This window comes from Balaenoptera ricei, chromosome 5 (assembly GCF_028023285.1).
Source record: "Balaenoptera ricei isolate mBalRic1 chromosome 5, mBalRic1.hap2, whole genome shotgun sequence".
NCBI classification, from domain to species: Eukaryota; Metazoa; Chordata; class Mammalia; order Artiodactyla; family Balaenopteridae; genus Balaenoptera; species Balaenoptera ricei.
The window spans coordinates 43934201-44056096 of record NC_082643.1 but is presented as its reverse complement, the minus strand read 5'-3'; the positions used below and the strand labels follow the sequence as shown (position 1 = coordinate 44056096).

At 40.3% G+C, this 121896-nt stretch overlaps 2 protein-coding genes across 4 annotated transcripts; both read right to left on the bottom strand.

Moving 5' to 3' along the window:
- Nucleotides 1–14684: 14684 nt before the first annotated feature.
- Nucleotides 14685–32699, bottom strand: COQ2 (coenzyme Q2, polyprenyltransferase). Its single transcript, XM_059922729.1, has 7 exons — nucleotides 32407–32699; nucleotides 27919–28085; nucleotides 23806–23927; nucleotides 22415–22500; nucleotides 20640–20773; nucleotides 17197–17385; nucleotides 14685–15351 (listed from the first exon to the last, which is right to left on the bottom strand). The coding sequence occupies exons 1-7, from the start codon at nucleotides 32657–32659 to the stop codon at nucleotides 15187–15189; spliced, it is 1116 nt and encodes a 371-aa protein (XP_059778712.1). The 5' UTR covers nucleotides 32660–32699; the 3' UTR covers nucleotides 14685–15186.
- Nucleotides 32700–47493: 14794 nt separating this feature from the next.
- Nucleotides 47494–81313, bottom strand: HPSE (heparanase). Of its 3 annotated transcripts, XM_059922726.1 has the most exons (12): nucleotides 80965–81313; nucleotides 70036–70181; nucleotides 68176–68301; nucleotides 63602–63775; nucleotides 60948–61116; nucleotides 60584–60631; nucleotides 59976–60069; nucleotides 59079–59185; nucleotides 57833–57947; nucleotides 54719–54837; nucleotides 53396–53542; nucleotides 47494–48953 (listed from the first exon to the last, which is right to left on the bottom strand). In XM_059922726.1, exons 1-12 carry the CDS (start codon nucleotides 81186–81188, stop codon nucleotides 48794–48796), a joined length of 1629 nt encoding a protein of 542 aa, XP_059778709.1. In that variant the 5' UTR covers nucleotides 81189–81313; the 3' UTR covers nucleotides 47494–48793. The 3 variants fall into 3 exon arrangements, with proteins under 3 accessions (XP_059778709.1, XP_059778710.1, XP_059778711.1); XM_059922727.1 differs by lacking the exon at nucleotides 63602–63775; XM_059922728.1 differs by lacking the exons at nucleotides 57833–57947; nucleotides 59079–59185.
- Nucleotides 81314–121896: the final 40583 nt, after the last annotated feature.

Sequence of the window (121896 nt, the reverse complement as noted above, 5' to 3'; positions counted from 1 at the left end):
GGCTGTCATGGAAGCTTTCTGGTTCTCCAACTGTGACTTGAGCTGGGAGTTCAAAGATTTGAGTTTGTCATTTTCTTTCTGTAAGTACTCAAGCGCACTCAGAAAAATTGATCTCACACCACGTTCCTTATTGTCGTCACTGACTGCTGTTACAGGCAGGTGCAGCGACCACTTGGGATGCTAAGACATTTGCTTCAGTTTGCACTTCGTTACAATCAGCCACAGGTGATAGTTTGATTGCGATATCCCAGCATGCCAGGAACCGCTAGCTTCCCATATCCCATTGGCAAGGAGCTCGACTCTGTGCTCAAATGCAAGGGCACTGGCAAACAAACTGCCCAATCCCATTTTTACAGGTCTGCCTCTTAGGGCTGCTCCCAATACTGATTCTGTAACAGACTGCAGCAGTGAGAGTCTAAGCATAATATGAACAGGGAAAGTTTAATATAAAGAATTATTAACTATAGCAGGGTAATAACTATGAGAGGTAAAGAGAACTCTAAAGAATACCCTAGGTCTGAGAAAAGTACCCAAGGAAGAAGCAAACTTGGAATGTCTCCCTGTCCTCAAGCTGGGACTGAAACCTGTGGGAGAAGGAGTGGTTGTAGCCCATTGGATGACGGCCAGGCTGCTGGGGGGCCCTCAGCCAGATGGTCTATAGCCACCAGACAAGCAGGGAACACCCATCTGGGGGGAGGAGGGCTGAACTTGGCCAGGAAGCCATGGTCAGGACTGGCAAGAGGAAACATCCTCTGGGGTACACGTGGGCAAGGATGGCAAACACTCTGGAGTACAGAAGGACAGGGGCTGGCACATGGGCCTGTGCAGGGGTTATGGGCACAAGAACCCATTTTCCAGCTGGTAGTCATGAGGTCTGATGTCAGGAGGGCTGCAGCAAGGTGGTCGCCTAGCTGTGTAGGGACTGAGAGCTTACCCTTATGTGCACAGCTGGTGTGTTAATTTGCTAGGGCTGCCATAACCAAGTCCCTCAGACTGGGTGGCTTAAACAACAGAAATTTATTTCCTCACAGTTCTGGAGGCTAGAAGTCCCAGAAAAAATTGTCACCAGGGTTGATTTCTTCTGAGACCTTTCTTCTTGGCTTGTAGATGGCCTTCCTCCAGTGTCTTCACATGGTTTTCCCTCTGTGTGATCTCCGCTTATACGGACACCAGTTATATCAGATTAGGGCCCCTCCTAATGACCGCATTTAACCTTAACTACCTTTTTAAAGACCCTATCTCCAAATACAGTCACTTTCTAAGGTTCTGGGGATTTACGACTTCAACATATGAATTTTGGGGGAACTCAGTTCAGCTCAGAGTAGCTGGGGAGAAGCATTACTGAAATCCTGACCACATGCTGCTGACAGTCACATGTAGAAACAGGAAGCAAATAGAAACGCACCTGAATCCGGAAAGGGAGCCCCTTCCTCCTGCAATGTCCCTCCAGCACCCTCTACTGACAAAGTTTAATATCATGCTCACTGCCAAGGAGAAATGCTTACAGGGTCCAGCCCCATTATTGCAGAGCAGATAATGCGGGTGGAATTTAGACCTGAGAGACAATAATTTGATAACTAGCACACCGGTTCTTCATTTCTGTGAGATTTCTGATGTTCTCTCAATAAATTGTCTGCTGAGATTGACCAGTTTGCGACTAAGAATTGACACACTTGTTTTGTTTTGCTTCCCACTTTTTGACAGTAGTTGTGCATGCTTGTATCTTCCATTTATCCTTTTGGGATAAATAGACTAAACTTTCCCCAGTATATTATAATTTTGACAGGTGTAAATTAAAATGATCTGAATTCATAATGTGGCATGATAGTGGACTATGGAAACAAGACCAGAAATCCGGCAATCTGGTTGCTCCTTGTATCTGCTTGATTCATCCTTGTTTCAAGGTTGATATTCGTGCTGTTCCCTCTTCCTGGAACAGTCTTGCCACAGCTATTACACAGTCCCTCCATCACATCGTTTAAGCCTCTGTTCAACTGCCACTCAAAATTTCTTCCCTGGCGCTCTATCAGAAATAGTCTGCTTCCTGGGAACTTCCCTGGCAGTCCAGTGGTTAAGATTCCATGCTTCCAATGCAGGGAGTGCAGGTTCAATCCCTGGTCAGGGGACTAAGATCCCACATGCTGTGTTGTGTGGCCAAAAGGAAAAAAAAAAAAAGTCTCCTTGCCCCATAACTCTCTTTCCCTTTACCATGCTTTATTTTCTTTACAACTTACCACTATGTCAAATTTTATTATTTTAAATAGTGTATGTATTTATTTACCTATGCATTTATTCACTTATTTATTTGTTATTAAAATGCAAGCTCTAGGAAGGTAGGGACACACCTTGTTCATTGAGGTATCCTCAGAATATAGAACAGTGCATAGCATATAGTAGGTATTTGATAAATAATGATTAAATGAATGACTCTAGGTGTTGGAAAAAGGGTGGTTCTTCCAGAACATAAATCTATACGCGGATGGATAAAATTTTAGCTTCTAGCTTAATTAGCATAACAACAATGTGATTGCATTTTGACTGTTTTCACTTTAACTTGATGAAAAGACTTCCATTCAGTTTTTGTGTGTGAGTGGTATAATTAACATACAGTAAAATTCATCTTTGTGTGTATGTACATTTCTCTGCATTTTGACAAATGTATACAATTGTGTAAAATCATTGCAATCAAGATACAGAACAGTTCCAGCATCCCTCCAAACTCCCTCGTGCCTTTTTATAGTCAACCTCTCCCCTGACCGCGGGTTTCTAGCAACAACTGATCTGTTTTCTATCCCCATAGTTTTACCTTTACCAGGATATCATATAAATGGAATCCTACAGCACACTGCTTTTGGAGTCTGGTTTCTTTCACTTGGTATAATGCATTTGAGACCCATGCACGTGGCTGCCTAGATCAGTAATTTGTTCCTTTTTGCTGCTGAGTAGTGTTCCATCGTATATATGTGCCACAGATTGTTTACCCTTTACCAGTTGAGGGACATTTGGGTTTTTTCCAGTTTGGGGTGATTATAAATTGAGCTACTGTAAACATTCATGTGCAGGTTTTTGTGTGAACCTGCTCTCTTTTCTCTTGGGTAAATGCCTAGGCATGGGATTGCTGGGTCAAGTGGTAAAGGCAGAGTTAACTGGAAGAAACTGCCACACTGTTTTCAAAAGTGGTGACACCGTTGGCACCCTCCAGCAGCAGCCTCACCACCATGTGTTAAAATGCAGCATGGCTCTGGAGATAAATAAGAAATCTGACCTTGTTCCTTGAATCTGCTTGGTTTGTCCCTATTTCCAGGCTTCGCACTTGTTGTCCTTCCTGCTGGAGCACATCCACACCTGTTATTGTAATTTCATTCACATCTGACTCTGGAGGAGGGCCTACCTGTACACACAATAAACACCAGCCAGGAACAAAACCGAGGCACTCAGAAACCTGAAGGCAGGGATGGGGAGAAATTATGAAACTGCATACCTTTTTCCTACTTTCTTTTGCACATCCTGAGATCTTAACAATTTTCAGTTAGTAATTAATTAATTTGTGTTAAAAACTTTTTTGTTTTCAGGAATTCCCTGGCGGTCCAGTGGTTAGGACTCTGTGCTTTCACTGCCGAGGGTCTGGGTTCAATCCCTGGTCAGAGAACTAAGATACCACAAGCTGCACAGCCAAAAAAAAAAAAACTTTCTTGTTTTCAAGTGAATTTATTTGTAATATTCATTGAGTATTTATTATGTTATGTCAGAGACGTAAACTCATTCTTGATGCTAAAGTGTTAAAGTTGTCCTTATCTCTCTTCAAGGAAATAAAGTAAACTGAAAGCAATTAGTGTTTATGAAGCATTCCTGAAACAAGACCTGAACTGGGATCCCAGTAATTTTCACCGATATAGGGCAAGTATTTCTATTACCTAAGCATAAAGGAAGTAAGAGTCATGATAATTTATTTTTGGTACAATGCTCAGTGCTGCCTAAGGAAAAAATTAAATAATAACTTTAATTTAATTTAATTTTGTATTTTATTTTATTTAAAAATTTTAATATATGGTTTTAAAGGTTACTTTCCACCTACAGTTATACAACCAGTATTTTGTAATAACCAATAATAACTTTAATTTTTAAAAGAAGATTCTTAGAGTTTTAAACTCGTAAGTAAACAAATTGAAATCTAATTAGCATTTGCATAATTACTTTCCATTTCTTTACATTGAACTTGTACTTTATTAGTGGGTAGGATATTCCCTTTAAAATTCATCCAAAATTTTAACAAGTTCTCTATTTCCTGTTCCACATTCTCTCACCCCTGATAAGTTGAAACCATTTAAGAAACTCAGGCCTAGGAACTGAATGTTAAAATCACTCTCCGAAAATAGAACCTTAAACTTAGCTATCTCTTAAGTGAATAGTTCCTCCTGTATGGCTTCTATAAAGAGAGATAGTTTGGAGAGGAAAAAGAAAGCTGAAAATGCCTGCAAACAATCACAATATTTAATAAGCATGTTCTGTGTTATAAAAAGCTTTACATACATGATTCATGCAACAAGTATTTATTGAGTGCTTATTCTTTTTTAAGCACTCTTCCAGGCATTGGAGATAAGTATTGGTCAAAACAGGAAATATCCTTGCTCTCATGGAACTTAAATTCTAGATGGGGAGGACAGAAAATAAAGGAAATAAGTATATCAAATTATATCACGTTTTACTATGGAGAAAAATAAAGCAGAAAAAGAGAAAGGAAGTTTACGTATTGTGAGTGTGCAGTCTGAGAAAGGGAAGACAAAGATTTAGGTTTCACCGACATGGTGATGTTTGGGCAAAGATTGAAGGAGGTGAGGGAGCAGGCTGGATGGAACCTGGGGGAGGCATTCCAGCAAATACAAGGCGGCCTGTAGAGCTGGAGCAGTGTAGCAAGGGAGAGAGTGGTAGAGAAGTCAGGAGGTAACAGGCAGCGGTATCACACAAGACCTGAGGGCCAAGCTTAGGACATTGGCTTTACACTGAGATGACTCGGGAGCCCCTGGGAAGTTCTGAGGAGAAACGTGACAGGTGCCAGCTTGTGTTTTAATAGCATCACTCAGGCTCTTGCGGTGAGAACAGAATGAGAGGGGGCAAGGGAAAAGAAGGGAGACCAGTCAGGAAGCACTAATCCAGGGAAAAAGGATGGTGACTTGGACCAGCGTGGTAGCTGTGGAATTCTGCACATATTTTGAAGGTAGAGCCAAGAGGCTCTTCTAATGTCTTGGATATGGAATGTGAGAGAAAGAGAGGAATCATGGACAATCCCAGGGTTTTGGCCAGAGCAACAGGAAGAGTGGATGCCATTACTGAGATGGTACAGAAGGTGGGAGGAGAAGATTTGAGGGGGAAGATTGAGAGCTCAGTTTTGAACATGTTAAGTTGGAGGTGCCTATTTGGCTTGCAAGGAGAAATGTCAAGCAGGCAGTTCAGCAGTCAATTCTGTCCAGTTCAAGTTCAAGGGGAAAGTTTAGGCTGCAGGTACACATTTAGGAGTAATCAATACACAGATGACATTGAAAGTCACCAGACTGGTTGAGATCATTTTCTTGTGCAATCCTTACACCGCCACCATGAAGTAGGTATTATTTTAATCCCTATTTTAGATACAAAGAAACTGAAGCTGGAAAGGTTTAGTTGGCTCTTAGTCAGACTTAACCAAAACCATATGGATTTAAATGTTCATTCTTATCTCAGTTCTCTTCTGGCAATAACTTGTTCTGATTATAGGTAAATTATTCCTCTAGGCCTTAGTTTCCTTTCACGTAGAATTAGAGGATAAACGGTTTTCAAACTGGATTGTTTGAGAATCCCAAGGTTCCCCAGAAGTCCAGCAGGGACTCCATTGAACAAGAAAGGGAGCTCAGAGGGAGGATTCAGGCACCGTCACAGGCCAAAGGGCTAAAAGTCTCTGTTTTAATCTATAATTTATATATTAGGGCTTTATGTAAGATTTTATTTGAAGAATGTTTCTCTGTTGTCTATTTAACAAAAGTTAGAGAGACTCACTGGACTAGGTGGTATCTATGACCCTTACCTATTCCAATATTTCCATTTATTCAACCAACAAGCAATTAGGTTGTGCGCATACTGTTCTAGGCACTGTGCACTGCTGTTATGATTCTAGCTCAATGTCAAGAAGGGAAGGAAAGCTAGAAGTTTTTCCCATTTTTCTGATTAAAGTGTCAATAGATGAGGAACGTAACTGAATATCTATGTATCTATTGGCCTGTTTATCTCTCCATCCATCCATCCATCCATCCATTATTCATCATCTATCTATCATCATCTCTCTCAACTTATTCATGAAAAAGCATCCAGACGGATAGAAAGATAATACTGTTGGTAGCATGAACTTTAAAAGTGCTGACATATTGACTTGTTTCAATGTTTTTCCTTTTCTATAGCAACTTACCTTTCAAAGCAAGGGAATAGGGGGAGAAAGGAACTAAGATTCTTTGAGTTTTTATCATGTGCCAGGAAATTTATCAGTTTTGCCTCACACCAACCAAGTGAAGTTAAATTTTATTCCCTACGTTTAACAGATAAGGAAACTAGAGCTCTGAGTTTATGTAATTTTTATAGGTCAAACCTTCTGAATATGGATAATCCCATATAGGGTGTTGCTATATATCAGAAATATGATGTTAGCCACTAATGTAATACAATTTTTTCTAGTAGCCACATTAAAAAAGTAAAAAGAAACAGGTAAAATTAATGGTAATAATATATTGTATTTGAGTCAATATACAAAAATATGATTTCAGCTTGAAATCAATAAATTACTAATGAGATATTTTGCATTTTTTCATACTAGGTCTTTGGAATCGTGTGTGTATCTTACACTTACAGGACATCTCAACTCAGACAAGCCACATTTCAAATGCTTAATCATCTCATGTGGCCAGTGGCTACATGTTGGACAGCACAGCTCTATAAAGCATATTGTGAGCTTTTTGACCATAGGAACTATCTATGTAATCCATCTGTGTGTCTGCAGCAACTAGTCCGTGCCTGGGATATAGAAGATGCTCAATAAATGTTTGATGACTGACTGAATAGTACACAATAATAAGAACAACTACAAATATGTTAAACATATTACCTTCTCCATGGAAGAGATAGGAGTGTCTAAAGCATGAAATAAAAAATTCCATAACTATTAACATAATAATGATCTTGTAAAATAAGAACACAGTCTAAGTATGTCAAATATCACATTTGGGAGGTACAATCAACAAGGCAGCATGTATTTCTTTTTTTTTTTTTAATTGAAGTATAGTTGATTTACAGTGTTGTGCCCATCTCTGCTGTACAGCGAAGTGAGTCAGTTACACACATATAGACATTCTTTTTTAATATTCTTTTCCATTATGGTTTATCACAGGATACTGAATATAGTTCCCTGTGCTATACATTAAGACCTTGTTGTTTATCCATTCTAAATGTAATAGTTTGCATCTACCAACTCCAAACTCCCAGTCTATCCCTCTCCCTCCCCCTCTCCCACTTGGCAACCACAAGTCTGTTCTCTATGACTATGAGTCTGTTTCTGTTTCGTAGACAGGTTCATTTGTGCCATATTTTAGATTCCATATATAAGTGACATCATATGGTATTTGTCTTCCTCTTTCTGACTTCACTTAGTATGATAATCTCTAGTTGCATCCATGTTGCTGCATATGGCATTATTTTGTTCTTTTTTATGGCTGAATAGTATTCCATTGTATATATGTACTACATCTTTTTTGTCCATTCATCTGTCGATGGATATTTAGGTTGTTTCCATGTTTTGGCTATTGTGGACAGTGCTGCTATGAATATAGGGGTGCATGTATCTTTTTGAATTATAGTTTTGTCCAGGTACATTCCTAGGAGTGGGATCGCTGGATCATATGGTAATTCTATTTTTAGGTTTCTGAGGAACCTCTATACTGTTTTCCATAGTGGCTATACCAACTTACATTCCCACCAACAGTGTAGGAGGGTTCCCTTTCTCCACACCCTCTCCAGCATTTGTTATTTGTAGACTTTTTAATGATGGCCATTCTGACCAGTGTGAGGTGGTACCTCATTGTAGTTTTGATTTGCATTTCTCTAATAATTAGTGGCGTTGAGCATCTTTTCATATGCCTACTGGCCATTTGTATGTCTTCTTAGCCTGTTAAGGTCTTCTGCCCATGTCTATTAAGGTCTTTTGCCCATTTTTTGATTGGGTTGTTTATTCTTTTGTTGTTGAGCTGTATGAGCTGTTTGTATATTTGGAGATTAAACCCTTGTCTGTCACATCTTTGGCAAATATTTTCTCCCATTCCATAGGCTGTCTTTTCTTTTCTTCTTTTTAAAATTTTTTTATGGTTTCCTTTGCTGTGCAAAAGCTTGTAAGTTCGATTAGGTCCCATTTGTTTATTTTTGTTTTTATTTCTATCACCTTGGGAGACTGACCTAAGAAAACATCGGTACAATTTATGTCGGAGAATGTTTTGCCCATGCTCCCTTCTAGGAGTTTTATGGTGTCATGTCTTATGTTTAAGCCTTTAAGAACAAAGCAGCATGTATTAACAACAGCAATAACCAAACAGGCAAGACACTCAGGGAATTCACATAGAAGAAATATAAATGTCTTATAAACACTTTGAAAAATATTCAACTACATTAGTAATCACAGAAATGCAGGTGGAACAACGTATTATTCTTGCCTATGTAATTTGCAAGGATGAAAAAAATTGTCTCAGTTTTGGTTAGAGTCTTAGGAAAGAGGCCCTCAATGCACTGCAAGTAAAAATACAGACCTTTCTGGAGGTAGAGAAAATGTATCCAAAACCTTAAAAACGTGCATACCAGCACGTCCAGCCCTCTACCTTCACCCTATAATCCCTGGAGATGTGCAGAGACATTCTGCCTCGAGGAATTTTCCTACGGAAATAATCAGAGATGCGCCCAAAGATAGGAATCTATTCACAGCACTGGTGTTTGTGAGGGAGGGAAAAAAGTTTAAAATGTACGTATTCAATAATAAGATTAATTAAATAAGAGTAAACAATGATTTAAAAAAACCTATGCAACCAATAAACACTCCTATTTTGAAGAAAGATTTAATGACATGGGAAAATATTAAGTGAAAGTAGATTTTGAAGAAGTATGGTGTGGCTCCAATTTTACTTATTTACTTTTAAAATTTATTTATTTATTTATGGCTGCATTGGGTCTTCGTTGCTGCGTGCGGGCTTTCTCCAGTTGCAGCGAGTGGGGGCTACTCTTCCCTGTGGTGCTCGGGCTTCTCGTTGCGGTGGCTTCTCTTGTTGCAGAGCACAGGCTCTAGGCGCGCGGGCTTCAGTAGTTGTGGCACACGGGCTCAGTAGTTGTGGCTCGCGGGCTCTAGAACGCAGGCTCAGTAGTTGTGGCGCACGGGCTTAGTTGCTCCGCGGCATGTGGGATCTTCCCGGACCAGGGCTCCAACCCGTGTCCCCTGCATTGGCAGGAGGACTCTTAACCCCTGCGCCACCAGGGAAGACCCTCCAATTTTATTAAAAATATGCTTATAAGCCTATTGAAAGTCTAGAAGACTATCACTGTGCTCATAGTGCGTATCTTTAAACAATGACATTAAAAATGAATTTTATTTTCACCTTTGTGCTTTTATGTATTTCTACACTTCCTACAATCTACATATGCTACTTTTACATTAGAAAAAGAATGCAGGGATTTCCCTGGCAGTCCCGTGGCTAAGACTCTGCGCTTCCAACGCAGGGGGTGCAGGTTCAATCTCTGGTTGGGGAACTAAGATCCCACATGCCACGTGGTGTGGTCAAAAAATATACATATATATAATGTTGTATGTCAATTGTACCTGAATAAAAAAAAATTTAAAAAAAAAAGAATGCAGTAAATATTATTTTAAAAAGACAGAAGAAAGCTATGGGCAACTTTTAATTTCCCGCTCCTTATCAATTAGCCCTGGGGACAAGCAAGGTGGCATTACTCTTCCCAGTCTTCTATTTCTGATAATGAGCAAGGGGTGCAGCTCACTGCCCAACATTACGAGGCCTTTGGACATCATTGGTTAAGAACTATGTTGGCTCCACAGTGACATGGGGATATGCCTGCTTTACAGTGTAGCCAAAGTGTTGTCTCCACTTTGGTGCTCTGTTGGGGTTTACTTTCTTTCTCAGAACTAGAATTCTTTTTCAGATTATTGCTTAAAAGAAGACATGGAAGTCTGAGGCTGCAGTTACAGGCCTTCCTTTAGTACTCAATCCTATGCTTCATTTTGGAAAGAACTTATTAAGATAATAATAACCTTCTTTCTTTTGTTTTTGTAGGGGCTAAATATAGGTGATCTTGAGGTCTATTTTTTAAATGCAAATATTAAAAAGTGAAAATAACATGGGAAGAACTAAAGGTTACATTCATATATTAGTTTGAAATATGAAATTTAGGACCAGCACCTGTCTAGTGCTATTATAAAGCAGTATTATAATAACCTATTACCCATGACATATTTTTTTTTGTTTCTTTAGTCTTCATTATATATATATATATTTTACATATATATTAATCATGTGTACATGGAAATCTTTATTTTTATTAGGGTGCCTCACATTGTGAATTTTTTACTATGTTGCTGAGCACCATTCATAATTTCTAATGGTGACACCTAACCCTGGATCTGGCAAGTGACTCAACTGTCAGCTCACTCACTGATGTATGATAAATTACAAATATTTATTGAATACCTACAGTGTGCTGTATTGGGGCTATTTTAGTGAATAAGACCAAGTCCCAGTTATTATGGAATCTGCTTTCTAGCAGAGGGAGACAGGTAATTTTTAAATCCACGAGAAGTGTACTATTATTAGCCCCATTTGAGAAACAGAACCACAGGGAGATCAGGTAACTGGCAGGTGTTAAAGGAGAGATTCAAACCCAGGCAAGCTGTCACCTGGACATGCATTCTTAGCCACTGCCCTACTGGTGCCAACAAAGAGCTCTGGCAGTTCAGAGGACAGCTCAATAGAGCTCAAATAGTTGTTGTATTAGTTTACTTGTTGATGCTGCAACAAATTACCACAAATTTAGTGGCTTAAAACCACACAAGTTTATGATCTTGCAATTCTGGAGGTCAGAAGTCCAAACTCAGACTCACTGGGCTGAAGTCAAGGTGTCAGCAGGGCTGGTTCCCTCTAGGGGCTCAGAGGGGAGAATCTGTGTCCTTGTCTTTTTCAGCTTCTAAAGGCCACCTGCATTTCTTGGCTTGCAAACCCTTTCTTGCCTCACTCTAACCTCTTGCTTCTGTCATCACATCTGCTACTACTGACTTTGACCTTCTTGCCTCCCTCTTGTAAAGATCCTTGTGATTACAGTGCACCCACCCAGATAAACCAGGATAATCTCCCTATCTCAAGGTCCTCCTCAGTTACATCTGCAAAGCCCCTTTATCATATAAGGAAATATATTTGCTGGCTCTGGCATTAGGACATGGACATCTTTGGAAGGTTGTATTCAGTCTACCACTGTTATGAACACTATAACGGCTAAAACTTGTGCTTTGAGACAAAAAAGCAGAGTTGGGGTGGAAAAGGGAGCACTTTCTAGTAAACCGCATTGGTAGAGTATCTTTTCTGTGCAGTTCAGTACTACAGTACAGCTTCATATTAAGTTTGCTTGGGCTGCCATAACAAAACACCACAGACAGAGTGGTTAAAAAACACATTCATTTTCTCACAGTTCTGTAGGCCAGAAGTCTGAGATCAAGGTGTTGGAAGGGTCGGTTTCTTCTGAAGCCTCTCTCCTTGGCTTGTAGATGGCAATAGTCTCCCTGTGCATTCACACAGTCATCTCTCTGTGTACACGTGTCTCTTTGTGTGTCCAAATTTCCTCTTATAAGGACACCAGTCATAATGGTTTAGGGCCCACCCTAATGACCTCATTTTAACTTAATAACCTCTTCAAAGACCTTATCACCAAATATGGTTACATTCTGAGTTACTGGGAGCTAGGACTTCACTATATGAATTTTAGGGCAGTACAATTCAGCCCATAACAGGCTTTAACATACACCAACTCTGTTTAATGCTCACAACAGCTCAGGCTTGGCAGATGAGGTGGTGGCTGAGGGAGGTTCATCACTGGTCTGAGGTCTCCCGGCTGCCAAGTATTACAGGGAGAATTCACACACAGGCCTGTTTGCCCCGAAGGCCAGGTCCTAATCATCCTACCAGCTGCTAGCTGTGATGGCAGAAGACGTGTTGACAGTGAAGAGACCAGCCCAAGGGCGAGAGTGTATCTTGATTTGGGGAAAATGGTAGGGCCTAACTGTGGAGGCCTTTACAATCTGCAAGAGGTATAAAGCAATTCAGCAAAGTTCAGGAAGCAGGAGAGGCAGCGCTTGTGATGCAATTTTCAGACAGCAAGCCAAATTTCCCATAGCTTCCACCCCACCTCCACCCTCACCATAAACTTATATTAGATAAGTGTTCAGCTTACAAAGTTCTTTCACATGTTTGCACTTTACAACCTCACGGTGACTCTACAGCAGAAAACTAGGGCAAGGGCCCTCTCCATTGATCAAATTTCCCAAGACAAGACTGGTAGTTTCACTTATCTTAAGTTATAATACCCGTCATGGCTTGGCAGGAGATAGACAACCCTGATACCAGACAGATGACAGATGTACTTCTTTCCAACCCTGGATTGCTTAAAGTCTAGGATTTTAGAAGCAAATAATCTATTTCATTTTTTCCCCCTTAACTGCCCCTTACCCATTTATATTACTTTCTCAGCCTTTCTACCTGGGGGGAGAAATGAAAAGGAACTAAAATAATTCAATTAAGCTTAAGCAGCTTTTTGAGAGCAAGAGAATTTTTTTTAACATCTTTATTGGAGTATAATTGCTTTACAATCTTGTGTTGGTTTCTGCTGTATAAGGGAAAAACAGATTCCTTTTGGCTCTGCTCCCCTGCCACTTATCCTGGCCAACATTCTTCCAGAGCTTACACCTGCAAAAAAGGCATTTAGAGATCAACATTTTTCTGCTATGAGAAGTGGTATATTTTTAAGAGGCATAACTCTTTTCTAAGCTCAATTTTTTTTCCTGGTTCTCACTTCATTCATTGTTGAAGATATCCCCCATCTGTTTAAACTCCCTATTTTTTATTATTACTATATTTTCTAGAAAAATTGTGTAAATTTTGCTAAGTAAATCTTTTCGGGGGCGGTGGGGTTGGATGATATTTGTAAGAAAACAGAAATCAACAAAGATTTAAATTTTATCTATCCTGGTACAGTGTCAGGATTCGATAAAATAGTAACCAACTGTATTTCCCTAAAAATAGGGTACAAAGTTTCTATTTCTTCTCCTCTTCAACTCATTGCTGCTATAGCAAGAGTACAATTACAGCTGCTATTGCTGTCTGAAGTCTGAACACTCACACTCGGTGGTTTAGTATTTGCCGAGTAAGCAGTTAAATGCATTTTCCTATGCTCATTTACCCGTGCCTGGCATGTGTAAGTGCTCTGAGTCAGCTGTATCATCATCCTATCATTACCATCATTAAGCAATTTTGCGTTTACTGCTGCCCATAACCCATCTCCACTGTGGGCAGCAGTAAACGCACTACACCCCACTTAAATCAAGTAAAACATATTTTAGGTTGAGAGTGGTAAGTTGTGAAGAGAAAAAAACCCCAATAATATAGGTAGTGTAGGTAGTATCTGTAAATGAATTTTTTAAAATATATTTTATTTTTTAAAATTTATTTATTTTTGGCTGCGTTGGGTCTTCGTTATTGCACGCAGGCTTTCTCTAGTTGTGGCGAGCGGGGGCTACCCTTCGTGACGGTGCGTGAGCTTCTCATTGCGGTGGCTTCTCTTGTTGCGGAGCACGGGCTCTAGGCACGCGGGCTTCAGTAGTTGTGGCACGTGGGCTCAGTAGTTGTGGCTCCCGGGCTCTAGAGCGCAGGCTCAGTAGTTGAGGCGCATGGGCTTAGCTGCTCTGCGGCATGTGGGATCTTCCTGGACCAGGGCTGGAACCCGTGTCCCCTGCATTGGCAGGCGGATTCTTAACCACTGTGCCACCAGGGAAGCCCCTGTAAATGAAATTTTATAAACAATGGCTAAGAAAAGCCTCTTTGAGAAGGTGACATTTAGGAAGAGACCTGCAGTGAAGGACTAAGACATAATCCAAGGACAGCACTGTAGGCAAAGGAAATTGTACATGTAAAGGCCCTGGGTCGAGTCTGTCCAGCCTGTTGAGGAGCAGTGTGGAGGCCAGGAGGGCTGCAGAGGGGTGTGAGTGGAGGAGCCACAGACAAGGTCAGATCATGGTGCGCCTAGCAGGTGACAAGACTTTTAGTTTGTACTGAGTGACCTGGGAAGATCCTGGAGGGTTCTGAGAAGAAGAATGACATGGCCTTATAGAGGTTTTAAGAAAATCGTTGTGGCTGTTGTGTTGAGAATATTCTGAAGGGGGTAAGGAAAGAAATAGTTACTACACCTAACCAATATACCACTATCCTATCAATTACAATCACCTGAGATAGAAAATAAATAAATAGAAATTAAAGTCATCATTAGTGACTGCCAGCCCATTCTGGTCACTATGGCTGTACACAGAGACCTCTCAAATAAATGTCAGGGTTGGTAACAAACAGCAGTATGTACAGGTATAACAGGTAAAAAATTTTATTTACTGATTTAAATTCTCCTAAAATATAAAAAACAGAACAGTTTCCTGAATTACAGCTTTTGGCAGTAAGTAAAGGTCAACGCAAAGAACAATAAGCCTCAACTTTCTGTAGCAGCCTTTATTTTGCCCTAAAAAGAGAGTCCATTTTCCTACAGAGACATTCATTTAGATGAGACACACATCAAGTTTTTTTCTAAAGTGCCGAAACTCATATAATCCCTGTAACTGCAGATGAGAATTATAACTTAAATACTCCAGGTGATCGCAAATCCTGAAGAGTTCCTGGTTTTTGTGACGGGGAAGAATTTGACTAGTACATAGTTGAACTAAAATCCAGGCAAAAATGCTCTAAAACTTCATCTACTGGTTTGTAATTCATTAACATATTGTAAGATTGTTATTCAAATCTAATTATGTGGTAATAAGACCTGAGAGTATTTTGTAAAAGTTTGTTTTAAAAATCCCCAGATAAACTTAATTTGCTAATTTTCTATTCTATTATCTATATTTTTCTTTGTTTTATCTGTCTCCTTTTCTTTCCACAAATTCCCAAGGACAATTCCTAAAAAAATTATTAGTCCTGTTGTTCGGTTGGAGGTGAATTTATCCCAACAATCCTCAGGTCTGTGGATGTCCAGAGTGTAAATCTATAAGAAAAGAATACATGCCATGTTAGAACTCAGTATGGACTTTTAGGCATCACAAATAAACACATCAATATGAAGAAGATAACAGCACTTTGTTATAGAATTTTAAGCAATGGGAAGCCTTTAATGTACCCCAGATTGTTTTCCAATGTAGAAAAAATCTACCATATCTCTCAATGGATATCATCTAAGCTAAAGACTTACACTTGACGGGTGCAGGAACACTCTGAGAGGCAACACATGCTATTTTTAATTCTATTTAGAAAATTCTTCCTTAAACTGATCGATCTAAAATCTGCTCTCTACAACTCCTACCCTCCAGTTTAGCTTTATTCTTCGGAGCAATGTTTCTCAACAGAGGAACAAGTTACATTTGGGCAGGACAACTCTCTACTGTGCAGGGCTGTCTACTGCATCAAGAGATATTTAATGTGTCTGGCCCTCGCTCACTAAATGCCTGTAGTGGTCCCTCCCCAGTTTATTTATGATACCCCAAAGTACCCCCATACATGTTAAAATCTCCCTCCCATCCCCACATAGAGAAGGGCACCTAAAATCCTAGATCTGCAGGTAGGGACCAAACATACTCTCTTTTCTCCACAGTTGTCCTGCAAATACATTGAGAAAGTCTCATGTCCCTATTTTACGCTTCCCTGGACTTAAGCATCAGAAGCCCTCAACTATTCTTTATTATGTGACCTGCAGACTTAAAATCATCATGATTTCCTTTCTCCAAATACTAGAAGACTATGTCCATCTTAAAGTATTGTGTCAAGGACTAGGCAGAGGACCACAAAGGCAATTCAGAATATAAAGTGGGTTCCAAATATTTCCTATAATATTTGTGATTATCCCCATAATTTTTGCCTTCCTCTGCTAGTATCCAGGTGCTTAAATATTGCTAAACATCCATTATCCTAATCAGACAATCAACTGATGATAACAACTCCCATGGAGCTGAGTAATGACCAAAAGGAGATGCTGAGAAATTCTGAAGAGGAAAATGCTGAAATGTGGAGAATCACTCATTCATACCTTTTAGCTTTCCTGGTGAGGAAAACAATGAAGGTGATATAGTATGTGGTTTACTTTATGCACATCAGATTTTAGTTTCCTTCATACCATGTTATGCAAGTCCTGCTTACACATGCACCAATCTGTATAAAACAGATCATCTAAATACAGGCTTACTAACATCTTTCCGATTCTGTTCAAAGAAAATAACAGTAATACTGATGCAAAAATACAGTCCATTTACAAGCAACCTATTTAATTAAATTCTACTTAGTTCATTCATTTTACAGAAGTCAGTGATGTAAACCTGCCATATAAACATGTGGGGCTGAGGTGCTGGGTGAACATCCTGGCAGTTTCCTACTGTGTAGGCAGAACTCTGACATCTTCGCATTTTGTGTCTTATCTTGCCTTGGTCCCTGTGCCAGTGTGACCCAAACAAATGAATGATTAGTTTGCTAACCATCAATAGATGCCCACATTTAAACAATACAGTTGTGTTGATCAGTTTGCTTTCAGAGTAATTCAACTCAACCCACAACCTTAAGACATTGCTCAAATTTTTCTAGACACACATCAGAAATAATTCTAGGAAAATTAGAAGGAAAAAAAAAAAAATCTAGGTTTAGGTTTACATTATTTCCCTAGAATAATACAGCTAGCTTTCTTATATGACATATTGGGGCAGGGAAGGGGCAGTTCAAGGCAGTACAAGCCAAGTAGTTGTTAAAGGAAGTAACTTGCTTGGTAAACACAGAGGGCATTTTGTTTAAATAATTTTAATAATTTACACCGAAGAAAAAAGAGGGAAAGATAAGGAAAAGATCAAACCTGGTGAGCCAGATGGGCTCCAACAGCAGCCAGAGCGGTGTAGTAGGGCACAGTCTGACCGATGTTCACTCCCACCAGGCTCAGTGCCCCCAGCATTGCCACAGTGAAGCCACTGAGCCACTGCTTGGTATCTTCACGGAACAGCAGTGCCGTGGACTTAAGCCCGATCAGAGCATCATCTCTCTTGTCCTAACATTAGAAAGTAGTAAGAAATTGCCTGGATTTTACTGAGATTTAATTCACATATCATAAAGTTCACCATTTTGAAGTATGTAATTCAGTGGTTTTAGTATCTTCACAAGGTCGTGCAACCATCACTACCATCTAATTCCAGAAGAAACTGTCTTTTAAAGAACATGACAGTAACTCAGAAACAGTTGATCAAAAATGAAGGTGCAGGCCAAATCAAAGTTAAATGTTATTGCTAAAATTATCTTCCAGACCTATTTCTACATATCATCGTACTTTTATGACCCTATACTGACTTTCAACTATAATTTTACTAATAAATTAGAAGTCAAACTCAACTCTAATTCTTCACATAGCTCTTCTTTACTTCAGAGTTTTCACATCTCAATAATTTCCTACACATTTTAGTTGCAATCGTGCTAAAATCACACATGTGGAAAAATGTTCACTTGCCACCTAATCACATCCATTCAGATTTCACTTCTGGCTCAGTTTATTCCTTGCCTCTCCCAACAAATCCTTCCTGTTTAAGTAGAGCTAGGTCTTGATGATACACTCACATCTGGCTGACTGGTCTCCTCCAGCAACTTTATTTGTAAGCATTTCCATATAGTGTTGTAACCACGGTCATGTGACATCAGAGGCTTCATGCAAAGTGGGTACAGAGGGAATGTACCTCAACATAATAAAGGCCATATATGACAAACCCAAAGCAAACATACTCAATGGTGAAAAACTGAAAGCTGTCCTTCTAAGATCAGATACAAGATGAAGATGCCCACTCTTGCCACTTTCATTCAGCATAGTATTGGAATTCCCAGCTAGAGCAATTAGGCAAGAAAAAGAAATAAAAGACACCCAAATTGGAAAGGAAGAAGAAAAACAATCACTATTTGCAGGTGACATGGTTTTATATATCGAAAACCCTAAAGTTGCCACCAAAAACCTATTAGAAATTATAAACACATACAGTAAAGCTGTAGGGTACAAAATCAATATACAAAAATCTGTTGTGTTTTATATACTAACAGTGAGCTCGAAGAGAGAGAAATTAAGAAAATAATCTCATTTACAATCGCAACAACAACAACAGCAAAATACCTAGGGATAAATTTAACCATGGAGGTGAAAGATCTGTACTCTGAAAACTATGAGACATTGTTAAAAGAAATGAAGAAGACACAGAGAAATGGAAAGATATTCTGTGCTCATGGACTTGAAGAATTAAAATTATTAAAATATCCATACTGCCTAAAGCAATCTACAGATTCAATGCAATCCCTACCAAAATACCAACAACATTTTTCACAGGAATAGAACAAAAAATCCTAAAATTTGTATGGAACCACAAAAGACCCAGAAAAGCCAAAGCAATCTTGAGAAAAAACAACAAAGCTGGAGGTATCATACTTCCTGATTTCAAATTATACTACAAAGCTATCGTTATCAAAACACCATGGTATTGGCAGAAAAGCAGACACACACAGATCATTGGAAACAGAACTGAGAGCCCAGAAATAAGCCCATCCATATACGAAAAATTAATTTACAACAAAGGAGCAAAGAACATAAAATGGAAAAAGGACAGTCTCTTCAACAAATGGCGCTGGGAAAACTGGACAGCCACATGGAAAAAATGAAACTAGACCATTATCTTATACCATACATAAAAATTAACTCAAAATGGATTAAAGACTTGAAACCACAAAATTCCTAGAAGAAAACATAGGCAGTACACTCCCTGACATCAGTCTTAGCAATATCTTTCTGGATATGTCTCCGCAGGTAAGGGAAACAAAAGCAGAAATAAATAAATGAGCCTACACCAAACTGAAAAGCTTCTGCACAGCAAAGGAAACCATCAACAAAATGAAAAGACAATCTACCACATGGGAGAAGATATTGGCAAATCATATATCCGGTAAGGTGTTAATATCCAAAATATATAAAGAACTCAACAACAAAAAAACAAATAACCCAATTAAAAAATGGGCAGAGGATCTGAATAGACATTGCCCTGAAGAAATTTTCTAAGGAAGACATACAGATGGCCAATAGGCATGTGAAAAGATGTTCAGCATCTCTAATTAATAGGGAAATGTGAACCAAAACCACAATGAGATATCACCTCATGCTTGTTAGCACGGCTATCAAAAAGACAGGAAGAGGGGCTTCCCTGCTGGCGCAGTGGCTGAGAATCTGCCTGCCAATGCTGGGGACACGGGTTCGAGCCCTGGTCTGGGAAGATCCCACATGCCGCGGAGCAACTAGGCCCGTCAGCCACAACTACTGAGCCTGCACATCTGGAGCCTGTGCTCCGCAACAAGAGAGGCCGTGACACTGAGAGGCCCGCGCACCGCGATGAAGAGTGGTCCCCGCTCGCCGCAGCTAGAGAAAACCTTTGCACGGAAACGAAGACCCAACACAGCCAAAAATAAATAAATAAATAAATAAATTAAAAAAAAAAGACAGGAAGTAACTAGTGTTGACAAGGATGTGGAGAAAGAGGAGCCCTTGTGCACTGTTGGTGGGAATATAAATATGGCAAAACAGTAAGGAGATTCCTCAAAAAGTTAAGAATAGAACTACCATATGATCCAGCTATTCCACTTCTGGATATTTACCTGAAGAAAACAAAGACACTAATTCAAAAAGATATATATGTACCCCAGTGTTCATCACAGTGTTATGTGCAAGCCAAGATATGGAAACAATGTGAGTGCCCATCAACAGATGAATGGATAAAGACGTGGTATATACATACAGTGGAATATTACTCAGCTATAAGAAGATAAAATCTTGCCAACTGCAACAACATAGATGGATCTTGAGGGTATTATGCTAAGTAAAGTAAGTCAGACAGAAAAAGACAAATACCACTATGATTTCACTCATGTGTGGAATATTAAAAGAAAGAAAGAAATGAACAAACAAAATAAAACTAAACACATAGATACACAGAATAAATTAGTGGTAACCAGAGGGGAAAGGGGAAAGGGGAAGGGGGAGGGCAAAATGGGTAAAGGGGGTCAATGGTATGGTGATGGACGGAAGCTAAACTTTTGATGCTGAGTATGCGGTAGTGTATACAGAAGTCGAAATATAATGTTGCACACATGACACATACAATGTGATCTCAATTTTTTTAAAAAGCCTAAAGAAAAAACACTTTCCTTTTAATTTAGTTCTTATTTTAAAGTTCTTAAAAAATGATAACAGTTAAACCAAAGTTACGAAAAAGAGTATTTCTTTACCTGATGAGCATAGATAGTGTCGTATATTAGAGTCCACATAATTCCAGAAAAGTACAGAGGAAGGCAAACAGATGGATCACAGGAGCCCTTGACAGCAGACCATCCAAGTAATGCTCCCCAGTTAAAAGTCAACCCTATAATTAGCGAAACAGAAAGAGGAGAAAAGTCTAAACGTACTTTAGAATTCCAAAGGGAAGGAGAGAGGCATCAGCATGTATTAAATGCTTCTATGTACTAGGCTCTGTGTATGCTGTTTTCTCAGATACGTTTCTTCCTTAAATTTTCTCAAGTCTCTCATGTGGTAGTAATTAGCTACATTTTACCAAAAAGGAAAACAGAACCAGAAAGGTTAATTAACGATTAAAATAACATAGCTAACACAAAGAATAATATCCCGCTGATAAATAGGAGGTTTCATGAGAACAACATTTATCCTACCTAGTATGACGACTGGCACCAATGATAAATAGTATTAGATGCTAGCGTTTGAACTTAAGACCTATCTGAGTCAAACTCCTGTGTTTTTTCCATTACTGCTCTACTTCCCCTTTAAGTTACAGAAACAAGAGTTAGACAGGAACACTTGTTCTTCAAGCCCACCCTCTCTGAGGACTGTAAACAAACATCCACATGGTGACAACTCCTAAATATCTATGTGTAAGCCTAATCACCTCCCTCAGCTTCAGACGAGATACTGAATTGCCTGCTGGACATCTCCACCTGCAAGTCCCTCAGGTACACTGACATGCATGCTCTGTGGGACCACAGAGGAGAGGTACTTCATCAACTGAGGAGGAGGGATTCTAAGTGGAAATAGGCAATGTGGAGGAGAAAAAGGGTTTCTGACAAGATGTTTGGGACCCACTGACTTTGAGGTACCTGAGGGACTTGCTCCTTCAAGATGATGAATGTGTTTCAGTCATGTCTATTTTCCTAGTACCTGGTGTGATTCCTGGCACAAAGTACAAGTCAGGGTGTCAATAAATATTTAAAGTAAAAATACTAGTTTTCTTAATACTCTAGACTATTCTAGGAATAGAACAGAAAAGTCTAGGAGTAGACATTTTTGCAATAGATTTTGACTCACCTACCTATCTTCCTCTATCTGCCAACAAATATTTATTGAATACCTGTGATGTGCCAAGCGCCATGTTAGATGCCGCACCATCCATACGTAAAGAATGCTTATCTTCTAGGTGTTTACAAGTTATTAACGGGAAGAGAGGGTAGGCTCTCAATATCTTCCTGTTGAATTAGTGCTGTTGAAATGAGTAAGTGTCACATTAGAGTGCTATGGGAGCCCAGGAGAGACTGGCTAACTTTCTTCTGCTAAGTCTAAGGAAGGCTTCCCAGAAAGGGAGCTAAGCTATCACACACTTCAACTCTTGTTCTCCTGCCTCAGAGTGCTTTCTATTCCAATCCCCAGAATCTTCAGGGCATCTAGATCAACTACCTAAAGAGAGCGGTAAAGTCAAGGCGGCTAATTTTTTTTCTTCATGACATACCTAGATTTTTAAGAGCATTTCAGAAAATAATAATGACGATAATCTTAGTAGATGTCCAAGATTTTTTAGCCAATAAAAATGGCTAATTGCCCTCCATTAAAACATGAAAATCTATTTTTGGTTTGGAAAATTTCATGACTGACTTAACATTTTATCTCTGCCACATTACACACACACACCATACACACACCACACACACGCATTGATATTAGATATAAAAGTATAGCTTGAGGGTACTGAAGGAAATACTTATAGTTATTTCAAGCTCACCCAAGGCTAATTGAGGCCAGTATGTAATTCTCTTCATTAGCGGGTAGGTGATGACAAGAAGTAGGGATGCTGCTCCAAGAGCTATACTGAAATCAAGAAAAAACATTAAAAAGATTAATATCACCATCTCTTAAAAATCGGTAAATAAGACAACAATAGCAACACTAATGAGGAAATGATTTATCTAATTTGTATGTTTTGTTATGTAAAATTCTCTTCCTCGACCTTGATTCCTGGACTTCAATTAACATAAAGGGTAATTAGAAAATATCTTAAGTGTTACAAACAATGAAACAAAATAAGAATAGCTAACACATATATTGCTTTGATGTATTAGGACTGTTTTAACTGCTCTACATATGTTAACTCATTATAACTTTCACCACAACCTTACGAGGCAGGTAGTTTTATTCTACTTGTTTTTTTGCAGATGAAAAAACTAAAGTCAAAGAGAGAAAGTAATTTGCCAATTGTTATGCAGCTAGTCAGTAGCAGGGCCAGGATGCAAACCTAAGGCATCTGGCCCCAGTATCCAACACAATACTCCCCATGTGCTACTGCCTAAATTTTGCTTTCAAACATTAAGATAGCTAGTAAACTGAGATGTCCTAACAGAGAATTAGAGTCAAGATATCCCTCCCTATATGCACAAGGGGTTACTTCTCTAGAAGAGGATAAGGTCACAAAGTACCTATGAAAGGATGACAGTCAGATAAGATGTTTTTAGGAAGCTCACAGCTCACTTAACACTACCCCTCCAGGAATAACCTTTCAAAGTGTTCTCACTTGACTGAAGCTATCAGAACAAGATACGCAATTAAGTCTAGTCTCTATAAAATATGCTTATTTGCTGAACTCCTCCTCTTTTTTGTCTTATTGAAGCACTATGTAAGCAGCCATCTGGTGCACAAAAGTCTAATTTTGTCTCTGTTTCAGAGGTATAAGAATGAGTTCTTTTTTCTTCTGTCATTGATTAGGAATACGACTCTGGGAAAGACCCAGTTCCTCTTTTTGCAAAGTGTGCATAATCATTTCTGCCTCTAACGCTTCAGAGATACTACCAGGATAAATAAAATTATACAAATGGGTATATACACACACTCCCACGCATGCACCTAGAAAACCTAGGAGAAGTGTCTTGAGTCCTTTAGGGAACACATAGTGCAAGTACTGGAGGTGGTGCAGAATAAACGAAACGCTGATCTCTTCATTCCTGTGGCTGAAAGCATTCTTGACTTTACAATGTGTGGTGACTTACATTGCTAACTTTACAGATGCCTGATTAGGTAATAAACAACTTTGTAATACAGATATTTCTGTTTTATTTTATACGTACTTCTATGTCAAAGGAAAGATTTTTTACATGATTATGAAAAACACATATACTGTACCTGTAGTAATTCAGACACAGAAGAACACCCAGTGCCAAGGTCAACTGTCCCCCAAGAAAAACAAAGGATTGAAAAGTTGAAATGTCTCCAGCAGCTATTGGGCGACTTGCTGTTCTTGTAACCTTAACAACATAAAAACAGATACCTTAGCGTCCGGGAATAGCTCAATCATTTACTTAAACATTTACGCCAGAGACTGGCCCATGGTACGTACTAAGGCAGAAATATGAATAAAAGGTGAACATTGGAAGTACTACCAAGAATCAAAACTTCCTATTTAAAATAGCTTTGAAAAGAACTAAAAATTCCCACCATTCATTCCTTTCTTTCCTTCTCCCATCCCCATCTCCAAACAAACAAAACAAAGCAACTTCCCAATCTAACTATTTACCTACCCAACTTAGCAAGTATATGTTCAATTTCCATGGAGCAAAGAGGGACAAAAATAAAGAATTCTCAGGAAAGAGGAAAGTGCAGAGCATGTTAGATAAGGCTGATATCATGTAAATGCTTTGAGTATGGGAAGCACTGCAATCAGGCATCAGACATGAAGAAAGAAGACAGATTATCTGAGTCTGAAAGTGGGAGTGCTTTTGCCAGTCTATGTAGGAATGGGGCTGTAATCTTATATTAACTGCACCCATATATAAAGGGCAAACTCACTGTAAGAATATGAACAGGTAGAGCAATTATGTGAACAAATAATATATATTATTCTTTTCCTTCCAAGAGATCATGAAATGTGATTATTCTAAATTCAACCACAAATAAAGTGCATAAACAAAATTTTCAGCATTGCTGGAAGTTAAGAACTCAGGATCTGGGATTAGAGAGCCTAGCATTCCATCACTTATTGGCTGTGTGAATTCTGGCAAGTTACTTGACCTCCCTCAGGCTTAGGTTATTTACCTATTTAAGGAAAAACAGAAAGAGAGGGAGAGGTAATAATAGCACCTACCTCACAGAGTGAATGCAATGCCTGATGCAATAAATGTTAACTATAATTAATATAACATATTTTTGTATAATTTATAGCGAGGGTTTAGCAAACTATGGCCTGTGAGCCAAATCCAGCCTTCTGTCTGTTTCTGTATGGAACCATGAGCTAACAATGGTTTTTACTTTTTTTGGTGGCTGAAAATAAACAAAGAAAGAGTAATGTATTGTGCCACATGAAAATACGAAATTCAAATTTCAGTGTCCACAAATAAAATTTTATTGAAACAGACACACCCATTTTTTTACATATTGTATGTGGCTGCTTTCACGCTGTAACAGAGTGCAGTAGTTGCAACAAAGACTGTGTGGCCCACAAAGCCTAAAATATTTACTATCTGGTCCTTTACAGAAGAAATTTGCTGACCCAATTTATAGCATGCTTCACTGTGCAATAAAACAGTTTGTCAAAAACTGTAATGACTCATCTTGCTTAGTGCCAGAACTGGGTATCTTATCCTTGATTTGGTCCCTGTAGTTTCAAGTGGGAATAATATTTATGTTCTTATATTTGATTTAGGATATTATGATTATTCCTGCCAGTATTTGAATGCTAATAATCTAAGAGCTATATATGCATCACATCATTGAAGCCTTGTAACAACTCTCTTTTAGCCACTCACAAGTTCTTGCCATTTCTAAGTTTTAGGAAACAGAGGCAGAGAGGCTCAGTAACTTTCCAAGGTCACAGATACTAAGGTAGCACAGTCAGTCCAGTCGCACCAACCACAGTACTAACCACAAAACTACACTGCCCCTTCAGTACAATGGTAATTGCCTGGCCAAACTCGAGAGGTGAAAATAAACAAGCACTCCATCAAAAGAATAAAAATGATGCAATATGATGATCAAAAAACATATTCTATGTGGTTTTTATGAAACTAGAATGCTCACAGCTTACTAAATCAAATCATTAACACCTGTGTATTGATATTATTTCAATGTTTATTGGACCTAATGTTTACCGCATGACTAGCAGATTACATACATCATCAACAAAACACATTTAACCCAAATAACCTAATAGCAATTCACTTATCATTTAATGTATTAGCAATTTACTTAGTCATCTAACATGTTAAGCAAAACCCTCAGCCATAAACATACTGTCTTTAAGAAACTGTAAGGTAAGTGTTACAATTTGACCAAGCTTTTAAACCCATTCTGTAAAAGAGATGCTCATAACATTTTAAAATTCATGTTAGCAAAACCATAGCTATAAAATACTCATTTAAGTGTTTTGTTGTATGTCAACATAGACTCTGGATTCCTCTAATCAGAGAAAAATGGCACGGGGGAGATGTAAGATATCTAATCAGTTCCCTTTTATCTAGTGAGAATAAAAATCACTTAAGACAAAACTAAATGGCTCTATTTCGTTAATTAAAAAAGTAGAAAATGTTGGTTGGTTTGATTATGTTATTTTTAAATTAAACTTCTTTTGAGATAATTGTAGATTCACATGCAATTTAAAAAAAAATATCTGTATTATAAGAAATATAGAGATCCTATGTATCCTTTATCTAGTTTTCCCCAAGCGTAACATCTTGCAAAACTTTACAGTAAAATATCACAACCAGGATTTTGACATTAGGCTGCTCTAAATGTGTTCAATAATTATTTTGAAGTGATACTGACCAGAAGCCTCATTCATATGATTATGCAGATGAAAAACTGACGAGGATGTGCAAACCCCCAAAACAAGAAAGTACGCATCTCCTGGCATAGATCAAAGCATCCCAACGGTCAGCGAGACATAGAGATGCCTTTACCATGCATCAGCTGCCACTCTGCCACTATCCTACCCTCCAGCCACACACAAACCACATAGTTGCAGTTGTCAAGCATAATATACTTTGTCTCACAGCGATGCCTCTGTGTCTGCTGTTCCCTCTGCCTAGAGTGGCCTTCACCCTCCTGCCCAGGCTTTTTTTGCCATTTTAGTCTGTCATAGTTCCAAAGTCACCCTACCCCACCTCACCCCATCAAAACTTCTCTCTAACCCCCTGCATTATGCTAAGGTAAGGTAGGTGGTCTGCAGTAAGCGCCCTTGTGGACACCATCTCTTGATAGCTACTAAACTGAAGTCAGCAATGTTGTCTTTCATCCACACAATCCTAGAACCTGTCACTGTGTCTCATAGACAGTAGGTATTCAATAAATGTTTTTCAATTTAAAAATTATTAATGTGACACTGTTCCATAAGCTAAAAATCATTATAGGTGTGCTTTGCTTAAGGAAAACTAAGACTTATATGAAAGGCAAACCAGGGAAGATTATTCACTTTATGTGAGTGTCACATGATTATTTACTTCACATAATTCACCCTGGATTTCTTCTAAGTTGAAATTTTACTTGATTATTTACTCAAGCATTTAATGATTTTATACTTGTTATAGTATGGCTGCTGGAATAAAAGGCAAACAAGACGGACCATTCCCTTGAGAAAATAACGGTCTATTGAAGAACAAAGAAATAATTACACACATGCATTAGAACATGCATAGAAATTAATCTAGAGAAATATAATGTATCAAACTTTAAATGAAGTTTTTTCTGGGGGCTTGGGGGAGGTGATAAGGAAGACTTGCATTTTCTATCCTTTCTATTTTTGTACTGTCTGAATTTTTCAGAATAAACATGTATTATTTTTCTAAGGAGAAAAAAATAAAATTATGTTTTTAAAAGAAATAATTATAGCAAATGCTAATAGGGCTGCCTTGATTCATTTAAATTAAGATCTGATTTACATATGAATAGTTATGGCTCCAACATATATCTCAAAGGAAGGGGTGACAGTTCTTTTAGACGCCCAAAGGTTCAGGATAGAATTTTCACCTTCACTCCCAACATCCTTTCTCTGGCCTTCCAAATTCTAATTCATTTTGTAAAAATGATGTACACACCTTGCCCCCATGGCCGCTCCTCTGTTGGGAAAGGAAGCACACTGCACTTTGCAACACCAGCTATTCAACTGATACTGGCACTTCTTACGCTGGATTTCAGTGAGGACACTAAACGATCCTGGTTGCTTTATGTGGCATTCAAAAGTGATGCCACCATCTTACTCTGCAGAATTGAGAGGAGCCTCTCTGTTCCTTTCTGGGACGAATCTACCTTTTTATCGTAGTCCTGGTCCCACATGTCATTAATAGTACAGCCTGCGCCACGCATCAGAACAGCTCCAGCGCCAAAGAGGGATAACATGTACCAATCTGGAAAACAACCTGGTTCAGCTGCCAGACCAATGCTCCAAGTACATGGCAGATACAGTAGCCAGGTTCCTAAGCAAAATAAAAAGACAAAAAAGGTACAAATTAAGTTAGCTGTCTTCATTTGTTTGAAACCCTGTATCCAAGAGAAGTAAGGAACACAAAGTCAAAAACACATGACAAAACTGGGAAAATAAGCTTGCAACTCATATAACAGAGGACTGTTCTCCCTAATATATAGGGTTCCCAGAAACTGAAGACAGATCAAAAGCCCGATCGAAAAATGGACAAAAAACATAATAGAAAATACAAATGGCTCTTATACCAATGAAAATATACTCAACTTTGATAAATACACATGGAAATTACACTGAGATAACATTTTCCACTTATCAGACTGGCGCAACCCAAAGGCTGATAACATACTCTGGGGAGCTGGATAGTCATATATGTCTGGAGGCTGCAAATGTTCCAGTTCCTACGGAGGGCAAGCTGAAGAGTTTTCCTGTACGTGTGTGTGTGTACGTGTATATACGCACATGCATACACATATAAAACAAATACATACATTTGAATGTTTGTTCACAAACGATGTCAGGAAGGAAACATTAGAAACTGATACTGAGAGTTGCCTTTGGGGAAGAAAACTGATTGGTTGGGAAAAAGGGGTGGAAGACTTAGTTTTCACTCTGTACCCTTACACCTTTTTAAATTTTGTATCATCTGCATGTATTACCTGCTCAAAAAACTTTAATAAAACTTTCTTTATTGTTGTTAATACAATATAATGAAATGGTTTGGCGGGAAAGAAGGATTAACCTACTGGTTTTTTTAATATTTTGCTACTACATGCACAAATGGGATTAGTTCTTGGTACTCAGCCCATAAACTAGATGAAATTAAGCTAAAACCAAATAAATTGTAGGGATAGGAGCCTTCACACATGACCTGTAGTAGATATCCTATTTTCAAAAGAAAATCTTTCAACAAATGTTTGGATATTGTACCTGTTAGATAAATTCTGAGCTTTTCTTTCCTATTAGTAATATAAGGGTGTATATTAGCAATATAAGAGTGCCACCGCACAAATGTGTCCCTTTGGCATGAGGATTAATTTAGGCCGATTATTTTTAAGAAACAGAAGAATCAAGAACATTTTCAAGAATGTTACCAGAGTAGAGTTATCATCAGATATCTGCCAAAAATATGGGCTAGGTGTGGTGGGGAAACTTGATAGAGCCTAGAGACCAGAGATGCCCGTTTACCAAACGTTTACTTTTCTATCTCCAGTGAATTACCTTCCCCCCCTTTTAAGTCCCAAACCACTACCCCCAATATCCTGCTGTGTCTTTAGCTGAAGATACTTAAGGTGAGGATATTTTGGCCATTTTGGTGAGTTACTCAGTCTTCCTGGGTCTCTCTCACCCACACATGCTATTAAATTTTTGTTTGATTTTCTCCTATTAATCTGTCTCATGTCAACTTAATTCTTAGACTTAACTTAGAAGGGTAGAGGATAATTTCTTCCTCCTCAAAAAGTGGAATAAATAGGACATGTGGCTAAAGAAAAATCAGATCCTGTACAAAAATGGTCAAATGACAAAGTCCTTATGATTAAGTTTCATTAAATTTAAGCTTTATTCATTTGCAAATATTTATAAAGCACATACTTTGTGCCAGAGCTGTTCCAGGAACTGGGAATACAATGGTGACTAAGTGAGGGCTGATTTCTGCCTACACGCAGCTTATAAAGCAAAAGGAAGAAACACAGTTAAATAAATAACACTGAAATAGATCAATTCAACAACAGGGAAAGTACAGGATGCTATAAAGGCATAAAACAGTGCCACCCAAGTTAATGGGGGATGGAGTAGGAAAAACTCAGGAAGGCTTTTCCAAAAGGGGCTTAAACACACAGAAAAGGCAAGGCAAGGAGAGGCTAAGAATCAGAAATGACCAGTCTAGACCTGAATTCAGGTTGTCCTGGACAGACTCATATTCAGTGTGTCCCATCTAAAACAATAACAACAAAGCCATTTTCTAAATGTTTGTGAAATGTCAAGCAGTGTTCTAAATGCTTTATATATACAAACTCATTTAATCCTCAAAGATACCCTTATAAAGTAGGCACTATTACTATTCCTATTTTACAGATGAGGAAACAGATGCATGAAGAGGTTAGAACACAATGGGTTTAACCACTTCCTTTTCCCTGGACCTATCAGTATAGCTCAGAGGGACAGAGGAGTAGCTAGCTGATCCTGCCCTGATAGAAAAAAAAGAACACTACTTCACAGGCATTTTCCCAGTACAAGTAGAAATGAAGGTTCCATTTAAAAAAGAATTCTAAAGAGAAAGATGTGTAACCACCTATAGCATTTTGTGTCAGTGTCAAAATTTCCTTGGCTGTTAAGTCTGCATTTTAGGTACCGTATTCACTGATAGGAATCTGAAGGGCACCCCTACAGATGAGGAGGGTTCCTGTAGTGACGGTTCAATGTCTGCTCCTAGTAAGTGACACTACACACTGAAGTATATTAAACTTGAAGCCTCAGTGCTCCTCATCTACAAAAGAGGGGAAAGAACATCATCTACCTCTTAGAGTTGTTATAAGACAATATTAATAATGGTGATAATGAAAACAATAACAAATTCATAGTGCTTACTCTGTGCCAGGTGCTGTCCTACAATACTTTTGATTCTCACAACAAACCTATGAGATAGGCACAACTTCTTTTATACCCATTTAACAAACACAGAAACTGAAGCATAGAGACAGTAATTTGCCCAAGGCCACACAGGCAAAAAAAATGGCAGAGCTGGAATTCAAACCCAAGCAGTTTGGCTCCAGGCTATCACTGTGGATACCTAAAGCTCTAAATACCCATGAGTTCTTATTGTTCTTTTGCCCCTCCCGATTCTCAGCAACATTTTTTGGTCTCCCCTATGACACTTTCATTCTGTTCTCTCCCATGAAGAAGGATGCAGAGGTGGGAGGATACAATAGGTTTCAGAAAGATATATTTATTACAGAAAAAGTAAAAACTCTCTGGGAGATTATAAAGTGAGTAAGCATTCTGAGAGGTGATGGGCAGACCAAAGAGCTTGTGTAAACTGAGTCTAAGATTCATTCACTAATTACAAATTATCTTCAAGAAAACATAAATGCAGTTTCAGCCATAAACGTGGTAAAACCAGTTATACCACCAATTTAGTGGAAAGAGTGCTACCTGCTGAAACCTCCTGAAACAACGTAGTTTGTGACATGGTTGTAGGAAGTTGTAATCCTTTCTGAAAAACAATGAAACCCACTTTTTAACAAGATCAAAATTCAACAAGATAAAACAATAAACATAAAATTACCCCACAAAAGAAGAATTTAAGTAAAGAAGTATCAAACCTGGAATTCTACTACTGTCAACTTATTGTGCCTGGCATACAGTAAGGGCTCAAAAAATGTTCGCTGAATGAATTCTACTAGTATTATGCATAAGTTGTCTGAAAAATCCTACAGTCATCTTATTTAGAACCAAAGCAAGCAGACGTGTATCTTCTTAACATACATAATACTATTAACCCAATCTTCTCCAACTCACCCAATACTGTGTCTTTTTAAACTAGACTGGGAGTTCTTTGAAAGTACAAAGTTTCCATAGCTCCTTCTAGCCCTAAGGCTACCCAGTGCTGTAGGACTTAATTCATTCAATACTACTGCTAGGCTGTTCTAGACAATAGATATAAAAGTCCCATATAAGTGGAGCTTATACTGTATTGGAGAAGTATATCAACCAATAAATGCATAAGGCTAGTGGCGAATGCTATGAAGAAAAAGGGGGGGTAAAGAGAGACTGAGGAGAAAGGTGAATTTAAATAGGAAGTTCAGCAAAATCCTCCCTTAGGAGGCGACTGTGAGCTGATAAGTAGTGCATAAATGCTGTACCTGCAGCATCCAAATGAATTAAATCTTTGTGTGACGGACGGTGCAGGGCAAAGAGCTAAAAAAACTCAGCATCATCTGGTCTGGCTCTGCCAAAGAGCCTTAATTTCCTCAGCGTCTTTATCGTCTCAATTATTTGCTCTGGGATTATGGGAAGGATGAAACATAATGAACGTAGACGTGCTTCCACACTGTAAATCTGCGCAAATGCAGAGATACGGGTACGGAATTTCTGCTCGATTCACTACTTAAACACGGACTGTGCAAATGAGCGAATTTTTTGCCCGGCTCACGTGCTCAGGATTCAGAGAGGCATGACAGCCGGCCGGTTACTTCGGAGATCGCCCTGTTCGGGTGTCTTGACGGTATTCGGCGCCTGGCGGCCGAGCCCCGGCTTTCGGGCGTCACTTCCACTGCGCCCGCAGCCCCCGGACCGCCGCGTCCGTCCACACTCACCTATGGGCTTGTCCAACCGCATGAGGCGCAGGTAGGGCTGCAGAGGGCGGGGCGCCGAATTCACGATCGCCGCCGCAGGCAGGCTCGGCCGCCGCTCGAGCGGCCCCCGCCCGGCTGAGGGCCGCCGGTCTCCCGCGTGGAGCCCACGGGCCGCGTGCGGCAAGGTGAGGGAGCGGCCGCGCGAGCCCCACAGCCACACCTGCGTCCCTGCCCGCAGGCCCCGCACGAGCCCCGCGCCTGCCGCGCCCAGCATGGCGCTCCGGAGAGCGTGGACCCGCAGGGGCCTGACGTCATTCCCGAGCGTCCGGTCACAGGCAGGCATGCGCAGTGACGTCAGCAGGATGACCAGATGCTCGGAGCTTTTCGAGTAACGTGGAACAGGAAGGATCGCGGTCAACGTGACCTGTAAGGGAGTTCTTCGGGTAAAGGAGTTCCTATTATCAAAATACGTAGCAGTTGTAACAGGAAAACAAACAAACAAACAAACAAAAAACACCGAGAAAAACTTATTGAACCCAAAATACTGATTTGCGGTGTTTCCTTTTTAAAGCTAAAAGGGCACCAAGCGGCCAAATCCGAGAATGTACATTAAAATCGTACTCAGAGTTAACAGACATGCATTACGCAAGGGAAAACCTTAAACTTGATTATCAATTCAAAGCAGTTCGTATAATCCAGAACAGCGAGTGTGTGGGATGCTATGGGCCTGCAGCTAGAATATCTGCTCGAAGGGGTTAATCATAGCCAACTTCTGGATAGCGCTCTGTGCCAGGCACGGTTACAGGTACTTTACATGTATTATCCCATTTAATCACTTACTGAGTGACTATGGGCAAGTCTCTCATTTGAATTTTAGTATTCTAGGGAATTGGGTTAGTCTTTCAGCGCCTTTCTTTAAAACCTCAACAGTGATTCTGTGATATCTTGTCTCCAGTGGTGGTGGCAACGGGGTGGTCCTTAATAAATTTACAAAACTAGCTCACAGCCTGTTCAGTTGTAGACAGAAGCATCAAGGCCCTGGGAAATTTCGTTTTATATTTGTAAAGGAAAAGACACACTTCCTCCCGTCCGCGTTTGCTCTCAGTATTCTACTACAACACTACTTGGCTTGTGACACCAGACGTGTGGATTTTCCACACATCAAGCAACTCTGCGACCCCTGAGTGTCCTATAACTTTACTCAGTTCTGTCACTATCTATCTGGAGTTGGCATCAGAGCCCACAGGTTGCAGGCTCAGTTCTGTAAGCTCGCTGACCCCCACTTCAGAAGCCCATCACAGGTCCGGGTTGTCAGGTCTTCCCTGGTGGTGCAGTGGTTAAGAATCCGCCTGCCAATGTAGGGGACACAGATTCGAGCCCTGGTCCGGGAAGATCCCACGTGCTGTGGAGTAACTAAGCCCGTGCGCCACAACTACTGAGCCTGTGCTCTAGAGCCCGTGAGCCACAACTACTGAGCCTGTGTGCTGCAACTACTGAAGCCCACGTGCCTAGAGCCTGTGCTCCGCAACAAGAGAGGCCACCGTAATGAGAAGCCCACGTACCTCAACGAAGAATAGCCCCTGCTCGCCCCAACTAGAGAAAGCCCGCGCTCAGCAGAGAAGACCCAACGCAGCCAAAAATAAATAAGTAAAATAAATAAATTAAAAAAAAAAAAAGTCCAGGTTGTTACCTGTGCTTCTGACCTACCATTGTTGGGGAGGAAAAAAAGTTTTCCTCTACCTTTCTAGGTTCTTCCAGCTGGTCTCAGAATTAATTGACATGAGACAGATTAACAGGAGAAAGTCAAATTTAATTACATATATATGGGGAATCCTGACAGGAGAGCCTCCAAAGACAGTCAGGTAAAATGAGGTATATATGGTCTCCTGGACTAAGGAGAAGGGGTAGGGGCCTGGGGCTTCAAAGGAAAAGAAAGAAATGAAAGAATGAAAAGAACAAATGTTTGGTAAACAAATGTTTGCTGGACCATACAGAAATAATAGGACTCAGAGAGAATTTTAATGAACAGATTTTGCTAGGTTCCTCCCTGTCTACCACACCTAGCTCACATTATACTGTAGTTATCTATGGTGATAGCTTCCTTCCCGGAACAGATCCTCTTTCTAAAGTCTTTTAGGCAGTTGGAGAGGGGAGAAGGTAAAAGCTCTTCCTGAGCCATTTGTTTCTTAAAAACAACCAGCTTAAAAATATCTCCATGTCAAAGAGACACATTTTGGGGTGACAAATTTTTGCTTCCCTACATTGGCTATAGATCAGAGGTTCCCAAGACCCCTTCCTTGAGTTTGATTAATTTGCCAGTGTGACTCACAGAACTTAGGAAACATTTCACTTACCTAATTATCAGTTTTTTATAAAAGGACATAACTCAGGAACAGCCAGATTGAGCAGATAAATAGGGCAAGGTATGTGGGAAAGAACACAGAGCTTCCACGCCTTTTCTATACATGCACCACTCTCCCCTCACCTCCACTTACTTCCCAACCCTGAAGCTCTCTGAACCCTGTCCTTTTGGGGTTTTATGGAGGCCTCATTACATAGGCATGATGGATGAAATCACTGGCCATTGGTGATTGAACTCAGTCTCTAGTCCTTCTCCCTCCCCTGGAGATCTGAGTGGGGCTAAAAGTTCCAACCCACTAATCAGGTGGTTGGTTTCTCTGGCAACCAGCCCCCATTCTTTGGGACTTTACGAAAGTCCCCTCATTAGTATAAACTCTGGTGCGCTCAAAGGGGGCTCCTTATGAATGATAAAAGACGCCACTCAGGAAATTCCAAGGACTTTAGGAACTTTGTGCCAGGAACTAGAGACAAAAACTAAATATTTTTCTTATCTGGCAATATTATATAAATATACAAATATTCATAAATATATATTCCATATATAAATTTTATATATACATACATATGTATATGTATATAGGAGTCAGAAGGGGACTTAAAGGTATACCAATTCTAGTCCTAATAGAAACTTTACCTGCATAAACTTCTTCCTTTCTTAAAGTAACAGACAGACTAACAGGCAGATGTTTGCAATCAGGTCCCTAGACTCAACTTAGGATATTTTATGTGAAAATAAAAGACATGCTCCAAGGACGAGACAAAGCAGTAGCATCCTGAAGCTTACTTGTTCAGCTGACTTTGCAACTTACTCTTTCAGAAGTTGGAAACAGATGAGCTCACTTTTAAGGACACCTAACTGGAGGGCAGTGATAAACAGTAACCCAGAGACACCACTCTTCTGCAGCCAAAACAAATAGACTCACATCAGATAAGCACTTCAGTTAAAGATTTGGATGCCTGCCTCTGGGGATGAGGAAAGTTCTAAAGTGGCAGCCCTTGCTGATCCAGCCTTCTGGCGTGGACTTTTCCTACCTATCCTCCCCCAGTTATAAACATGACAGTATTTTTCTGGTTGGGGTCTGCTACAGAGAGGCAGGAGTTCTTGCAACCCTGATTCAAGGGAGGGCTATAAGGAGCTTCTGAGGCTGCATTGGCCCTAGGATAAGAGTACTCTTTGGGGATATGGGTCTCCATAGGGTGTCTTGTGTGGCTGGGGGACAGGTAAGAGGTTTAGGCCAAGGGTCAGCATTGTTGGAGGGGGCCTCCTGATCACACAGCCAACTTCCTCCATATGTTTCTTAAATTAATTAAATGAGGAGGGCGTTAGACTGATGTGATTCTATGCTGTGGCAGCCTAAATAAGCAAACCCAAATCTAAGTTTGTAACTGCCTCAAGGTTAGGAAATCAGAATGCTAAGGATAACTAGTCACAAATAGCCAACTAGGCTTTAAGCTGTAGCCAATCAAATAATTTCTTTTTCTTTGCTTCACACTTTCTTCACATGTCTTTTCCCTGGCTCCTGTCCGAGGCATGTTCCTAACCACTTCCAGTTTGGTTCTGGACCATTTGAATAGATAAATGTTCAAATAAACTCTTAAAAATTTTAACATGCCTCAGTTTACCTTTTAACAGTTTCGATGTCTTTTCATCTGGTTTCTCAAACTCAACAAAGACATCTCAGACTCAAATTCAGTAGACATTGCCTCGGCCTTTGGAACAATGTGTTTCTGCAGGCATATCAAGCACTTAAATTGTCCCCAAAGTAGAAATTATCTATGTGATGTGATTCTTAGTTATACTTCTTAGAAGCCTGTCAGTGTGTATTTCTATAGATTTGAGGGAACTATCCCACCTTAGCTTTTCATCATTTTAAGGAGATTTAAATGAGGAATAAGAATACTGTATGTGGTCCTATCTCTGATGAATGGAGCTCAGGGGAGACACAGAGAAAATGTGAACTTCCAGAGTAGCCAGACCTTGCTCTGCAGCTTGATGCAGAAGTACTAGTCCTAGACTTTGTCCTGCCATTGTCACCCTCAATGGGAGTGCCTCTTCTAGCTGGGAGCTGGGCCTCTGGAGCTGGGCCTCTTCTAGCTCCCTTGGTGGGCTCATTACTGTAGAGCAATCATCAGACTTGCCATCAGAGTGTTTTTTGTGTTTGGTGGGGAAAAGAGCCTTGGAGCTGGGTTTTGTGGGAGATGCAGATGAAGGCTGAGTTTCTGAGTCTGTTATTTTGTTTGGGCGTAATCTCTAGCCTGAAACTTAAATGAAAACAGCATCTGCCCGTAACCACTGCCATGAATTCTGGAATTGTAGACAGTCCTCCTGAAACTGATAGGTGTGGTTTCAGGGGGCTCTGAAGAGCCCAGTCCTTGATGTCTTGGTGCAGAAAGAATCCAGCAAGAGGCAAAGTGAGAGATAAGAAGTGATTTTTTAGAATAGGATGCTTGTGAAGCTTACAAGCAGGTGGGCGAGAGGGTGCCGCACCCCGAGAACTTAGTGGGCTACAGTTTTATAAGCAAAGGAAAAGTGGGGAGGGAGAAAAGACCACTTTCCTCTTCATTTTTGAGTAGACGTCATGCTTCCATCATCAGCTTCTTCTCCAGGTTGGGCAGGGGAGCTTTTTGTCTCTACATGGTCAAGCCAGGACGGTACAAAATTATTTCAGGTCTCTGTACGATGAGCACCTTTCTATAAATTATTGTTTTTTATGTGTGCAGAGAGCATGTCCTAGGGATCATTAACTTACTGAGCTCACTGGGCAGGATGTGGGTCTCATTCCACCATTGTTTTATTGTTTGGGGGCATGTCTCATGCTTCTGTTGCCTGGTTTTGTTGCTAAGCGAGCCTGCTTGGTTTTGTGGTTAAGCAAACCTGCTTTCTTGAGTAATCATTAACTTACAGGGGTCTCCCATATTTTTTCTACTTACAGTCCCCTAGTGGGATTGATTAACTATTTAATCACCTGCTTTGTCCCTTTACTCTGTCCCTATCATTCCCCCCTCCAGGTGTTTACCATTTTATGCTTAAAAGGGAGTAAGGGGTGACAACTGATCATTAACTGCTTCCTGCTGAGATGGGAAGTAGGCCTGCCTGGGGAAGGAGTAAAACACCTGGCTGACTGTCCCTTCTCTGTTGGGAGAACTGTAAACCAATGTCATTTTGTTTAACATCATCCTTTAAGCCCTCTTGGATGTTAAGCATCAGAGGATGAGTCTACGAAAAGATATAAATTAAAAGAAATTAAGCATTAAAGGAGTCATTAAAAGAGATTATAACCATGATTTTGAAGATCCAAACCATTTTTTCCCAAACAGTTTCTAAATCTGGAAGAGGGTCACTTAAGGCCTCAATCTGTTTGTTTTTGGCTAGGCCTAGAACGTCAGTGTTTCATATTTTAGGGTCTATGGAGTCTGTTATCTCAGTTATAGATTTAATCTGTTCTTCTTTATTTTTTGTTAATATCATTTGGTGATAAGGGTGCCTTCCTTGTCCCTTGAGAAACAGAGTGGCCCCTAACTTAGTTAATATGTCTCTTCCATTAAAAAAATAGGATAGTCAGGCATGAACAGAAAGGAATATAGAAACGACCAGCCATTGATGTTGCACAAAAGGGGTCCCAGGAAAGTGTGTCCCTGTCTCTTTCCTGATACTCCCTTCTTTATTTCTTATGGTTGTTAAGGCTTCCAATCTTTTATGTTAAGACTGAGAAGGTTGCACCAGTGTTTGTAAGAAATTTTATCAAGTGGCCCACCACTTCAATGACCACCTGAGGTTCAGCATTAGTTATGTAGATGGTAATTTTAGGCAGGGCTACCTTGGGCCTTGGACCCCCTCAGTCCTTTGATTGTGAAACCATCAAAGGACGAGGGGCCCCCCTCGCTCTCTGGCATCTGGGGCATTCCCTCTTCCAATTTCCTGGCTGTTTGCAAAGGGCACATCAATCACAATCTTTCCTATAGTGTCCCTTCTGTCCACACAGGGCACACTGATTTTGTCTGGGTACCCATGGGCCTTGTGGTCTGCTATGGTCAAATTGACCTAGAAAGCCTGGCCTCCCCTTTGGTGGTCTCTAAGTGGACAAAGCCATTGCCATCATTTGGGCTTTTCGTTTATCTCTCTGGGTGCGTTCAGTCTTTTTGGCCACATCCCTATTATTGAAAACCGAATAAGCCAACTGGAGCAAATCACTCATAGGGATCCGAGGACCGGCAGTTGTTTTTTGAATTTTGTCCCTGATGTCTGGGGCAGACTGGGCTATGAAATGCAGAGCCAAAAGGGCCTCTCCCTCAGGGGAGGAGGGATCCACATTTGTATACTTTTTAAAAGCGTCCACTAATCTCCCTTGAAAAACTGTAGGATTTTCATCTGGTCCCTGTTGGTCTTCTTTCACTTTTTCATAATTGACGGGTTTCACTGTAAGCTTTCTCATACCCTCTTAAACAATGAATCATATGGTCCCATCCATCCCTACCAATAAAATGTATCTGGCCATTCCATTGTGGATCTGCTTCGGGCACAGCGTTGTCTCCCACCTGCGGTACCGTGTGGCCCTCTTGGGCTTGGGCTGCCACTTGGTCAGCATGGGCTCTTGCTGCCAGTATTATATGCTGTCCTTTCTCAGGGGTGTAGCAGGGGGATAAGATCCGTAAATCCCCCCAGGTGAGATCAAAAGATCTCATTAACCCAGTAAACTCCTTTGTGAAAAGTTCAGGATCCTCAGAAAAACTTCCCAACTTATCCTCTGCCAGACTTAGATCGGACATTGAAAAAAGCACATGAACTCTTATTGTTCCTTGATTTTTATCAGAAATTTCTCTTGGAGTCAGAACCGTAGGGGCAGTTGGTTGGTAACTTACGCTGCTGCGTGTGCTAACTAGGCTGACAATGGGCCCGTTGGGTAGCTTGGGATAAAAGGAGGTCTCTCCTCACCCTTGGGTGGGTTTTCCCCTGGGATAATAGCTTCGGCTGGAGCAACGGCTCCCACCTGTGAGATAGCCCTTGTTGGAGCAGCCATTTCCATGGCTATAGCAGCTTTAACCAGAGCAATAGTTAGCCATCCAAAGGTTTTCTTCCCGTGTCAAAATCCACCATGCAGTTTAATTAAGATTTGTACTTACAACTTTAGATGTTATCCCTTCCAAAGTAGTCTCCCAACCAGGTGTTAATGCCCGAGAGATTGTCGCAAAGGAAGAGTACAGAAGGTGTCCCCAGTGCTGTTGACAGTGAGCAAGAACTGGTCTGGCTGCAAATTGGAATAAAGGGTCGGCACTTGTAAGGGCTGAAGGGAGGGGAAGACTGACATCAGGGCTCAGGAAGTCCTCCGTTGGGCACTTCTAGTAATTAGGGGAAAAGTACCTTAAGTCTTGGAAGTTGATCCCCTTCAGTTGTCTTGGGCATGATGTACTTAAGAATACCTGATAAGAGGCCTTTATCTAGGTTGGACACAGTCCTTTACATTTTTTTTTTTTTTTTTAGTATGTATAATTCCCTGGTTATAGATTATGGGCATCTAGTCTTCATCCAAAAATAGATTACAATGATCAGCTTTAGAAACAAGCTTAAAATACCTTCTTAATAACTCAATTAAGCTTTACAATAATATAACATAGCAACAAAGAGCTATTTGAAAAGTGAGTTTTAGACAGTAGATACGGACCTTAAGTAGCAAAACTAAAATTTTATATCTATTAAAACGTAATTTTTTTTCTTTAAAATTACCCTTATTTTTACCAAATATAGCCAAATTAAAGTTAATTTGTTTGTAAAATAAGTCTGGATAATTGATCACATAGGTTTGTATAATTTGTTCAATAAAATGGTTACCCTGATTACTAAAAATTGCAAAAAGTATGCCCCAAGTGAAAAACACATTTTTAACCTTTTTTTTTTTTTTTTTTAAATTGTGAGGGCATCAGCCTTGTAGCCAAGAAGGGCTTTAACCCATTAAATAAAAAATGGAGTTTGCCAGGGAGCCGGGAAGAGCCAAGTGGCCATCATGGATTTCCCATAGCCCTGACTGTTTAATTTACAGCTTTTTTTCATCTATCTTAAGTTTTCTCATTTAGGAGTAACACTGTGTAACTCAGATTGCAACTTGAATCCAGGCAGCAAGGACTCGAACCTGGCTAAAACCCAGATTGGGACTTGAACCCACGGTCTTGTAACTGAGATCACACACCTGGCTTTAGGACCTAATGAAGCTCAGGTTCTTGATGTCTCATCACAGGAAGAATTCAGTGAGAGACAAAGTGATAGGTGAGAAGTGGAATTATTTAGAGAGAAACATATTCCACAGACAGAGTGTGGGCCAGCTCAAAAGGCGAGAGGCCTTGGGAGAAACACATAGACTTGAGTTTTAATCAGGGATAGACATAGAATGTAGAAGAAAAGTCTCAGAATTAAGAAGAAAAGTCTAGATTGCCAAATCCTGTCAGAAGCATCCCAAACAGTAAAGTTTCTTCCTTTTTATATACCATTTCCCTTGTCACCTGATCCCTTCCACATCTCTAAACATCCATGCCACCTTTCTATGGCAATCCATGTTGATTGCCACAGTTCCTCCAGTTCCCTGTCCCCTGGCCTGTACCTAGGTGCCTGATCAGAGCCCCAAAGTATTTAGGGTTGATCAGCCCATCTAAAATGGGCAGTCATCGGCGGAGTGTCCTCCCCAATATTCCTGGCTCGTGGCGTCCCATGACTCTTCTAGGACCTGACCCCAGACCTTCTTATCTTACCACTGTCCTGCCTCGGTTGCCATCTGAAACCAATAGGTATTGTTTCCGGAGGGGCTCTGAAGTGCCCAGTCCTTTATGTCTCGGTGCAGAAAGAATCCAGCAAGAGGCAAAGTGATAGATAAGAAGTGATTTATTAGAATAGGACGCTTGTGAGGCTTACAAGCGGGCAGGTGAGAGGGTGCAACACCCCAAGAACTTAGTGGGCTACAGTTTTATAATCAAAGGAGAAGTGGGGAGGGGGAAAAGACCACTTTCCTCTTCATTTTTGAGTAGACGTCATGCTTCCATCATCAGCTCCTCCTCCAGGTTGGGCAGGGGAGTTTTTTTGTCCCTACATGGTCAAGCCAGGACGGTACAAAAGTATTTCAGGTCTCTGTACAATGAGCACCTTTCTGTAAGTTATTGTTTTTTATGTGTGCAGAGAGCATGTCCTAGGGATCATTAACTTACTGAGCTCACTGGGCAGGATGTGGGTCTCATTCCACCATTGTTTTATTGTTTTGGGGCATGTTTCATGTTTCTGTTGCCTGGTTTTGTTGCTAAGCAAGCCTGCTTGGTTTTGTGGTTAAGCAAACCTGCTTTCTTTTTTTTGTTTGTTTTTAAATAAATTTATTTATGGCTGCGTTGGGTCTTTGTTGCTACGTGTGGGTGAGTGGGGGCTACTCTTTGTTGCGGTGCATGGGCTTCTCATTGCAGTAGCTTCTCTAGTTGTGGAGCCCGGGCTCTAGGTGTGCAGGCTTCAGTAGCTGGGGCATGCGGGCTCAGTAGTTGTGCCTCATGGGCTCTAGAGACCAGGCTCACTAGTTGTGGCACACGGGCTTAGTTGCTCTGGGGCATGTGGGATCTTCCTGGACCAGGGCTCAAACCCATGTCCCCTGTTTTGGCAGGTGGATTCTTTTTTAAAATTTTATTATTTTTATTTCTTCTTTTTTATTTTTCAATTTTTTTGTGTTTATTTTTTATACAGCAGGTTCTTATTAGCTATCCATTTTATACATATTAGTGTATATATGTCAACCCCAATCTCCCAATTCATCCCACCACCACCACCCCCCACCACTTTCCCCCCTTGGTGTCCATACGTTTGTTCTCTATGTCTTTGTCTCTATTTCTGCCCTGCAAACTGGTTCATCTGTACCATTTTTCTAGGTTCCACATATATGCATTAATATACGATATTTGTTTTTCTCTTTCTGACTTACTTCACTCTGTATGACAGTCTCTAGATCCATCCACGTCTCTACAAATGACTCAGTTTCATTCCTTTTTATGGCTGAGTAATATTCCATTGTATATATGTACCACATCTTTATCCATTCATCTGTTGATGGACATTTAGGTTGTTTCTGTGTCCTGGCTATTGTAAATAGTGCTGCAATGAACATTGGGGTACACGTGTCCTTTTGAATTATGGTTTTCTCAGGGTATATGTCCAGTAGTGGAATTGCTGGGTCATATGGTAGTTCTATTGTTAGTTTTTTAAGGAGCCTCCATACTGTTCTCCCTAGTGGCTGTATCAATTTACATTCCCACCAACAGTGCCAGAGGATTCTCTTTTCTCCACACCCTCTCCAGCATTTGTTGTTTGTAAATTTTGTGATGATGGCCATTCTGACCGGTGTGAGGTGATACCTCATTATAGTTTTGATTTGCATTTCTCTAATAATTAGTGATGTTGAGCAGCAGTGGAATCTAGAAAAATGGTACAGATGAACCTATTTGCAGGGCAGGAATAGAGATGCAGATGTAGAGAGCGGACATGTGGACATGGTGGGGAAGGAGGGGTGGGACGAATTGGGACGTTAGGATTGACATATATACACTACCATGTGTAAAATAGATAGCTAGTGGGAACCTGCTATAAAGCACAGGAAGCTCAGCACAGTGCTCTGTGAAGACCTAGATGGGTGGGATGGGAGGGGTGGGAGGGAGGTCCAAGAGGGAGGGGATATATGTATACATATAGCTGATTCACTTCATTGTACAGCAGAAACTAACACAACATTGTAGATCAATTATACTCCAGTAAAAAATTTTTTTAAATAAAATAAAAAATAATAAAAATCAAAATAAATTTGAAAAAGTACCTTTGGAGCTTAAATAGTAGAATCAATAACTGTAATGCTTCAGGCCTTAAAACTATTTTATGTGAAGTTGGTGTTCCTTATGAAAATTATTATAAAATGATAGCTGCTAAGAAATATGAGAATAATAAGAGAAAAATTATGAAAGGCATCCATGTTTCTCAGTGGTACTGGTGGAACTGAGTTCTCATTGCCTACTGCAGCAAATTCAACAACAAACCTCAGTATTGGCTTTTCCTTCTCCTCCGTCTCACTCTCCCTGATCTCTCACACCTGCTTCCTGAGATCACCTCCCAAATAAACTACTGGACCCCAAGTCCTTGTCTCAGCCTTTGCTTTAGATGACCCCCAACATCTGATACTTAAGCATAGGAAGGGGTTGAACCCAACACACTAGTGGTTCTATATCCTGTCTCTAGACTCTCTAATCAAAAGCTAATTGTTACCGTACTTGGTGTAGAGGACCTGAATTGGTAATTATATTAACTCTGGCTAGAGGAGTAAATTTGTAACTTTGGCATGAGAAAATGACATTTTTGTACAAATTGTGTTTTTTTTTAAAATAAATTTATTTTTTTTGTCTGTGTTTGGTCTTCGTTGCTGCACGCCAGCTTGCTCTAGTTGCAGCGAGTGGGGGCTACTCTTCGTTGTGGTGCGCGGTCTTCTCATTGCGGTGGCTTCTCGTTGCGGAGCACGGGGTTTAGGGCGTGCGGACTTCAGTAGTTGTGGCGCATGGACTCAGTAGTTGTGGCTCGCGGGCTCTAGAGTGCAGGCTCAGTGGTTGTGGTGCACGGGCTTAGTTGCTCCGCGGCATGTGGGATCTTCCCGGACCAGGGCTCGAACCTGTGTCCCCTGCATGGGTAGGCGGATTCTTAACCACTGCACCACCAGGAAAGCCCTACAAATTGTATTTATATAGGTTTGCTATCACTGTTGTTTGTTTTTTAAGATGTTGAAATGCTTAGGGAACTTGATCTACTAAATTTGTGCGTGATTTATTTGATATATAAGAATTTTTTAAAAATGTGTTTAGGAAGAATATGTTAAATATGCATATTTGCCTTATTAATTTTGGAGTGCTGCAGAATCAGATAAACTAGCCTTATTATTGTCCTTTGAAAGGTCTATGGGAATTGAAATAAATATGTAAGTTGCATTTAATAAAGTAACCTAAGAACCAATTTAAAAACTAGTGACTATCATCAAATATATAAAAGTAAGGAACGAATTTAACTTAAATCAAAGGTGTTATAAAAACTTACAGTGTTTGGACTTCCCTGGTGGCGCAGTGGTTAAGAATCTGCCTGCCAATGCAGGGGACACGGGTTTGAGCCCAGGTCCGGGAAGATCCCACATGCTGCAGAGCAACTAAGCCTGTGTGCCACAACTACTGAGCTCATGCACCACAACTACTGAAGCCCGCACGCCTAGAGCCCGTGCTCTGCAACAAGAGAAGCCACTGCTATGAGAAGCCTGCACACCGCAACGAAGAGCAGCCCCTGCTGACTGCAACTAGAGAAAGCCCATGCGCAATGAAGACCCAAGTAAGCCAAAAATAAATAATAAATAAATAAATTTATATAAAAAAAGAAACTTACAGCGTTTAATGACAATGATAGGGAAGATTTAAAAAAAATACTGTTAAATATTTAAGTATCTAACTTGCTGTAGGGCTTTCTAATCCATAAGTCTGTAGAATTGAGAATGGTATAAAATTGGAAAAGGAGAAGACAGGAGTACCTTATCCTTGAAGAAAACCACAAATCTCTGACCCAGGGATGGAGTGAGTACGGGAATGTTCACACTATATTTTTCTAAGGCACACAGTATGTAAGTTGGTCTGCACATCATCGGTAATATTTTCTTCTACAGTTGAAACTAATTATTTATTCTACTACCATTTAATTTTGAATACTACTGCTTTGATTTTGTATTGCATTATCAGATAAAATAGATGGGTATTTATGTTAGTTTGGTTGGTCATCAAAATTCCGGTTAGAAGGATAATTAAAAGACTTATCAACCATGAGGTGTTTCAATAGGTTGATGAGACACGTCAGAAGTTTTAAAAAAGAAAATGGGTGCAATTACAGAACTGACAAGCCCTGAACATACAAGTTTCACAGCAGGACTTGGTAATTCCCGTTATCATGTAGATGAGGTGAATCACAAGGGCCAAACTAAAAGACAGATGTAATTCTGAGCCAATATAATAAGTTGCAGAAAATAAAGATATTTGATTGATTAAATAAATTAATGAAATCATATGGACTCAAAAAGTCTCGCTAATGTGACAGGCAAGAAGCTTCCTCTAAAAAAGTTAAAAAAAACCTATTTATTAATAATGCCTTTAATATTCATTAATATACAACTGAGAGCACTCCTTTCTTCACATAACTATGCCCCTGTTCTTCATATAACCACCCACCACAGTAAAAGCTTTCTAGTGATAATTTTTAAAAAATTTTTTGAAGTTATCAGGCAGTACTTTTTGAGGTTTGAAACATCACTCAGTTTTTCTGTATATTCAAAATCAAACTACCTAAGCTAGTTTCAAATTTGAACGTTCTTCTCTGTCATTAAGGAAACATGTGAATGGCTACTGTGTGCCAGACAACATGCTAAGCATAGGGAATACAAAGGTGGTTAAGATATTGAACTTCTTTCTTAAAAGCTTAGAGTCAAGTTAGAAAGATATATGGACACAGTTTAGACGTATCATAAGTGCCACAGTAAATGTCCAAACTGCTATAGGAGCAAAGAATAGGACTAAAGCTACTTGGATGATAGGGGAGGCATTGAAACTGCTGTTTGAGCTGGGTCTTAATAAACATAAAAGTTTGCCACATAGAGAGGAGAGGTAGCAGAGTCCAGGTGGAGAGCGGAAGGAGCAGTACCAAAGTTACAGGGGCAAAAGGTACAAAAGGCTGTATGTCCGGACTGCTCAACCAATGTGTGCGTGGGAGAACAGAACTCATGGGGAAAGGAACAGGAATTGAGGCTGAAGAAAACAGCAGGTGCCAGGTTATGGAGGACCTTATATGCTATAGGAAATGGAGAGCCATTTTAATTTTTAAGCAAACTTTAAGCAAAATTTAAGAATTTTAAGCAAAGTCAGGAAGAACACTTAGGAAATTATTACAATAATACAAGTGAAAAAATGGGCCTTGAATTTATTAAGTGGCAGAGGTGTTAGGGAAAAGAAAAATAGACAGGACCGAACCCTGATCATGATTGAATCTACATGATGAGGGAGGAAATCGTGTTTGTGCCTGATGATCTCTTTTCTTCAAGGTCAAGTTGGTATGGGGGAGGCTGAAAGGACAAATAAAGGTAGGAGGTGTAAACAAAGTGGTGAAGGAAACAAGGGATCTGTAGGCTTAAGCTTTATTGAAAGAATAATCAAGGACTTCCCTGGTGGTGCAGTGGTTAAGAATCCGCCTACCAATGCAGGGGACACGGGCTCGATCCCTGGTCCGGGAAGATCCCACATGCCACGGAGCAACTAAGCCCGAGCGCTACAACTGAGCCTGCGCTCTAGAGCCCGCGAGCCACAACTACTGAGCCCATGTGCCACAACTACTGAAGCCTGCGCCCCTAGAGCCCGTGCTCCACAACAAGAGAAGCCGCTGCAGTGAGAGGCCCGCGTGCTGCATCGAAGAGTGGCCCCTGCTAGTCACAACTAGAGAAAGCCAACGCGCAGCAATGAAGACCCAACACAGCCAAAAATAAGTAAATAAATTAAAAAAAAAGAAAGAATAATCATGCAATATTGAGGTTATAAAAGTTACATTATTTCAAATGTGAAAATATAAAAATCACTTACATATAAAATTTAAGGGTATTAAAGCATCCAAACTTTAAATTTCAGCTTTAGTTCCTTATAAATGTACTTAATTGAGACAATATTCATAGCAGGCATAAATATAAGGAGAATTATATTTCTAAGAATTAAGACACAGGAGAAAATAATACATTCTGTTACTGATAAAAGCACAGAACAGTAGTGGTCAGTGTTATAGACTTCCCAACACCCTCTCCATTCCGAAAGATTATTAGGAGACAATTGGAGGAATCTCATTGATGGTGGCCATGATTGGGGAGAATGGCCATGCGACCGTGACACGAGGAGACATGAGGAGAGTTTTGCTGAGAGAACCTCTGAGAAAGGGTCCTTCAAAAGTCTATGAAGGAGACAGAAAAAATTGCTCATCTTCTTTCTCTGGCTGCTGCCAGGTCTGAATGGGCCCATGGGATAGCTACAGCCATCGTGAAACCAGCTTGAGAATGAAGCCAATACTAAAGGTGACAGAGCAGAGAGACGGAATGAAACCGATTCCTTGATGACATACTGAGCAGTGGAGCCCACCCTACTTGAACTTCTTGTTATGTGGGATTATAAATGTGTGGTGGTTTAAGCCATTGGAATCAGGGTTTTCTGTTACTTGCAGCCAACTAAAACAAGAATTTAAGGTAGATTAAAGGTAAACATTAACAGATGGTTACAATGTATTGAATTAAATTTTCTCCTCTTGGTAAATCAATTTCACTTACAGTCATTTTTTATTTCATTTGAAGTTTACATAATCCCTTCCCTCCAAATTGCCATTAATCGTTTTTTTGTTTGTTTGTTTGTTTTTTTGTGCTATCACATCTAACCATCTGTCCTCTCACACAGTATTGCTGACAGAGACAAACAGAACAGAGGGAAGTGAAGCTGCAGCTGAATTTAGCTCTCTGTTAAGCTGCAAAGAGATTGTCTCTCTTTTATAGATGATTTGAAGGCTGTGGTAGTAAACTTTTTCTGACAGCAGCCCTATGGGAGGAAAGCATATGGAGGAAAGAATCTGACAATCTTCTAATAACTGGTTTTTTTTTTTTAAATAAAAACAACTAAACACTTTCTTAAAACTAATAATATATCCTTCACTTACTTGCCCCCTGGCTGTATTGGGAGTATTTATATACATTTTTAATAATTTTAAATAAAAATAGTACATGCAGAATACAAACATAGTGTTTGGAACTAGGTATTACTATTAACAGTGGTCTACTTAGAACAAAATACTGTGCTAATCTAGCACTGAGAGTGTCCCAGTGGCCCTAAAGCAGTCACCAGTTGATCTGTAATGCATCTGCTCGCCTTCCTACAGCCTGAGTTTTGCTTTCCTCTTATCAATGCACTTGAAAAATTCAGTCTCTGGGCTAGTATATGTATTTCATTTTCAGGTGCAAGCAGCAACTTTGGCATTTCTTATCACAAAAAATCCATATGAGAGAGCTGGCAGGCCCAGTGAACTTCCTGGACGGAGAGGTTTTTCTGTCAAAGCTGGCAAGGTTTGGTCATCCACCATCTTCAGAGTTTGACCATTGAGCTGGACAGATCTGCAAAGGGGAAAGATACGTCCAAGTTAGCCAAGTTGTGTGTCTTCCACCTACTCTATAAAAGTCGTGAGATCTTTTTAAGACCAAAAAATTTTTCTGTGGCAGTTTATATTATATAATTTGTATTTGAACACTATGTCAGTTAGGTATTTGACCTAGATGGTCTTGAAGCTGCACTGGTAGAGTTGAGCAGTTGTGACAGAAACCATATGGCCTGCAAAGCCCCAAATATTTACTATCTGGCCCTTTACAGAAAATGGAACACATGTAATCCATACCAGGCAAGATGATGGAGTTATAAAAAGAACGAAGATGACATACTTCTGGATCTGCAACATTTTTTTGGATGGTAAGAAATTGAAAACATTTTTATATAAAGCAAATATATAGAATGGAATGTGAATTTCATGAATTTAACATACAAAATGACAGTCAATTTCCCACTTGTAACTATGTCCATAAACCCTCTTACTCCCCTTTTCCCAGGAGGTATGCATTCATTTTCTTAAATTGTTAAGCTATTTTGGTAGAATGTATATTGCTGTGGTGAAGCAAAAATGATTTTGTTTAGCTAAACCACAGATTCCAAAAAAAATATGTTTTCTTTGCATCTCACTGTTGGAATTTAAAATCAAAACTGAGTCAAAAAGTGGAAAAAAATTAAGGACAAGTGTTATTTCTTATGCATATTTATTATTATTTAAATCAAATTAATACATGCTTACAGCAATAAATCTCATATAAACAAGAGCTTATGAAGAAAAGCTTTAGTCTGCTTTTAGTTCTGCTGATAGTTACTTCCATAATTCCAAATGATGCTTTTATCTCTATTATCTTTTTCTTAATTGCTTTTTATATTATGAAATTTTTATATATGAAAAAAAGTTTTTTATTGTTGAAAATTTAGATTACTGTCAGAGTTTATCTATGTCATGTATATAATACATGTAACAGTACCTTGTATATAGTAAGCACTGTAAAAGTATTATCTATCATCATCATTATTATTCAGATAAATAAATACAACAAGAGCAACCTGTTAACTCATCATAACCATTTTTAAGATTTTGATGTATATTTCTTCATCTCTTTTCTATGTATGTATGTACATAGATGTTTTCATTGAGACAAAAATGAGCATACAGTATATAGTCTCTTAAAACTTGATTCTTTTTCCTGTAACACATCCTAACATTTGTTCACACCATTAAACATTCATCCACTACATCATTTTAATGGCTGCACAAGATTCAGTTGTATGAGCATATTAGTTTATTTACTTAATTGTCTAATGTTAGACATTTGATTGTTTCCAATTTAACATTATTATAAAGTTTTCATTTTTAAAGATCTCTCACACTCTATCCTAAGTATCAGTCGGCAGAAAAACTGATTTCCATTTAACCTTGGTTAAATGCCCAGCTCTGGGCTCTCTGCCTAAAGATGTAATAAGATAACCATGACTGCTGGAGGCTAATAAGCCTGCATAGCTGTTACACTCAGCCCACATGCACCCAAGCTTTGTCTTAGCACCTATATCACAGCAGTTCCTGGATGGGGTGTGGGAGGAAACGCCATGACCATCATCAGGAAACCACAGACAAAAACAGGCCTTGAAAACATCTCTAAATGGTGGTAGTAAGACCTCTCCTGTATGAAATTGAAGACCATTACAAGGGTACACAAAAAAGTTTCAGAAATGCTTTAGGGGAGGCCACAGAGTTTAAAGGTAAGTCTGATCATTGTAAGTTAATACTGCTCTGGGTTAAGATGATGAAACATGGGCAAGATAAACCATCTGGCTATACTGTTTAATCACCTATAAATATAGCTAAAGGATGCTATCAATATACTGAGTGTAAGCTTAAAGCATGCAGAATATTTCCTCATCAGGCTGGCAGATGAGGGTAGGGTTTTTTTTGAGGGTAGTACCTTGTTTTATATTTTTAAGTCAGTAACACGATGACAAGAAATAGAAGACATCCTTGTCACGTTTCAGATAAATTGAGCTAGAAGGAATTAGCAAGCAACAGATTTGGCAAAATTGGCGATGCTGGGTAAAATTTATGTGAGATAACTATAAAATACTGTTTTTATGTTAACATATATTCACTTCAAATATTTATTAAAATCTTACTATGCAGGACCTTCTATTGGCACTATACAAGTTATTCAAGTAAAAAATAATTTTTTAAAGGTGATTATTATTTAACCCTCTGAGGTCATTAGCGTGAGCAAGTGTGCAGACTGTGCACTCATCAAACTTACCTGCGATGCTTTTGCAACATTTTAAAGAGAGAAAAATATAAGTAATATATACTCATCGAAGAGAACTTAGGGTAATAAAACATTATGCACAATTTCACCAATTTTCCAAGTATAAAGCACGAAACGTGTGATCAGAATGCAACAGGGTCTGATAAATATAGCAAAGAGAAGAATCATTGAAGAAACTGGGCATTTTAGCCTGGAGAGAAGACAGTCCAATTGTCCTTCAAATATTTGAGAGTTATTCTGGAGAAAAGGAGGCATTCAGCATTGTTCCAGATTAACAGTAGCAAACTCAAATGTCCTCAAGGGCCAAGGAAGTTACGTGTGCCAGTGCAGTAGGACAGGCCTGAGACAGCAGGGTCACGTAGGGACTAAGGAGAACAGAAAGCTGAATGACCTGTCTAAAGGAAACAACCCCGGTTCAACTCCATCGAATTGGGAAAACATCCCAGAGCTGCCAGAGCGCCCATTTTCAAAGAAAAGCTAGAAATCCAGATACTTTAGTAGTTGTTAATTTTTACAACATTGACAACTAATTAAAAATAAAAATTAACACAGAACGTATGCCAACCTCCCCTACCAGAAAAAGAGAAAAAAAAAATCCTTTAAACCCACTTGTCCACAGGCATGAGGTATAGTTTCCATCCTCTGTTCTAGAGAATAGAACTAAGAGCAGCAGGTGAAAGGCTTAGAGGTTCACTTTATCCTTGCCACAGAGAGCAGTCGCCAGCAGAGGCTGCGAGATCCAACAGAGGAGGAATCAAACAGAGCTGAATGGCCTTAGATACCCATCTAAAATGATCTCTTAAGACACTTCTAATTCTACAACTATTATTCAACTACTTCAGACAAGCTTTTCTCTTATCAGCCTCAGACAGAAATATGCTAAAACTAGCCACTTCAAAAAGGGTCAAAACCCAAATAGAGAAAAGTGTCTGTTATCCAAATATGCATTATTTACAACAGGGAAAAAAAAAAGGTTTAAACAGTAGGAAAATAAGTAAACCATAGCATTTTATAAAACATGCAGCCCATTTAGAAGTCTACAAAGGCTATATATGGAAAGATACTTTGGGAAACTTGTGGGTTCCCCTTCACTTTTTCCTATTAGAGGTTGTATGATTACAGTTATAGTAAAATAAAGGATAGGGAAAAAATAAAGTAATGGTGCCCAGTGTTAATAATGCTTGTCTATGGGGGTTAGGACTTTGGAGAAAGCATGTTTATGGTACTTTTTCAGGTTCTGATGCTGTCACTGAAAACATCACTCATAGAGCATTTGCAAAGATGGGAGGAGGTAGTAAGAATTTTGTAATCTCAATTTTTTATGCTTTAATGTGAGAATAGTCGTGATGGAAAGAGCCCCTTCCAACACACAATGAATTTTTATTTTAATTAATTAATTTTTTGGCTGCACCGCACAGCTTGTGGGATTTTCAGTTCCCTGACTAGGGATTGAACCCGTACCCCCTGATTTGGGAGCACAGAGTCTTAGCCACTGGACCACTTGGGAAGTCTCCTTCCCATACATATTAGACAGAAATCTTACAACGTTTGTGTGCCTAACTCTTCAAGCCTTACGGTCATTCTTGGGTATTCTGTTGGATTACAGGCTTTTGTAAGACATATTCAATGACAGGCTTTTATAACTAAAATGTATTAGAACCAACTTTAAATAATTCACCTAAAAGGCACATTTCTGACCACTTTTTTCTTACTCTAACCAATAAAAAAACTATTCTGATACCATAAGAGACTCACACCCAGCTCGTGCCATATAATATTTTACACCAACTCCTATGCCTTTATATAGCAATTACATATAGGTATTTTTGTTTTAGTGACAGTGTTACCAAGAATTATGTCTTTTTGGAGCAAATAATCTAAATGCATTGAGTGGATCTTGATACATCAAGTTGCTCTGAAATGAAAACATTTCCCTAAGATAACTGCTAGTTTGTGGTCCCATCCTTCCGCTTTGGACTCTCTGAATGAATCACACTTGTATTAGTATGTATTCATATATAACTTCCTGAATATTAAGAATTGTTAGAACTTGAAATAGTTGACTTTTTTTTTTTTTTGCTCCCTATCAACACATGGTATTCTGACAAACACCAATAAAATTCACTTTTGGTGAAAGTTTGAAATGAACCAAGAAAATTACTCACTTGGAAAATAAGCCATTGGGTCCTGAAGGTTTTATGAGGTATTTGTCCACTTGCTTGTCAAATAAGTGATGTGGTAACTGCAAGCGCTTGGTGACATTATGGAGGTTTAAGGCATACAGAGTTAAATCTCCTTCTTTATACCTTGGGCTAAAAGCAAATAGATTAACTCAATAAAAATATTTATCTAATTTAAGCAATTGAATAGTTGATTAAAAATATAGTCATGGATAATACTAAGTATTAGTATCTATAGTGATGATGGGCCCTCTTTGTATCCTTCCATTTATGATAATATTAGACTACTGATGTGGTCCTATTTTGAAAACATGATAAAAATATTGCTCTTCACACTGCCATTTTCTGGGCTTTAGCACTTTGAGATCTTTGCTGCTTTGCTAGGCTGCGTTGTGAGGAAGCCAGTCAGCCCATATATGTTCAAACATAGGAAAGTTAAATGGTAAAATGGAAATTTTCAGGGTTCATGTGAATTCCTAATATAAAGCATATAAACCCAGGCTTTTCCTAACCTTATGAAAAGACTGAAACAAATAAGAAAATTAAATCTACTGACACTTTTCAGAATTTTTCCACCTAAACCATTCCCCCACTTATTCCTAATGGGGCCCACTCACCAGAAACAGAGTTCCCACTCACTGAAACTGGAAACAGTGTGTAGCTTTTGTAGCTAGAATTAGCATTTTAATATTATTCTATTAGGAAAGACAGACTGAAACTAAAAAGAGAAAAATCTCAGATTTAGGAACATTTTTCCTACCTAAGGCCAGAGTACTGGACTACAAAAATCTCTATGGCCTCTCAACTCCAGAAACTGGGTTGAAACTTTTGAAAACATGAGTGTTATTGTTGTTATTGGTCTCATTTTAATTCTTCTTCTTTATTAATCAGATATGACGCAAAGGGATAAGTATATTCATGTAATTATTCATTCATATGAGTTCATATTCATATTTTATTCATTCATAGTCATTCAATTGATTAATCATTCATACAAAATTAGTTTTATGTGTTTCATTTGTATCATTATTTATTTAAATTCAGGATATATTTTCATTATGGATTGTGATAATTAAATCATTGTACAAATCTTTGCTGGACTGCAAATGCCTATGTTTAACGTATTTTTTTTTTTTTTTTTTTAGCTAGACTCTGGCACCATATCACTATGAGAATGAAAAGAAATAAAGAACAATGACACACCTTAGACCCACTGTATAGATAGAAGACAACAGGGTGTTAGAGTAGGAAGTTGTGTGCTTACTAATTAAAACTCGTTGATTGGTAAAGGGTGTCTTACACACTTACTGGTTGATGTTTGTGCAATGAAGGTATACTCGAAGTTTGTTTCTGTCTGGACCTTTCACACTTGCCATTAACACGTTGGTGCCCACCAGTTTCTTGAACAGAAGAGAGAGCCAATAATCCTAGTTGTAGTGATTGGGGAGGGGAGGGACAAAAACAGATCTTTACTTACTCTTTAACAAAAACAGTGTCAAGCAAATAGTTATCCTACAAAGAGTGTGACTGTTATCCTAGAGCTATTTTAAAGGGATTCATCTTTTGGTCTGCATTACCACCACGAATCTGAGGGCAATATCTTGTTTGCTGCTTTTTATCACTGGAGGACTACACTTCCACAATTCAGAGGGCTATGCGTGCTAGGAGATAAATCTCAAGGATGCAACTCATTGCTCAGAGACAGTTTAAATATTCTTTGTTGTCAATCATCCAAGAATTCAAAGCTCAAAGCAAAACTTTTAGATATAGACACATACACACACTCACATACACACACACACACACACACACACATACACACACAAAGCCAAGTTTTAAAAATAAAACTTCTGTTTAAGAGACTAAAACAATTTCCTCTGAAACCTTGTAAACCCCCAACCCCTGCCCAATAAAGCAGTGCATTAGGCAATGACCATCACTAGCTATCAAGGTCAAAAAAAGAGACAATCAGACATGATGTGTCTCTTGATGGAAGCACACAATATCACCTATGAAGAATTCTTGCAAAACAAAAAACCCCACAAAAATCAAGCCTCTGGGTCTAACTACCAGTTTACAGGAAATACAGGGGACAGAGGAACATGCTAAATGATACCACAGAAATAAATTTAGCAAAATCCAGAATGTGGGAAACACTATATAACATTACCTGGTTTCTCTAATAAATTCCAAGGGACAAAAAAAAGAGAGGGAGAGAGAACTTAAAGATTAACAGACCTAAGAGATATAATAAATACAATATATGGACCTTGTTTGGATTCTGATGTGAATAAACCAACAATTAAAAACATTTGTGACTGGAGGGTGAGGTGGTGGTGTGATGAATTGAGAGATTGGGATTGACATGTATACATTGCTGTGTATAAAATGGATGACTACGGCGATGAAGAGTGGCCCCCGCTTGCCACAACTAGAGAAAGCCCTCGCACGGAAACGAAGACCCAACACAGCCAAAATAAATTAAAAAAAAAAAAAAAAATTGGATGACTAATAAGAAACAAAAAAGAAAACATTTGTGACAATAAGGAAAATGTGAAACACTGACTAAATATTTAATGATATTGAGAAATTATTGTTCATATTTTAAAGTATGATAATTATATTTTGTTACGTTTTTACAAAGGAGATACATACTGAAATACTTATGGATAAAGTGGTATACCTGAGATTTGCTTAGAAGTAATCCAGTAGGTGGGAGGTAAAGAGTGGGTACGATTATAGATTAAACAACATTAGGGCTTCGTATACTTTTCTCTCTACTTTGAAATTTTTCATAATAAAAAGTTTTTTTTTTAAAAATCCACTCAATATATATATACCCCAACCCTTCCTTCTTGAGCTTGGGTAAGGTAGACTCAACAGGCAAACAGCTTTTGTTTCTCTGCTTAACTTCAAAATTTTCACTGGAGACAAGAAGAGAATCAATTAAATGTTTTCAAAGGAGACGTAGCATGGTTCCATGACTTGGGGGTAGAAAGCAAGCAGGCTCAGAGCCAGGATTTGTACAGGATTCTTTAGAGTAACAATGAGACAGCTGTGTGACCTCCAGCAAATCACACAAGCTCATCTCAATTTGAACTTCCTCATTTGAAAAATGGATCCAAGATACCTTCCTTGCCACCTTCCAGGACTGTTTTGCGAATTCCCTGGTATTCTGCATATGTCAAAGGTAACATTTACTCTTGCAAGTTTTTCTAGCTGACTTGTGAACCTTGAGGAAGAAGTATATTTAGCACATATACAAAGAATTCTTAAGCCAAAAGTTTATGTTTGGCTGAGAAGCTTTAGATAACAACATAAATAGCTGGTACTATTTACAAAGAGTGACAGGATAAGCTGGCTAATTTCTAGGCATTGGACTTGAAGCAAATTGTGAAGAAACTATTTATTTCTCTTCCTTGTTCAAGGTCCATTTAAGAAGGGGCCAGTAGTAGATTTTGGATATTTGTCTAATGAAATGATCACATTTGGTTTAACTCATTTTATAAATGACTCATAATATACTTGGGGAAGATAGATTCCATTTTGTGCAAAGACATTTTGCTAAATTTTTTTTTTAAGTTATGTACAGTGTACTCCATGAGTTTGGACCACTATAGACTAAAGGCAATTTTGGGGGGAAATCTATCTACAAACCATAAAAGCCTAGCTTATATTTTGGCATGTGCTTTTTGCAGACTTTCTTAGCTTTCCTACAATGTTCAAGCAATTCCCTTAGGAATTATTCTTAGAAAATAGATATTCTCATATGCTATTTTAGACTCTAAAAATCAAGGTCATACTTCTCAAGCTATATCTATGCTATGCCAATTTTTAGATATATATATATATATCTTCCAGGTGGTTTTTTAAATAGAAAGGCTATATTTCCTGATTTAGTACCAGATGTAGTTGGAGGTAGGGTGGAAATGAGATTTTACTCATAAATATCTTGAAGATTATTAACAAAATAGCCAATCGTATGGTGATATTTTTGAACAAATACATGGTACTAGCTTATCTTAAAGTTAAATAAATTATGATTTCATGACAAAAAATTTTGAAACTTTGGATACTACAGGCAATTTTAAATTTGATTTACTTGGCAAAACATTTGATTCAAGTTTATCTTATAAAATTGAAGTCATAAAATTTCAAATTACTCCTTTTTTTAAAAATCCCACACCATGCCCTAAATAACCCACATTAAAAACGTTATTTCTGGGTCTCAATTTCTTGAGACACAAAAAAGTTAGAATGAGTGATCTCTAAGGTTTCTTCTAATTCATCTTTCCATGGTTTGGCTACTTATTGAGAGCATTGAATTTATTGAGAGAATTGACTATTTATAAAAGGTTAATACAGGGAGCCCTTAGTATACTCTAACCTACTCACGATAATAGGAAAATAATGGTCACTTACAGGCAAAGGTTCAAAATTTTCATCCACTAAGTGGTAGTTTCCAGCTCCAAAGAACACTTGCCTCATCACCACTTCTATGCCCATTCTGGCCGACAGGCCCAATTTATCCAGCCACCTGGAACAGAGTGAGGCCAAGCTTCCTTCAAGTTTGGCAAACAAAATAACACAGTTTTAACTATACACTATTCTGATTTATTCCTCCGTGTGGGAGGAACTGACAGGAAGCCAGAAAAGTAGTATTAATTATCAATAAGTCATTCAGATGAAATAGAGACTATCCTTCACTTCACGTGTTCTCACACTTCTGCATGATAACAAATCCTAGAAGACTATTAATATGCTATAAGAGTCCCTATCAGGGTAGGACAACATCTACAAAGCGGAGTAGACAAACGCCCACCCTTATAGACAATTATTCTCCGTCCTGTGTGGGATCCACACCCGCCCTTCCCACCTCCACCCGCCGCCTCCCCACCCGCATTTCCATGTGAGGTCTGAAGAAAGGATTGCTGGTGGTCAGCAGTACTAAAATGCGAAATAAGTAGAATCGCCCCTAAGCTTTTATGGACAATTCCTCCCCCCGTGTTCAGTCAGTGGCAAAATACACATCTCCTTTCTTTCCTCTACTCCTCATGCCTCCACAAGCATAAGGGATGTGTGCTCTAGTCGGGGATTATAAGAATGAGGGTAGGAGAGGAAAGAGAATAAAGCTCAATATGAGCATGCAGAACTATAGACTAAGAGTGTTAACCGAGTTATGAAATGTAAGTAAACCAGCTGGTTTTAAAGCAATCAAGTTTGTGATGCTTGGATAAGAGGGTGATTTAGTACATCTTTAAATTCATTGGTAGCCCCTCGGGTGTGACCTCATACTTCCAGGCTCTAAACTTCTTGGGAATCTATGAGTAGAGCTATATGTACTCAGAATCCTTCTCAGAGTCGAGGCTCTTGATGCACTCTTTTACAATGTATTTCTTTAGAGAAAGGAATGCTTGACATATTTATGGGCCATAATTAAGGAACAAAACTTCTAAAGCAGCTCATTCATACAATGATTAATTTGGGCACATGTTAAAGATGTCCAACCAACTTTAGTAAATCATTTTCTTGCAAAATCTGGCACAAACTTTGGAGCTCAGCCACAGAAACTGTCTTTGACCAGATTTTTGTCTGACGAGTTATTTCAACTGAATAGAAGAACAGGAGAATGCTATCTGGTCCCTGAGACAAGTGCAAGTTCACTCACATAAAGCCAGCAGCAAAGGTGTTGGACAGCAAGGGCGCTCCACCCCCATACGCAGAGCTGGTCTCTCCTAACCAAACCTTCTTGTGGGGTCTGGTCTCCTCAACAGCCTATGTATGGAACAGGAAAGTCTCCACGGTAATTGCAAACAAGCTGACCAAATATGTTGCTGAAGATTATTCAATATTCAAAACCTTGCATTCCCAGATCCATCCGTTCAATATAGTTACAAAATATTTTCACGGTCATTTAGGTCTTGGGCAATTAACTTTTTTTTTTTTTTTTTATAGCTACTTTATTTATTTATTTATTTTAATTTTGGCTGTGTTGGGTCTTCGGTTCGTGCGAGGGCTTTCTCTAGTTACGGCAAGTGGGGGCCACTCTTCATCGCGGTGCGGGGACCGCTTTTCATCGCGGTGCATGGGCCTTTCACTATCGCGGCCCCTCCCGTTGCGGGGCACAGGCTCCAGACGCGCAGGCTCAGTAGTTGTGGCTCACGGGCCCAGTTGCTCCGCGGCATGTGGGATCTTCCCAGACCAGGGCTCGAACCCGTGTCCCCTGCATTAGCAGGCAGATTCTCAACCACTGCGCCACCAGGGAAGCCGGGCAATTAACTTTTATTGGAATACTAGGTGTGGAAGGAATGTAAATAATCCCATTCTTTTCTTATGGACTATGAGAGTTCATTCTACTGAAAGGCTATTGGAAGTATTTTTAATTTCTAATCAACATACATGGGTAAGACCCAATACTAAGGGGAACTGAAGGTGAATAAGATCTAGTGCCTGCTCTCTAAAATTGGAAAAACATATAAATTTATATACCTGTAGAATTTAGGACTAGCTAGACTACAAAATAAGGACTCTGGTTTTACATTAAAAAGAAAAAAAAGGCTATTACCTGGAAAATTTCTTGCACAGATGAAATAAAAGTGTCCAATACATCAGGGTTTAGAAAATCTTCTTTGGTAGCAATTCGCCCATTCAAGTAGTAGCTAAATTATTCACAAAATATTTAGGAAAAAGTAACAAACTTTACTTTCTGCTTTTAAGTTAATTGGCCGCCCTTGCCCTCCTTCCTACTTCTTCCCACCCCTGTGCTATTTAAAAAAAAAAAAAAAAAAAAAAACAGCAGAAGTTCTACTAAGGAGAGAACAAGATGAAAGGGGACCACTTATTCTGTCTTGAGAAAACATAGTCACAAATGCAGGTATTTGTGGGTTACCCATTCTTTGGCAAGCATATTAGTTTTAGCTACTATTAGCTACATCTATTCCATGACTTAAACGATAGTGTGCCTTGATCTTGTAGAAACTACCACGTTACTTAAAACAAGTTTAAATTTTTGTTTTATTAATATTAAGATCCTAGTACAATGCTGCTTGAGACGGTTTCTTATCGGGAACTATAAAGTCAATTAGTAATTAAATGAAAACAATTTTTTGAAAACTAGGTAATAAGTAAAGCTAGCTTTACTTTCTCAGTATTAACAGTAGGAGACATACTTACTGATGCCATGTAACTGAATCAATCACTTCTCCCCCAGCCTTCAGGAAACTAGAAAAAAAAATCTATTATGTTATCACTTAATCCTTATATGAACAATAAATGCACAAGAGTTGTTTTCCCTAGAAATGAGCTGGTTACTACTTTAGGATAAAGCAACACAAACTTCCTAATTCTGATACAAATTTTATCACAGATGCCATTTGCCCCAAAATCTTTGGTATTCTGAGCCAGTCAATGTTTCCTCTTTTGGTAAACCTTCTAGTCAGGCAACAAATTGTTTAATAACAGGTGGTTTATTGAAGAGTCTCCACCAAAGAAAAATATTATATTTAAGAAAAGTGGTTCTGCTTCCTCTAGCTCTTACCTCTTCAGCATCTTAACAGTCTTTCCTCGAGGCTGGCCAACATCAGGACCATAGAGTTTTGCATTTTTGAAAGCAGATTTTCGTATAAGTTTATGCAACTCCACAAAATCTTCTCCTAACTGCAACCCATCGATGAAAATACCAGCCTTCTTCCGGAAACTGTTAGGTTCTGAAAGACAGCAATTCGCAAAATAATTGCTTACCTAGAAAATTTTTTATTTAAAAGCAAACATAAAAGCAGCATATAAAAGCAACAAAGCATTTTTCATATTACAAAAACTTAGAATCCAAAGTCAAGGAAAGTAAAATCTCTAGTTATAAAGAAGATATTCCAGGAAAATAAAAATATAAGTTATATAACTGAAGTATTGGGGGTAATACAACAGTTGGAAATTAATAATTGGGATATTAAACTAATGGATATTCAGGAAATAGTCTGTATTCAGTATTTAATAACCTAATTTACTTTTAAAAAAAGATTGTGTGGGAGAAGACATTTAAAAACCTATTTCTACAATGTAATTAAAAGTCTTCCTGAGGGGCTTCCCTAGTGGCGCAGTAGTTAAGAATCCACCTGCCAATGCAGTGACATGGGTTTGAGCCCTGGTCCAGGAAGATCCTACATGCCGCGGAGCAACTAAGCCCGTGCGCCACAACTACTGAGCCTGTGCTCTAGAGCCCGTGAGCCACAACTACTGAAGCCTGCACGCCTAGAGCCTGCGCTCCGCAACAAAAGAAGCCACCACAATGAGAAGCCCGCGCACCGCAAAGAAGAGTAGCCCCTGCTCGCCGCAACTAGAGAAAGCCCGCGCAGAGCAACGAAGACCTAACACAGCCAAAAGTAAATAAATAAAATAAATAAATTTATTTTTTTAAAAAGTCTTACTGAGAATTATAAGTGCAAATTATATGTGCATGTGAGTCTGGAAGTAGCAAAGCTGAAGGGAGGGGAGGGAGGCATGGAAAGTGTCCAATCTACTTCCCAAATTACCTTACTCTTCTCCTTCACCCCGGAAACCAGACCTTCCCTTTGCAAAATGCGGCCCGAGGAAGAGGGGCACATGATGACACTCTTTTATCTTACTCTGAAGAGCAGAAGGAGATGGGGATGGGTAGGGCAGAAAAGTAGGGAAGGTGAGATGTACAGAGATGGGTAAGGATGGGTTCAGACGACCTATTATTCACATAGTTGCTGCAGTAAAGTTGTTCAGCATCTAACTAAGATATGGTTGCCTTGACCCTTCCTTTTTTTTTTTTTTAATTTATTTTATTTATTTATGTATTATCTTTTGGCTACATTGGGTCTTAGTTGCGGCACGTGGGATCTTTTTTTTTTTTAATTAATAGCTACTTTATTAATTAATTAATTAATTAATTATTTATTTTTGGCTGTGCTGGGTCTTTGTTTCTGTGCGAGGGCTTTCTCTAGTTGTGGTGAGTGGGGGCCACTCTTCATCGCGGTGTGCGGGCCTTTCACTATCGCGGCCTCTCTTGTTGCGGAGCACAGGCTCCAGACGCGCAGGCTCAGTAGTTGTGGCTCACGGGCCTAGTTGCTCCACGGCATGTGGGATCTTCCCAGACCAGGGCTCGAACCCGTGTCCCCTGCATTGGCAGGCAGATTCTCAACCACTGCGCCACCAGGGAAGCCCCGACCCTTCCTTTTATTCTGTTTTCAGTGCTTCAACTTGCCAGTTATCCTCAGCAACCCAATCCCAAAATCTGCTGCTAGACTTTATCATAATACATACCACTATAGACATGCATCACTTCTTTGCTTGCTTTCTGGTCGGTCTGCCTCCCTACCTCTAGAACAGAAGTCTCAAGAGAGCAGGGACCTCCTACTAGAGCCAGACTGCCTGGGTTTAAATCCTAACTCCTGTAAGATTCCTCTCACTGATAATTGCCCGGCATCACACAGCTATTTAGCTAACCTTTTTGTGCCTCTTTTGTCATCTATGAAATGAATGCCATAATTGTGTTCACCTCGGGGCAATTATAAAGATAAAATAAGCTAATACTTATTAAATGCTCAGAACAGTGCCTGGAATATAATATGTGCTCATGATATTACTACATCTCACTTCCCATTTTATCTTCAGTTCCATCGGCTGATGTGTGAACAAAGCATTGTAAATATGTTTGAATGAATGCGGCTAATCACTAGCACTTTAGTTACAATTTATAAGTTCCTTACAATAAAAGAGTGACAAAGGAGACAATCAAGAGCTTGACCCAGGTAAGACTCTGTACCGGAACTTCTAGCTTGAACCCATTATGAGTGTTGGCATGGGGTTGCTGAGATTGACAAGTTGAGAACAGAGGAAGGAATGGAAAGGTAAAAGCAAACTGCTTGAGTCCAACCTGCCAAGCATAAGAGGTCTAAGTGACCCTGAAGATCTCAAGGGAACCAGGGAACTGTGGAAGTGCTCAAATGTAGTGTAAACTGGGATTAACGATAGGTTCTGGGATACATAAGGAGTTTTCTGCCACAAGTAATTCCAAACTCACACCATTGAGCACTTACACAAATATTCCAAGGCAAAAAACATATTTGCTATTATTAAAAAGAAGGTCATAAATAGGAACAAATAATGGCAAAGGGGAATCTCCTTATTATTGAAATGTTCCCCGGCCGGGGGCAGGGGAGCACTTACCATTGCCTAGTTCCCAAGAAATGTTATAACTCTTGGAAGAGCAGTAGTCCAGGAGTAACTGAGCATTGGAACTGTTCCAGTGCAAATCTGCAGTTCGTAGTAATGCATTTAGACCAAAGATCAGGTCCAGTCCTGAGCAACTGGCAAAAGTATACAGCATATCCACTGAGCTTCCTAAAAGAAAAATGTTGCCATTTCGTGGTTAGGTCAGCACCAGAGTGCCGAAGTGATGAAGGCCTCCAGATTTGCTCCTCATAATGAATTGCTATTTCTGTTGTTAAATGGAAGGAATCCCAATGAGTGCTTATAATTATGAATGCGTCAACAAAATTGGACTGGCAAATTAAAAAAATATATATATTGCTTTATTTGCTTCAGCTGTTGAATCAAGTCCTATGGAAGGTACCAGAGGCTTTGGTCTGGCACTTGGGTTTTGTTCAAGTGACCTCAGGTGAACTGGGGAAACTGCATTGTACGGCTCAGGGCTCAACACGCACAGGCCAGATTTTCATTAGTCAACACAAACCCCACTCTTCATAATCTAAATATCTCCACTCATAAACTCAGTCACAAAATAACTTGGTAACTTCGATTACATTTTTTAAAAGTTTTTGAAAAATTCATGTATATAATTTATTAATTCAAAATAAATGGAATTTTACATTAAAAAATTGGCCTAGGGCTCTAGGGCTGTGGTTTCCAAACTCTGCGCCAAGGCACTCCGGGGAGTGAATTCACTGGTACGGTTTAGCAAATAAAAATACAGGACATCTAGCTAAATTTGAACTTCAGATAAATAATGAATCATTTTTAGTATATGTCATATGCATTATTTGAGAAATACAGCAAAGAAATTATTGTTTATTTGAAATGAAAATTTAACCAGGCAACCCTACTCACAGGGGCACTGCAGGATCTTTTAAATTTGCAAGGGAAGGCATCAGCATCTGTTGGACATCATGAGAACTGTTACTATTAGGTTGTTCGGACCTAACAGCTTAATTGAAACTCTCAGGTATTTCTTTTGGGCTAGATGTGCTGTGAAAAAAATTACTGAGTCACTAAGGAGTTATTAAAGCTTTGGAGATTTTGAACTCAGCTTTTTAACCATTAACTAGCCTATAATCTCTTTTTGAGAGTGGCGGCAATGTATTTTTGAGTGTTTAAATCAGTTATTATCTGAATAGATCTGGTGATCTTAATGTATATTTAGAGTTATCAAACAGAAATTCACTTCCCTAGTTTAAAAAAAAAAATCTCTATCTATCTGGCAAACTTACACCCTTTCTCCTTCAAAGTGGCTTTGTTTCTAAGTCTTCAGCCTGAACTACTTGGATTACCATAGCAGTGAAACCCTAGGTTTAATACTGCCCATAACGGCTGAGGGGTGGTAACAACACTAGCAAGCTATTTTAGGTGTTTTTGATATTTGCTGTGTCACCCACTTCCACAAAACTGCTGCCTATCATTAAGGAGTTACAGACATTGGGGTCTGAAAAGCTCTCTGAGTCCTAGCCTGTTCCTGGGATCTTAGGGCCACAGTGGAGGACAGCGTAGGACTTTGGGATTAGGGAGTCCTCCCCAAACCTCCACCCTCATTTTTCTATGAGGAAACTGACACCCAAAGAAATAAAGTGCTTTGCCCAATATCACATAGCTATTTGGTGACAGTGCCACAGTAATAGAGCCTGTAATAAAGGCCCTGTGACTGTCTTAGACACAGTTATCTTTTAGACATATACTGCTAATCATGTTGTAGCAAGTGTCCTAAATCAGGAATCATTGATCTGAGTTCCCAGCCCCACTATCCCACTTATAGACTGAATGATCAGGAGTGACCCCTTTACCTGCATGAGTCCTGGCTACGGATCTACAATCCTGGAACTAGTACCATCATCCATCTACCTCACAAAACCAAGTTGAAATAGCACATGTGAAAACCCTTTGTAAGCCATAAAAAACTCTTACAGATATAAAGCACTATTATTGCCTAGACCTTCTACAAGGATTATGGCATTTTCAAAAAACATAGAATGTTTGCATTTTTGAGTATTTATTCAGCTCATTCCTTACTCTTCCTCTATTTCCTCATTTTTCCAAAAACACTTTGAATTTAAGTAGCTTGAAATTCTATTATATGCCCTCTGTAAGAGTAACATCTCCTAGAATAAGGGCTGTGTATTACTGAGTTAAAATCCACTCTTAAAAATAAAACCCACCCAGCCTATTCCTTCCTCAAAATAAGAAAACTCACAGATAATTATCCAATTCCCAGTCATTACCCAATCTCTTATCTCTTACTGTATGAAAGGGTGGAAAGATCCCTGGAATGAAGACAATCTAAATGACACACTATACATTGGCACTGACTATTATACCATTTTTGTTTACATAAATGTGTCCAGCATCCAGTGTGGGAGTGGGATGATGAGGAAGAAAGGTGGAGAAGAAGGAGAAAAAAGAATTAGCTCATTAAATACTATTATTTTAATAAGGGAGTCCTCCTTTTTGTAGTCACACTCAAAATTATACCCATAACATTGCTTCCTTTTCCTGCCCAGACAGGTATACAGTGTGAATCTATATTCTCATGACAAATGTTCTTGTCATTTTCTACTTAAGTAAAACACACCATCCAATGGGCCCTGTAATTAGAAAACTCACCTATATCTTCTAGGAAACCTGTTTTAAAAGTGCAGGCCATTAAGCAATTAACACAATAGACTTCTGCTATCTCTTCCATCGTAGGATGCCACATCATACGATGTTACTCAGGCATTACCAACCTTAGCCACGGATGCAGAACCATGTGTAGAGGCACCTACTGGCTTCCTAGATACTTATCCCTATAATGAGCTGGTGCCCAGACCAAACGCAGTAGATTTCTTTTTTTTAAGATTTTTTTGATGTGGACCACTTTTAAAGTCTTTATTGAATTTGTTACAATATTGCTTCTGTTTTACGTTTTGGTTTTTTGGCCATGAGGCATGTGGGATTCTTAGCTCCTCAACCAGGGATCAAACCCATACCCGCTGCATTGGAAGGCGAAGTCTTAACCACTGGACCGCCAGGGAAGTCCCATAGATTTCTATCTCTATGTTTCTAATACATGCAGATTAAAATAGAAAATTTCAAATCAGAAGTCAAATATTTCCAAATACAAATTAACTATCTGTATTTGTTATACATTTTAGCATTGCCAATAGGGTGGCTGGAATTATACTGACCCAGCTACATAGTTAGTAAAAGAAGGGCTTTCCCCTGGTGCAGAAACTATGAAGGCCCCAGTCCCAAAGGCAGGAAAAAGATGTTGAAAACCTACCATCTTGGTTCCAAAAAGATCATGTGAGGTAGCAAACATTTTTAAAGAAAAATTTAAGGTAAATTGGCATATGTTTAAGATGACCAAGAAAAAAAGTAAAAACCTATAGATTACCTAATACCATAGGGTCTTCTCCTAGCAGGCCTATATCAGATGATTAATTACAAATAAGGCCTTCCTGCTGTGGGTCTCTGGGACTTCTGTCATCCCTTTAATGGGATCTGAGAAGGCCCTGTCCTGCCAAATTCTGTTCAACCATAGATCATGTTATTAAACCGTCAGCGTAGCTCCCCCCTGCCCTCTGCTTTAAAATGCAAAAAATAATTTAGAGGACCACATTTTCTATTAGCATATAACCTATTTTCTGATTTCTTATGTGTTACTTTTTCCCTTACCTTATAAATAAAAAATATGAAAATAAAAAAGTCCATTGTACACATTGGAATCTAGGTAGCGTATAGTAAAATCTTACAAAGAAATAATTTACTGTCAATAATGTACTCTTAGAAATGTTGACTAACCCAAACTAACTTCAAGATCATTTATTTTTCAAAAGTCAAAAGAAGACCATTGTAGCGTATCTAAGCAGGTTATTTTCTTAGCTGAGATCTGGGGCAATATCATCCCTTAGTTGGGTATAAAACATCAACTTTCGGATAAAAATATATTTCATAGATAAGGATTGCTTGTTTCAGTTGTTTTAAAGCCCTGTGTGACATCATCCCATTTAAACACCAGAAAAGTGTTTCCATGAATGGAAATAAATTCCTGGTTAGTTGAGCTAGTCCTGTGTTTTCAAACCCACAGAGGAAAGAAAATGAGAAAGCTGCCCTGCCAGTGATACACAACACATCACTGGCAGGGCAGTGGCTGCTTCTTGGAGGGGAAACAGAATGGACAATGAGGTGTGAATGGTTTCACATTTTACTCTTCACACTTTTATATTTTACTTTTACACAAGGAGTATATCCATGTCTTCCTTGACTTCCTAGTTCTTCAGAGCAGTAGAGGTCATTATTAGCTTGTGAATGAATGATTCTATATTTCACTCCGTGTCTAGTAGGCAAAGTCGGGCGAAGAAAGGTAAAAAACAGAAGTTTGGGGTTGAAGATTGCCCATTAACTCTTGCTAACATTTGAGGATTATGCAGCTTTACACAACTGCTATAGGGCTTATTAGATTCAAGCCCAAGTTCAAGCCATCCAAATATTTTGGGGGCTGGGACACTTGCAGGGTACCTTTCATTTCTTACTTGAGTAGGTACTGTTCTTGAACTTTTTCTGATACTGTTCTCTGAGTAGCAATTGCTCCTGGAAGGGCCATTCCAACTTCAACCTCCTCTCCACATCAGAAGGGACGGATCCAGATTCGCAAATATCTGCAAATGGAGTAAATAATTTAGAGAATCTATTTTCACAATGATACGGTTGAAATCCCATGCACTTATTTAGTTAGCTATTTATGTGACTAAAGCAGGATAATTGAGTTTCTGGTTGTTAAGTGTAACATCAGAGAAGGATATATTCAGCTATACATGTCAAATTTGCTGGCTAATCAATTACCACAAAAAAACAGCCAAAGGGCAGGTTTCTGAAGAAACACTGGACATATACTGGACATAGATACATTGGACATAACTTCAAGTTATTTAACAATTCAGAAGGCTCCTCAGAAACCTGAAATTACTAGAGAACCCACCAGAAAAAAACATAGTTCAGTTCTCTTAAGGTTCACTTTCAACATACATAGAAATTTGTTTTACATGGACTATACCTGCTTTGTGGTGATTTCCTCTTGCCAAATGGTAGGACAGGGAATGTTGACTTTTATTCCTTCAAATTTGGTATCATCAAAGTTCCTGAGACCACAACATGTGTACTTGGAAAATCCACCACTATCCTATCAGGCAGACTGTGCTTCTTTATCTCAAGGCAGCAGGGCTGCCGGGGGCGGCTGCCAGGGCTGGCTGACCCCCCAGTGACTTCCTTTCTGGGAAGCTGCACATTCTGGCTCTCTGACAGCGGGTGCCTCATCCACCCCTGTGCTCACAAAGAATGTTTCTGAAGCACTTGGATAACCCCAGTGATTCCCCCCTCCCCACAGGATGAAGAAAATTCATGAGCAAAGGACAGTTTCCTATCTAAATTTATGAGACCTTTTGAACGCATATGACTGGTGAGAAAGGGCCAGGTCTAAACATATTCCAACGTGTTATACTAAGAAAACTCTCCTGCTTTTTTCAGTTTTTCTAATTACTCTTCTATCAATTGGCGCAGTTACTGATTAATGGTTCTAAACACTTCCTAACTGCAGAAAATAAACAGAAGGAAATATGTAATATATAAAATATTGTTCATTTATATATATCATAATTCATTATTGTAATTCAATGATGTATATGGTTTTTTTAATAACTGTTAAGATAATGATTTAGCTTCCATTTGATGTCTGTATAGCACTTATGAAAGACACAGGGCAAATCCTCGTGGCGCCCCAGGGTGTTTCTCAGATGAAGCCCACAGACTCCCAATATCAGAATCACCTGAGGATCTTGCTAAACTTGTGACCTAAGGTTGGAGCCCAAGAATCCAAATATTCAAACTCACCCCAGGTGATTATGCCTAGTCAATAAAGTTTGAGAACCACTGCCCAACAAATCAAGTCTTGAAATCCATCCTTAGAAGCAGAGCATATCTCCATGTCCCCTTATTACACCTTTCATCCACATTTTTTGGAATAAATGGGTTTCGATCAGTGCTGTGTCTTGAGCGGGAAATACTCTGTTTTGGTACATTTCTACCCACAGACTCCTCTAGGCAGCTCTGTCCTTTTAGCTACAATCATTATTCTGTTTACACCACAATTAACTCTCCCCTGCCCCAGTGTTGTGTCCAGCACACCATCCCCCCTGCCCTAATATCTCACATTCATGAAAACATCAGGAGGAGGAAACCTGCCCACCGCTTCCTCCTTTTGTATAGGTGCCTACATGGGTCCGCTGGGAGCCCTTCATCTCTTATTAATTGTTAGATATGAGCAATAGCTCTTCTCTGAGAATGCCCACGACTGACTCAAGTTAACTCAGATATATGGTTAATCTTTAAAGTTTCACCCTGGTTGACTTGAGATTGCCAGTAACTTCTCTCTTCAAAGGTTGGTTCCTTCTTGGGATCAAAAATGAGAAAGTCCGTCTTCGTGCCACCAAATCTCAGGTATGCGGGAGACAAACCTCTGGCCAAAGTGCGAAGCTTTGAAGAACTGTTATGAAGACAAGCAAGAAATTGAAATTATTTTTTTCCAAGACAATGCAGTCAAACACATTTACTCCCTTCTCTCTTGGTGGACCTATTTCTTAATAGCTCTACAGGCCCTGGAGGGAGAAATATTGCTCTAACAGGGACATTGGCTCAATCGGAATCTTCCTAATTGCAAGGCTGCTCTTCTAGGCACCTGAGAACACTTGGAGCTCTGACTCGGGCAAGAGCTTATACTTCAACTTGACAAGCAGGGTAATGTTCAGTACTTTCAAAAAATTCATGACCTTTTGTGATTCATGGAGGTAAAGAGGTGAGAGAGTGGAAAGATGACTCTGTTTCTTTGAAAAATAGATTGTCTCCAAAAATTTATGTTCCCAGAGAAGTTCGTAAATGATTGGGAGTCCTCCTCCCCTCCCTAACCAAGCCCCACCTCTACCCCAAGGAAAACCTGCCTTTTAAATTTAAGTCAAATGACTTAGAACGATGTAAGATTCTAATTCCTCCCCACCTAGGACACTTCCAATTCCAGCAATTCTAAATGCATATGTCATCAAGCCCAAAACGCTCTTGATAGGTGCCTATTATGCACTCAGAATGGTACAGAATGCTATAGAATGGAATTAGAATGATTTATAATTCCTTCTTTCAGAGAGATGAAGATGTCATGAATATTTAAGTGAACAAAACTAAAAAAACAGAAGACCCAGGTAACAGGGACACTTGCCATGTATTTCTGAAGCCTCACATATGTGATCCTGGCTTCCGTGCTCTCTGGAAAGCTCTTAAAACACATGGAACCAATGCTGTGTGTTCTCAAAATGGCCCAGTTAATTAGTTTACATTTGGGTTTATTTCAAATTGGAAAATCATGCCAGGAGGACTATCTAATTGCCAGTATTTCTTGACATCCTAGGAACTGAAGACAGGACCTAAAATTTAAAATTTCAATGCGTGCTCCTGCTTTAACTATATATAGTGCTATGTAAAATTTCTGTAAGATTTCTTTATTTTTGCTTAGGAAAGAGAAATTAAAAGGTGGAAATTGACCAAAGGATAAGTGTCTTGCGTTAAAAACTTCAGCGATTCCTCCTCACCATTTTTTTTTTGTTTGTAACATGAAAGCATTTACAGTACTACCTAGGCACTTTTGCCTTCATGAACCTCTTCCACCATAAAAAATTTTTTTAACTTATATTTTGTGATGATATTCATGCAAAGACAAATATGTTAACATTATATATTAAAACACTTTCTTTGACCTAAAAGTTCATTTTCTTTGGATCTTAAAAGAACTTGAAATATTTTCAAGGGCCCCTGAACCTATTGTGGGTCCTGGCATGAGGAGATGTAGCACAAAGTGAGACTTCAGGGATGTTATCAACATGGAATTGACTGAAATACCTGACAGCACCAAAGAACTCTGGGAAGGATGGCATCTGCCAGGAAATCCTCAGAACCTTTTGAAGATAAATGGGAATGTTCGCTTGAACTGAGTAAGGATTCAGAAGAAAGCCATTTCCACTATGCTATGAACCCAAATAAAACTAAACTGTAGGGACTTCCCTGGTGATTCAGTGGTTAAGATTCCAATGCAGGGGGCACGGGTTCAATCCCTGGTCGGGGAACTAAGATCCCATATGCCTCGAGGCATGGCCAAAAAATAAAAAAAATAAACTGTAGGAAGGGGGAATAGCACATTATTGTTTAATGGGTACAGAGTTTCAGTTTGGGAAGATGGAAAAGTTCTAAGATGGCTGGTGGTGATGGCTGCACAACAATGTGAATACACTTAATGCCAGGGAACTCTGCACTTTAAATAACCACAACTTTTACTATTAAAGGAACAACCTGTAGACATAGTGTGATTTCAACAATGAAAATTATATATATATAGAAGGAGATAACAGGAGTCATAATTATGTGGTGAGATGGATGGTAGACTCTTTCCTATTGCTTTTATGTATTTTTCACATTTTCTATAATAAGCACATAATATTTTAATTCATACAAGGTGACTCTGTGTGTGTGTGTGTGTGTTTCTGTCTTTTTAAGAATAGGTGAAAAAAACAAGATTTACTTAAAGGAGACATAGTCATCCATTAATTTATTCAATAAATATTCATTGTAGGTGCACTCTGTGTCAGGCATTATGTTAGTTGCTGGGGATACAATGGCAAACAAGACAGAGGTAGCTGCTGTTCTCATATAATTTATAGTCCAGTGAGATATATATATATATATATATATATATATATATATATATATATATACAAGTAAATAGGCAATTCCAAAACAATGTTATCAGAACATACAAAGGGGATCTTAACCCAGACCTTGCCCTAGAGGTAGGAGGTGGTTAGAGGTTTTCCAGGGGCAAGTGTCTGCACTGTTAGATGTTCAAAAGGAAAAAATCTTATCCAGATCAAAGATAGTGAGGTGGGATTGAAGAAAGTGTTCCAGGTGTAGGGAAAAGCCTCTGCAAACACCAGAGGTAGAAGAAGGGAATATGGCACCACCGAAGAGCTGACAGGTGTGGCGAGAGCCTAGAGATTGGGGGCAGCGAGGTGCTGCGAGAAGATAGACTGGAGAGGCAAGCAGGACCATATCATGGAGGGCTTGTACGCCACCATGTCCAGGAGTTCCAATTTTATATCAAGGCAGTGGGGAGCCATGGAAGGATTTAAAGCAGTGGAGTGCCCACACCAGACTTTTATTTTAGAAAAGAATCTCAGGCTGCAGTGTAAATAACTGAATAGAAGGACCAAGACTGTGGTCACATTAATGTAGACAGAAAGTGATGGGCTGAGGTAAGGTAAAAACAGTGGGGATGAAGAGAGGGATAAATTGAAGATACACGTGGAGACAGAAATACCAGATGTGGTGTTTAACTGGATGTTGGAGGAGAGTCCAAGAGGTGAAGAATAGGTGATAGACTGAGATGAAGAATAGGTGATGATAGACTGGAGATGGGGATGAAGGTGAGGGCAGGGCACAGTGCTGTAGAATTTGAGATGCCAGAGAAAACCAAAAACCATTTCCATTAGGCCCTTGGCCATGTGTGCCTGGAGCTCAGAAGGCACATAAAGGCGAGGTGTAGAACGGAGAGTCCTCAGTCTAGAAGTCAGTGACTAGTGAATCCCTAGCCCACAGGTGCAGAGATGCGGCCGTAAAACTGATACAAGGAACTTCCTCAGAGTCACTCTGGGCTGGCCCTGTTCCACTGCTTTTGTCCAGGCACCGATTCTGGTCCTCGATTTTGATTTTGGTTGTGTTTGATGATAGAGGAAGCTCATTTAGATTTGTGTAACTGGTATCTGTAAGTAATTGAGACGGGAGAGACTGGTGCTGTCTGGGAAAGGAAGGGAAAGTGAGAAGCAGGAAGGAGCTGTGGTATCACGAGATGTGCGTCTGTGCACGGCCCTGCTCAGATGCCGGAGGATCAGAGCCTGATTCCCAGAAGTGGTGACTGTACCACCTCGGGTCGCTCTCGACCACATTACCCTGCCTTTATGTTCTTCACAGCGTTCACCACTCTCTGAAATCAGCTTCCTTTTTTGTTTATGTGGTTTCCTATCTATCCCCACCCCTGAGCTAAGCTCTGCGAAAGCAGGGACTCTGTATGGCTCCTCAGAATCTCCTCAGCACCTAGATAAGTACCTGGCCCACAGCTGGTGCTTAATAAATATCCGTCAAGTGAATGAACAGTTAAGTCCAGCCTGATGAAAGGGCAAGCGGGTCCAGACAAAGACTGTTTTCTGAACAAAATTAAAACCCATTGCTATGGCTCCTGCCAAGTAAAGGAAATCACATGTTTCGAAGTATTGGTACGAAGGACCTTTTTGTTCGTCTCCTTTGTAATGGAATATTTTCTTGTTTTGAGATACAATTTTGATGCCCTCTGACAAAAACCAGATTTAAAACAGCTGCAAACTTGTCATTAAAACAAAATTGATCAAAGGTACAGTATTTCTATCATACACAGTAAAAAGAAAGGGGGGAAAATCCACCGGCATTGGCACTGCCACCACAGCGACGTGGAAAGAACAAAAGAACACGTAAAAGCAGCTGCAGATATTCCATTTCTGGAACAGTCTGTTAGGGGAAAGAAACGTCTGCAGGTGCTTTTATTTTACCTTATGTGTAAAAATAAGTTGCTTATCTCTGACACAAAAGCAGAGATGAGCTGGAGCCACCCTGCACTGACTCGTACCAGCTTGTGAGAGCCAACTGTTTCCTTTTGAGAACCAGCTGTTAAACTGTTGGCAGTTTGAAATCAGCCATGGTGGGGGATATTTATACTACAGAAATCAGAAAAAAACATAAATCAGTCTCCTCTCCTCCCAGAGAGCCAGTCGTGAAACATTTTCTGGCACACCACTGCATGAACAGTAATTCAAGCCATGGAAGTAGGTGAAACCACTCAGGAGATTATGTGAAGTAAAAAAGAAGGCCTAGGTCAGAAATCTGAGGAACATCAACAATGAAGATAAGCTAGAAGAAGAGATGGAGAAGAACTGTTAGAGAGATGGGAGAAATCCCCAGAAATGGAAGTGACACAGGGATGAGTGTTTCCATTGTCAACCTCGTCAAATGCTTCTGGGAGGCTGTATTGGTTTGCTAGGGCTGTAGTAACAAAGTACCACAAACTGAGTGGCTTAAACAGTGGAAATTTATTGTCTTATAGTTCTGGAGGCTAGAAGTCTGAAATCAAGGTGTTGGCAAGGCCATAATCCCTCTGCAGGTGCTGGGGGAAGATCTGCTCCAGGCCTTTTTCCCAACTTCGGGTAGTTCCTTTTAGCAGTGTAACTCCAATCTGCACAGGGTGTTTTCTGTGTGTGTATGTCTGTCTCCAAATTTCCCCTTTTTATAAGCTCATCAGTCATATTGGATTGGGGCCCACTCCATTCCATTATGACCAATTCTTAACTAGTTATGTCTGCAATGACACTATTTCCAAATAAGGTCACAGACTGAGGTCCCAGGGGTTAGGACTTCAGCATATGAATTTGGAGGGGACACCCAGACATTCAACCCATAATAGAGACAAATAAGATAAGGATTGAAAGGTAGTCATTGGATTTCGCAATAAAAGGTCACTGATGATGTGGGAGAGATTGATTTTATGACACGATGATGGGAACATCATGAGGGTGGACCGAGGAAGGCATGGTTAGTAAGAAAGGCTGCAAAGGGGAGGAGAAAGAGGGTGGTGACTGCAGAGGCACACGTGCTGGGAGGTGTTTGAGATGGGAAAGACTTGAGGATGTTTCTATGCCGAGAAGAAGGATCCAACGAAAAGAGAGAGGTTAAAGATACAGGAGAGAGAAGGGATGACTGCTAGAGCGAAGTCCTTGGGGAGGGGAGAGGATCCACAACAGAGCTAGAAGAACTGGGCTGAGAAGAGAGAAAGGAAGAAAGCTAGAGGTGGCCGTGCTGTCTGCAGGTTCGACTGCAGGAAGAAGAGGAAGTGCCTGTCTAGTGACTTCATTATCTTTGGGAAAGAGAAATGCGGTCATAGACTAAGAGTGATGAAGCGGAAGTGGGATCAGAGTTATGAAGGAAGTGGAGAATGAGAGAGGCCAGAAAAGGAGTGTTAAGGAGTAGCATTAAAGGCCAAGTAAGTCTGGAGGCCAGGAATTTACAGCATGACATCAATCCATGTCACTGAGAGATTCCCCTCTGCCCCCAAGAGCGTAATAGCCCTGCTATGCGGGGTGGCCACTAAGACTGGAAGCAGAGGCAAATACCTATAAGTGGCTTATTAATATGCATGACAGTACATGATTAGATAATATTTTCCATTTCCAGACTTTATGGCCACCTTATAGATTCCAAAGAGGGAAAATATAGTTAGACTAAGCTAGGTTTGGGTTTTAGCAAGAAGAAAAATGGGGTAGGAGTTTGGGGAATATTATCATAAAAATGATTCATGTGATAAATCAAGAAGCCCAAATCAGATATGGAAGAAGTAAAAGGAAGAGGCTATTCAGTGGAGGTACTTAAAAAATAGTTGTGGTGGGATCCACAAAGTAAAAAAATGCTAAGAGGGTAAGGAGTACAGTCCAAGAATGGGAGATTTTAATTTAATATTTCAGATGTTGAAAGGTTCTTAATGATGGAAAGAGTCAAGGCATGGCCATGGCATCAGGTTGTTGAAATGGAGTGAAATGGTGTGTTCTAGGAAGCTGCCCCCCCCCACAGAAAAGTGCCCTGTTTTTTGCATTTGCCAATTTCCATGGTGTAAATATTCCCATCAAGGCTGATTTCAAGGTAACGGTGTTGATGTCACTGAATGTGGAGTTGGAAAGAAATGCACACATTTCACGAGCTGGTAGAAACTGGCTCCAGTAAAACACTGAGTGAAGATTATTAGAAAATGTGGGTGTGAAGAAACTGAGAGACAGTATTCAAGTGGACTTGAAGTCCTCTAGGATGATGGTGGGACGTGGGAGTGCAGAGGAAACTGTGAGATCAGTGTGGATCTTCAGTCAGTAATGAGGAGTGAGTAAGAGGGGAGCAGAGTTCGGCTGCAAGGAGCATGGGAGGAGAGCCAGATGTGGAGCTAGCAAACCTCACACTGGATCGGGACAGTCATCTCTAGCAGGCATCAAGTTATCCAAACTGAGTGTTTTAGACACTTTGCATAGATTATTTCACTTAATGCCCAAACATCCCAAAGAGGCAGGTGTCATTATTACCCTCATTTTACAGACAAGGAACCCGAACAAAAGCAAGCTAGGTAATTTGCCCAAGGTAACAAGCCAATGGGGATTTGAACCACAGCAATCTGGAGTTCAAACCAGTGGGCAATTATCTAGAAGCCACACTGGGGAATGGGGGAGGGCTGCAATGTGGGAGAATGTACAGCTTCTACTCCAAAGGGCTACTTCAGAGAAGTAGCTGCGTCTACTTCTCCACTTGCATCTTCAAAAGAAGAGCCAAGTTTTAGCTAGGGCAAAGAGGAGGCCGGAATATTCTCCAGGGAAAATGGAGCAGGGTTACCATGCAAAGGGCTCTAGGCTGCACAATGAAAGACTTTGTGGAGGAAGGGAACAGTGAGCGCTGCTCAGCCAGGGGGAAGCGCAGAGTCTCAGGGGTCAGAAACTATGAGCCTACGGCTTGTTGATTGTTCTCAGTTTTCTGTTTCTCTGGCTGTGGTTCTTTCTCTCAGCAACAGGCACAAAGAGGGCCTGAGGTTATTTCCAACATTGGTTATCAAAACATGCATTTGACATTGATAATAAGTGCTTTTCTAATGTGGAAAGCACCTTTGTCCATGAAGATGCAGGAATCTGATTATTGAAAGTTATTAATAATAAATATTTATCAAATTGGCAAAAAGGGATGAACTTTGCTGAAATAAAATAAGCAAATCCTTATGAAACGCAAGCACAGCTGCATTTTCACTGCAATCGCTGTGCAGCACCAACGTTTTTGCTCTGTGATTTCTACCACTGACTCGGCGCTCTAATTTTTACCTTGAATTAGTGAACTGTGCTTGTACTGAAATGTGGCTAGTCTGAACTGAGATGTGCTGGGAGTATAACACATACACCAGACTTTGAAGACTTGGTTTGAAAAAGAATGTAAAATATCTCATTAATATTCTGTATTGATTACATGTTGAATGATAATAATTTGGATATCTTGTGTTTAGTAAAATATATTATTAAAATTAATTTTACCTGTTTCTTTTTTCCCTTTTTTAATATGGCTACTAGAAAACTTTAAATTACATCATGTGGCTTACTCATGAGGCCCACATTCTATTTCTATTTAGCCCTACTGGTCTCTGTCCTCCCATCTTTAAGGGCCAGGGCCTCTTGGGAGCTCTGCATGTAGTCGGGCTTAGGAAGTTTTTGACTGGGTTGTGGATGAGTTACCTCTAGGAAGAGGGCAAACTGAAAAGATGCTCCTTTCTGATTCTAGATCGTTCTACCATTGGCATTTAAGTTCTGTGTACTCCATGTTCTTTAACTGCAAATGTGGGGAAAAAAACAAACAAACCCAAAACACATCTGTTTGCCATCGTGGGAAACCAGAACTGTGCCATCTGACTGAATTTGCTTAGGCCTCTTTTGAAGTACCGTAGAGATATGGGCCCTGATTCTCCTGTTCTCAAGACAGTGCTTCTTTTCATTACATCAATGTTCTCAATTTGTTTCCAGACAATCTTTTTCTACCATCCCTCCTCTGCTGCCTTTAAAAAATATGAACTGCTTTATTTTCTTTTTGTGTACTCGTGTGTCTACAATTAGCATCTGGCTTCAAATTCTGCCCCTTCATGTCATAGCTGGCTGACCATGGGCAAGTTGTTGAATCTCCCTAGGCCTCAATCTCTTCATTTTAAAAATGGGGATGATAATAGTACTGACCTCACAGTTTTGTAGCAAGGACTAAATGAATTAATGCCTGGGAGGTGCTTAGAACAGGGCCTGGCCTATGACGACGGTTCAATTAGTGCCAGCTATTTTTATCATCCTCTCCTTCTTAGTACTTCAGCTTTCATCTGCTCAGCTCTTGCCGTCTTCACCCAAGCAGTTTCACTCTTGAGGAACTGAAACACAGCAATGCCCCTCTGACTCTCTGCTCCTGTGATAGATGATAAGCCTTGTGATGTCTTTAGAGATGGAAGCGAAATATTTTGTCTTCTGAGATGGCCAGGTCACTTTGGGCACTGTGTCAGCCATCCTGGGGAGATGGACCCTCAGACCCTAATTCAGAAGCTCCGTCTCAGGTGACAAGGGGAGGGAGCTCTTTGAGCTGCAGTCTTTAAGGTCTCAGACGAGAATTGTGTGGGTGCCTCTGGGGAGAAGGCATGGAAAACAGCTTCTGCCCAGGGAAGGGACCTGGAGGGGTCAGGAGCCAGCCCTGGAGAGAAGCCCGTATGAACAGGAATACACTGTGTTTTGTAAACAAACAGCCTTATTTATTGCATGCTATGCTTTTTTGGTTTCATTATCCTCCAGCCTTTAACAAAAAGGTAGAGACCAGGGGTGGGGGAAGAAAGAGTGCTATGGGAAATTAAGAGATGTGTTTAAGAAGAATGGAAGTTCTGTGCGTGTTTGGGGGTGGGGAGCATTGCTAGTGAGTTGGTTAGCTTGACTGCAGGGTGATCAGGCCTGGACCCCAAAAGTCATACTGTAGGTTTTTTCTTTTGGACTTGTGTCTCCAGGAAGGGATACCCAAATGCTCCTCCTTGGGGAGGGGTAGGGTGTATGCTGGCTGCAGCAGCAGAAAAGGGCTTAAGGTCTCACATTTCAATAAATGGTCATTTACTTAATCTTTCTGTTTGCAGTAAGGCACGTCACACTCTCTCTTCCCCTATCACCACCCCCCCAACCCAAGCTAGGCCTGGGGTCCTCAGATATGGAGCCCTCTAGTTCAGTGTTTCACCAGAATAATCTTTCTGTCTCTCAGCCAGCTGCTGCCTGATATCAGCTCACTTTCCATAAGGGAAAGGGGAAAAAGTGGGAACTCCTTCCCATCAGGAAATTCTTCCTTTCTTGCCACATGGGGAAAGATAGAGGTTAACTACAATGGAAAGAAATGCACAGAGAATTGATGAATGGTTAGCAAACACTCACCAATTTCCAGGAAGAAGCAATTAACAAATTTTGAGCACTGTCAAACACTAAGTACTTATTTATTATCTCATCAAATGCTCATAGCAATCCTACAGGAAGGTTTTAGAAGTTCCATTCTACAGTTGAAGAAATCGAGGCTTGGAGTTGCCAAGCAACCGGTAAAAACCAAGCCACCGGTTTGGGCAGAGTTGGGAATCAAGGCTGGTCTCGCTGCCCATCTCGCAACCTTAGGCTATCTGCTTTTATTTGCAAAGTAAGTGACTGAAATTAGCAATAGCAGCTGAAGCTATGGGCACAGAAAGGCCAGCCTGTAGGTGTTTGGCAATGGCAGGATTTGAATTGTTTGAGTTGGTTGAGGTGTGGTCATCTCTGGAGGCTCTCATGGCCTAGATGAATGGCCTAGATGACCTGGGTCTGTCCCTGCAGCGCCCTATCTTGGAATCAGCCTGCACTCACAGGCAGGGGCCAGTGAACCTGCACTAGGCTCAGTCTTTCTCAAGTGAGAAAAAAAATTACAGCTAGTAAAGCAGTGCCACACTTTGCAGTCTCATCTTGGAGAGAGAGGTTTTTATTAAGGCTCTGTAAGTCACTGAAATAGTCTTCCAGGTCTCATTGATGTGATATTAAAATTTTTTTTAAAGAGTGTAGTATGGGAAATCTGTGTACCTTGTACTCAATTTTGCTGTGAACGTAAAACTGCTCTTTAAAAGTCTTTTTATAGAATAAGTAAGCTTATTCTCCTTTGTGGCCTTTTCCTCCCCCCCGCCCGCCACCCCAAGGAAAAAGTTGTTTTTTTTCTTTAACCTTACTAACAGAGTTTAAGAGACTGAAGCCTGGCGCACAGCGTTACTTGTCCTACAAGGTGCAGCAGATTCAAGTGCTCAAAGCCCTCCAGGTGCACTTGCCGGGCCCCCTCCTTCCGGCGAGTTTCTGGGGCAGATGGGAAGTTTCTTTCCGCAATTTCCCCTAATGCCTGGCCTTTAGTCGGCGCTCAGGCAACACTTGCTGAATGAATGAAGGCGGGAAAGAAGGGTTTGGGGGACCTGCAGGGGGTGGGCTGGGGAGCAAAAGAGAGAGAGAGAGGGAGAGGGAGAGGTGTGAGGAGGTTCCGGAGTAGAGAGAAGAGAGCGGCCGGCAGGGCGGGCGTGATGCCAGCAGGGCAGGAGAGAGGACAAGGACCCGCAGGCCCGCACTTACCCCAGGAAGGTGAGGAACCGCGGGTCCGTGGCCAGATTGGCGTCGATGGTGAAGGACAGGAACGCGGGACTCACCAGGTGCACTGGCCGCTCGGTGGAGAAAAGCAGCTCCACGACGTCGTCAGCTGGCGCGGGTTCCGCCAGGGCGCCCGGGGAGCGGGGACCCAGCGGCCCCAGGAACAGCAGCAGCGGCAGCGGCAGCCCGGGCTTCCAGCGCGGCAGCATCTCGGCCTCACCTGGCGGCCCCACCCGCCAGGGGTGCGCAGCGACCGTCGAGACCGAGCGCACTTCCTCCTGCCCGGCCCCGGCGTCCTTTTCTCCTTTCCGCCACCCTCTCACTCCTCCTCAGCCCTCCCACCGCATTCGGCATCCCTCCCCCTGCTCCCTCCCCACGCCGCTCCGCCTCCCCGCTCACTCCCACTTCCTTGCACGCTTTCCCCTCGGCGGTGGTCACGTTCACTTAATCACCCACACCCATTTGAAGGGTGAGGACGTGGCTAGGATCCAAGCGCCCGGGAGGCCTGGGGAGGGAGCTCCCGGGGAGGAGCGCTGGGAATCCCGGACCGGCTTCCTGAAGCATAATGTCCAGCGAGCGCTGGTGAGAACGCCAGCGGTTCCCTCTTCCAGGTCCTCGCCTGTGGCGCCTGCTCTTCTGACCTCAACTAAAGCCTCCAGTGAGCATTTATCGCTTCCCTCCTCATCTGGCTTCTGAACACTTGCCTGTCACTTGAGCTTGCCAAAATCTGATTAACTATGTGTCCTCTGGCGGGAGTGCTGTTTCCCAGGCATCTTACTTTTGCCAGAAAAAAATCTGACCTGGGCATTGGCTAACCTACACCTAGAAAGAGATTAACTCCAAATATTTCTTATCAATTTCTCATGAAAACAGTATTTAGCAGAGCCTTAAAGTATTAGGTGTTCCAATATCTGAAACTCGGGACATACAGCCTCCATACAAGTGTGGGGTAACGACTGTCCCTTGAATTTGGAGACTTTGCCAAGCTTCCACTCCATACATTTATCTTTAGCTGTTGGCCAAACTTTTCTTCAGTTTCCCTTTGATGCCTACATTGGTATGTAATTACACCAAGCGCCATGCACTTCGGGCTTACTACATGCCTGGTACCGCAGGAGGTGATTTACCTTGTATTCCCTTTCACTCCCACAGCACTGACAAGTGGGCATTATCCTCATTTGACATGTGAGGACCCAAGCTCTGAGACATTAACATGTCCAAGGGTCAGAATCGGGATGGGAATGCACTTACGGAGCAGCTGGCAGTCTGTCTTGGCTGAAATGTAACTTCCTCAAAGACGCTTCGCCTGAATCTCCAGGCAGCTGAATTCCCCCCATGACACACTCTTACAGCATCCTGAACTTGCTAGAACTTACCACATTTGTTAGTATTGTATTGCTACACATTGGCCTCACCTGCTGGATTATAAACTCCGTGAAAGCAGAGACGGGGTTTGTCTTGTCTACTGCATTCAACGAAGCTCACAGCACCGTGCTTGGCACTTAGTCTGCATCCAATCAGTGTTGAGTAAGCAAATGACACCAAAACCCTTAGATTTTTCTGCTTAGATTGTACCACCAATAAAGTAATAAATAAAAATGGATTGTTTTGAAATTTATGTCTAATTTTCATAGATCTGTCTATTCTTAAGCAATTGAAAAGATTTTCCCCCGTGCTGCGTGGCTTGTGGGATCTTAGGTCCCCCAAAGTCCCTGACTAGAGATCGAACCCGGGTCCCGGCAGTGAAAGTGCTGAGTCCTAACCACTGGACCTCCAGAGAATTCCCATTAAAAGTTAAATGTATAGTTAATTGAGGAAGGTTACAGTTTGGAGATTTTGTGTGTATGTATCCACTACTTAGCAACTGTGCAATCTGAATCAGGTTTCTATCCTACAATTATACATAAGAAAAAAATTCATATATAATCACCAAGCTACCAGGGGATCATATGGCCACAGACATGAAGGTGGAAAAGCAGATGCCTGGGCTCCTTTTCTGCCTTTGTGCATGCAACCTACCCCACTCCACCCATGCCCCTGTTGTCATGGGGCAAATCACACCAATTTCTTTGGAATATTTGGGCTATTTTGAAAACTGATCATTGCAAGTTTTCTAAATAGTAAATCCTTGTGACATGGTGAGATGTGGGTCAGTGCGGTCCACATGTGAGTTACTAATATGGAAACCGGGAAAACATAAATGAGGAAGTGAAGAAAAGCGACTTGCATAAATGATGGCTGAGGTCAGATGAGTTCCCAGCTCCTGGATCTAAGCTGGTTTGATCCACTGTGCCAGATAAGAATATACAGGCACATAGAAGGGAGGCTATGTGGTAATATTAAAAGAACTTGTCATTTCAGAGACACTTTATAATTAGATACCTTACATTTTTATGGCAAGTCCAGCTTACACACATCCTAGCTAGAGCCCTTTTACATGCATCTTAGGCCTGCAGCTTGGAAGGGTGTGGAAGGTTGGGCCAGTTTTTCAACTTCCCAGAGCCTCAGCTTCCTCATTTGGAAAGTGGGTGTAATAATACATATTTCACAGTGCTTCTTTTAAGACTCAATTAACCTAATATATGTAACACATCTAGCTCCATATGCAGTATGAAGTACATGTTCAACAGATGATTTATTATAATTACTCATTTAATCTTCACGATAATCTTGTAGAGCTGGACCCAGCTTTCTGATTCTAAGTCCAGAGATTTTCCACTATTATCTCCCAGATTTAGTGACTCACAAATTATGTGACGATAATGATTTAGAAATAAAAACCTTTAAATGAACTAGGACCAGTGCATGCGAATCATTTAATAATTATGACGTAACATCATTTCCATGTAGCCTTGGATTGACTTTCAGTAGTGGCATTGGGTTAAAAGCCAAAAGGGACTCACAGAAAGTTTACCAGGTCAACGACTACAAACACTTGTAAGACAACAGCTGACTGCAGGGCGTCTTCAGAAAATAATAATCTTTTCACTTGTCTGTCTAGAAAATTAAGATTTTCCTAATGTAGAAATCCCTTAGTGATGGCAATCTCTCAGGCATTTGTGGCTCCCTCCAGACTGTGTAAATAGTACACAGATAATATGTTGTTTTCAGTTATTGGGTTAAGACTTACTAAAGTTTTACTTTTAATTTTTCGACGATCAAACTATACTCTAAAACAAGGGGAAACTAAAAGCAAATATATGCTAGAGACTGGAAAGAAGGAAGTTAACATGTACTGAGTGTATGTTATTCTTCAAGGTGCTTTCACATATTTGTTTATTCATCCAATCATTCAAAAATGTATTGGGTGCCTATCATATGTCAAGCACTGGGTTGGGCAGCAGGAAGTAGCGAGCAGGAGGGGTCCCTGCACTCTGCAGCTCTCAGTCTCCCTGGGGAGGCAGATGGTATTAAAACATAAAAATCACACAGAAGTGAAATTGCAACTGTGACAGATGTTTCAAAGATGATCATGGTGCTTCACATGCGTATGTTGGAAGATTTGAATTTGTGTGGGTGGGAGAGTTCCAATGGAGATAAAACAAGTCGAGAGCTGAAAGATTAGTAAACAACTTGGCAAAGTTGGGGGTTGGGAAGCATTCAAGGCCAAGGGGATGGCATGTGCAAGGGTGAGGGAGCCAGGAAGGAAGAGGCTAAGAGAAGTCTAGGGGAGCTGGACAGAGAGAGCGAGGGGCCTGGCATTGCAGGGTCTTGCAATATCCTTGCAGCGATGGGGTTGAAGCACTGGAAGGGCTTCAAGCTTTCAGCAGGCAGAGAGGGGATGTGATATGATCAGATTTATATTTCATTTTATTTTTTTATTTAAAAAAATTTTTTGGCCACGTTGAGTCTTCGTTGCTGCGCGTGGGCTTTCTCTAGTTGTGGCGAGTGGGGGCTACTCTTCATTGCGGTGCGCGGGCTTCTCATTGCGGTGGCTTGTCTTGTTGCGGAGCACGGGCTCTAGGCGCACGGGTTTCAGTAGCTGTGGCACGTGGGTTCAGTAGTTGTGGCTCGCTGGCTCCAGAGCGCAGGCTCAGTAGTTGTGGCGCTCGGGCTTAGTTGCTCGGTAGCATGTGGGATCTTCCCGGGCCAGGGCTTGAACCCGTGTCCTCTGCATTGGCAGGTGGATTCCCAACCACTGCACCACCAGGGAAGTCCCAGATTTATATTTTAAAAAGCAAACTATAGATGTTCTGTTTCCTCTCTTGTGTGGATGTCTGTTCATAGAACATGGATGTGCATTTCTCTATAGCTCTAGACTGGGTTCCCAGTTTTTTTCTATTAAGTTTATGTCTATGTATACCTTATAAATATGTATTTCACTCTGTGTCTGTAGGAAAGTAGGTACTTGGGGCCCGGAAGTGAGCCTGGGGGTGTCAGAGAAAGCAGGAAGTGTCCCTAGAATAAGGACTTATAAGTCCCAGTGTTCACACACAGTAACCAGGTAGGTTACTGTGGTGTAGGCTGAAGGATTATTCAAAGATCCCCAGAGGCAAGCTGACAGCCCAATTTTGGTCACCTGTCGCTGGGATGGTGAAGGCCCTGGAAGACCCTGTTAATTATACTTATGCCAAAAAAAAGCACAATAAAGTGAGTTAAGTGGACATTATTTATTATTATCTCCGGGTTCTATAAAGAGCGTAAACAATACAAACATGGGCAAAGAAGGAAATTTCCAGCAAATGCATTGGAAATAAGTAAGTGGTTGGGGAGATAGGGAGGAGGTGTCCTACCCCAATACTATATGTACAATAGACTCTCTACTATGTTCTTGACTTGGGTCCAGGCATCAGGTAGTTTGGGGCCCTCTCAAGAAATAAGTGCTATGAAGCGGGTTGAAAGTATTTCCTGCTTTGTTGAGTCCAGATAAACAGTTAATAAGGAAGGTGGCCTGTGTAGGAAACTGTTCTTGAGATGGAACTGATTTCGTGCTGGTGACTTAGGCATTGTAATGATTACTGTTTGCATCCAGATTGTGGCCAAAGTGCATGTTGGAATGCTCAATGAGCTGGGCGGGCAATGGCTTCTACAACTTTCATTGAATAGTTGGTTCGGGCATGATTGTGCAATTATTTGAATACTGCATTAGATTTTGCCATTATTTCATAAAAAGAATAGAAAATGGAAAATACTATTGCTGAGAAGCATGCATCTTAGTAACTTACTTCATTTGCAACCAGGTGGGAAATCGTTAGGTGTGCTGATAGAGACAAATCTTTTTTTTTTTTTTGCATTTTTTAAATTGAAGTATAGTTGATTTATAATGTTGTGTTAATTACTGATGTACAGCAAAGTGATTCAGTAATGCATATATATTTATATATTTTCTTTTTTTTAGTATATTCTTTTCCATTATGGTTTATCAAAGGATATTGGATATAGTTCTCTGTGCTATACAGCAGGACCTTGTTGTTTTTCCATTCTGTATATAAAAGCTTACATCTGCTCACCCCACCCTCCTACTCCATCCCTCCCCCAACCCCCTCCCCTTTGGCAACTACCAGTCTGTTCCCTATGTCCGCAATTCTCTTTCTGTTTCATATATAGGTTCATTTCTGTCATATTTTAGATTCCACATATGAGTGATATTATATGGTATTTGTCTTTCTCTTTCTGACTTACTTCACTTAGTATGGTAATCTCTAGTTGCATCCATGTTGCTACAAATGGTATTATTTTGTTCTTTTTTATGGCTGAGTAGTATTCCACTGTGTATATGTACCACATCTTCTTTATCCATGCATCTGTTGATGGACATTTGAGTTGTTTCTATGTCTTGGCTATTGTGAATAGTGCTGCTATGAACATAGGGGTGCATGTATCTTTTTGAATTATAGTTTTGTCTGGGTATATGCCCAGGAGTGGGATTGCTGGAGCATATGGTAACTCTATTTCTAGTTTTCTGAGGAATCCCCACACTGTGTTCCACAGGGGCTGTACCTAGAGACAGATTTTTATCCTCAATCTGAAGCTCTTCAGACATACTCAGGCCAAATGTGCATTCAGTTCTGAAGGAAAAATTTATATTAAAGACTCTATTCAAAAATGCTAGAAATAACCTGATTCCAATCCCAACTCAAACAAATAAACTTTGTTTTAAAACATGTATGAAGCCATTAGGGAAACACAGACTGGATATTTAATGATACGAGACAAGTTATTGTTAATTTTTTTTAAGGTGGGATAATGGCATTGTGGCTGTTTTTCAAGAATCTTTATGCTTTAGAGATATACACTGAAGGTGTTTATGGGTACAGCGATATGATGTTTGGGATTTGCTTCAAAATAAACTCAGCAGGAGGAGGGAAGTGGGTTTGGGTATGGATGAAACAAGATTGACGGGACTTCCCTGGTGGTTCAGTGGGTAAGACTCTGCACTCCCAATACAGGGGGCCCGGGGTCAGGGATCTAGATCCCGCATGCATGCCACAACTAAGAGTTCGCATGTTGCAACTATGAACCTGCGTGCCACAACTAAGACCCAGCACAGGCAAAATAAATAAATAAATAAATATTTAAAAAAATAAGATAAAGTCAAGGACAAAGAATAAAAAAAAAAAAGATTGACTGTGAGTGAACAATTATTGCCGCCGGGTGATGGGTATGTGATTTTATTTTCTAAATATGGAAGTAACAGTATTTCCCAAACCACATATCCTTCTGTAATTTGACCTATCCAACCTCCCATAGAAAGGTGGGGAACTATGTTTCTTCCCTTTGAAAATCAGGCAGGCTTATAATGACTTTGATCAATATGGCATAAGAGGAATGACACAAGGTGACTTCTAAGGCTAGGTCATAAAACCCACATGGCTCCCACCTGATTCCCTTGGTACACTTGCTCTCCAGACACTCCCTCTCAGGATGCTCCATCTGGGAACCCAGTTGCCATATTATGAGGAGACAAGTCAAATGGAGAGGCCATGTACAGATGCTCCAGTCGACAACCTCACCTAAGTTCAGCCTTGAAGTCACCCCAGCACCGGGACGGATCTGTGAGTGAAGAAACCTCCAGATGATTCCAGCCCTGGTGATTCAAATCACACCAACCATTCTGTTCTTTTCACTTGAGGCCCCAGACATTGTGAAGCAGAAATAAGCCATCTCTGCTGTGTGCTGTCCAAATTCCTGACCTTTAGAATCCATGAACATGGTAAAATGGTTCTTGATTTATACCGTAAAAGTTGGGGTTATGCAGCAACAGAGAAATGAAACAGAGGGGCATTTTGCTCTTTAGCTTTTGTATATATTTGAAATTGTCCATAATAAAAAGTTTTGAAAAGGTTTGTATGGACATTAAAAAAGGATTGCTAGAAATACACCATCAGGTTGTCTAAAAGGTGAGATGCGGGACTTCCCTGGTGGTGCAGTGGTTAAGAATCTGCCTGCCAATGCAGGGGACACGGGTTCGAGCCCTGGTCCGGGAAGATCCCACATGCCGTGGAGCAACTAAGCCCGTGCGCCACAACTACTGAGCCTGCGCTCTAGAGCCCACGAGCCACAACTACTGAAGCCCATGCGCCTAGAGCCCACGCTCCCCAACAAAAGAAGCCACCGCAATGAGAAGCCCGTGCACCACAACGAAAAGTAGCCCCCGCTCGCCACAACTAGAGAAAGCCCGTGTGCAGCAACGAAGACCCAATGCATCCAAAAATAAATAAATAAATAAATAAATTTATTAAAAAATAAATAAATAAAATAAAAGGTGAGATGCAATGAAGGATTTTACAATGGTTTTAGCTCTCTGGGGACAGAATCCCCCTTATAGTATGGTAAACTTTCAGACTCCTTGATCATACACGTGCAGCCTGTGAGAAAGTCAGAAACTGTCTAGATGAGATTTCTTGTATTAAATTGGAGAGGAGAGCGTGTGGGGAGATAGTGGGAAGGGTAGACTCCTGTATACAGAGTGAAGGGTCAAATTAGAGTAAATTGCAGGCTCTAGGTAGATTTCTTTTTTTTTTTAAAGATTTTTTTTTTTTTTTGATGTGGACCATTTTTAAAGTCTTTATTGAATTTGTTACAATATTGCTTCTGTTTTTATGTTTTGGCTTTTTGGCCGCGAGGCATGTGGGATCTTAGTTCCTCCACCAGGGATCAAACCCGCACCCTCTGCCCTGGAAGGTGAAGTCAACCACTAGACCGCCTGGGAAATCCCAAGCTTCTAGGTAGATTTCTAAATTTTATGTGTAGAGAAGCTGTCTAAGCCCTTATTTCTTCTTCATGAATATTGAGATTGTGAAGTAAAATTCATATTTTATGGCAAGACAAGAAAAATTTAAATATAAAAAATTTTCTCTGCCCTTTGCCCTCTTCTCTCCCCGCACTGTGCACTGTGTATCTGCATCATGCAGTGAGCAAGCCTCTCCCGTAGGCAGAAATACCTGCTCAACCATAAAAAGGCAACATTCTCCCAGCGCCAATAAGACAACACCTTAAAAGACGACATTCCTTCTTGATCTTGTAAGGGGCCACGATGACGCTTAGATCTGGATTGTGTGAACTGTCAATAATACGTCATTTGATGTACAGCCCTCGGTCTCAAAAAACGGATATAACTCTGCCTTGACTTCTAATGGGCGGAACAGTTCTCGGAGCTTTCTGAGATGTTCTTCCCGAGTTATAATCCTCAAATTTGGCTCAAATAAAATGTTCCATTTCTTTCTTAGATCGACTGCTTAATTTTTCATCGACAGGATTATGGACAATCTTTTCTTTTCCTTCATAGTTGACTAAATTCCCAGGAGTCCTGCACAATAGGTTGATCAGCTAAGTTAAAGACCTTTGCACCTCCCTTTCCTTCTCTTTGTTACCTGTGCTTTTCGAGGGAGAATGTGTTGTCTTTTTCCAAAATGGATATAGCCTAATTTTATTTCTATTTATAAAGTGAATTCATGTTCTTTAAAAAATTAGTATGTTTAGAAGCAACCCAAATGTCTATTAGTGAATAAATATGTAAACAAATGTGATATATACATACAATAAAATGTTATTGTCTTAAAAAGGAAGGAAATCCTGTCATATGCTATAACATAGATGAACCTAAGTGATATTATGCTATGTAAAATAAGCCAATCACACACAAAAAACCCAAATATTCTATAATTCCACTTATATGAGGTTCCTAAATTAGTCAGATTCATAGGAACAGGAAGTAGAATGGTGGTTGCCAGTGGCTGGGGGCTAGGGGGAACGGGGAGTTTCTGTTTAATGGGTATAGAGTTTCAGATTTGCAAGCTGTAAAATATCTAGAGATCTGGTTCACAGCAATGTGAATATACTTAGCACTACTGGACTGTACACTTGAAGAGGCTGAAATGCTGAATTGTATGTTATGTGTTTTTTACCACAATGAAATGTTTCAAATTAGTATATAAAGAAAAGGAATAAAGAAAATAAATATCTTCATAATCTTATAACCTAGAAATAATTGGCATTAATAGACATGTATCCTTCCATACATTTTCCCTATGGGTACACACACACACACACACACACACACACACACATTTATTTTAATTAAATACGGGATCACACCATACCCATTTAACAATAAAGAAGATAACTTTTCATTCAATAGATATGTTTCCATGCTCCATTTCAATGGTTGCAGAGTTTTCTGCCATACTAGATGTGTGGCAGAATAAAACTTTGGCAGTGGTACTCAAAGTTTTTGCTCGTAGGAACCCTTTACACAATTATAAATTATTGGGGCCTCCCTGCCACGTCTGCCACCCTCTCCCTCCTACGTGGGCTTAGCTGTATCTCCCGTAGAACAATGAAGGGCTACCAAGTTTGCTAAGACTCCCAGGCACATTCTTTGGACTTCTGTGATAGTCTTCAAAATGTTTTGCCACCGACTTTTACAAGAAGCTGTTTTTTTAAAAGCCCTTCCCTTCGTGGATTGCTTTGTCTGAAGATTACTCAGGGTGACCACGGCTAAGCACTTTAGCCTCAGAAGGCAGCTATCCAAGAGTGTTTTTGTGCGTGTCTATCTGTTGAGACTTAGGAAACTAGCCACAAATGTTGGTCTCAATTAACAAATTCTCTTTGGACAAAATTGAAAATCTGACCCAGGTTATTCAGTATCTAGTGCCCAAAATGCAGCATCCGGGAGCAGAGTTTCACACTTGGAACTCTGGTCTGAAGTACCAGGTGGAGGCCTCTGCATGCAGCATCCTATGAGCAAGTGAAACTAGATGAAGCGCAAAGGAAAACAAACAAACAAAAAATCTAATGGAACCAGAGGCTGGAGATGTGGAGTAATTGTCCCAGCTCTCAAGGTGATAGAGTGAGAACCAGAACAGAAGTGTTTCTATTCCCTGCCTCATGCTCTTCTGGGTACTGTCAGAGCCTAAGAGCTGGACTTAGAAGAGACAGCAGTTCAAATCCTGGTAACACCACTTCCAAGCTGGGAGACTGGTCTTGGTGCTCTGGCCTGGTGGCAGGCCTGAGCCTCTGAGGTGGGAGAGCCGAGTTCAGCACATTGGTCCACCAGAGACTTCCCAGCCCCTCATGATATCAATCGGCAAGAGCTCTCCCAGAGACCTCCAACTCAATGCTAAGACCCAGCTCACTCAACGACCAGCAAGATCCAGTGCTGGACTCCCCATGCCAAACAACTAGCAAGACAGGAACACAAACCCACCCACTACCAGAGAGACTGCCTAAAATCATAATAAGTTCACAGACACCCCAAAACACACCACCAGATGCGGTCCTGCCCACCAGAAAGACAAGATCCAGCCTCATCCACCAGAACACAGGCACCAGTCCCCTCCACCAGGAAGCCTACACAACCCACTGAACCAACCTTATGCACTGGGGGCAGACACCAAAAAAAATGGGAACTATGAATCTGCAGCCTGTGAAAAGGAGACCCCAAACACAGTAAGTTAAGCAAAATAAGAAGACAGAGAAATACATAGCAGATGAAGGAGCAAGGTAAAAACACACCAGACCAAACAAATGAAGAGGAAATACGCAGTCTACCTGAAAAAGCATTCAGAGTAATGATAGTAAAGATGATCCAAAATCTTGGAAATAGAATGGAGAAAATGCAAGAAACGTTTAACAAGGACGTTTAAGAACTAAAGAGCAAACAAACAGTGATGAACAACACAATAAATGAAATTAAAAATTCTCTAGAAGGAATCAATAGCAGAATAACTGATGCAGAAGAATGGATAAGTGACCTGGAAGATAAAATTGTGGAAATAACTACCGCAGAGCAGAATAAAGAAAAAAGAATGAAAAGAATTGAGGACAGTCTCAGAGACCTCTGGGACAACATTAAACGCACCAACATTCGAATTATAGGGGTCCCACAAGAAGAGAAAAAGAAAGGAACTGAGAAAATATTTGAAGAGATTATAGTTGAAAAATTCCCTAATATGGAAAAGGAAATAGTCAATCAAGTCCAGGAAGTGCAGAGAGTCCCATACAGGATAAATCCAAGGAGAAACACACCAAGACACATATTAATCAAACTATCAAAAAATAAATTCAAAGAAAAAATATTAAAAGCAGCAAGGGAAAAGCAACAAATAACATACAAGGGAATCGGCATAAGGTTAACAGCTGATCTTTCAGCAGAAACATTGCAAGCCAGAAGGGAGTGGCAGGATATATTTAAAGTGATGAAAGGGAAAAACCTAAAACCAAGATTACTCTACCCAGCAAGCATCTCATTCAGATTCAACGGAGAAATTAAAACTTTTACCGACAAGCAAATCTAAGAGAATTCAGCACCACCAAACCAGTTTTACAACAAATGCTAAAGGAAATTCTCTAGGCAGGAAACACAAGAGAAGGAAAAGGCCTACAATAACAAACCCAAAACAATTAAGAAAATGGTAATGGGAACATACATATCGATAATTACCTTAAATGTAAATGGATTAAATGCTCCAACCAAAAGACATAGACTAGCTGAATAGATAAAAAAACACGACCCATATGTATGCTGTCTACAAGAAACCCACTTCAGACCTAGGGACACATACAGATTGAAAGTAGGGGGATGAAAAAAGATATTCCATGCAAATGGAAATCAAAAGAAAGCTGGAGTAGCAATTCTCATATCAGACAAAATAGACTTTAAAATAAAGACTATTACAAGAAACAAAGAAGGACACTACATAATGGTCAAGGGATCAATCCAAGAAGAAGATATAACAATTATAAATATATATGCACCCAACACAGGAGCACGTCAATACATAAGGCAAATGCTAACAGCCATAAAAGGGGAAATCGACAGTAACACAATCATAGTAGGGGACTTTAACACCCCACTTTCACCAATGGACAGATCATCTAAAATGAAGATAAATAAGGAAACACAAGCTTTAAATGATACATTAAATAAGATGGACTTAATTGATATTTATAGGACATTCCATCCAAAAACAACAGAATACACTTTCTTCTCAAGTGCTCATGGAACATTCTCCAGAATAGAACATATCTTGGGTCACAAATCAAGCCTTGGTAAATTTAAGAAAATTGAAATCACATCAACTATCTTTTCTGACCTCAACGTTATGAGACTAGATATCAATTACAGGAAAAAAACTGTAAAAAATACAAACACATGGAGGCTAAACAATACGCTACTTAATAACCAAGAGATCACTGCAGAAATCAAAGAGGAAACCAAAAAATACCTAGAAACAAATGACAATGAAAACACGACCACCCAAAATCTATGGGATGCAGCAAAAGCAGTTCTAAGAGGGAAGTTTATAGCCATACAATGCTACCTCAAGGAACAAGAAACATCTGAAATAAACAACCTAACTTTACACCTAAAGCAATCAGAGAAAGAAGAACAAAGAAACCCCCCAAAGTTAGCAGAAGGAAAGAAATCATAAAGATTAGATGAGAAATAAATGAAAAAGAAATGAAGGAAACCATAGCAAAGATCAATAAAACTAAAAGCTGGTTCTTTGAGAAGATAAACAAAACTGATAAACCATTAACCAGACTCATCAAGAAAAAGAGAGAGAGGACTCAGATCAATAGAATTAGAAATGAAAAAGGAGAAGTAACAACTGACACTGCAGAAATACAAAGGATCATGAGAGATTACTACAAGCAACTGTATGCCAATAAAATGGACAACCTGGAAGAAATGGACACATTCTTAGAAAAGCACAACCTTCAGAGACTGAACCAGGAAGAAATAGAAAATATAAACAGACCAATCACAAGCACTGAAATTGAAACTGTGTTTAAAAATCTTCCAACAAACAAAAGCCCTGGACCAGATGGCTTCACAGGCGAATTCTATCAAACATTTAGAGAGGAGCAAACACCTATCCTTCTCAAACTCTTCCAAAATATAGCAGATGGAGGAACACTCCCAAACTCGATCTATGAGGCCACCATCACCCTGATATCAAAACCAGACAAAGATGTCACAAAGAAAGAAAACTACAGGCCAATATCACTGATGAACAGAGATGCAAAAATCCTCAACAAAATACTAGCAAACAGAAGCCAGCAGCACATTAAAAGGATCATACACCATGATCAAGTGGGGTTTATCCCAGGAATGCAAGGATTCTTCAATATATGCAAATCAATCAATGTGAAACACCATATTAACAAATTGAAGGAGAAAAACCATATCATCATCTCAATAGATGCAGAAAAAGCTTTTGACAAAATTCAACACCAATTTATGATAAAAACCCTCCAGAAAGTAGGCATAGAGGGAACCTACCTCAACATAATAAAGGCCATATATGACAAACCCACAGCCAACATCGTTCTCAGTGGTGAAAAACTGAAACCATTTCCTCTAAGATCAGGAACAAGACAAGGTTGCCCTCTGTCACCACTATTATTCAACATAGTTTTGGAAGTTTTAGCCACAGCAATCAGAGAAGAAAAATAGATAAAAGGAATCCAAATAGGAAAAGAAGTAAAACTGACACTGTTTGCAGATGACATGATACTATACATAGAGAATCCTAAAGATGTTACCAGAAAACTACTAGAGCTAATCAATGAATTTGGTAAAGTAGCAGGATACAAAATTAATGCACAGAAATCTCTTGCATTCCTATACACTAATGATGAAAAATCTGAAAGACAAATTAAGGAAACACTCCCATTTACCATTGCAACAAAAAGAATAAAATACTTAGAAATAAACCTACCTAAGGAGACAAAAGACCTGTATGCAGAAAAGTGTAAGACACTGATGAAAGAAATTAAAGATGATACAAACAGATGGAGAGATATACTATGTTCTTGGATTGGAAGAATAAACATTGTGAAAAGGACTGTACTACCCAAAGCAATCTACAGATTCAATGCAATCCCTATTAAACTACCAATGGTATTTTTCACAGAACTAGAACAAAAAATGTCACAATTTGTATGGAAACACAAAAGACCCCAAATAGCCAAAGCAATCTTGAGAAAGAAAAACGGAGCTGAGGAATCAGGCTCCCTGACTTCAGACTATTCTACAAAGCTACAGTAATCAAGGCAGTATGGTATGGGCACAAAAACAGAAATATAGATCAATAGAACAGGATAGAAAGCCCAGGGATAAACCCACACACATATGATCACCTTATTTTTGACAAAGGAGGCAAGAATGTATAATGGAGAAAAGACAGCCTCTTCAATAAGTGGTGCTGAGAAAATTGGACAGCTACATGTAAAAGAATGAATTTAGAACACTCCCTAACACCGTACACAAAAATAAACTCAAAATGGATTAAAGACCTAAATGTAAGGCCAGACATTATAAAACTCTTAGAGAAAGACAAAGGCAGAACACTCTATGACATAAATCACAGCAAGATCCTTTTTGACCCACCTCCTAGAGAAATGGAAATAAAAACAAAAATAAACAAATGGGACCTAATTAAACTTAAAAGCTTTTGCACAGCAAAGGAAACCATAAACAAGACCAAAAGACAACCCTCAGAATGGGAGAAAATATTTGCAAATGAAGCAACTGACAAAGGATTAATCTCCAAAGTATACAAGCAGCTCATGCAGCTCAATATCAAAAAAACAAACAACGCAATCCAAAAATGGGCAGAAGACCTAAATAGACATTTCTCCAAAGAAGATATACAGATTGCCAGCAAACACATGAAAAGATGCTCAACATCACTAATCATTAGAGAAATGCAATCAAAACTACAATGAGGTATCACCTCACGCTTGTCAGGATGGCCACCATCAAAAAAATCTATAGACAATAAGTGCTGGAGAGGATGTGGAGAAAAGGGAACTCTCTTGCACTGTTGGTGGGAATGTAAATTGATACAGCCACTATGGAGAACAGTATGGAGGTTCCTTAGAAAACTAAAAATATAACTACTATACGACCCAGCAATCCCACTACTGGGCATATACCCTGAGAAAACCGTAATTCAAAAAGAGTCATGTACCACAATGTTCATTGCAGCACTATTTACAATAGCCAGGACATGGAAGCAACCTAAGTGACCACTGACAGATGAATGGATAAAGAAGATGGGGCACATATATACAATGGAATATTACTCAGCCATAGAAAGAAACAAAATTGAATTATTTGTAGTGAGGTGGATGGACCTGGAGTCTGTCATACAGAGTGAAGTAAGTCAGAAAGAGAAAAACAAATACAATATGCTAACACATATATATGGACTCTAAAAGAAAAAGAAAAAGAAAAAAATGGTTCTGAAGAACCTAGGGGCAGGACAGGAATAAAGACACAGACGTAGAGAATGGACTTGAGGACACAGGGAGGGGGAAGGGTAAGCTGGGACGAAGTGAGAGAGTGGCATGGACATATATACACTACCAAATGTAAAATAGATAGCTAGTGGGAAGCAGCCGCATAGCACAGAGAGATCAACTCGGTGCTTTGTGACCACCTAGAGGGGTGGGATAGGGAGGGTAGGAGGGAGACACAAGAGGGAGGGGATATGGGGATATATGTATACATATAGCTGATTCACTTTGTTATACAGCAGAAACTAACACAAGAGTGTAAAGCTATTATACTTCAATAAAGATATTAAAAAAAATTATTAGGATCCCAAATATTTTTTTTGTAGTTATATCTGTGATATATGATGTACTAGATATTAAAACTGAGAAAGTTAAAATATCTATTCATTTAAAAATACTGTAATAAACACATTTTAAATTAATATAAATAACATTATTGTGAAAAATAACTATATTTTCTAAAATGACAATTAGTGAGAAAGGTGGCATTGTTTTACATTTCTGCAAATCCCTTTCATGTCTGGCTTAATAGAAGATGCTGGATTCTCATGTCAACTTCGGCAGTCAATCTGTTAGCATATCACATATGTAGCTTCTGGAAAACTGCACTGTTCTCTCATGAGAGAATGAAAATGAAAAGAGCAAATAACATTTTAGTATTATTATGAAAAGTGCTTTGATCTCACAGACCCCCTGCATGGGTGTCTGAGACCCTTTATGGACTGTGGACTACATTTTAAGAACAGTCTTTTTATACAATAGATATTACCATATGTCCTATTCAAAAATTTTTTGAAAATTTCAGCTTTATTTAAGTACCATTGGCAAAATTTTAAGACACTTAAAGTGTACATGTGGACTGCCCTGGTGGCACAGTGTTAAAGAATCCACCTGCCAATGCAGCGGACACGGGTTTAAGCCCTGGTCCGGGAAGATCCCACATGCCGCGGAGCAACTAAGCCCGTGCGCCACAACTACTGATCCTGTGCTCTAGAGCTCGCAAGCCACAACTACTGAGTCCCTGCGTCCCACAACTATTGAAGCCTGCATGCCTAGAGCCTGTGCTCTGCAACAAAGAGAAGCCTCCGCTATGAGAAGCCCGCACACTGCAATGAAGAGTAACCCCCGGCTCACCGCAACTAGAGAAAGCCCGCGCACAACAACAAAGACCCAACAAAGCCAAAACAATAAATAAATAAATAAATAAATACATGTATAAATAAATCATATTAAAAAAAAAATAAAGTGTACGTCATGGGAATTCCCTGGTGGTCCAGTGGTTAGGATCCCGCGCTTTCACTGCCGAGGGTGCGGGTTCAATCCCTGGTTGGGGAACTAAAATCCCACAAGCTGCGCAGCATGGCCAAAAGTAAATAAAGTGTACATCATAGTGATTTGATATATGTATGCACTGTGAAAGGATTTCCCACTCTAGTTAATTAATACATCTATCACCTCGGGTATTTATTTTGTGTGTGTGTGAGAGAAAACATTTTATTTCCACTCTCTAAGCAAATTTCAAGTATACACTACAGTGTTATCAACTATAGTCACCATGTTTTACATTAGATCCTCAGACTTTACTCATCTTATAGTTTAAAGTTTGTACCCTTTTACCACCCTCTATATGTTTTGTTTTGTTTTTTCTTTCTAGTCTTCCCTTTAGAACAAGTAGCCAGCCAGGCTCATTGCCCCATGGTAGGGATGTGACAAGGTAAAAAAAAAAAAAAGAAAGAGAAAAAGCTTTCATTTCTAAAAACCTATGCCTAAATCCTCTAAGGAGATTATATGATGTGCATGAGAGGTAACATATCACCGTAGTGCAGCTGCCAACCTTGTACTTGTTTTGACATACACAGGAAACTACAGCATTTGTAGGGCACTCTAGGGAAAGCTAGTGCTTTGGAGGAAATCTATATACACTTGGCAAAAAATCATTCCATTTTGTATATTATATAATTATGATAAGAAAAATAAAATACAGAGCATATGCTTCTTAAATATTTGATTTGTACACAACTTCCAAATACTGTCTCTTCCATTTTCTTAACAAAAGACTTGAGCTTGATTCCATGAACAAAACTTTTTAACATCCAATGTTGTGCTTGAAATGGCTGGCCACCATCTTGATCAAAAGCTTTAAATGATGATCTCTTCAAATTCTTGAGAAAAACTTTACTCACACAGTATATAATAAACAAAAAAATTTTTTTTTACTAGTTGTAATTCTATTACAAGAATCTTACAGCAATTCCTTTTCTTTCACGACAAAGATAATGTTGAAATTTCCTGTGATAAAGTGAATAGATTTTTAGATATAATTTAACTTTTCATAGTAAGTATTTCAAAATACTGATGAAGCTGTAATTGGCAGAAAGGGCTTGCTGATGACCAAGAGGCAGATGGGCCAGTAGACGTTCCAGCTGACACTAGAGTGGATGGATGCTTGGAACCTCAGTCCCACCCGTCACCTGCCTGCTCCCTCCAAATACCACACCTTGGCACTGTGCAGGCATCCCCAAACTCAGAATAATCCTACAGAAGAGGGAATATTCTTTTTTTAATTTTTCTTTTCCATTATGGTTTATTACAAGATTTTGAATATAGTTCCCTCTGCTAGACAGTAGGACCTTGTTGTTTATCCATTCTATATATAATAGTCTGCATCTGCTGACCCCAGACTCCCTCCCCATCACCCCACCCCACCCTGCCAACCTCAAGTCTGTTTCCTGTGTCTGTGAGTCTGTTTCTGTTTTGTAGATATGTTCATTCATGTCATATTTTAGATTCCATGGATAAGTGATATCATATGGTATTTTTCTTTCTCTTTCTGACTTGCTTTGCTTAGTATGATGATCTCTAGGTCCATCCGTGTAGCTGCAAATGGCATTATTTCATTCTTTTTATGGCTGAGTAATATTCCGCTGTACCACATCTTTTTTTAAAAATGCCATTTATTCTATGAGTATTATTTTTTTGTTTTGTTTTTTGGCCACGTGGCATGTGGGATCTTAGTTCCCTACCAGGGATCAAACACACACCCCCTGCATTGGAAGCACAAGTCTTAACCACTGGACCACTAGGGCTGTCCCACCACATCTTTATCCATTCATCTGTCAATGGACATTTAGGTTGCTTCCACATCTTGGCTGTTGTAAATAGTGCTGCTATGAACATAGGGGTGCATGTATCTTTTTGAATTATAGCCTTGTTTGGATATGTGCGCAGGAGTGGGATTGCTGGATCATATGGTAACTCTATTTTTAGTTTTTCGAGGAACCTCCATACTGTTCTCCATAGCCGCTGCACCAATTTACATTCCCAACAACAGTGTAGGAGGATTCCCTTTTCTTCACGCCTGAAGAGGGAAAATTCTTAATTGACTGAGATTGTGTCTACCCCTCCTATGGAATGGGCTCAAAATAAAAATTAAGTTGTCATAGAAAATGTGTTTAAATTTTTTTTTTTTAAGGTGGAACTCTATTCTCTCGTGTTCTTTTTTTTTTTTTTAATCTTTGTTGGGGTATAATTGCTTTACAATGTTGTGTTATTTTCTGATGTACAACAAAGTGAATCAGTTATATGTATACATATATCCCCATATCCCGTCCCTCTTGAGCCTCCTTCCCACCCTTCCTATCCCACCCCTCTAGGTCGTCACAAAGCATCGAGCTGATCTCCCTGTGCTATGCAGCTGCTTCCCACTAGCTATCTGTTTTACATTTGGTAGTGTATATATGTCAGTACTATGTTTAAAGTTTTATACTTAAGGCACACCTCAATTTGTGCTCTGAGATTCATTTCTGTCACAGTATTTATTTAGGGTATTTCCAAGTGTTTTGTTATGATAAACAACACTTTGGGAAACTTCTTTCCACATACATTTTTTCAGCTAAGATATGATTATTTCCTTAGACTAAGTTGCTGAAACAGACTTGCTGGGTCTAAGGTTTGTGGTATCTATCACCTATCATCTATTTATACTCTGTTTTTTTATTTTTAAAAAATGTCCTTGATATATGTTGGTAAAATAATCTTAAAAGTTGAATAAATTGATCATTCGGGTTTTTTTCCATCATTTTGTTATAAAAGCTGCAAATATACAGAGAAATTGAAAGAATCATACAGTGAACACTCATAGCCACCACCTAAATTCTACAATTAACATTTTGCTATGTTTGTTCCATCATGTGTCTATCCATCTAACCATCCCTCTATACCATCCATCAATCCATCTTATTTTTTTCACTGAGGTACAATTCTCATATTATAAATTCACCCTTTTAAAGTGTACAATTCGGTGGTTTTTAATATATTCACAATGTTGTGCAACCATCATCACTGTCTAATTCCAGAACATTTTCATCACCCTTAAAAGAAATCTTATACCCATGAAGCAGTCACTCTATGTTGCTATCTACTTCCTGTCTCTATGGATTTGCCTATTCTGGACATTTCATACAAAAGGAATCATACAACCTGTGGCCTTTTGAGACTGGCTCCTTTCACTTAGCACAGTGTTTTCAAGGTTCTTCCATGTTGTTGCATGACTCAGTATGTTGTTCTTTTTTTTTTTTTTAATTTAATTTTATTTTTTTAATTTATCTATTTATTTGGCTGCGCTGGGTCTCAGTTGCAGCACGCGGGATCTTTTTTTTTTTTAACTTTTTTTTGGTTTGTTTATTTATTTATTTATTTATTTATTTATTTATTTATGGCTGTGTTGGGTCTTCGTTTCTGTGCGAGGGCTTTCCCTAGTTGCGGCAAGCGGGGGCCACTCTTCATCGCGGTGCGCGGGCCTCTCACTATCGCAGCCTCTCTTGTTGCGGAGCACAGGCTCCAGACGCGCAGGCTCAGTAGTTGTGGCGAACGGGCCCAGTCGCTCCGCGGCATGCGGGATCCTCCCAGACCAGGGCTCGAACCCGTGTCCCCTGCATTGGCAGGCAGACTCTCAACCACTGCGCCACCGGGGAAGCCCCAGTATGTTGTTCTTTTTATGGCTGAATGATATTCCATTGTATGGATATATGCCACCTGTATTTATCCGTTTATTCGTTGACAGACATTTATGTTTTTTCCATTTTTTGGCTATTATGTATAATGCTCCTGTGAACATTCATGTACAAGCTTTTGTGTGGACATATGTTTTCAATTCTCTTGAGTATATACCTTAGGAGTGGAATTGCTGAGTCGCATGATAACTCTGTGTTTAATATTTTGAGGAATGTTTTTCCATGGTGACTGTACCATATTACATTCCCAACAGCAATACATGAGGGTTCTAATTTTTCCACATACTTGCAAATACTTGTTATTGTCTGCCTTTTTTTTTTTTATTATACTTATCCTAGGAGGTGTGAAGTGATATTTTATTGTGGTTTTCATTTGCATTTCCCTATTGAAAAATGCTGCTGAACATCTTTTCATGTTCTTATCAGGCACTTGTATATTTTCTTTGAAGAAAAGTCTACATAAATTCTTTGTCCATCATCTTATTTTTTTGATATTGCAATGTAAGCTGCAGATAGTATACTTTAAAGACTTCAACATGCATATTATTACCTATAGTTCAATATTTGTTTATGGCTCTTTCATTTTTAGGAAAAATTTACATACAGTATGTTAAAAACAACAGTCCCCAAATGGAGTCATTTAGGCTAAACCCCATGTCACTAAACCGAGATAGATATAGTTTTAGCATCTCCCAGAAATGGAATCTTCAACCAGTCAATCAGGAATCACTTGATCAGCACTAGTTAGGTAATCGGCCTGTTAGACCCCTGCCATCCCCTAAAGAAAAGTGATCTTGCAGTAACCAACCTGCTTTTTTGCGTAGTATAACTTCCTTGCTCCCGCTCCCTTCTGCCTATAAAAGTCTTTCATTTTGTACAGCTCCTCAGAGCTCCTTTCTGTCTGCTAGATTGGATGCTGCCTGATTCATGAATCATTGAATAAAGCCAATAAGATCTTTAAAATTTACTCAGTTGAATTTTGTTTTTTAACAAGTGAAATGCACTAATTCTAAGTGTAACATTTGATGAGTTTTGACAATGCGTGAACCCAAATCTCTATCACTCCAGAAAGTTCCTTCAAACTCTTCCCCTGTAAATCCCTTCTCCCATCCCCAAAGGCAATCACTGTTCTGACTATATTCATCAAATATTGGTTTAGCCTGCTCTAGAACTAAAAAAAAACCCAACAAATCACTAGAATCATACATTATATACTCTTGTGTAATACTCCTTTCACTCAGCATAATGTTTTTTAAATTAATTCAGGTTGTTGTATGTATCAGAATTTATTCATTTTTTTTTTCTAAGCAGTTTCTATTGTATGAATATACCACAGCTTGTTTATCCATTTTTCTATTGATGGGCATTTTAGGTTGTTGCCGATTTTGGGCTATTATGAGTAAGGCTGCTTAGGACATTCTTATCTTAGTCTTTTTGTGGACATATATTTGCATTTCTCTAGGGTAAATAGCCAGGAGTGGAATTGTTGGGTCATAGGGTCATTATGAAACTGCCAAAACTTTTTTCCCAAGTGACTGTACCATTTCACACTCCCTTAAACAATGTTTGGGAGTCCTAGTTGTTCCATGCCCTCACCAACATTTAGTGCTGTCACTTTAAAAAACTGTACCCATTATATGCCCATACAGGGCGTATAATCCTATCTCATTGTGGTTTCTATTTTCATTTCTCTGATGACTAATGATGTTATTTATGTGCTTACTTGCCATTTGAACAGCTTCCTTTATGAAATGATTGCCCAAAAGTTTGTTAACTGTATAGCATTTTAATATATGTAAGGGTTGTATGCCCTTCAAGGTAGTAAAATTTTAAAAAGAACACAGAATTCTGAGAATTCAGACACATGTATCTGAAGAGCCAAGGAAATGCAAAATGCATTTGGCATGAGGGGCCCATCTAGGTGGGATGTCAGAGTTCTGTAGATTGATTTAAGAATAAGGTCCTGATAGAACTCACACCCAGGGAAGTGGGCTAAGTGACTAGAGTGCCATTATGACTTCATAGACTCTGGGCACTTTTGCCTTTATGGAAAAAAGATATTAAAATTTGTATTGTACTACTGCATTGGAATAAAGATGAATATAATCCACACTTGATTTGGTATTATATATTCATTATTGTTATACTAATATTTTTCTTCTGATTTTAAAAGAAATTAAAATTAGAATATATTTGTGGGCGCCAAAAATATTGTAGGTCCTAGACACTGTGCCACTCAGCTTAATGGATAAGTCAGCCCTGTTGTTCATCACCCCTTCCTTAAATTATGGCATAAAACACCATAGTGATTAGAGATGGGAACTCAGTCTACGCTGGGACTGTAAGAAAAGCTGGTCAGGTTGCAACTTCTGGTTGTTCTGCAACCTCTCAAGCATCTGAGAAGATAATTCCCTAAGAGTGTAGAATGACATCATCTTTTCCTTGGTGGGTAAGCATCTCTCAAGCTCAGAAAGCATTAAGTATAGGAGTTTAGGAAAATCACACCTATACATGAATATCTTTGGGTTAAAGAAATTGTACATATTTGACATTTAAATGTTTAAGGGAATTTGGCCTCTTTTCTTAATATTTTAGCTTTGTAACTCCCAGTTAAATGTATAACTGAGCAACTGATTTAGCTCCTGATTTTAAGTTGAGGTGTTATATAAATTTAATTTATTAGATTTTAACTCACCTAAGAACATAGGAAGGTTTTGTTTGTTTAAACAGTACGTGAAAGGTAAATCAAATATGTTAAAAGTATAAATATAGTTGGAAATATTTAAGGGAATCTACTCACTTTAAAAATCCATCTTTAAGGTGAGTGTTAAAATTGTCTAGAAATATAAAGAGAATTATATGTTTTAAAAAACTGTGACTTCTTGTGTGGTGAATTGGGAGATTGGGATTGACATATATACACTAATATGTATAAAATGGATAACTAATAAGAACCTGCTGTATAAAAAAATAAATAAAATTCTAAAATTCAAAAAACTACTATGACTTCTTAAAAGCTTAGGAAATAATCAGGTTTTAAATAAATGAGATACTAATTTTTAAAATGAAAATATCTTTCTGTGCACAGAAACTACTCATGAGGACATTAAAAAAAAAGTGTTGACAATATATATTGCCGCAGTGGAGGAAACTTGCTTTAGATGAGTGGTGAGGAGAACGGGTTGTATAAAGAGGGGATGCCAGGAACACAGTGAGAATAAGAGCCTGCTTCTCTTATCCAGATCTCAGACTTGTCATTCTGGGGGCTTAGCCCTAAGCTCAAACATGTATCTATCTATGAAGGCATATGTGCTAGATAATGACACCCCAATATCAAAGCCTCGTATCAATCAATTTGTTATGGTCACCCTCCCACAAAACACACTTTAAATCTTTCCATCAGTACCCGAGCTCTCAAATATGACTTCCACCTTGGCCCAGACTCTCTGCTTTTGCATTATTTATCTAGCTATTTATTCCACCCAGATTCTTCTTTGTACTCCCTGGGTGCAAATTAGAGCTTTTGGAAGCAGCCTCAAAATTTTCAGTCACTAGGGTCCTATTTACCCTCACTTCTCAGCATAATAATTCCTCAAATGGTGCCCTGGTGGCCTGAATAAATGGAGGCCCCTTCCAAATGGCCTAATTTGCATCCTGAGCATGATTTAGCCACCCAGCAACATCTAGGATTCTGTTTCTATTTATCTCATTAGTTAACTTTCTAGTTACTTTGATAACTATTCTCAGAGTAGCCATATCATACTGCTTGGATAAGAGAAATATTAAAGCCACAGAGCTAATGTGGGTTATTTTAAGTTGCCGTACGTGAATACACATTCATATGCAAAGAGTATCATTTTTTAAATGTGGAGCATGATATTCCTATATGCGGGCAGTTTAAGAGTTACATCAATTCCACATTAAAGCTACAGAGTCCTTGTTCCCTGGGACATTGTCATGTACATACGACAGTGTGTTTACCTACTCTCCATCCTCCAAGAGCTGCTCCTCCTACCCATCCACAGCGTTGATTCTGTGCAGTAAATTTGTCCTGTGTGATGGCCACTCTTTCCCACCACAGTTGATTGACCAAGGATGGGCATGCAAACTAAACGTGGTCATTCTGGGGAATTAAGTGTCTGCTGGTCTGCAGACGAGAGGTCCTATGAACGAGGTTCTGAAGCTATGGCTGTGGGGCAACCATCCTGCACCGCACATCTGTAGAGACCAAGGACTCTGTCTGCAGAGTGAGAGAGAGCGAGAGAGCGAGAGAGAGAGAGGCAGAAGTGCTGAGCAAAGCAAAGGTAGATACGCGCTAGGCAGCATGGGAGAGACATAGAGCAGCTGTCTGATAGCTTTCTAGCTCCTGGTTGCGTCCCTTATGAACCTGAGGGCACATCCCGTCCTTGGAGTCTGTAAAGTGACCCTGCATTTTATAATAAATCACCCCCCATTCACCCTACATTACTCTGCTTGGGTTTCTCTTACTTGTAACTCAAAGAACTTTGACTAAGAAATAAAGGCCACTTACTGGGACTATCCTGGTGGCACAGTGGTTGAGTCTGCCTGCCAACGCAGGCGACACAGGTTCGATCCCACATGCCGCGGAGCAACTCAGCCCGTGCGCCACAGCTACTGAGCCTGCGCTCTAGAGCCTGTGCTCCGCAATGAGAAGCCACCGCAAAGAGAAGCCCGCGCACCACAGCGAAGAGTAGCCCCCACTCGCCGCAACCAAGACCCAACGCAGCCAAAAATAAATTAATTAATTAATTAAAAGAAAAGAAAGAAAAGTCACTTACTAAATACTAGTCACAGAATCTGAATATCATTTTAAAATTAACTTATTTGGTTAATGCAATCTTAAATGAAAGAGGTGTCACGGTTTCAACAGTTTAATTAGGTTCTACTGTGTTAGGATTTCCATTCTCAGCTTAAAGCAAATAAAGTGCACAGTAAGTTCAACCTAAAATACCAACCTAAAACATGCATGGAAATAAGCACATGGTCATTTTCCCTTGATTTTCTCAGAAACTTTTACTTTTCAGAGGAGATGTGTGAATTCTGTAATACACCCTGTTCAACAGCTCAGTTCAGATCTTTAACAGACATTTGATGAGCATATAATAGATTGTGCCAATATTGGGGATACAAGATGAATAAGAATGGTCTTTTGCTTCTAGAGGAGTGTCCAACACAGAGGGAATGTCAATAAATGTAAGCTCCCCTCCTTCCCCTTCTCTGCTGTCGGCTCCATGGGGAGGTGGGGCGTGGATCAGCTCCAGCCAGCCTTGGAGTCTGACCTAGCAGAAAAGCACTGAGCAGGACACTGGGTTTCAGGCTGGGCTTTACCAAAACTAACACAGCTCTGTGACACCCTCTCCTAAGCCAGTTTTCCTGTTCATTTTCACAACTGTAAATGGGCAAAGGGAGACTGCGAAAGGGGCCCACGTGGGTAGATCACTCAAGATTCAGTTGTGGAAAAGGGACGCCGCTCCATGTATACTATGCAGAAAGGGATTTCTAAAAAGGTAATTAAGCACTTACAAAATTGCTGCAGGGGCTATAAGAGAGGACTCCAGGCTGGGCCTCTGCGATGAGTCTCAAAAGCATGCTGCAGAATTGGCCCACCAGGGAATCAGAGGCTGAAGCAGGACCCATTGACTTCAAGGACACACTTCCACTGCCTTGATCCATGACCACCTGCCTCAGGACATCTAGGAAGCTAATGATGGACACCAGACCCAGGCTGTAGAAAACCCCAGGGCAGTACTTGGCAGAGAAAGTCAGCTACACAGCAGGAAGGTGGCCTGCACTGCACTTTCACCTTCAAAATAACCACCACAGGGCTTCCCTGGTGGCGCAGTGGTTGAGAGTCTGCCTGCCAATGCAGGGGACACGGGTTCGAGCCCTGGTCTGGGAAGATCCCACATGCCGCGGAGCAACTGGACCCGTGAGCTACAACTACTGAGCCTGCGCATCTGGAGCTTGTGCTCCGCAACAAGAGAGGCCGCGACAGTGAGAGGCCCGCGCACCGCGATGAAGAGTGGCCCCCGCTTGCCGCAACTAGAGAAAGCCCTCGCACAGAAACGAAGACCCAACACAGCCAAAGATAAATAAATAAATAAAATTAAAAAAAAAAAAAAAAACCACCACAACAAAGATGATAATAGAGCTAACATTTATTGATACTATGTGCCAGACTAAGCAGTTTATAGGATTTAATTCACTAGTTCTCATAACAAACCTAGACGTAGATGCTGTTATTTCTATTTTACAGACAAGGAAGCTGAGGCAGAGAGAGTAAGCATCTCCAGGTCACGCAGGTAGCAGTAGCAGTAGAGGTGGGCATGCATTTTATGGTGTAACCTCTTTCATGTCTAGGACCCCAGTTGCAAAGAAGTCTAGGAAGCAAAGCGTGGTTTTTGTTTTCCCACCTCTGGAACTTTCAAGATCACACTATAAGGGAGTCAGGCTATGCTGCGTGGATGTTCACGACATCCATCCCGGTGAGGCAGCTGCAGACCCAGGGCTGAACATGGTAAAAATGCTGCAGCAACAGTAATTCAGTGCAAATAGATTCAATGCACCTAATCTCTTTGTCATCTGTTACCCTAAGATTAGCTCACCACAAAACCCTATCAAAGCAATACACACAGCTTCTAGATTGTATGTGACATGCATTCCTGTTTGAATAAGGCTTAAATTAGTGTGTTGCTTGTGTTTATTTCATTGATACAAAATTACAGCCTAAATTTTGGTGTTTCAGATTTACTCATTTTTTTGGCAAAATATGAAGTGTTTTTCTTTAAAAACTAGCAGACCAACTCCGAATAATGATTACAAGCTCATTGGGTGTCAACAATTCCCCTTTATTTTTCAGAACCAAAGTCAAAAGTCATCTCTTTTGTGAGGATTTCCATTCTGGCTTTGCGTACTTTTATTAATTGTATTATTTTCTGTAAAATATCTGTACATGTATGCATTAGTTTGCTAGGGCTGTTGTAAAAAAGTACAACAGACTGGGTGGCTTAAACAACAGGAATTTATTTTCTCACTATTCTGGAGGCTAGAAGCCCAAGATCAAGGTGTTGACAGTGATGGTTTCTATTGAGGCCTCTCTCCTTGGCTTGTAGACGGCTGGCTGTCTTCCCCCTGTGCCTTCAGGTGGTCTTCCCTCTGTATGTCTGTGTGCTAATCTCCTCTTCTTATAAAGACACCATTCATACTGGATTAAGGCCATCCTAATGGCCTCATTTTACCTTAATTACCTCTTAAAGACTATCTCCAGGGGCTTCCCTGGTGGCCCAGTGGTTGGGAGTCTGCCTGCCAATGCAGGGAACACGGGTTCGAGCCCTGGTCCAGGAGGATCCCACACGCCGCAGAGCAGCTGAGCCTGTGAGCCACAATTACTGAGCCTGCACGTCTGGAGCCTGTGCTCCGCAACAAGAGAGGCCACGACAGTGAGAGGCCCGCGCACCGCGATGAAGAGTGTCCCCGCTTGCCGCAACTAGAGAAAGCCCTCACACAGAAACGAAGACCCAACACAGCCATAAATAAACAAAAATAAATAAGTTAAAAAAAAAAAAAAGACTCTATCTCCAAATACAGTCATATTCTGAGGGGGAGTTAGGACTTCAACATTTGAGTTTAGCGGGACACAATTCAGTCCATAACAAATCCTTTGCCAACTAAACTATTTTGCTTTCAGCATTTTTCATACCAAATACATTTTTTTCCAAATCTAATTTTATTTTTCCATGTAAGGGATAAGAAATTTTATGTAGTCAAATATGCCCATCTTTCCTCCAATTCTTCAATTACAGTTTCTTATTTTTCGTTCTGTTTATTTATATAACTTTAAAGTATCTTGAGCTTATTCAAGTGAGAACCTAGTTGTTATTCCTCTAAATTTTTAACTAATTATCCCACCATCACCTTCTGAATATGCCTTCCTTTACTCATTTGAGTAATAATAACTAAACAATAATAACAAATGAATGGTAAAATAAATAATAAATAAAGCTGTATTTTTATGTAACTCTGTTGTTTTGCACCCAAGACCTGTAAATAGGTTCAGACCTTCACCAGAACAAATGGCAGAATATTTCTTTGTGTTTTCAGTCGGCACATCCTTCGGTCTGTCTGGAGGCAGCTGAGGATGGTCACTTGCAAATGGCCCTACTTCCCCCCTTGCTCTGGTCTCCTCTGCTGCCCCCCGGGGTCCAGACTCCACCTCGCTTCACTTCTAGCTGCTGGGGTTGGTGGAACCATTTGCTCTTGGCATCTGAGACAGGTAGGATCGATTTTTTTCTCTTTGTCCTGGAGGGCGATGGATCCTTACAACTTTCAGAGATCTGATGGGTACGGATGCCTGAAATAGCCGTTCTGTTGAGTGCAACAGGGAGTTGATCAGAGAAATGCAGTGTGATTTCTGGGCAGGACTGAGCCCATTTGAGGTTGGTGATCATGAATTTATAGTGGAAATCAGCAACTCCACCGTGTGCCTCTCTTCAGTGGGACTGGAGAGCTTTGAATTCTTTTGTGTGGGGATTGAAAATGAGCGGAGTGGAGAGGTTGAAATCGGAGGAGAGATGGAGACAGTGGACAAGACAGAAAATACTTCACCCTCTTTGAGGAGGGAGAAGAGGAAAGGGAGTGTGCGTGTACATGCGTGTACGTGTGTGTGTGTGTGTGTGTGTGTGTCAGGCAGGGGGCATGTGCAGAAACTGAGGGAGTCCCTGCCTGACATGTCATGGTGCCCTCCTTCTGACAGGGGCAGCGGAAATGGGAGGATACCTCTCTCCCATCCCTTTGCAACCAGGGACAGGTCATATGTTCCAGGCTCCCTCCATCTGATGCTGACCTGGGACTTTGAATCTGGAACAAGCAGCTGTTCTTTGCAACTGCAGTGATGTTCTGCTGAGATGGCAGCAGTGCCTGGTGTCACAGTGTCTCTCCCAACTGGCGCGGCTAAAAGATGCTTTTATATACTTCCTTTTTTGATCCCCAGAGCTGCGTTGGTTCCAGCTAATTTTCCAAGTCTGGTCCTCAGGCCTCAAGCCAATATCGTAACCCCCCATTATCCTTCTGTTATAATAGTCAGTGTCAGTTTCTGTCACCTGCAACCAAGAGCCCTGACCGTTGCTTGGGGATGGGCTTTGGAACTAAGCACAAGTTTTCATCTCAGCCCTGGTACTAGCTTTGCAGCCTCAAGCAAGACACTTAAGCATTCTAAGCCCCAATTTCTCTCATTTTGTAAAATAAGAATACGTATCTTACAGAGTTGTTAGATCCAATGAAACAATAAGTGTAAAATAGCCTCAAAAATACCTACATTTTGGTAAGACCTTGATGAAGAACAGTTGTTTTTTCACAGAGTGCTTTTATGTATGTAATCTCACATGACCTTCATACAAGGCAGGGTAGAAATCCCCATTTCACAGATTTGGAAACTGAGTTTCAGAGGGGCAAGGTGACACCCTCGAGCTCACACAAGGAGTGACTGAATCTGAGGTTTGAGTCTAGGTTTTCTGATTCGTGGCCCAGCTGTCTAAGAGCCCTGGCTGCAGGCTTGTAGATGGATAGGAGAGTTTCATTGGGTGTTCACAGAAACCTTTGGGCAAAGGTAATTTGGGGGCAGGAATTTGGAATTTAGGACTAGCAAGAGGCATTGTAATCCTACAATTATAGTGAACGGGGGAGAGTGAGGTCTATCCGGTGTGCACCAGCTCAGAGGGTAAAGAGGCACAAACAGAAGGTATGGAGTAGCGTGCAGAGAAAAGAATCGGCGTCTTTACAAAGCCTGAGAATAAATAAATAAGACCATGGGACTGCTTGACAGAATCAGGCATTTCAAAGAGGTCAAACAGAATGAGGACGGAGAACAGGCCATTGAACGCAGCTACAGAGACGTCACTGGTGTCCAAAGACTCCTCAATGTTCCCTAGTTTACTCATCAGACTTATCTATATCATCAGATCAAAAAACGTTTTTTAAATTGAAGTATAGGTGATTTACAATGTTTCCAGTGTACAGCAAAGTGATTCAGTTATCCATGTATATTTACATATTCTTTTTAAATGGACATTTTAAAGCATTTGTTTCATTCACAAAAGTAGACAGAAATAAATAGAATAACATCAGCGACATCTTTCATTAAATATACTGTATTATGGTTTTCACTAATTACCATTAAACTTCTAAATAGTAATGTTCCCAAAAATGGAAGAATATAATAATAATAATTTCTGGGCTTCCCTGGTGGCACAGTGGTTGAGAATCTGCCTGCTAATGCAGGGGACACGGGTTCGAGCCCTGGTCTGGGAAGATCCCACATGCCGCAGAGCAACTAGGACCCTGAGCCACAACTACTGAGCCTGCGCATCTGGAGCCTGTGCTCTGCAACAAGAGAGGCCGCGACAGTGAGAGACCCACGCACCGCGATGAAGAGTGGCCCCCGCTTGCCGCAACTAGAGAAAGCCCTCGCACAGAAATGAAGACCCAACATAGCCCAAAATAAAAATTAAAAAAAAAAAGCCATCTCAGAGCTGTGACTATTTAAAAAAAAAAAAATAAATAAATAAATAAATAATAATAATTTCTAAAATCACTCCATTTGCTGATTTTCAGTACATTTTTCTATTGATCCCTGGGAAAAAAATGAATAGCTTTTCTGATACATGTAAGTGCACAATGAAAACATTGTAAAAAGCCAGCTACACAGGTAATGTAAATCTATCTCCTAATATCTAGAAATAGGAAGTATATAATACCAGTGAGCAGTTTGGATTTTTTTTTGCAAGGTTCAGGAATACAAATGAGCACCGAGCCTGACAGGTTCACTCAGCTCTAAAGTCATAAGTTAAAGACTGAGCACAGTATTTGCAATTGACTTTGGAGGTCAATCCACACAGACAAGCAAGAGGATGTTAAAAAAAACCTTCTCTGGTGCTTCGCATTGTCTCCTCTATATCTTCTGGGGATAATAATGACACTGGTTTCTCTTTATCACTATGAAAAAGACATTATTTGGAGAATATAGTGTTATTCTATATTCTTTTGCTAGTTTTTGAAAATCTATTTTCAAATATATTTTAATATAAAATACAAATATATTTTTACGAGAATGTATTACTCCCGTGTTTGCGTCATCAAAATTTACGATCTTTGGGCTTTGTTTAAGGCCAAAAGCGACACTGGCTACTTTGACAGCCTTAAAACAGACTCGAGGAAAGCCATCAACATCGCGGCCTTTGAGACCAAACACAGCAACCTAACTTCATCGTTTTCCTCAATACAGTTCAAGCAGCCATCACTGTTAGGCCTGGTAGAATTTGGCTGTTTGGCTTCAACCCTACTTTTCCCAGCACCTCCAAAGGGCCTGGCTTTCAGGGCTGTGCCAGATGGTTTTCTTGTACTATTTACCGTGCCACTTCTGCTCCCATGGGGGCCTCAGAGCTTCCTGGCAGTGGCAAGACTGCGACACTGGCCCATCCTGCCAGCACTGCAGGCCTGAGCAAAAAGGCGAGGTAACGCAGGCTCTTTTGTGAATTTGAGGGTAAATATTATATACACTCAGAAAGAACAGAGAGGACTTCCCTGGTGGTGCAGTGGTTAAGAATCCGCCTGCCAATGCAGGGGACATGGGTTCGAGCCCTGGTCCAGGAAGATCCCACATGCCGCGGAGCAGCTAAGCCCGTGCGCCACAACTACTGAGCCTGCGCTCTAGAGCCCGCGCACCACAAGGAAGAGAAGACCCCGCTCGCCGCAACTAGAGAAAGCCCGCACGCAGCAACAAAGACGCAGTGCAGCCAAAAATAAATAAATAAATAAATTTTGAAAGAAAAGGGATGGAGAAAAAGAAGAAAAGCCAAGGAAGGTTTAGTGTCTAAATGTGATCTTATTGTGTGTGTGAGTTATCAATTTACTGCCCATCAGCTCGAACGCTACAGTTATCTGCGCTGTGATAATGGGCTAGACCCTTGCATCACCTCTCGTTTGCAGAGTGCGCATTGTTAGGCTTTGTCAAGAGAAGGCACTGGGAGGACACGCACGAGGGAGGGGCTGCTCCTGGTTCTGGTTCCTCCATTTTATTTCCCCCAGTTACACACATTTGCTCACTCAGACAGAAGCTGCCCGGACTGCAAAAGGCTCCCTGTGGTGGAGATGGCTGCGGGACCCAGATCCGCTTTGCCCTCAGGTGCGCCCGCCCACCCGCTTGCTGGCAGCGGCGGCTGATAACACCCCACACTTGCTGCCTTCGCCAGAGCATTGCCCTCGGCCACATAGGGCTGCCTCAGCCCGCCCAGGAGGCCCTGCTATCCTCTCACCTACCCCTGAGCTGTCCAGTGACTGGCTGATGAAGGAGGGTACAAACGGCCTCGAAACGACTAATTCTGTGTTGCAATCTGTGCTCCCGAGCTGCTCTGTGGGATTAGACGGAGCTAGGCTCCAGAGGAGATCACATGCTTGCCTCGCTTTATTCCCCTCTCCTGCCCGGCTCCCCTCACTCTGCTTCTCCTGAGAGCGCTCCCCCCATAAAGCAATTGAACGTGAACTCGCAACTGAGGTTCTGCTTCTGGAGAACCCAACAAAAGACCCACCTCCAGAGGGAGGTCAGCCCGATACCATTCACAGCCTGCGAGAGCTGAACAGGATGGAGGCCCCTGAGGGCAGGATCATGCCAAAGAGGAAATTGAGAGAAGACAGACGTGGGATCCCAGCTCTGCTCCTTATGACAAACTCAGCGGGGGGGAAGAGTGAGTAAGGGGTGGAGAAGGCAGGAGCATTCAGGAATGTTAGAATTTCAGTGCTCCCTCCTTCCACGGGAAGAGGAGACCAGGTGTGAGGAACAAGCATCAATACCAACGTCATCAAACTATTATTTATTATTATTATTATTTTTGGCCTCGCCAGGCGGTTTGCGGGATTTTAATTCCCTGACCAGGGATTGAACCCCAGCGTGGCATTGAAAGCGCCGCGCCCTAACTGCTGGACCGCCAGGAAATTCCCAGACTATTATTTTTTAAATGCTACACTGTTGTATTGTTTCCTAGGGCTGCTGTAACTAAGTACCCCAGACTGCATGGCTTAAACCAACAGAAATTTATTCTCTCACAATTCTGGAGGCTAGAAGTCAGAACTCAAGGTGTAGCAGGGCAGTCCTTGGATTTCAGACGCATCACTCCAATCTCTGCCTCCGTCACAGCGTTCTCCCCCTGTGTCTTCACATAGTCTTCTTACGAGGACATCAGTGATACTGGACTTAGGGCCCAGCCTTCTCCACTATGACCTCGTCTTAACTAGTTACTTCTGCAATAACCTATTTCCAGATGAGGTCACATTCTGAGGTACTGCGGTTAGGACTTTAGCGTATCTTTTTGGAGGACACAATTCAACCCATAACAACTGTATAGGTCAAATAAGATGCACATGAGGGCCAGATTCAGCCAGAAGGCTGTCAGCCAGCTGACAGGTACAGGTGTTCCTCCTCCGTGTTACTACAGCACCTGCCTGTGTGTGCAGGGTACCCGTCTCTAGCACAGCACCTAGTACACTGTACAATAATCTTCAATCTGCTTTGATTTCCTCTTACACTGCAATGCCTTGAAGGCAGGAAGAATTTATTATTTGCATCCTCAGCGCCAGTATGAAACCTGCCACATAGGATTCACTCACCAAATGTTTGTTGAATAGAAGAAGAATGGTTCTAAGACCCTCAAATATTACAGTTTGGCTCAGATCATTGGGCCTATTACTTAACTTCTCTTAGCCTCTAGTTTGCTATTTTGTAAAATGGGATTAATCAAATCCAACCCCGTAGAACTTCTGTGAGTGAAGAACCCAGCCCAGTGCCATGATTCAGAAAGTGTTGGCATACATCCTTTTGCTGCTTTTCCATTTCTGAAGGTGTGGGGACCCACTCAGAATGCTCAGAGTTGTTCTAAAGATTATTTTAGGCTGAAGACATTTGAGATTCAACAGATGCAGAAAGGAGCCTTCTCCAAGCTTCCCTTTATCTGACTAAAAGTAGAAACTTCTGAGAAATGAGGCTGCCCTAAAATCTCTCTTTGGCTGCATAAACAAACATTAGCACAAACTTTCTTATCTCCCATTTGATTTTTCTCCTAAAAATCCATTTGTCTGTCCTAAAGAAATATATTTGTTCTTCCCATAGAAGCTGTTAGATATACAAGCCTCTAACTTTAACCACTTAACTAGCCAGCTGCTTCTTTTATTGGCTTCTGTGTGTATACCAATAAACCTTTTTTCTCCTGTTAATCGTTTGTCAGTTTAATTCACAAGCCCCAGGCACTAAACATAAGAGGGTAGTGAAAAAAAACTTTTTCCTTCCCTATAAAGGCTTTGGAAAAGAGCTGTTTTTTCATTTGTGGCTGTGTGGCTTGACTACGTATAAATGCAAACATCCCAGCGTATTATCTTAACAAGGATGGATGATTCTGCCAAAAAAGGTGTGCTCATTATTACTCTCATCAGCTTCTAGCAACTGGTGGATCATGTCTGTTTTTTTTTTAACATCTTTATGGGAGTATAATTGCTCTTTACAATGGCGTGTTAGTTTCTACTTTATAACAAAGTGAATCAGCTATACGTATACATATATCCCCATATCTCCTCCCTCTTGCGTCTCCCTCCCAGCCTCCCTATCCCACCCCTCTAGGTGGTCACAAAGCACCGAGCTGATCTCCCTGTGCTATGCGGCTGCTTCCCACTAGCTATCTATTTTACATTTGGTAGTGTATATATGTCCATGCCACTCTCTCACTTCGTCCCAGCTTACTCTTCCCCCTCCCCATGTCCTCAAGTCCATTCTCTACGTCTGCATCTTTATTCCTATCCTGCCCCTAGGTTTTTCAGAACCATTTTTTTTCTTTTTCTTTTTCTTTTAGATTCCATATATATGTTAGCATACGGTATTTGTTTTTCTCTTTCTGACTTACTTCACTCTGTATGACAGACTCTAGGTCCATCCACCTCACTACAAATAACTCAATTTTGTTTCTTTTTATGGCTGAGTAATATTCCATTGTATATATGTGCCCCATCTTCTTTATCCATTCATCTGTCGATGGACACTTAGGTTGCTTCCATCTCCTGGCTATTGTAGAGAGCTGCAGTGAACATTGTGGTACATGACTCTTTTTGAATTATGGTTTTCTCAGGGTATGAGCCCAGTAGTGGGATTGCTGGGTCGTATGGTAGTTCTATTTTTAGTTTTTTAAGGAAACTCCATACTGTTCTCCATAATGGCTGTATCAATTTACATTCCCACCAACAGTGCAAGAGGGTTCCCTTTTCTCCACACCCTCTCCAGCATTTATTGTTTGTAGATTTTTTGATGATGGGCTGGACCATGTCTGAACCACAGATGTCCACAGTGACACCTCTCTCCCTTACACAGGACTAATCGGCAGCACATTCATTAACAGTGTTAAAATGTAGATGCTTGCAAGGGAAAAAGAAAAGAATACATACCAGCATGAGTTATTTCTGGATGAGACCATTTTTAAATTTCCTTTTTTGGGCTTTATTTTCTAAATTTTCAGCAATGAATATTAGTATTATAATTTAAAAAAGCTATTTTCTCCACTATAAATATTACTTAAAAAACAAAAGTGATTGGGACTTCTCTGGTGGGCCAGTGGTTAAGACTCTGTGATTCCACTGTAGGGGGCACGGGTTCGATCCCTGGTCAGGGAACTAAGATCCCGCATGCTTCGTGATGCGGCCAAAAAAATAATAATAATAATAGTAAAATTTTAAAAATAAATAAATAGATAACAAAAATAAATGATTAAACATGTAAGATAGGCAATGTCCTCTAGATCACTCTTGTTTGCTGGGGTTTTTTTGTTGTTCTTGTTTTGTTTTTGTTTTACCTTCTATCCAGATTTGACATTGTTTTTTAAGCATTTACTGCGTATTCAGCACTCCTCACTCTTTGGATGGTTACATTAGTAGTAGAAGGTAAAGTCATTTCCTCTGGGATTTTGCAGTCTATGCAGAGGTTCAACATTTGCCTCCCAAATCTGGAACTAGAGTTCATTTTACTTTATTTTTGTTTTTGTTTTTTTGCAAAAAAATACGCCAGCTAATCACTACTTCTTTCTAGAGCTCAGCTATGGGAATTATTTTTATTAAGTATAGCTCCTATTAATAAAGGAAAGGAGAAAATTTAAAAAGAAATGAATAGAATGATTTCTTAGAAAGGAATATGAAACAGTAAAACTTCCTTTTGAAACAAAGGTGATTGTAAGACCACATATAAGTTATTTGAAAACAGTACTAACACTATAATTCGGTTAAGGACAGCTTATAAGAACATTTAAACAACAGAGAACTTAATCTTGAATTGAATCAAGATGAAAAGAAAATCACAATGAATTGGTGTGAAATATCCTTATTAGAAAACCACGGAGAAATGTGTACATCCACATGTCTGAGTTTTAAAGAGTTTGCCCTTTAATCTCACTAATCAATTGGCATCTGTTGGGGAAATATAATTAAAAACAAAATCTCTTCACAGACCAGAAAATCCCTCTACAAAGAAAGAAAGAAAACAATTGTTATTATTGAATAAGCATCAACTGGAATGCGATTCACATGTCAGGCCATCTGCTAAGAGATGGTAGAGACAGAAAGCCACCTCACACTCAGAGCAGAGAGGGTGCAGCCCATGGCGTTAGGTTGGTTTTGCAATTTGCAGTCGGGGACAGCTGATGTTAGGCCCACCTCCTCCTGGGAAAGTGGGAGATCGGGTGATGTCCTTGATGCAACTTTCTTAGGTATGGCTCCCAGGTTCTTGGGAAATACTCCCGAGTTGTGAGACCAAGAAGAGGCTTATCTAGCCATTAAAAAGATTTACATACAGAGCAAGAAATTTTTAAAGAAAAGGGAAAAGTAGGGGGGTCTTTTCAGCAAGAATTAAGCCTCTTATTTGCCCTCACACATACTATGGGGTAATTTACCAACTCAATTTGCGTCCAATAACGAGCAAAAATAAATAAATAAATAATTCAGTAATTCAGGTTTATAGTTTTTCCTTTTTTGGCAAAACAGCAGAAATATACTCTTTTCTGATTGCCCAGACCGGGGTTTTTAAAGTGTGGCACTATTAACATTTGGGGGGCCAGATAATTTTTTGTGGTAGGAACTGTCCTGTGCACTCTAGAATGTTTAGCAGCATCCGTGGCCTCTACCCACCAGATGCCAGTAGGACATCCCCTCCCCCCAACCTATGACAACTAAAAATGTCTCCAGACAGTGGCAAATGTCCCAGGTGGCGTGGGGATGAGAACCATCCTCCATTGAAAAGTCCTGGCCTAGACAAATTATCAAGAAACACAGCCCAAACAGACAGTTGAGCCCAGACTGGGCTGGGATGCCAATAAGCCTTCTACTGTCACTCCATGGGCCACACCTGTCTGATGCATGTTGCAGTAATGGTTGCTGTGGGCTGACCACTGCAATTCTTAGAGGAACTTAGAGTCAGTCCTCTTAGTGGAAGACATCTCTGACCAGCCCAGAGTCAGCCTTTTTTTTTTTTTTTTTTAAAGTAACAACACCTTAATTATCTATCTCAGTTAGTCCAGGGAGGGGGGTTATGACCCAAACCATTGTAGCTTTAGGGGTTGTCTTGTATCCAAGGCCTAGTCAATTGCTCATCTTTTTAGCCACCATGAAAAAGTGTGAAAGAGGAATTCTTTTTTCTTAGCTGTGAGGGTGAGCCTGACTGAGAATGGAAGCAATTCAGGGGGAAGCAGAATTAAGATAAAAGGAGGCAGTATCCTGGGGAGAAAATTTGAGTCCTGGATCTAGCCATGCCTGAAGCCATCTTCTGAATTGTTTGTTCATGTGAGCCATCAAAGCCATGGTTCGGGATTCAGCAAGCAAGTGGCACACAGCACTCACAGACTCTCCATGCTTTCCTCTTTTCCCAAATGAATCAGGGAGGTAGAGGTGGAAGAGCTTGGGGTCTTAACATCCTCTTCTAATCTACCTCAGAAGTATGCTTCTACCTCTGCTCTGAAGTTCCTCTCCTAATTACTTTTGTTATAGTTATTTATATGGATGGCTTCTCTCTGCTACTAAGCTACATGTTTCCTAAGGACCAGGTCCTATCAGATTCACCTTTACATCCTCTGCAGCACACAGTTGCCCTTCAATAGAAAGTACAGATGGTGGAAAGCAACTTGAGCAGGTACCAAACTCTGTGATCGACATGTATCTTAAATTGATGCCCTTCTGGTTTCCACAGTAAGATTAGAGGGAAATTTTCAGCAGTGTTCAGATTCCGGAAGCTGGGCCTGTTTATTCCCCCTAAGCCCTCTGGACTCCATCTTTCCTTTCTCTGTCTGTCTTCCTTCCTCATAGTTATGGACAGACACAATGGCCAAATAGCTCAGTTGTCACTTTCTTTGCCAGCCAGTGCATGTTTCTTTGCATTGGAGAGACCTCCACCGTGCTCCCAGCGGCCACATGCATGAAAACTATCAATATAATTTTATGTTGGTTTATAAGCAACACCAAATTGACGTGCTTAAATAAAATACCCAAATAACACTTGGAAGCCTCTTAACTCACAATATGGATGTGACAAGTGGCCCCAGAAAAAAGGACTAGAGCTCATTCTTTTCCAAACAATTTGAGTTACCTACGGAACTGTTACCAACCAGGGTTCTTGGCCTTTCCCAGTCAATAGAAATTGATAAGAGGCCGGACAAGACATTCAGGCGAGGCTTTAGTGGGGCCCCTGCTGTAGCATGGGGGAGCAAGAACAAACAACAGGTTCCCTTGCTTGCTCGCTCCCTGGGGGAGGGGTGAGGCAAGCTTGTTCCTTCTATGGGGTGAGGGTAGGGGTGTGTCCAGGGGTCAGGCCAGAGGGGTGGCTTAGGTGTTTCGCCCACCCCTTAGGTGGTGTCATGTGCAGGGGGCATGTGCAGTACCCTGCTTTTGCTCCCAACACCCTGCTTTTGCTCCGGGCTGTTCAAAAGCGGCAGTTGGGTTTTTTGGTCTCTTTGCATCATTTGGGTCCAGAATTTGGCATGCACGCAGTTACTTTTAGTCCCATACAGTTTCTTTGTATTTTGTTGCTCAAGGAGAGGTGTGTCCAGGTCCAAGCACTGCAGCACTGCAGCAAAGGGTCCCAGGTCCCAGCCTGTCTCAGAACAATTTCCCTACAGTTCCAGCCAGAGACCAGTCAGGGCACCTGTTTCCAGGAGGAGAATTCAAGCTTCTCATTCAACAGAGATCACTGAAGTTCACTGTGGAGGAGCAGAAATCTGGGATGGGATGCCTTGATCTTCGCCTGCTTGGTGGCCTGCCTCAGCCATAGGAACCCAGTCGACCACTGTGTATGAATGAAACCACTAGCCATATGAATCAGGAACATGCCAAGTATGCATTTGGAATAAATAATGGGAAAGACGCTTTCTCTCTGCTGAATTGACAAGAAAGAGGTTTCGGCAGCATCTGCTAGAATCTGCTCATTTCGCAGGAAAAGATAACAAAAAGGTCACCTCACAAGTCGGCCTCCACCGGAAGTACGCGCTGCCCTTGGTAAGAGAAGGGCAGACGCAGCCACAGCCAAGCTTCTTGCTCTGCATGTGGGACCATTTGGTGAGGCAGGACATCATGCTCACCTTTTTCTATGTGTGGATTCATGTCCTCCTTTTGTGCTTCTCTCAAGAACTTTCAGCTTCTCCTGCGAGAACACAGGTTCCTCCAGTGACCGTCTTGGCAAAGGCGAGTCTTTCTGGCAGCAGGGTCATTAACGATAGTAGGTGCCGGCGTAAATCTAGGAAGCCAGGGCACAGGGGAAGGCAGTGACCCAATTACTGACAGCTGTTAGAGCCTCGTTTCTCTGCATTCTAGTTTCCCCAGCAGAGTGGCACAGACACCACCATCAGTAACATTTAATTTTGATTTAGTACGTCTGCATGGGCTGGAACAACTAAAGTGCAGCCTGTTGCCTGTAAAAGTTCAAGCCCCCTTGAGGTCATTCTGGACCGCACCTGCTCAAACCCAAGTGGTGGGTAGAGAAAGCTTTTCAAGGTCGCCCCAGTTTCTGAAGGCTTCCTCCTGCTGCAGGAGTCCTGAAAGGTGAACTTAAGAGCTATGTGAAGAGCTGGAATAA

Coding starts and splice junctions, on each gene's coding strand:
- COQ2 (XM_059922729.1), bottom strand. CDS start 32,659: ATGCTGGGCGCGGCAGGCGCGGGGCTCGTGCGGGGCCTGCGGGCAGGG. Junction 28,086..32,406: donor GCGGTTGGACAAGCCCATAG/GTGAGTGTGGAC, acceptor TATTTTGCTTAG/GAACCTGGCTACTGTATCTG. Junction 23,928..27,918: donor ACCAGGACTACGATAAAAAG/GTAGATTCGTCC, acceptor TATGTTGTTAAG/GTTACAAGAACAGCAAGTCG.
- HPSE (XM_059922726.1), bottom strand. CDS start 81,188: ATGCTGCCGCGCTGGAAGCCCGGGCTGCCGCTGCCGCTGCTGCTGTTC. Junction 68,302..70,035: donor GCAATCTCAAGTCAACCAGG/GTGAAACTTTAA, acceptor CTCCATTTGCAG/ATATTTGCGAATCTGGATCC. Junction 60,070..60,583: donor GATTCAGTTACATGGCATCA/GTAAGTATGTCT, acceptor TGAATAATTTAG/CTACTACTTGAATGGGCGAA.